Source organism: Aquarana catesbeiana, linkage group LG05 (assembly GCF_042186555.1).
Source record: "Aquarana catesbeiana isolate 2022-GZ linkage group LG05, ASM4218655v1, whole genome shotgun sequence".
NCBI lineage: Eukaryota > Metazoa > Chordata > Amphibia > Anura > Ranidae > Aquarana > Aquarana catesbeiana.
The window spans coordinates 98,966,680-99,110,858 of record NC_133328.1 but is presented as its reverse complement, the minus strand read 5'-3'; positions in this window follow the sequence as shown (position 1 = coordinate 99,110,858).

Below are 144,179 nucleotides of genomic sequence, written 5' to 3'. Positions count from 1 at the left end.
TAAGCCTATTTATTTTCTCTTTCACATGCATATCAAACAACATTAAAATGTCTATAATATCGTATAACCACTGACTGTAAAATGCAGTACATAGTAGGCTGCTTAATATGTAAATAAGTATGCAAATCCAACAATCCAGAACGTAGCCAGCTCCTAATAATGCATCTAAGACCTAGGATCCGATGCTACCTTGCAATCTGGACAGTATTGTAAATGAGCGAATATGAATACTAAGCAGGGTAATCTTAGGACACACCGATGCCTGTGCCTGAATATAAATATATAACCAGAAAGGTTCGGCAATTTACATAGCACAAAACAGCTGAATAAATATTGAGAATGCTATAGAATGCCTCAAGGTGTTGATAAAGCAATTTGTCTGCTTTTCTGGGTCTATTGTAAGGATCATACATTATTTGCAATAACAATTATGCTAATATTGGCAATAACGGGGAGTTTGGTACATGGAATCCATGCTTCATTCACAAAGTAAAAGTTAGATGTTGTTCCGGATTGATGAGCTGCAGCCTGCGCAATATGATTACAGCAGTGATCAACTCTCAGTTCGGGGAACAGTTAATAACACGGGCCAGCGACTAACTCTCATTGTAGCAATTAAATAACCAACTGGGAAATCTTAGTCATTTAGTCTATCTTCATTTTAATAAGCCATAATTCAAGCTGCTTATATGATAATAGCTGTGCAGTTTTTGATTTAGAATAAATCTGAAGCACCTATCAGAAAAAAACACAATGATAATGGGCCTCATTGGAGAGACTCTTCGGGAGATAGTTAAATTCTTTCCACTTAGAGATAAAGGATGTTCAGTAAATCCCAGTCCCTGATCATTAAGCTGAACTGTAGGTATGATTTTTGTTGGATAGTTACAATTCTCCAGCTTGGCACAATATAAGTGTGTATATGTCATACCTTATGGGCTTGCTGAGGAAGCTATTAATCATTGTAGGAGTTGGTGCTACTACAGTGATAGCCACTATCTTCTGGGTCCTGTGCCAAGCGGCTGCTCTACTGCACATTGACCACATGGGGTCGCTCGCTCCGCACTACTGCCATTTATAGAGCACCTTGTATTTCAATAAATTAATACAACGCGTTCCCTGATTGGACGAGGTACAAAGGAGGGGTGGTGACGTCACAACCAATCAGCGAACAGCTTTATTTATTAAACCAAATATGGGGCATTCTAACAATGGCGATGTTGACATGCAATCTATGCACTATGTCCTGAGTGTAGAGGGAATCCTTTCACACAGGACCCAAGCAGAAGACAAAAGATCACAGTTATCATTACAGTATGGATGACTGCTACAGTGATTTCCCATTTCCCCAGCAGCCCATCAGGTTTAAGATATAAATACGTGTATTGTGCCAAGCTGCACCAATATAGTCTTGCAATTCAGGAAATTCCCCGAATTCAGGGCCATTTACAAAAAATAAAAATCTATTCTGAAACCAATATATGTGGTTAGTATATGCAATTATACAGTTTTTTCCACATGTATATGAAAAAAAGCCTGTCCAGCAAATGAACAGTTGCAAAGTGGCAGCAACATTTTGGGCCTATTTACACTTGTGTGTTGTGGTAACATGTGCGTTACAGTGCGCAGTAATATATGTAACCAATGAAATATGAAAAGTTACATTCATTTTGAAGGCAATGCACACAGTGCTCGACAAACTTGTTGTATTACAAGTGTAGCCAGGTGCACAGCCAAGAATGGAGAGTGAGAGAAACACTGGCTGCAGCTGCTCTTTGTGGCTGCTGCCCTCTGGCACTGAACTGGTTAGCAACTATAATAGCAAGAGGAGGAAGCTGCTGCACTGGAAAAGTTCAATAGACTGAGTGAGGCAGCACTGCACTGTGGAAACTGTAGACCAGGGGAGAGAAACTCTACTGTAATCAAGAGCTTTTGAACTGCTTTTCCCAGAGGGAGATTGCCAAGAGGAGGGGAAAGAGCTGCCTTTTCTCAAGGTGTACAAGACACAGCTTCCTTTTGCCATGAGAGTGCACATCGCTGTCCAGTATGCACCACCACTGCTGCATAAGAGCAGCCTAAGCAGGATTCAGACTGCTGAGTCCAGATATGCTGACAGCCAGAGTCATTTGGGTGCATAGCAGAGAGTAAACTAATCGCTTTGTGTGACTGGATGGTGAGCTACAATGTCTCTGGAACTGGTGAATTGCTGCTGTGGGGATTTACTATCTGCTGCTAGAGAGACTGGGCCCTTTAGGAACTGACCATACATCTAGTAGCATTATTGTTGCCTGCAGGCTCGACTGGGGCTATTCTCATGTGCACAGTACAATTGGGCCCCAATGCTAGCCGGCTGAAGAGTTAGGACCAAAGGCTCTCCCTTTACAGCCGTTACACAGAGACCTTCACCTATTGCTTATGATAAGAGGTACGATTCAGGGAATATTGCGCCACATGATAGCTATTCTCATAGGGTCCATTCTAGACTAGTTATAATATTATTCTAATATTATCAGTTATATTTTATATGCACTGTTTATTGCTGATTCATGAGTTTATTCAAGCCTAGTGGTACAGAACTCTATTCTAAGATACCTTAGCATAGTGCTTATATTATCTAATGGACTGTGTCTGAACCTACCTTTTGTGTGTTCATTTATGCTTAAACCTCCATTTATTCGAATCTTTACCAGCACATTGATTTAATCTACCACTAACAGGTCTTGAATCTATTCCTGGTGCTAATTCACAGCCAAGTTAAAAACTTGTGTTCTTAGTGCTTGTAGTAATTTTCACTCAACCAGGTATGCCAGAGGAGCTGAAGTTGCTTTTGAAGTCAAGGCACAGAACAAAATACCCAAATTACCAAGCGGCTCCTGTGGGGGTGGCTCTACTCAAAAAAAAGGGTCATGTGCACTTTTTAACATGTTAGGATACTTTTGCAGCCCACTCATTTTCAAAACTTGCAAAACACCACAAAGAAGTAAATAAACCTTCAAAAATGTAGGCATAGCCAACACTTTTTGATTTTGCTTTGGATAAAGTAAGGAAGGGTTAAAACCAGTTTAAAAACCAGTTTAAAAACAGTTTATTTTTGCCATACAGTATGTGTCCTGTTATAATCACCTTTACATCCTGTTCCAGGGATGCAACAGAAAGTAAAAAGAAATCTCTACATGGCATTCTTACCAGTCCTGACAGCGACCTTCCTCGTTTCATAGCACACTTGTGTCTTTAGTTCCTCGCTATTGAATTGTATTTATGTTACGCATGTTAAATACTGGTATTATGTATTATACCTGTAGATGCTTCCCCTTTGGACCTGTATCTTTTGACTATTTTGGAAACCGCCTTTCTTATTCAATAAAATTTGTAAAAAAAACAAAAAAGAAAGCTGAATGTAAAAAAAAGAATTGCCGGCGTTAAAAAAATTGTTAAAAAAACGGTGTGGGGTCCCCCCCAATCGATACCAGGTCCTTAGGGTCTGGTATGGATTTTGAGGGGAACCTCATACCAAAATGAAAAAATGTCATGGGGTCCCTCACAAATTCCATACCAGACCCTCATCTGAGAATGCAGCCCAGCAGGTGAGGAAAGGGAGGGAATGAGCGAGCGCCCCCCCTCTTTAACCATACCAGGTCACATGCTCTCAACATAGGGAAGGATGGGGATAAGGGCCTCTTCCCCACAACCCTTGCTGGTGGTTGTGGGGATTTGCGGGCAGGGGGCTTATTGGAATCTGCAAGCCCCCGTTAAAAAGGGGGCCCCAGATCCCAGCCCCCTCATGTGAATGAGTATGGGGTACCTTACCCACTCAACAAAAAAAGTGTTAAAAGTGAGTAAAGACACAACCATGTCCCTCGATGTAGATCCATTGTCAATCATGACTCCTGCAGCTACCATCGACCCCCCCCCAAAAAAAAAGCTCCACTCACGCCGAAGGCTTCCACCATCTGCCAGCTCTGCCGTCTGCCAGTTCTTAAATAGCTAAGGACAGGACAACCCGACAACCTCACCAAGTGACCACGACCCAGCATGCACTGGTCCATGACCTCATAGGGAGCGGTGACACCAGGTGATGTCACTGGGTGGCCCCGCCCCTTATCTGCAGACAACAGGAGTCTTTAACGTGAGCGAGGAACATGGGGGGACATTGTTTCTATTTTTTATTAAAGGACTTGTCAAAAACTCATGTTATATCTTTACTCACTTTTTACACTTTTTTGGTGAATGGGTAGGGGTACTATGTACATAGACCCCCACAACCACCAGCCAGGGTTGTGGGAAAGAGGTCCTTGTCCCCATCAACGTGTTGAGGGCTTATGGCCTGGTATGGTTCAGGGAGGGGGCACGCTCGCTCACCCCCTTCCTTTCCTGACCTGCCAGGCTGCAGGCTCAGATAAAGGTCTGGTATGGATTTTGGGGGGGACTTTTTTTTTTAAATGTTTAAAATGTAAACATTTTTTTTAAAAATGTTACATTTTTTTAAAATTTTGGCGTTGAGTTCCCCCTTGAAATCCATACCAGACCTGAAGGGCCAGGTATGGATTGGGGGACCCCACGCAGTTTTATTTAAATTTTTTTATTGCTGGCAATTCCTGTTTTAACAATTAGCTGTCAGCGGGTAAACCCGCTGACAGCTAATGACTTGTTGGTTGTTAAGGATTGTGACAGACTCACCCGGGATAGAGGCTTTTGGAGGGGACTGAATGTGAGCCTCTTGCCTAGAGATTATGGGCCTTGGCATTTGGGGTACCCTTGAGGTGTTGTTACTTTGGCTTCGGGTCCTTATCCCCCAGGACACACAGACTCTGGGGACCCTGTATTTGCCATAGTAGCAATAGTGACTGAGTCATACTTTTGGGATTCATACTGTGAGAAGATGCTAATGTCATCAACTCCACTCACCTGATGTCAGCTATAATGTGTTTAATGTAAATGAGTTTAGTCTGGCTTACCACAGGTTCTAAGGGTATTCAACTCATTGTTGTTTGTTCTAATTAACCCTGTGTTGATGTTTATAGTAATGTGTGTTGAATAGTCAATGAGCTAGGAGACATAGTCACCTAGGCTGTATAAAGAATTAGATAATTAGCTTATGTTAATTAGGTTACAGTTGTATTGTTAGAGGAGGTTCCAATGGCATATAAAGTCTTGTAATTTTGATTCTAAATAAAACCGTTCATGTTAGCATCTAAGCAAGTGTCGCCTTGTTTTGTGCTTGGAAGCATTTGGAATATCTGATATCTGTATCCAGACTACAAGGAAGTGGTATACCGACGGAAGCACTCAAGTGGAGTGAGGGACATTCCGTGACAAGGATGCAGCAGTCGGCTTCTTGGCCTGCTCCTTAACAACCAGCTATACACAGTTTGGTATGGAGAGAAAAGAAAGCAAAATGCATGTAAAAGAAGCATCAAAAACACAACACTTGCATTTTTGGTGTGGGTTCATTGAACTCTATTAAACGCAAAATGACATCTGCTGCGATAAAAGGTCCTTGACACTTTCCAAAAACGCACAGACTGAAAAACGCATAGTTGTGAACGTGTTCCATAGGAAACCATGTTAAATGGACTGTAGTACATTTCTTCAAACTGCAAAATGCACTAAAAAGCTCATAGGTGTGAACCTAGGGTAAAATGAAAGTGCTCATGCACGCTAGCCTGACTTGTGGACCAAACAGGTCCCAAAAGCACTTTTTTGGACTAACATTCATTCATCCACATCTTGTAAGGATTGATGGATGGTAATACAGGTTCTCTTTCCAGTTCCATCAGGTCCCCTATATGAATTCATCTCTGTGTCCCAGAAGGCTATGCAAGCTACAGGTTCCCCATTCTTACAACACAAACAAGTGAAGTATATAACGCTTTAGCCCAACGTGTTTGTTTTATTAGTTACACTTAAAGTGATGGGGAAACACATTTGGTGTTTGCTGCAGCTCTATTAGGTGTTTGTTTGTCTTTTGTTCTTTGTTGCTTTTTTTGCAACACTATAGTTTGTTGATTACAGAGATTCTGTTTGTAAGTAATCGAGAGAAGGCCATCCTCCTACTTTCTGAATGAAAGATTAAAGCCTCATGGGATATGTTAGGCATATTATGCATGTCATTTGCCTAGGCTAATGATGAGCATGGGGTGGATCCGCTTTAAAGTGCATTCTCCATCTACGATGGCTTGCTGGACACACAGCAAAGAAAAGGTGTCCCTAGATTTCTTTTTAAGGCCTCATGCAGACAGGGCAGTAGAATAAATGAGCTGCAAAGCCACTACCAATGGTAGGAAAAAGCGGCTGTAAAACCATGCTTTTAGTAGCTTTTTGCATTGGCAGTAATGCACGTTTAGCCACGCTAGCGTTTAGCAGCGTTTCTCTGTCTCTATTCAAAATCAATGGTTCCCTATGAGAGCCCATTGAAGCCGCACCATGATCATGATGATCCAACTTGTGGTGCAGCTTGTGCGCTAAGGATCTTAAAGGGGAACCCTTGCCAAAGTGAAAAAAAATTTGCGTGGGTTCACCCCCCCAAAACCATACCAGAACCGTATCCGCGCATGCAGCCCGGCAGGTCAAGAAAGGGGGGGGATGAGCGGGCGCCCCCCCGGACCATACCAGGTCACACGCCCTCAACATGGGGGATAGGTGCTTTGGGGCACGGGAGGCTCTGCGCCCCCCACCTAAAAAGCACCTTGTACCCATGTTGATGGGGACAAGGGACTCTTCCCCACAACCCTGGCCGGTGGTTGTGAAGGTCTGCTGGTGGGCAGCTTATCGGAATCTGGAAGCCCCCATTAAGGAGGGAGGCCCCAGATCCCATCCTATGTGAATTAGTACGAGGTACATTGTACCCCTACTCATGCACCCAAAAAAAAATGTAAATAAGTTGGAGCTGCTTTAATAAAGTACTTTGTCAAAAACCTGTGTACTGTTTTTATTTTTGACACTTTTTTGGGGTGAATGAGTAGAGGTACAATGTACCACTCACTCATTCACGTAGGGTGGGAGGCCAGGATCTGGGGGCCCCCTCCTTAAAGTGATCTTCCAGATTCCGATTAGCTGCCCGCTCGCAGACCCCCAAAACCACCGGCCAGGTTTGTGGCGGAGAGACCCTTGTCCCCATCAACATGGGGACAAGGTGCTTTGGGGTGGGGGGCGCAGAGCTGCACAGGGTGATTAGGGTATGCCTGGGCACACCTGGCACACCCTGTGTGCACGCCTATGGTCCAGAGAAACATCAAGGATATTAGGTGATATAATACAGGACCATGTCACCCGAGCTACACAGGCTATTTTAATATTTTCTACTGTTTTGAAAAACTCGGAAGTTTTATTTTATTTTTTTTGAGGGGGGGGTGCAAGCAGCTGGTTTTGCCTAGGTCACAAAATAGTCTAGCACCAGCCCTGGCTCTTTGTTTGGTGTTCCTGCATGTGCAGAGATTGAACTTTAGCTCCTGTGTGCAGCCACTCAATAGTATTGTATGTCATAGCTGAGGAGGTCTGAAACATAGAAATAATAAAAAACAGTTCAATGGTATTTTGTGACTGCAGCAATTTAACAAATTGCACATATAGAACAAGCCAGAACCCAATGTGCACTAGCAATACTTATAAACGTGATTTGCAAGCATGTAAGTCAGTTGCCTATTCAGAGTCCAGTACATATAGGGTTGACATGTCATTTTTCTGGCATGTCAGGTCACGTTACATCAGCGGCACACAATCTATTCTATCCTGTAGCATAATGTCAGTGAGCAGTATGAAATATAATGGAAAATGACAGGATGAGATATAAAAATGGTATTTATTTGGGAAAAAATAATGAATTGAAGTCTAAAAATAGCAGCCTCTAGTTATGCTAGAGCTCCCATCGTTCCCTCCGCCTTGTGGTGTTATCTAAGGTAATATGTTACTGTAGGAAGTATTGTGCCTTGTAATCTTCACTTCCTAATATGAATAATAGATGTGGCATTTGGCAATTATTTGAAAGAACAAGATGTGATAACAGGAAGTTTCCTATGGAAGGTACATATGCTCATAGCAAATCCTTCAGGTAAGCACATAATCAGTGTTCCCCACGGGTTTATTTGGCTTGTGTGCCTTAAAGGGGAAATGCAGTTTATGCCACATTAGTTCAAAATAATACTGAAGTACCAGGACCAGCATAGAGAGAACCAACAATAAAATATCTGCTGAAAAAAATGTTATATAAACTTTCAAAGGATGTGATATGCAGTTGCCAACTGTTCCCCAAATTATGGGACAGTTGCGTTGTGTATGTGTGTAAGCAGGTGCTTACAGGAGTAAAAATAAAGTTTGCTTATTTTTCTATTGCTGGGTTTAATGTGAAGTTTCTGTTGCTTATCAATATAATGTGAACCATGATAAAATTCCATTTTACTGTGCTTTGCAGTGCAGTGTGTGGTGAGATAGCAGGCTACCCAGAGCTAATAAAGGGTTAAGCTTTTTCTTCTCCTTCCTGGGTGTTTATGGCCCTGCCCCTTGCTGTGGGTCCATAAATACAAGGGGAGGGCTCAGGGCCTAGCTCTTTTCCACATGAGATTACAAGAGGAAGGACTGCTGCATCATGTAATCCTGCTGAAGTGTGTGACACACTGAACCCAGTGAAAACACAAAATCTCAGTGGGGAGATTGCAGCACTAACATCGAATTAGTTAGTACGGGGATCTGCAAGTTTTTTTTTTCTTCAACTCGCTGGGTTTTATCCTTGTGACTGTCATTTTCACATATCACTGGACTCACCTCAAAATAACTGTCACTTTGGAAAATAAGGATACTTAACTTGGTGAGTTAGCTTTGAGAAAGTAAGACCTGGAGGAGAAAATGGACAAAAGGGCTGCATGACTAGGGGAGGAACAAGGTCAGGGAATGGTCAGCTAGGTCAGTGTGGAGAGTAGGGGTGGAGACCTTACCTGATTGGAGGCAGATGTTGAAAGGGGCAAGGTCCAGAGGTGGGGGTCTTGCGGAGGGGTGTTTTCTGTAGCATTCCAAGGAGTCAGGAGAAGTGGCAACTTCGGTCGTCCCCCCACCTGCAGGGAGAAAAATGAGTGACTTGGAGGCCTTGTTGGCACAGGTCAGGGCTGCAACGGCAGATCATGCTGGGGGGATCGGGAGCGTCTCCCCCACCTGCCTCTTCTCCTCCAGCCCGGAAACGGGCTAGGAAAGTTCTCCATCCTGAGCACCTCAGTCCATCCCCTGTCCCCCAGATCCAGCGTCCACATAGGAGCCCCTGTAATAGGGACCCTCCAGAGCCTGCTACTGGGCTTCCTGCTTCCAGTCTCAGTGGGGGCCCTGGGAGGAATCCTCGTCGCTGGCGGAACCCGATGTGGGAGGAGGCATCCTGCGATGTGGGAGGAGGCATCCTGCTCTTACTCCCCCTCCTCCCTCTCTCAACAGATGCCGGAGCTTTCTGCTGCCCCCCCTGTTGAGGTGCTGGGGGGGCAGCTCAGCATGGGAGACGCTATGGGACACGCAGTGGGGGGTGTCACGGCCCCTCAGCTGCTCCCAGCGGGAGGTCTGCCCTAGATGTGGGGGTCTGTACTGAGGGGTTTAAGCTGTCTTCACCCGTCAGTTGATGCCATGGGGATCCGGAGCAGTAGGCTCTCTGTGGATGCAGCACAGAAAGGAGCTCGGCAAGGCAATAGCTCAGCCAGGAGCAGTAGGAGGGATCGGGTGCCCTCTGCTGGTACCACAGTGGAGGTCGGCCAGTGACTCGGGGACCCGCCCCCTTAAAGAGACAGCAAGTCCCTGCTGCAGCTGGGGGTTGTAAGGTACCCCGCAGCTCATCATCCTTGAGAGCCACAGCTGGGGCAGATGTAGATGCTTCCAGGAGTCTTGAGCCGGAGTCATCACTACGCAGGGCACAAGGGACGCCGACGTAGCAGGAATCCTGGGCCGAATCCGGTGAGGTTACCAGCGCAGATGATGACAAACGGTCTGCCGGGAGGCTCCCTGCTTTGCAGAGCCAGCTGGGATCTGGACAAGAGGCTGGTCGTGTTGCACCGCGGCAGCAGCCTGGTAAGTCGCTTTCTTTATCTATGTCTAATTGTCAGGGTGTGGTGGTTAGTTTAGGGATTTCACAGGGGGTTCATTTGGGGGTGCCAGGACAGTGGGGGGTTCAGGTGCCCACAGATTTGCCCCGGGCGACACCCCAGTTTTGGCTGCATTTTTTGCAGGTTTTCGGGAGTTTTTGGCCCGTTGTGACCTGGCTAGGTCTTCTTCCCCATCCCAGGGACCCACGCACCATGTCCTCCGTTGCCAGTGTGACGTCCGCGTTGCAGAAGAAGACAGCTGGGGGAGTCAGGACCTCATAAGGCAAAGGAGTCCACTGAGGATAGGGTGAGGTTGGCGGACGCGGCAAAGTCCAAGATTTACATGTGCTTTGAGGGCCCGCTGGGGGTTCATCTAAAAAAGGACATCAGGGAAAAGATCTGGAGGGGGGAATATGTTGAAATATTCTCCCTTTTGTCGTTGGAGAAATTTAACCAAGAAAAATGTAAGGCAGACGAAAGCAAGAAAGAGGAGGAGGAAAAGTGCCGCTGGCGGCTTATCCCCCACACTTTTTCTAATTGGCTTCAGACCTTTGCCATCTTGGCCAGCGTAATTGGTGAAAAAGCACCGGAGAATTGCTCTCTGCTTTTTTGTTATCTTGACACCATTGGAGAAACGTATAAAGTTTAGGGAGGTACTGCTTGGCTGCGATATGACAAGCAGTTCCGCCAGTGAAAGGCTTTGCGGCCTGGCTTGCACTGGGATCATAAGGACATTGGGCTTTGGATTAAGCTCATGGCTCAGGCAAGGGCTCCGGGTCAGCCCTTTCTTGGGGGGATGGTTTGGGTGCCGCTGGACAGTCGGCCACCCAAAAAAGAAGAGTTTGTTGGCAGCTCAACGAGGAGTCATGCTGTTTTGGTGCGGCCTGTTGTTTCCGCCATGAGTGATTCAGTTGCGGGGGCTCCCACAGTTACGCCAAATGTTTTAAGAACGGGAAGTCTGAACCCGGGGTGTCTGCTTCAAAAAGGGAGGACACCAGTAAGCATTCCCGCGACAGTGCCATATCTAAGATAGCCACGGAGGGAGGTGGCGAGTTTCTTGGCAGATGGTTTTGCACAAGGTTTTTCCTATACGATGTTCTGGGCCGGTGGCCCTGTCTCCACGGCCTCAGAATCTGAAATCAACATGGCAATTTCCCCAGGTTTTTTCTGACAAGTTGGCCAAAGAGGTGACAACCAGAGGTGCTAAGGTCCTGCCATGGTCATACAATTCTTGGGTATTGTCATTGACATGCGTCTCATGGAATGTCGCTTGCCGATTGACAAACTGGAAGATCTGCGTCGGATGGTTGCAGAGGTCAAGGCAGAAAAGAAGGTTAGGCTTAAACAATTGCAGTCTTTATTGGGTAAGCTTAATTTTGCCTGCGACATCATGCCTATGGGACGCATCTTTAGTCATCGCCTCATCTGCCGTATCACTTCATCAGGCTCTCGCGCGAGCATAAGGCTGATCTGGGGGTTTGGGGTGAGTTTCTGGCCTCCTATAATGGCAGGTCTTTATGGATGGCTCTGGGCGTGTCAGTTTCCAACCTTGACGTTTACACTGATGCTGCGGCAGTTCTGAGTTTGGGGCTTTTTGTCAGGGGGCCTGGTGCGCTGCGGCGTGGCCCGAGGAATGGCAAGGATCTGGGTTCTTGTGTAACTTAGTGTTATTGGAGCTGTTTCTGATTTTGGTAGCTGTCGATATCTGGGGCTCTAAGTTTCGGGATCGTTAAATTTGTTTTCATTGCGACAATCTGGGGGTGGTGGTGGTTGTGTCCAGTCTGTCTGCTTCTTCGCTGCTAGTGGTGCGTTTACTGCGTCACCTTGTCTTGCGGTGTTTAAGTTTGATTTGTTTTGTGCAAACTGTTCATGTCTCAGATGTTCTGAATTCTATTGCCAAGGTTGGCACCGGAGGCAGAGCAGCGGGGGGTTCCTTGTCCCGAGTGGCTGTGGAGACTGGCATTAGAATAGCAGGGGAGCTGTTACATCGCTCTTTGAGTGTGGGTACCTGGGCTGCATATTCATCAGTTTGGGGTGAGTGGTCCGCATTGGTAAGTTCGGTCGGAAGGTTGTTTTTCCACTCAGGATCGCTTGGCTTTGCTGTTGTATTTCATTGGGATGGAATTTACCTGGGGCACATTAGTTTAAAAAATTAAAAAGGTTTTTTAGCTCTTCTCTTCCGGATGCATGGCCTGGGTGATGTGACCAGCAATTGCATCCGGATTCTTATTGGGAATTCAAAAACTGACCAGTTGGGAAAGGGGGTTACTGTGTCATTGTTTAGGGTGCTGCCGGACTCGGTTTGCCCAGTTTCTTCTGTTCAACGATTTCTCGAGGTGAGGGGGTTGGCGCTTGGTTCCTTTTTGCTGTACGAGGATGGAACGTTCTTGTCGTGCTTATAGTTTTTGTCCGTTTTCCGCTGCTGTAGGCTGGGGCAGACAGAGAGGTTTCCCAGTTCAATACTCATTCCTTTTGTGTGGGGGCGGCTACGGAGGCGGCCAGATGGGGTTTGGGCTCTCAGGTGGTGAGATGGATAGGGAGGTGGGAGTCAGATTGTTTCAAGATTTATGTTCGCCCTCATTTGCTTTAAAGTTACATTGAGTGTGTGTGATTCTGTATTTTCCTTTGTTTTTCTCTTTCAGACCTTCCTCCTGGTCTGGTCTGGATCTTGGGGGATTCATATGTTTTTTAGGGGGCTATGAGGGCTGACGCTTGGCTCGAGGGTAGGCAACTTGACATTCCACGAAGTGAAGCTATTGTTAAATGGCTGGGGATTTGGGGCATGATGTGGGGTCGGGTTCTCCCCAAATTTCACTACTATTCTGGAGTCTACAGGACCCTAGATGTTTTAGTGCTGCAGGTTGGGGGTAATGTTTTGGGGGTCTGGCCTGTCAGAGACCTGGGGAGGGATGTTAAATTTGACATTTTGCTCTTGATGCATGATTTTCCCGGATGCATCATTGTATGGTCGGATATCGTGGCTAGAAAGGTTTGGCGTTTTGCTTGCTCCATTGGTCTCTTGAACAAAGCAAGAATTAAGCTGAACAGGGAGGTTGTCAGGTTTGTGGCCCGGCTCGGGGGCACAGTGGTTCGGCACTGGGAGCTAGAGGATCAGTCCGTCTGCTATTGGGGGGACAAAGGTGTTCATCTGAATGCGGTGCACATTGACATCTGGTCTTTGGGCCTTCAGGAGGGGGTATTGAGGGTGCTGCGGGTGTGGAGGGATTCGCTTGAATGAGGTTTTCAATCAAGCTCATGTGGCGGGTCAAAGGGTCTTTGGGGGGTCAGTGAGAAATTACATAGTTACAGGATTAGTGAGGCCCATCTAAGGTATGGCGCTTCCACTTGGTTAGCAGTAGTTCTCCCAGGAGCTAGGTCCCCTGGGGGAGGGGAATATGGAAGTATGTCTGATGTTGGAACATCTTCGAGCCATTTGGGGAGCGGCTGAGGACATAGACCATTCCAGTTAAAATTGTGCCTTAAAGACACCCATAGACCTCTTGTTGTTGGGCAATATTTTGTTGAATTTGCACTTACGGGTATGTTTTACGTGATGTTATTTTATTCTTTGGTTAATAAAAATTTGGCTGCTGTGGCCATATAAAACCCATGTCACTCAGTCCGTGTCTTTATTTTAATTGTAAGGACCAAGGTTGACAAATCCTTTAGTCACGGAGTCTACATTCTTTATATGGTATAGCAAAAGAGCTTTGCAATATCAATCAACCTCAGCTTGACAATTAATAATATCTTACACTCTAACTGCTAAGATCTATTTAACCACTTGCCATCCGCGCTATGGGCGAATGACGGCCACAGCGCGGACCTGAATTCCCGGGAGGCCGTCATATGACGGCCTCCCCTGTGCACACGCTCTGCCCTGCGGGGCGCGCGCCTAGCGCGCTGTGATCACCGAGTTACTGAGACTCGGCTGATCACCGATCCGAGTAAGGGGCCGGTCCCGGCCCCTTACCATGTGATCAGCTGTCAGCCAATGACAGCTGATCACATGATATAAACAAAAGATCGGTAATCGTTTTTTTTTGTAAAAGCCGATCACCGGCTCAGATGAGAGGGACAAAGGTCCCGAAGTGGAAGAGACACATCTGCCTCATCTTTGCCAGCTAACAGTGCCACCTAACAGTGCCCAAAGTGCCACCTAACAGTGCCCACAAGTGCCACCGAACAGTGCCCACAAGTACCACCTAACAGTGCCCACAAGTGCCAGCTATCAATGCCCACCAGTAGTGCCAATCAGTGCCACCTAGCAGTGCTGCCTATCAGTGTAACAGATCAGTGCCCATCACTGCCACCCATCAGTGCCCATCACTGCCGCCTATCAGTGCCCATCAGTGCCGCCTCATCAGCGTACATCAATGAAGGAGAAAAATTACCTGTTTTAATTTTTTTATAACAAAATATAAAAAAAAATATATATTTTTTTTAAATTCATTCTTTTTACATTTTTTTAACAAAAAATAAAAACCACAGAGGTGATCAAATACCACCAAAAGAAAGCTCTATTTGTGGGGAAAAAATGATACAAATTTAATTTGGGTACAGTGTAGTATGACCGCGCAATTGTCATTCAAAGTGCATCAGCGCTGAAAGCTGAAAATTGGTCTGGATAGGAGGGGGGTTTAAATGCCCTGTAAGCAAGTGGTTAATACATTTTCATTATTGCTCAAAAATGTATCACATAAACCATACCATTGCTATGTAGATATATGGCTGGGTACTAGTAACAAGTTTCACTATTAAAATCACCACTATAAAAACAATATAGGTACAGAGTAGGTTCATACATGAAATCTAATTCATACTATATACCAGGGTTTCTCAACAAGGGTTCCGTGAGAAGTCCCTAGATGTTCTGCCACGAGTCACTGCTTTGCAGGATGTATATCTGCTCAACGGTATTCTCAATGTGTGCGGGCACAATCGTGTGCTAAGTGTTGGAGTGCTACTGGCACTAGAATAAGTCACACTTTTGTCAGGTGGAGTGATTTCTGCTCAGTCGATGACTGTTATGCCCCATACACACGGTTGGATTTTCCGACGAAAAATAGATGTTGTACGTCACCGCGTTCTTGACGTTCGGAATTTCTGACAAGATTTGTGTGACCGTGTGTATGCAAGACAAGTTTGAGCCAACATCCGTCAGAAAAAATCCACAACATTTTGTTGTCGGAGTGTCCGATCGCGTGTACGGGGCATTAGACATGACATCATTTAGACACTGTCAAGAAGATCCTCCCAGTAATTGGCATTCCAGGCTCACTGGAGCATGGCCGCGGGTGCCACCGCGCACAGGCACGCGTGCGTGCACCCCCATTGGTGCCATACGGGCTATTTAAACCTGCCTGTCACACTCAGTCCCCACTGTCTGCTCTACAGCGTTCCGTGTGCCAAAACCTGATCTGAAACCTTCTGTTATTTGACCCGGCTTCCTGTTTGACTATCCAGCTATCTGCCTGCATCTGACCCTTTGGCTTGCTTAGACCATTCTCCTGTCTGATCCTTGGTACCTATGCTGTCCGCCTGATACCGACCACCGGCCTGTCTGACTATCCTTCTGCTTGATACCTGCTATCAGCCTTCTACCTGCTGTTGTTCCTGGTTCCGGTCCAGCGCTCCAGTATCCAGTCTGCTACCTACTGTTGTTCCTGGTTCCAGTCCAGCCTTCCAGTACCCAGCCTGCTACCTGCTGTTGTTCCTGGTTCCGGTCCAGCGCTCCAGTATCCAGTCTGCTACCTACTGTTGTTCCTGGTTCCAGTCCAGCCTTCCAGTACCCAGCCTGCTACCTGCTGTTGTTCCTGGTTCCAGTCCAGCGCTCCAGTATCCAGTCTGCTACCTATTGTTCCTGGTTCCAGTCCAGCCTTCCAGTATCCAGCCTGCTATCTGCTGTTGTTCCTGGTGCTCCAGTATCCAGTCTGCTACCTACTGTTGTTACTGGTTCCAGTCCAGCCTTCCAGTACCCAGCCTGCTACCTGCTGCTGTTCCTGGTTCCGGTCCAGCACTCCAGTATCCAGTCTGCTACCTATTGTTCCTGGTTCCAGTCCAGCCTTCCAGTATCCAGCCTGCTACCTGCTGTTGTTCCTGGTTCTGGTTCAGCGCTCCAGTATCCAGTCTGCTACCTATTGTTGTTCCTGGTTCCAGTCCAGAATTCCAGTATCCAGCCTGCCACTTGCTGTTGTTCCTGGTTCCAGTCTAACACTCCAGTTCTCTGCCTACTTACCTGCTGCTGTTCCTGACTCCAGTCTGCGTTCCAGTCTCCAGTCTTCTCGTCAGTTCCTGGTTCCTGAGTTTCCACCACTCCAGGACTTCTGGGTGACTGTTGATCCTGCCAGGCACCCATACCACTCCTTACCACTTACCACTCCTTACTCCTGTGTCCTCTGTTCCCATTCCAGAGGGCCGAGAGTGGGAGCCGTAGGGGAGGTTTCTCTCTGCACTTCAGGCTCAAAACCTACCAGGTACATGACCGTAGCAGACAGCCATGTCTGAGCCTGAGCAGGGAACCTCTCCCATGGAGGAACTGTGTGCACACCTGGCAGGATTGACTGAAGCAGTCAAGAATCTGCAGCAAGGATACACCCGGCTGGAAAAATGGGTATTAACTTTGTCTAACCCTACCAGGGTCCAGAGAGCCCCTCCTGCTTCCACTTCCTCCCCCAACAGTGGTGATGCTTCCTCCGGAACCCAGAGTTCCGACACCTGAATGATTCTCCGGAGACCGACATAAATTCAGGGCTTTTCGCAATTCCTGTGAACTATTTTTTGCTCTTCAGCCACGTACCTTTTCCCTTGAGGCCACCAAGGTGGGCTTTGTGATTTCCTTACTTACAGGCGACCCCCAAACCTGGGCCCATTGTCTCTTGGAACAAAAAGATGTATCTCTGACCAACCTCACCACCTTCTTCAACGCATTGGCCCAGTTGTATGAAGACCCCCAGCTTTCTGTGACTGCGGAAACTGCACTGCATACCCTCCAGCAGGGACGCAGGGCAGCAGAGGGTTATGTGGCTGAATTCAGAAGGTGGAGCGCAGAACACAAACTGGAATGATGCGGCCCTCCGCTATCAATTCCGAATGGGACTTTCTGATTCTTTAAAGGATGAGTTAGCCAGGGTTGGTATACCACAGACTCTGAATGCTTTGATCGATCTGGCCATTCAGATCGATCGACGCTTAAGGGAACGTAGGGCCGAAAAAGCTACAGGATTTTCTCGTCCAACCTGGATGCTTCCCAAAGTTCCAAATCATACTTCACCAGCACCATCTACCTCCACGTTTAACCCACCTGAACCTATGCAGTTGGGGGTCCTTCGGCCTTCTCTCACCCAGGAGGAGCGTCAACGTCGTCGGATGAAAAATCTGTGCCTGTACTGCGGGAAACCTGGACACTACGTCAGGAACTGCCCTCTTAAACTCCGTAAGTGCCTCTCCCTTTCTACTGACTATGTTGTTCCTCTGGCCAAGAGCACTTCTCACCTTGCTCTCTCTATCTTATTACAGCTCCCAAGAAAGACTCTGCAAATAACTGCCATTATTGACTCCGGAGCTTGCAGCTGTTTCATGGATTCCTCTTTTGCTGCAAAACACCAGATTCCCCTGTTGTCTAAGGCCCATGGACTCTCCATTCATCTGGCTGATGGGACCGCCATCAAATCCGGACCTGTTACTTAAGAGACTGCTCCAATACCTGTTATCATATTTAACTCTCATCAAGAGTTGCTACGCTTGGACATCATTGCTTTACCCTTGTTTCCCATAATCTTCGGCATGCCTTGGTTACAAGCACACAATCCTGACATCAACTGGGCCACAGGAGAGGTTACCTTTTTTTCTTCCTATTGTCAGCAGTTCTGCGGATTCCAAGATGCTCATAGGGCCACTACCTTGCTATGCCTAGACACAGATTCCAGCCTACACCAGTCTATTCCCAAAGATTACCATGACTTCCTAGATGTGTTTAGTAAACAGGGGGCAGAGGCCTTGCCTCCCCACCGGGCCTATAACTGTCCTATCGAATTGCTCCCTGGAGCAGAGATTCCGTTCGGAAGGATTTTTCCTTTAACAGAGGTAGAACAAGGAGCTTTAAAAGAGTATATCGATGAAAACTTAAAGAAAGGCTTTATTCGCCCGTCCACGTCTCCAGCAGGCGCGGGCATCTTCTTTGTACAGAAGAAGGATCATACCCTTTGACCATGCGTGGACTACCGTGAACTAAATAAAATTACAGTAAAGAATCGCTATCCTCTTCCCCTGGTACCAGAATTGTTCCAAAGACTTGGAACTGCCACTGTGTTCACTAAACTTGACCTCCGCTGAGCCTACAATTTGGACCATATCAGAGGCGGAGACGAGTGGAAGACTGCCTTCCGTACCCGCTATGGGCATTTTGAATACTTGGTGATGCCCTTCAGATTGTGTAATGCCCCTGCTACGTTCCAGTACTTCATCAATGATGTTTTACGAGACTTTCTAGATCTGTTTGTCATCATCTATCTAGACGATATACTAATCTTCTCTTTTTCCCTTGAATCTCACCGCAGGCACGTCAGAAGTGTGTTGGCTCGGCTTCGACAGCATGGCTTATATGCAAAGGCAGAGAAATGTGAATCTGAAAAGGAAAGTATACCTTTCTTGGGGTTAATCATCTCTAGTAAGGGCATTAAGATGGATCCTCAAAAGATCGCTGAAATATTAGATTGGCCAGTTCCAACAGACAAAAAGGGAATCCAACTATTCGTTGGATTCGCCAATTTCTATCGGAAATTTATTAAGGGGTTTTCAGCCATTATCACGCCCATTACCCAGTTAACCAAGCAGGGAACACGTTTTCACTGATCTGCTGAAGCCCAAAAGGCTTTTGAGACCCTCAAGGCCCTCTTTACTTCTGCTTCCGTATTAAAACATCCAGATTCCTCTCTGCCGTTTGTACTTGAAGTAGACGCATCTGAAATTGCTGTAGGAGCAGTGTTGTCCCAAAGACAGGGAACTAAGGCCCTGCTGTACCCGGTGGCCTTCTTCTCTCGCAAGTTGTCCACAGCAGAGATAAATTATGATGTAGGAGAGAGTTGTTGGCAATTAAATCAGCATTAGAGGAATGGCGCTACCTTCTGGAAGGAGCCGCTCATCCCGTCTTAATTTTTACAGATCATAAGAACCTGGAGTATTTGAGATCTGCAAAGAGACTGAAGCCACGACAAGCCAGGTGGGCTCACTTTTTCTCCAGGTTCTCTTTTCATGTCACTTACCGCCCCGGCTCCAAAAACACTAAACCCGATGCCCTATCCAGGATGTTCCACAAACCCCAAGAAATTTCCCCTCCGGACACTATCCTGTCCCCGGGGAATTTTCTCCTGCTTCAGGGAAACCTGCTTTCCCAAATTAAGCAAGCTTCCGCGGGACTGGGATCTTCTGTTGGGCCAGAACTTCAGATTAAGGATGGCCTACTTTGGCATGAAAGTAAGATTTATATACCTGAAAATCTACAAGTACCTATATTGGAACTTTGTCATGATCATGCACTGGCTGGGCATTTTGGTATAACTAAGACCACCGATCTGGTATAGCGGTGGCCTCAGTTACGTGAAGATTGCAAAAGATTTGTGGAATCCTGTACAACCTGTATTAGGAACAAGGGTTACAAAACCAAGGCATGGGGGCTACTAAGACCTTTGCCTGTCCCAGACAGGCCATGGAAGATGTTATCCATAGACTTTATTGTTGAACTACCTCTGGCGGGGGGCTACACCACCATCTTTGTAATAGTAGATCGGCTATCAAAAATGGCCCATTTTGTCCCAATGAAGGGTACCCCCTCAGCTTCAGAAACAGCACAAATGTTCATTAAAGAAGTCATCAGACTCCACGGGGTGCCGGCCAATATTGTTTCAGATCGGGGGGTACAGTTTACCTCCCGATTCTGGAAGTCTCTGTGTAAAACGCTGAACATTGAGCTATCATTCTCCTCTGTCTACCATCCCCAGACTAATGGGCAAACAGAGAGAGCAAACCAAACTCTTGAACAATACCTACGCTGTTTCTCTTCTTTTGCCCAAGATGACTGGATTTCCATACTTCCATTGGCTGAATTCGCCTACAACAACTCCATTCATTCCGCTATCAAACAGACTCCATTTTTTGCAAATTATGGCTTCCACCCTCCATTCCTACCTAATTCCCTTCCTGAATGTACAGTACCCGCAGTTCAGGAGAAATTGAATTTCTTTACCTCCAATAATCAAGTTCTGCTGGAAACCATGGAAACCAGGACCCAGGAATACAAGACAACTTTCGATAAAAGAAGGCGAGGTGAGCTGTTACTTACACCTGGTGACCAGGTATGGTTGTCTACGATGAACCTCAGGTTGGCCTGCCCTTCGAAAAAATTGGGTCCCAAGTTCTTAGGACCATTTCCTGTCAGACGGAGAATTATTGAGGTGGCATATGAACTAGAACTCCCTGATTCGTTAAAAGTCCACCCGGTATTCCATGTGTCTTTACTCAAACCTTCCATTTTCAATCCGTTTCCAGGTCGAAGTACGGATCCTCCTGATCCAATTCTGGTAGATGGCGAGGAGGAATTCGAGGTGGAATCTATCTTGGACCACAGGAGGAGAGGTAATCAGAATCAATTCCTGATAAAATGGAGGGAGTTTGGACCCGAAGAGAATTATTGGGAGCCTGAGGATAATATTCATGCTGAAGGTCTGTTGCAATCTTTTAAGAGGTCCCTCCCCGAAAAATTTGCCCGAAAAGGCATCCGGAGGCTGCCCCTTGGGGGGGGCAATGTCAGGAAGATCCTGTCAGTAATCGGCGTTCCAGGCTCACTGGAGCGCAGGCGCGCAACCCTGTTGGCGCCAGGCGGGCTATTTAAACCTGCCTCTCACACTCAGTCCCTGCTGTCTGCTCTACAGCGTTCCGTGTGCCAAAACCTGATCTGATCTGAAACCTTCTGTTATTTGACCCGGCTTTCTGTTTCACCATCCAGCTATTTGCCTGCATCTGACCCTTTGGCTTGCTTAGACCATTCTCCTGTCTGATCCTTGGTTCCTATGCTGTCCACCTGATACCGACCACCGGCCTGTCTGACTATCCTTCTGCTTGATACCTGCTATCAGCCTGCTACCTACTGTTGTTCCTGGTTCCAGTCCAGCCTTCCAGTACCCAGCCTGCTACGTACTGTTGTTCCTGGTTCCGGTCCAGCACTCCAGTATCCAGTCTGCTACCTACTGTTGTTCCTGGCTCCAGTCCAGCCTTCCAGTACCCAGCCTGCTACCTGCTGTTGTTCCTGGTTCCGGTCCAGTGCTCCAGTATCCAGTCTGCTATCTCCTGTTGTTCCTGGTTCCAGTCCAGCATTCCAGTATCCAGTCTGCTACCTGCTGTGGTTCCTGGTTCCAGTCTAATGCCCCGTACACACGGTCGGACATTGATCGGACATTCCGACAACAAAATCCTAGGATTTTTTCTGACGGATGTTGGCTCAAACTTGTTTTGCGTACGCACGGTCGCACAAAGTTGTCGGAATTTCCGATCGCCAAGAACGCAGTGACGTCAACCACGTAGGACGAGACTAGAAAAGGCCATTTCAGAACCAAGCGCGGCACCCTTTGGGCTCCTTTTGCTAATCTTGTGTTAGTAAAAGTTTGGTGAGAGACGATTCGTGCTTTTTCAGACTCATGGCTTTCAGATCGTTTTCTGCGGTTCAGTTTGTGCTTGTGGGTTTGTATCTGCTCTTCAGTGCGTGCAAGTAAGCTACACGTGACTTTGTCATTGTGTTCTTATTCGTTCGTTACTGTTTTTCAGGTCGCTCTTCACAGGCCTTGCTGTTCTTCAGTGCGTTCTGTTACTTCGTTCTGAGCAGCCGACCGTTTTCTAGCCATGTTGCGTATACGTACTCCTCGTAGAGTTCATGCTGTGCGGGGGCTTGGTGTTGTCCAGTCCATGAACAGGGTGGGGAGGAGTTCATGGACCAAGAATTGGTTGCTTCAGCGTGACCAGTTCTCTCATATGCCTTTGCTCCGTGAGATCCGTGAGAATAATCCTGATGATTTCAGGAACTTTCTCAGGATGACGGACCCCATATTTCACCGTTTGTTGGCTTCACTGACCCCCTATATTAGCAGGCAGGATACCTGCATGAGGCAAGCCATCACTCCGGAGCAGAGGCTCATCGCCATCCTGCGGTACTTGGTGACGGGGAGAAGCCTGCAGGACCTCAAGTTCTCAACAGGCATCTCCCCCCAGGCTCTGGGTATGATTATCCCAGAGACCTGTTCTGCCATCATCCAGGTCCTGCAGAAGGAGTATATGAAGGTAAGATTTTTGTCCTTTAATATCACATTTTATTGTATATAATGTTTGCTAATATATTGTATTTCTTTCCTCATTCCCTAATTACCATGATTGTAATATGCTGTGAATGTCCCCTTTGTCCTCATTCATGCTGGAATTTTATGAAATTTTTTTTTGTCCTTCATACATATTTGCCTTCACTTACCTCCCCAGCATGCTCTCCTGCCTCTATATTCACCTCATGTAGTCACTTAACAATGTATTTGATCAGCTCCATAGTAGTGCTTTACCCCAAAGAACCCCTAAAATGTTTAGAAATTTGATTTGTGCTTTAAATTCAGGCAGAGTGCCAGAGGCTTGTTTTTGTGGTGTCCCCAAATCATTTTTAACCCTCCCTCCCCCCAACTGCTAAGTCAGCTGATCCCAATTCTCTATCTATCCTCAATCATCTATCTGCTGACTTTGCCAAACCCATACACACTATACCCATCTCTTTTGTGGTCAGATTTATTGATGAATTCCCCAAAGCATGTAGTGCAAGGGCCTGCTGGTATACTTTCAAATGGTACTGTTTCCAGTGTTTGTATCCTATTATTATCTTGATAGGTAATAGCAGAATGTCCAAATGTGCTCAAATGTGTACAATGTGTATTTATATCTTTGTATTATGACACTTCTTACCTGTCCAGTGGGCTGCCAATAGTGTAACTAAGGAGGGGCTGTTCCAAGTAATACCCATTATTTAGGCATTCATCTCTCAATGAAGTGGAGAGGGTTACCTGTCCAAAATCCCCCCCCCTATAATGTTAGAAATGGCCCATGAGAGGGGGGAGGGGGAATATGATAGGTGTACCTTATACTTTGGTGTTGTAAAATTCCCCTTAATAAATTTTATCTGGATGTTGGCCAAGAATGTTTGTGTCTAATCTGCTTTCCATGTTTATGTGCAAAAATACTAAATTTTTTTTGTTTTCCTCAACAGTTTCCTTCCACGCCACAGGAATGGCAGACTGTGGCCTCCCACTTTGCCCAGCGGTGGACTTTCCTAACTGCGGAGGGGCAATTGATGGGAAACGCGTCCAAATCGTCCCACCGCCCAACTCGGGGTCGTACTATTATAATTACAAGGGGTTCAATAGTATTGTGATGTTGGCGGTGGTGTCGGCTAATTACGAGTTCCTGTATGTGGACATGGGGAAGAATGGCCGGATGTCCGATGGTGGAGTCATCGCCCAGACGGAGTTTTACAGGCGTCTCCAGAATGGCAGCTTGGACTTGCCACCTCCAGAAGAGAATGTGGAAATACTCCCATTCGTCTTTGTTGCAGATGAAGCATTTGCGCTGGGGGACCATCTTATGCGGCCATTCCCGATGAGGACCCTCACCCCGGAACAGAGGGTTTTTAATTACCAGCTGGCCAGAGCCAGAAGAGTGGTGAACACATTTGGAATCATGGCCAGCCGGTTCCGCCTATTTCTTACACCCATCCATATGGCGGAGTATAAACTGAATCATATAATCCTGGCGTGCTGTGTTCTACATAACTTTTTACGGCAACATTCGGCCAACTATGCTGGCTCAGTTGGGCCTGAGGCCGGAATTATAAACGAAACAACCCTGACGGTGCTTGAAAGTGGCCGTCCTGGCTTGCCCTCCCTGAGTGCCCGTGATGTCCAGTTAAGATACCTTGAGTTCTTTGCGGGTAGGGGGCTATCAATATGCCAGACAATTTGTGAAACCTTGGTCCAATAAAAAAAAATTACGCAATCTTTGGTGACATTTACTGCTTGTGTTTGTTTTAGCTGACCCTGACAGAAATGTGGTGAGTCCAGAAAATGGCGTGATTGTGTAACCTTATACAAAGCACTGTTGGGTGTTATTTACTAAAGGCAAAGACACTTTGCACTACAAGTGCACTTGTAGTGCAAAGAGGATTTGCCCTTAGGAAATAACCCCCATTGTCACAGAAAGCAGCAATTACATCACCACAAAAGTGTTGTAGCGTTGAGACAATATTCCACACATTCTTGATTAACAATCTTTTTAATACCTGCACAATCACATGTGCATTTAGAAAAGGTTTTTAAAACAAACCAACATGTTTGTTGTATAACAGTTTTTGGGGTGGCATTATCAAAAATATAAATGTCCATTTAAGATAAAACAGGCATGTTTCAAACCAACAAGAAAGACACAAATCTTGAACTTACAAAGTTCACATTAGGTAGAACTTGAAGGCAATATCATACATGAGTATTTAGGAACTGTGTTTAATATTGTGTTCAGATGGGGTGAAGTCATCCCAGCAAAAGCCAAATTTGGAAGATGCACACAAATTTCCGAATGTCAACATGTGCTAGCTGCCATCACGGGGGGATCAAGGGACGTGTTTTGGGGGAGAAACCCCTTCCTCTCAGCTACTTTATTATTGAGGAAGTGGATGCACCCCCAAAACACGTCCATTGCTCTCCCGTGATGGCAGATAGCACATGTTGGCACACAAATTTGGCTTTTTTTAAAAATAGCTAAAACATTTTGAACATTGTAGCACACAAAAAAAGAACGTGATTTGGAGGGGTTTTAAACTCTACCCAAAACATCAATGATGTTCTTATTTTTTTGAATAACATCATTGATGTTTTTCTGGAGGTTTTCCAATGCTAAATTACACCCCATGATCTCCCCGATCAGGATGTGGGCACTTTCTGATGTGAAAGGATCTGGATTCACAACATCACGATCACCTAAAAAGAGAGAAACCAAACAAAAACAGATATTAAAAATATGCCGGCATACATCTCTTACCTGAGCCTGTGGTCGCAGACACTCACCTGTTGTGGTGACTAGTTCCATCATGTCTTCCTCCTCCTGCTCTGCTTGTGTTCGGTGGATTTCCCCTTCTTCCAGAGCGGGGGGGGGGCTCTGGTCTCCTCGGATGAGGGGTGTCCTCTGAGTCTTTTCTCCCCTATGTAAAACAAAAATGGTATACTTAGCACACAGATGTTTGATGGCATAACTATAAATAGGAAACATTGCTTGGAAGTGGTGTACAATTGTCTATTTTGAGTTCCAAAATGTAGCATTTTCAGTGTCCTTTGTCAAGCTGCAATACTTTACCAGTTTGGTACAAGCTTCACAGATGGAGACCCCCCTATAGTATACACTGGAGCACCTGTGTGGCCCCCCTAATAAAAATGGTTTTCTGGTGTACCACACTAGTGCTCCAGTGTCCAGATGTGAAAACAGCTGCTCAGTGTCCTCTCCTTACACAGAATCTAGTTTGCATTTCATTCTAGTAACAAACTCATCTACACAACCAAATTAGTTTCATACAAGTAGGGCGTAAAAAATGTGGCCAAATGCATATGGCCAAAACAATGGTGTTTTATAGGCCGAAAGAAAAATGTTTGATACGAACGAATAATGTGCCCATGAACATGAAAGTTGCCATTTTAAAATGTACAACACTTTTAACAAAAGCACATGGAGCAGCACGAACATAATAAAGACAAAAAGAATAGGAAAACAGCACAACTACTTACTTTTTTGCAGCACTCTCCGGATCTTTCTGTACTGCTCATGTTCTCGTAATTTGAGGTCCGACCACCGTTTCCTGAGCTGATCTTTTGATCAACGTACCCCGAAATTCCGGTGCAGACTTTTGACCACTTTTGCCATGATCTTGGCCTTTCTGACATTGGGGTTGGGGTAAGGTCCATACTTCCCGTCATAGTCGGCCCTCTTCAGGATGTTCACCATCTCCAACATCTCCCCAAAGGACTTATTGGATGCCTTAAATCTTCTCTTTCTGGATCGGGACGTCTCCGGATCCGGGCTTTCCTCCTCCTCCTCCTCGTTGCTGTAATTAGCAGGCACCTGCTGTGTCTCCGCCATGTGCTCTTCCCCCACTGCGCCGAACGAGAAGGGGCGGGGAATAGACTAGAAAGAACTTCAGGGGCGGGCGGAGTTACACGCATGCGCAGTGTGTCTATAGCGTAACACGCGTGCGTATTACGTACGATCTGTGAGCGGAGGAAGGAGCATCGGAGGCGCCAATCGTGATAACGAAGATAAGATCTAAACTTGGGCCTATACTGCTTCGAAATTGAAGCCTATATTGTAACAAGATTAGGAGAGTTTGGCCTGACATTAGGGTTTGTCTCGTGTTGTATTTTGCAGAGAAAATGGATGGCTTCAACGACCACAATTTCCTCCCCCTGTTCATAGACAAGTACAGGGAGCTGCCCTGTCTGTGGCAGGTGAGACATCCCCATTACAACAATAAACAAAAGAGGCAGGCAGCGCTGGAGAAACTGCTGGAGTTGGTGAAGCCGGTGGTCCCCACAGCAACCATCCCTTATTTAAAAACAAAAATTGGTGGCCTGAGGAGCACTTATCTTAGGGAGCGCAAGAAGGTCACGGATTCCCAGAGATCCGGAGCTGGAGCAGATGACTTTTATGTCCCCAGGCTGTGGTACTATGAGAGACTGCGATTTCTGTCAGACCACACTGAAGTCAGGGAATCCCTCTCCACTCTTCCTTCCACTCTTCCTTCCACTCTTCCTTCCACCCCAGCTGAGGCTTCCGATGTCCAACCTGGGCCTTCCAGCCAGGAAGAAGTGGAGGAGCCCAGCTGGAGTCAGGTATAGCATTCTTCTACAGATTTCTGGTCAATAAATAAATTATGTTTACTAGATGTCATTATTGATCACTAATTGCTGATTGCAAAAAATGTTTTACATATCAATAGACAGTAGTGGGCACCCAAAATTGGGACAAGAATGAAAAATGCTGGGCTCAGAATGATAGTCTGTTATATTTGTTAACATTCAATTTGTAACAGTCAGGAGGTGAAAATTGTGTGTGATTGATGAAACAAATACTAAAAAAAAGTCCCTTTTTCATACACAGGAAGACCTCAGCCAGGAGGAGGGTCTGGAATGTGGCACACAGGAGGAGGGTGCGGAATGTGGCAGCCAGGAGGAGGCGGGGCTAAGTTGCAGCCAGGAGGAGGCGGGGCTAAGTGTCAGCCAGGAGAACCCTGGGACAAGTCGAAGCCTGACTGAATCGCAGGTTCCTCCCCTCTGCCTTCCATACAAAAGAGCGAGGAAGGCGACTCACATGCAGGATTCTGCGCTCAGGCTCATTCAGGAGGCTTCTGCGTCCCTCAGAGCCTTACCCACTCCTGAAGAGGCCTTTGCCTGCATGGCTGCCACAAAACTGCAGGGCATGCAGGAGGGTCAACGCAACCTATGTGAGGACCTTCTGTATAAAGTCCTAAGTAAGGGGGTGAGTGGGGAACTAACACCCAATACCCACCTGAGTGAGTTGGTCCCTCCTCCTTCCCCAACTCCACCACCACCACCACCAGAGCCACAGCATGGAAGGAGGCGTGGAAGGAAGACAAGAGAGTGATGACCCTGGGTTCAGTCTGGTCTGGCAAAAGATGCAGTCTCTTGTATGACCACAGCCTGGGGACACAGATGTCATCTGCTGCTTTCCGGATCTCTGGGACTTCTGGACCAGACTGCACTCCCTTAGATAAGGACTCCTCAGGCCACCAATTTTGCTTGAAAATAGTTGATGTGTGCCCTGGGGGTCCAAGGCTTCACCCATTTCTGCAGTTTCTCCAGCGTTGCCTCCCTCTTTGTTTAGTTGTGAGTAGGGATGAGCTTCGAGTTCGAGTCGAACTCATGTTCGACTCGAACATTGGCTGTTCGCAAGTTCACCGAACAGCGAACAATTTGGGGTGTTCGCGGCAAATTCGAATGCCGCGGAACACCCTTTAAAAGTCTATGGGAGAAATCAAAAGTGCTAATTTTAAAGGCTAATATGCAAGTTATTGTCATAAAAAGTGTTTGGGGACCTGGGTCCTGCCCCAGGGGACATGGATCAATGCAAAAAAAAGTTTTAAAAACGGCCGTTTTTTCAGGAGCAGTGATTTTAATAATACTTAAAGTCAATCAATAAAAGTGTGATATCCCTTTAAATTTCGTACCTGGGGGGTGTCTATAGTGTGCCTGTAAAGGGGCGCATGTTTCCTGTGTTTAGAACAGTCTGACAGCAAAATGACATTTTGAAGGAAAAAACTCATTTAAAACTACCCGCGGCTATTGCATTGCCGACAATACACATAGAAGTTCATTGATAAAAATGGCATGGGAATTCCCCAAAGGGGAACCCCGAACCAAAATTAAAAAAAAAAAATGACGTGGGGGTCCCCCTAAATTCCATACCAGGCCCTTCAGGTCTGGAATGGATATTAAGGGGAACCCCGGCCAAAATTTAAAAAAAAAATGACGTGGGGTTCCCCCTAAATTCCATACCAGACCCTTCAGGTCTGGTATGGATTTTAAGGGGAACCCCGCGCCAAAAAAAAAAAAAAAACGGCGTGGGGTCCCCCCAAAAATCCATACCAGACCCTTATCCGAGCACGCAACCTGGCAGGCCGCAGGAAAAGAGGGGGGGACAAGAGTGCGGCCCCCCCTCCCTCCTGAACCGTACCAGGCCACATGCCCTCAACATTGGGAAGGTGCTTTGGGGTAGCCCCCCAAAACACCTTGTCCCCATGTTGATGAGGACAAGGGCCTCATCCCCACAACCCTGGCCGGTGGTTGTGGGGGTCTGCGGGTGGGGGGCTTATCGGAATCTGGAAGCCCCCTTTAACAAGGTGACCCCCAGATCCCGGCCCCCCCCTGTGTGAAATGGTAAGGGGGTACATAAGTACCCCTACCATTTCACGAAAAAAGTGTCAAAAATGTTAAAAATGACAAGAGACAGTTTTTGACAATTCCTTTATTTAAATGCTTCTTCTTTCTTCTATCTTCCTTCATCTTCTGGTTCTTCTGGCTCTTCTGGTTCTTCTGGTTCTTCCTCCGGCGTTCTCGTCCAGCATCTCCTCCGCGGCGTCTTCTGTCTTCTTCTCCTCGGGCCGCTCCGCACCCATGGCATGGGGGGGAGGCTCCCGCTCTTCTCTTCTTCTCTTCTTCTTTTCTTCTTTTCTTCTTTTCTTCTCTTCTTCTCTTCTTCTTCATTTTCTTCTCCGGGCCGCTCCGCAATCCATGCTGGCATGGAGGGAGGCTCCCGCTGTGTGACGGCGCTCCTCGTCTGACAGTTCTTAAATAACGGGGGGGCAGGGCCACCCGTGACCCCGCCTCCCTCTGACGCACGGTGACTTGACGGGACTTCCCTGTGGCATTCCCCGTGACGTCACAGGGAAGTCCCGTCAAGTCACCGTGCGTCAGAGGGGGCGGGGTCACCGGGTGGCCCCGCCCCCCCGTTATTTAAGAACTGTCAGACGAGGAGCGCCGTCACACAGCGGGAGCCTCCCTCCATGCCAGCATGGATTGCGGAGCGGCCCGGAGAAGAAAATGAAGAAGAAGAGAAGAAGAGAAGAAAAGAAGAAAAGAAGAAAAGAAGAAGAGAAGAAGAGAAGAGCGGGAGCCTCCCCCCCATGCCATGGGTGCGGAGCGGCCCGAGGAGAAGAAGACAGAAGACGCCGCGGAGGAGATGCTGGACGAGAACGCCGGAGGAAGAACCAGAAGAACCAGAAGAGCCAGAAGAACCAGAAGATGAAGGAAGATAGAAGAAAGAAGAAGCATTTAAATAAAGGAATTGTCAAAAACTGTCTCTTGTCATTTTTAACATTTTTGACACTTTTTTCGTGAAATGGTAGGGGTACTTATGTACCCCCTTACCATTTCACACAGGGGGGGGGGCCGGGATCTGGGGGTCACCTTGTTAAAGGGGGCTTCCAGATTCCGATAAGCCCCCCGCCCGCAGACCCCCACAACCACCGGCCAGGGTTGTGGGGATGAGGCCCTTGTCCTCATCAACATGGGGACAAGGTGTTTTGGGGGGCTACCCCAAAGCACCCTCCCAATGTTGAGGGCATGTGGCCTGGTACGGTTCAGGAGGGAGGGGGGGCCGCACTCTCGTCCCCCCTCTTTTCCTGCGGCCTGCCAGGTTGCGTGCTCGGATAAGGGTCTGGTATGGATTTTTGGGGGGACCCCACGCGGTTTTTTTTTTTTTTTTGGCGCGGGGTTCCCCTTAAAATCCATACCAGACCTGAAGGGTCTGGTATGGAATTTAGGGGGAACCCCACGTCATTTTTTTTTTAAAATTTTGGCCGGGGTTCCCCTTAATATCCATACCAGACCTGAAGGGCCTGGTATGGAATTTAGGGGGACCCCCACGTCATTTTTTTTTTTTAATTTTGGTTCGGGGTTCCCCTTTGGGGAATTCCCATGCCGTATTTATCAATGAACTTCTATGTGTATTGTCGGCAATGCAATAGCCGCGGGTAGTTTTAAATGAGTTTTTTCCTTCAAAATGTCATTTTGCTGTCAGACTGTTCTAAACACAGGAAACATGCGCCCCTTTACAGGCACACTATAGACACCCCCCAGGTACGAAATTTAAAGGGATATTACACTTTTATTGTTTGACTTTAAGCATTATTAAAATCACAGCTCCTGAAAAAACAGCCGTTTTTAAAACTTTTTTTTGCATTGATCCATGTCCCCTGGGGCAGGACCCAGGTCCCCAAACACTTTTTATGACAATAACTTGCATATAAGCCTTGAAAATTAGCACTTTTGATTATTCATGTTCGTGTCCCATAGACTTTAACGGTGTTCGCATGTTCGAACGAACTTTTTTCCTGTTCGCATGTTCTGGTGCGAACCGAACAGGGGGGTGTTCGGCTCATCCCTAGTTGTGAGCCCTTAATAATTTTTTTATCAAATATACTCTCCTATGTGTGTTTTCTTTTAAAAAGGACAGTTTGTTGGTGACAATTCAGGTACATTTCTAAAGTACAATGTGAAATTAGCAAGAGACAACAACACCAAACAATCTCCTACAGATTAAATATAACAACATATCAATGGTGTTGTGGTAACTTGACACACAAAACACACACAAAAATATTCTGGAGTAAAACTAAAAATACAATAAAACAAAGATCAACCTTGAAAAAAATACAAACCAAAAAAAAAAAATCTGCCTTAAAACAAAAAAAAAAAAAAAAAAATACAACACAAAAATAATGTTGTCAGATGTGACAAATCAAAATATATTGAGGGAATCCCGATAAATAGTAAAGAAAGAAGTTTGTGAGAACTCTGTGTGAATATGAGCAGCAAAACTACTTAATTCTTCTCACATTATAAAGAAGAAGAGAGTGCGCTGTATTAAACCATTTTTAACATTGCAGCGTGACGAAAGTGCTGTATCCATTGCGAACGCTAAGTTTACCAGACCGAGCTGTTCCGTCTCGGAATTTCTTCTGAGCATGCGTGGCACTTTGTGCGTCGGAACAGGCCACACACGGTCGGAATTGATGCGATCGGATTTTGTTGTCAGAAAATTTTATAGCCTGCTCTCAAACTTTGTGTGTCGGAAAATCCGATGGAAAATGTCCGATGGAGCCCACACACGATCGGAATTTCCGACAACACGCTCCGATCAGACATTTTCCATCGGAAAATCCGACTGTGTGTACGGGGCATAACACTCCAGTTCTCTGCCTACTTACCTGCTGCTGTTCCTGACTCCAGTCTGCGTTCCAGTCTCCAGTCTTCTCGTCAGTTCCTGGTTCCTGAGTTTCCACCACTCCAGGACTTCTGGGTGACTGTTGATCCTGCCAGGCACCCATACCACTCCTTACTCCTGTGTCCTCTGTTCCCATTCCAGAGGGCCGACAGTGGGAGCCGTAGGGGAGGTCTCTCTCTGCACTTCAGGCTCAAAACCTACCAGGTACGTGACAGACACACTGAGGTTGACTTACTAAAACTGGGGAGTGCAAAATCTGGTGCCGCTCTGCATAGAAACCAATCAACTTCCATTATTTTTTGCCGAAGCTTAATTGAACAAGCTGAAGTTAGAAGCTGATTGGCTACCATGCACAGCTGCACCAGATTTTGTCAAACAAATGTCCAAGGTAATTTAAAGATAACATTGATTGATACTCTCCCTTCATCTGGGCTTAAAAATTCTGACTGTGCTTTACCAGTTGCTGACCGCCTTATAGCTCTTTTACTGCTACAGAGTGGTAGGTCTGCGCCGGTTCATGTATATATACACACAGTTTCTCACAAAAGTGAGCACACCCTCACGTTTTTGTAAATATTTTCTTCTATCTTTTTATGTAACAACACTGAAGAAATGACACTTTGAGTGTACAGCTTGTATAACAGTGTAAATTTGCTGTCCCCTCAAAATAATTCAACACTCAGCCATTAATGTCTAAACCGCTGACAACAAAAGTGAGTACACCCCTAAGTGAAAATGTCGAAATTGGGCTCAAAGTGTCAATATTTTGTGTGGCCACCATTATTTTCCAGCACTGCCTTAACCCTCTTGGGCTTCAAGTTCACCAGAGCTTCACAGGTTGCCACTGGAGTCCTATTCCACTCCTCCATGATGACAGCATGGAGCTGGTGGATGTTAGAGACCTTGCGCTCCTCCACCTTCCATTTGAGGATGCCCCACAGATGCTCAATAAGGTTTAGGTCTGGAGACATGCTTGGCCAGTACATCACCTTTACCCTCAGCTTCTTTTCTTCCTGCGGCCCAGTTTCTGAAGGGAGGGGATCATGCTCTGTTTCAGTATGTCACAGTACATGTTGGCATTCATGGTTCCCTCAATGAACTGTAGCTCCCCAGTGCCGGCAGCACTCATGCATCCCCAGACCATGACACTCCCACCACCATGCTTGATTGTAGGAAAGACACAATTGTCTTTGTACTCCTCACCTGGTTGCCGCCACACACGCTTGATACCATCTGAACCAAATAAGTTTATGTTGGTCTTATCAGACCACAGGACATGGTTCCAGTAATACATGTCCTTAGTCTGCTTGTCTTCAGCAAACTGTTTGCAAGATTTCTTGAGCATCATCTTTAGAAGAGACTTCCTTCCTTCTGGGACGACCATGCAGACCAATTTGATGCAGCGTGCAGCGTATGGTCTGAGCACTGGCAGGTTGACCCCCCTACCCCTTCAACCTCTGCAGCAATGCTGGCAGCACTCATATGTCTATTTCCCAAAGACAACCTTTGGATATGACGCTGAGCATGTGCACTTAACTTCTTTGGTCGACCATGGCGAGGCCTGTTCTGAGTGAAACCTGTCCTGTTAAACCGCTGCATGGTCTTGGCCACCATGCGGCAGCTCAGGGTCTTTGCAATCTTCTTATAGCCTAGGTCCTCTTTATGTAGAGCAACAATTCTTTTTTTCAGATCCTCAGAGAATTCTTTGCCATGAGGTGCCATGCCAATAACACCAAATTTAACACACCTGCTCCCCATTCACACCTGAGACCAAGTCACATGACACCGGGGAGGGAAAATGGCTAATTGGGCCCAGTTTTGACATTTTCACTTAAGGATGTACTCACTCTTGTTGCCAGCGGTTTAGACATTAATGGCTGTGTGTTGAGTTATTTTGAGGGGACAGCAAATTTACACTGTTATACAAGCTGTACACTCACTACTTTACATTGTAGCAAAGTGTCATTTCTTCAGTGTTGTCACATGAAAAGATAGAATAAAATATTTACAAAAATGTGAGGGGTGTACTTTTGTGAGATACTGTGTGTGTATGTGTGTGTATATATATATATATACACCGTATTTATCGGCGTATAACACGCACTTTTTTCCCCTTAAAATCAGGGGAAAATTGTGGGTGCGTGTTATACGCCGATCCCCGCCGATCTCCGCTGATTTTTTTTGATCGCGCCGACATACACATCCGAGTGTACAGATTCAAATATGGTGCCGGCTGACTCGGCAGAGCAGAGCGAGCGCCACAAAGATCGGAGGGACTGGGCGGAGCCGAAATACACATAGCCGAATGTACTCGGCTCTTTTCGGCTCCGCTCACAGTCACGCCCAGTCCCGCCCTGGGCGTGACTGTGAGCGGAGCCGAAAAGAGCCGAGTACACTCGGGTATGTGTATCTCGACTCCGCCCAGTCCCTCCGATCTCTGCGGCGCTCGCTCTGCTCCGCCGAGTCCTCCGGCGCCATATTTGAATCTGTACACTGTGTATGTTGGCGCAATCGCAAAAAATCAGCGGAGATCAGCGGGGACTGCAAGGCTGCACTGGGGCAAGGCTGCAATGGACACTGGGGAAGGCTGCACTAACAAGGCTGCACTGACATGGCTGCAAGGCTGTACTGGGACAAGGCTGAAATGGACACTGGGGAAGGCTGCACTGACATGGCTGCACTGACATGGCTGCACGGCTGCACTGGGACAAGGCTGCAATGGACACTGGGGAAGGCTGCACTAACAAGGCTGCACTGACAAGGCTGCACTGACAAGGCTTCAATGACACTAATAAGGCTGCATTGATGGGCATTTAAATTTAAGTTTTTTTCCCTTAAACTTCCCTCCTAAAAGTTTTTTTCCTTAAAATTCCCTCCTAAACTTGGGGTGCGTGTTATACGCCGTCACGTGTTATACGCCGATAAATATGGTATATATATATATATATATATATATATATATATATATATCTGATCTGCGCTCCCTGTGTGTTCCCGAGTTATGGGCCCAGTGGTGATGTGATTCGATCTAGAACAGATCAGTTACCAGGTCCAGGCCAAAGATTTTTGGCCTGGACTTGCTGATCGGTTGTGGCGAATCACGGAAACCCTAGGACAGAAAATGATGTCCTCTTCTCTCGAGGAGCCCTTTTCGGTTCCATTGAGAGAAGAGTGAACATCTACTGTGAGTAAAAGCACTACACTGGCACTCAATCACATGGTTAGCCACATTTCACCCCTGATCACACCCCCCAGTTAACCCTTTCACTGCCCTGTCACGGTGTCATTAGTAAAGTGTACGCACAAGATCAAACCCTCTAAGTGGGACTTTTAAGGGCATAAAAGTATACACATATAACATTTTAACAAACTTTATTATACATATTAAAATAGTAGAGGCATCTTAAAGACAGAAATACCCAACACGTTTCAAAATATTTGTTTTTGTTATCTTCTTCAGGGATAAGTGGTTATCAGATATATTTATCTACAACACAAAGTAAGGTAGTATCATGTCCAAACATATAGCACAAAACGATCTCAATACACATTGGTTACTTGTGGGTATAGCCTTGTGGGTATGTGTTGCGCTGCTGTGAATATATTTGTTATTATTATCATTTTTTCACATTTGTATGTAGGATTGATTCATAGAATCAATTGGGGGTTATTTACGAAAGGAAAATCCACTTTGCACTACAAGTGCACTTGGAAGTGCAGTCACTGTAAATCTGAAGGGTAGATCTAAAATGAGGGGAAGCTCTGCTGATTTTATCATCCAATCATGTGCAAGCTAAAATGCTGTTTTTTATTCTCTTGCATGTCCCCCTCGGATTTACAGCGACTGCACTTCCAAGTGCACTTGCAGTGCACTTGTAGTGCAAAGTGGATTTGCCTTTCGTAAATAACCCCCATTGTTATATTATATATTTTTTGCTATATGTGAAGTACACACATTTCTGTGATTGCAAAAGCTGATACGACCTTTATTACATCACAATTTATTAGCAGCGCACTATTTTTTTTCTTTTTCTTTCATTGTATGGTGGCCAATCAATGATCCATTCAGCCGGGAGGCTTCCCAGTTAACATGGTACCTTCTGTGCACCAGTGTGTCCCTGGCACAGGATGTCATTCCACGGATGGTGGGCCTGTGATGTGGGGCATGTGAGGTCATCCTACCCCTCTGGCAGGATGGACTCGTATGTCAGCTTCTTTGCCGCAATACCAGCATGTTGGGATGGTGCCGGGCACCATTGACTTGGGGGGACTCCGGGAAACACCACCCTAATGCCTGCACCAATTTGGGTGAGCCATCCCAGTGGCTGGTCTCCTCCCGTAATCTGTATTTAAGGACACACACCGCACAACTCTTTCAGCCATGCTGTGCTCCAGATTGCCCACATAAATGAACCAGGAAATGATAGGTAACTGAATAGAACATTAGGCCTACACTAGAATATTAAATCTAGCAATGTCCTCTATGGGACTTTTTCCTTCCTCCCTCGTTATTTCTAGAACAGTAAACAACATATATATTGGCTTGTTTTCCCTGTAGACATTCTGTGTTGAAATTTTGGAGGCTGTATGGGAATACTCCCTCTAGCTACTCCTGGGATTGCTCTATCCTCCTTCATTTTAATCCTAGACACATTATCTTAAAGTCCCGTACACATGGGCCGAATGTCAGGAGACATCGGCCAGTTAAAAAAATAATGTCCAACATTCGTCCCGTGTGTATGCCACCCTGTCGGACGAGCATGCTGGAAAACCAGCAGCTGACTGACTCCCAATCAGCACTCTCTGCCATTGGTGGAGAGTAGAGATGAGCTTCGTGTTCAAGTCGAACCCATGTTCGACTCGAACATCGGCTGTTCGATCGTTCGCCGAATTGCGAACGATATGGGCCGTTCGCGCCAAATTCGTGTGGCGCGTCACGGCCCATAATTCACTGCGGCATCGCAGTGCATTGCTTGCTGATGATTGGCCAAGCATGCACTATGACCCGCATGCTTGGCCAATCACAGCGCCGCCTTAACAGAGAGCCATAATTGGCCAAAGCCAAGGAGGCTTTGGCCAATTATGGCTCAGGGGATTTAGTACACGCCCCACACTATATAATGCCGCCTACACGGCGGCCCTGTGCAGTGTGTTCCGGTGTGCTTAGAGAGAGAGAGACAGTGTCATTTCATTTGAGTTAGCTGGATTAGGCAGGACAGTCAGTCAGTTAGCTGCACTTAAAGTGTATTGTGTATATATATGCATCCCAGGTGTTGCATATATATATATATATATATATATATATATATATATATATATATATATATACACTGTATTCAGTTTAGCTAGATCCGTTCCTGTTATCTTCTAGACTATTTACATTTAGTGCAGTGCGTCCTGCTCACAGTGTTCAGCTAGATCCGTTCCTGTTATATTCCTACTGACAGGCAGGCTTGTCTTGTTACAGTATTTTGAAGAAAATTACTGGTGTTCTTTTGATCCTATTAGTACCACAGTCAGGCAGCTAGACTATTTACATTTAGTGCAGTGCGTCCTGCTCACAGTGTTCAGCTAGATCCGTTCCTGTTATCTTCTTACTGACAGGCAGGCTTGTCTTGTTACAGTATTTTAAAGAAAATTACCGGTGTTCTTTTGATCCTATTAGTACCACAGTCAGGCAGCTAGACTATTTACAGTTAGTGCAGTGCGTCCTGCCCACAGTGTTCTGCTAAACCTACAAGTAAGTGGGGTGCGTCCTGCTCACAGTGTTCAGCTAAACCTACAAGTTAGTGGGGTGCATCCACCTCACAGTGTTCAGCTAAACCTACAGGCTAGTGGGGTGCGTCCTGCTCACAGTGTTCAGCTAGATCCGTTTCTGTTATCTTCTTACTGACAGGCAGGCTTGTCTTGTTACAGTAAATACAGCTACCTGAAGAAAATTGCTGGTGTTCTTTTGATCCTATTAGTACCACAGCCAGGCAGCTAGACTATTTACAGTTAGTGCAGTGCGTCCTGCTCACAGTGTTCTGCTAAACCTACAAGTTAGTGGGGTGCGTCCTGCTCACAGTGTTCAGCTAAACCTACAAGTTAGTGGGGTGCGTCCACCTCACAGTGTTCAGCTAAACCTACAAGCTAGTGGGGTGCGTCCTGCTCACAGTGTTCGGCTAGATCCGTTTCTGTTATCTTCTTACTGACAGGCAGGCTTGTCTTGTTACAGTAAATACAGCTACCTGAAGAAAATTGCTGGTGTTCTTTTGATCCTATTAGTACCACAGCCAGGCAGCTAGACTATTTACAGTTAGTGCAGTGCGTCCTGCTCACAGTGTTCTGCTAAACCTACAAGTTAGTGGGGTGCGTCCTGCTCACAGTGTTCAGCTAAACCTACAAGTTAGTGGGGTGCGTCCACCTCACAGTGTTCAGCTAAACCTACAAGCTAGTGGGGTGCGTCCTGCTCACAGTGTTCAGCTAGATCCGTTTCTGTTATCTTCTTACTGACATGCAGGCTTGTCTTGTTACAGTAAATACAGCTACCTGAAGAAAATTGCTGGTGTTCTTTTGATCCTATTAGTACCACAGCCAGGCAGCTAGACTATTTACAGTTAGTGCAGTGCGTCCTGCTCACAGTGTTCTGCTAAACCTACCAGTTAGTGGGGTGCGTCCTGCTCACAGTGTTCAGCTAAACCTACAAGTTAGTGGGGTGCGTCCACCTCACAGTGTTCAGCTAAACCTACAAGCTAGTGGGGTGCGTCCTGCTCACAGTGTTCAGCTAGATCCGTTCCTGTTATCTTCTTACTGACAGGCAGGCTTGTCTTGTTACAGTAAATACAGCTACCTGAAGAAAATTGCTGGTGTTCTTTTGATCCTATTAGTACCACAGTCAGGCAGCTAGACTATTTACAGTTAGTGCAGTGCGTCCTGCTCACAGTGTTCTGCTAAACCTACAAGTTAGTGGGGTGCGTCCTGCTCACAGTGTTCAGCTAAACCTACAAGTTAGTGGGGTGCGTCCACCTCACAGTGTTCAGCTAAACCTACAAGCTAGTGGGGTGCGTCCTGCTCACAGTGTTCAGCTAGATCCATTCCTGTTATCTTCTTACTGACAGGCAGGCTTGTCTTGTTACAGTATTTTAAAGAAAATTGCTGGTGTTCTTTTGATCCTATTAGTACCACAGTCAGGCAGCTAGACTATTTACAGTTAGTGCAGTGCGTCCTGCTCACAGTGTTCTGCTAAACCTACAAGTTAGTGGGGTGTGTCCTGCTCACAGTGTTCAGCTAAACCTACAAGTTAGTGGGGTGCGTCCACCTCACAGTGTTCAGCTAAACCTACAAGCTAGTGGGGTGCGTCCTGCTCACAGTGTTCAGCTAGATCCGTTCCTGTTATCTTCTTACTGACAGGCAGGCTTGTCTTGTTACAGTATTTTAAAGAAAATTACTGATGTTCTTTTGATCCTATTAGTACCACAGTCAGACAGCTAGACTATTTACAGTTAGTGCAGTGCGTCCTGCTCACAGTGTTCTGCTAAACCTACAAGTTAGTGGGGTGCGTCCTGCTCATAGTGTTCAGCTAAACCTACAAGTTAGTGGGGTGCGTCCACCTCACAGTGTTCAGCTAAACCTACAAGCTAGTGGGGTGCGTCCTGCTCACAGTGTTCAGCTAGATCCGTTTCTGTTATCTTCTTACTGACAGGCAGGCTTGTCTTGTTACAGTAAATACAGCTACCTGAAGAAAATTGCTGGTGTTCTTTTGATCCTATTAGTACCACAGTCAGGCAGCTAGACTATTTACAGTTAGTGCAGTGCGTCCTGCTCACAGTGTTCTGCTAAACCTACAAGTTAGTGGGGTGCGTCCACCTCACAGTGTTCAGCTAAAGCTACCTGTAGAAGGTTGGTGGTGTTCTCATACTACAGGCAGGCAGTTGATTTTGCTAGCTGCAGTATCAGTACATATATATATATATATATATATATATATATATATATATATATATATATCCCAGCTTAGTGCAGCTACAGGCCATTAGTATGTCTGGAAGGCCAAGAAGGAGAGGCAGACAGTCACAAGCCAATAAGAGAGGGCAAGCAGGCTCTGTGTCTAGTGCTGGTCGTGGAGACGGTGCATCCTCATCAGCACGTGGCCATGGGACATGCTTGGCCTTTTTTTCGGCAGCTGGCCATGTTGAGCCGCAACATGCGGAAGACTTGGTCGAGTGGATGACCAAGCCGTCCTCATCCTCCTCATCCTCTCTCACCCATGCCCAGGGTACTTTGTCTGGCAAAGCAGCGGCCTCTTCCCTCGGCTCAATGTCATCAGTGACTCCTTCCCTAGCCCCACCATGTCCTCCTGAGGAGTCCCTCGAACTGTTTGACCACAGTGTTGGGTACATGCTCCAGGAGGATGCCCAGCGTTTGGAAGGCTCTGATGATGATACTGAGCTCGATGAAGACAGTAACACGAGCACGGACAGAGGGGGTGCCCAAGAAGGACAGCAATCTGGCAGTCATGCTCCCCCTGCTGCAGCATACTGCCAGGTTTGCTCCAGTGATGAGGAGGGAGGGGATGATGAGGTCACTGACTCAACGTGGGTGCCTGATAGGAGAGAGGAGGAGGAGGAGGAGGAGGAGGCGGCACATCACCAACGAGGCAGGATGCCCTCCAGGGGCCAGCCTAAGGGCAGCACATTGACTGCATCACACCCCAAAGCTCCACATGTGCAGGGCGCTGCAGTCTCTGCGCGTTATTCAAAAAGTTCTTTGGTGTGGGCCTTTTTTGAGACGAGTGCATCAGATCGCACCGCTGCTATTTGCAACATATGTCTCAAGCGTATCTCGCGTGGCCAAAACATCTCCCGCTTGGGTACCACATGCTTGACCAGACATATGTTGACCTGCCATGCAGTTCGTTGGCAAGCGTATCTAAAAGACCCACACCAAAGAACAAAGAGGACCTCTGCTTGCTCCTCATCAGCTGAGATTTCCAACCCCACTAGACCTTCAGTCCTCTCTGAGACCTGCACTGAGAGGAATGAAGGTGTAGAATTAGGTGTGTCACAGCCACGTACTTGTGGGCAATCTGATTTTGGTACACCGACGTCAGATTGTACCAGGCAAATTTCCCTGCCCCAGCTGCTGCACCGCCGAAAGAAGTTTGCTCCCAGCCATCCAAATGCTCAACGGTTGAATGCTAGCTTGGCAAAATTGCTAGCACTTCAACTGCTGCCTTTTCAGTTGGTAGACTCTGCCCCCTTCCGTGAATTTGTGGAATGTGCGGTTCCTCAGTGGCAGGTACCCAAACGCCACTTTTTCTCACGGAAGGCGATTCCGGCTCTCTACCAGCATGTGGAAGGCAATGTCCATGCCTCGCTGGACAGGGCGGTCAGCGGTAAGGTGCATATTACCGCTGACTCATGGTCCAGCAGGCATGGACAGGGACGTTACCTAAGTTTCACGGCGCATTGGGTGACTCTGCTGGCAGCTGGGAAGGATGCAGGACAAGGTGCAGTAGTGTTGGAGGTTGTTCCGCCACCACGCCTCCAAAATGCTAATGATTGTGACACACCTCTCTCCTCCACCCCCTCCTCTTCTTCTTCCTCCATGGCCTCTTCCTCGGAACCAGCGGTGCTCCGTAGTCGTTCAAGGGGCTACGCAAGTACGCAGGCCAAAAGATGCCATGCGGTGCTTGAGCTGGTGTGCTTGGGGGACAGGAGCCACACTGGGCAACAGAGGCAGCAGAGGGCCATCAATGAGTACCTGTGTGACTATGGCACCAGGACAGGGTCAGGGGAGCTTGGTTTTTTTTCCCCACGCCAGTGGGCCATGATCAGGGATGCATGCACTGTCCTGTCACCATTTGAGGAGGCCACGAGGATGGTGAGCAGTGACAGTGCATGCATCAGTGACACTGTCCCCCTTGTCCACCTGTTGGAGCACACGCTGCGTGGAATAATGGACAGGGCACTTGAGGCAGAACAGAGGCAGGAAGAGGAGGACTTCCTTAGCTCTCAAGGCCCCCTTTATCCAGACAGTGTTCCTGCGTGCCCGCCGATCACACAGGAAGAGGACGAGGAGGAAGAGGAGGAGGAGGAGGAAGATTGTGTCAGTATGGAGGTGGAGCCTGGCACTCAGCATCAGCAGCAGTCTTTAAGGGATCAGTCCCAAGAAACACATGGACTTGTACATGGCTGGGAGGAGGCGGCTGCGGACCATGTCGTCCTTAGTGACCCAGAGGACTCCGGACCGAATGCCTCAACAAACCTACGCTGCATGGCCTCCCTGATCCTGCAAAGCCTGCGTAAGGATCCTCGTATTCGTGGTATCAAGGAGAAGGACCAATACTGGCTGGCAACCCTCCTTGATCCACGTTACAAGGGTAAGGTTGCGGACCTTATCTTGCCATCGCAGAGGGAGCAGAGGATGAAACATCTTCGGGAGGCCTTGCAGAAAGGTCTGTGCAACGCGTTCCCAGAGACTGGGAGGTTACAAACTCCTGTTTCTGGACAACGTGTTGCTGAGGCTTCGGTCAGTCAAAGAAGGAGCGGTGGAGAAGGTGGCCGTCTGACCGATGTGTTCAGACAATTTTTTGGTCCGCAGCCCCAAGGTATGATCGGTTCCAGCAACCATCGCCAGCGTCTGTTTTACATGGTTCAGGAATACCTAGGGGCAAGATGAGACTTGGACACCTTTCCCACCGAAAATCCTCTGGGTTACTGGGTCTTGAGGATGGATCACTGGCCAGAGCTTTCACAGTATGCAATTGAGCTACTGGCCTGTCCTGCATCCAGCGTTCTTTCGGAACGCACATTCAGTGCTGCTGGAGGCGTGGTAACCGATCACAGGGTGCGTCTGTCCACTGACTCGGTCGATCGACTGACCTTCATAAAAATGAATGAGTCTTGGATCACCACCAGCTACCAAGCACCTGATGCTGATGTAACCGAATAATTTTTTTTGAAATCTCAGATCCCTTCAAAGACTGCCTATGCTGATGCTGAGTGACTATCCCTGAGTAATTATCCTCTTCCTCCTCAATCATCACGCTGATAGCTTGTAAGAACATTTTTGGTTCTGGGTGCCACCACCAGTGCCTAAGGCACAATTTTTCAGCCCCTGTTTAACAGGGGCGTGTAATTACGATTTTTGATGTAATACTTTGCAGCAGGGCTCGTTCCTGCATTCCAACTAGAGTGTCTGTGAGGGGTTGCAGTGTTGTGGCACCAGCACCAGTGCCTAAGGCCCAATTTTTCAGCCCTTGTTTAACAGGGGTGTGTAATTACAATTTTTGATGCAATACTTTGCAGCAGGGCTCGTTCCTGCATTCCAACTAGAGTGTCTGTGAGGGGTTGCAGTGTTGTGGCACCAGCACCAGTGCCTAAGGCCTAATTTTTCAGCTCCTGTTCAACAGGGGCATGTAATTACAATTCTTGATCTAATATTTCACAGCAGAGCCCTGTGAGGGCTTACAGTGTTGTGGCCACAGCAACACCTAAGGCCCAAATTTCTGCTGAGTATATAGGGCAGGACCCTACTTTCAAACAACTAACTTACAAACGACTCCTACTTGCAAACGGAAGGAGACAACAGGAAGTGAGAATAAATCTACCCCTAGGAAGGGAAATTCTCTCCTGTAAGAGTTAATATGGGAAAAACATTTCTCCTTTCCACTGATGCTTTCCAATCCATTGGGACAAAAAGTGAGGTGAAATCTTCTGAAGAGATAACCCTTCCCTATGTTTTCCAAAAAGCTTAAAAAAGATTTTTTGGCTGGAGCTAAACACGTTAAAAATGTACCCGTTCAAAATTACAAAGAGATTCTACTTAACAACAAACCTACAGCCTGTATACTGCTGTTCAGAGTATATAGGGCCTGGTGGCCCCCTACCTTTCCTTATTTTAATTTGGGTGCGGGGTTCCCCTTAATATCCATACAAGACCCAAAGGGCCTGGTAATGGACTGGGGGGTACCCATGCCGTTTGTCTCACTGATTTTCATCCATATTGCCAGGACCCGACATTACATTAAACCCGCAAGCAGTTTTAAATTAGATTTTTTCCTTTAAAAATGACATTTGGTGCAGGGACTGTTCTAAACACGGGAAACACGCGTCACTTTACAGGCATACTATAGACACCTCTCAGGTACGATATTTAAAGGAATATTTCACTTTTTTTTTTTTACTTTAAGCATCATTAAAATCACTGCTCCCGAAAAAACGGCCGTTTTTAAAAGTTTTTTTTGCATTGATACATGTCCCCTGGGGTAGGACCCGGGTCCCCAAACCCTTTTTAGGACAATACCATGCAAATTAGCCTTTAAAATTAGCACTTTTGATTTTGAACGTTCGAGTCCCATAGACGTCAATGGGGTTCTAACGTTCGTGCGAACTTTCGGTCCGTTCGCAGGTTCTGGTGCGAACCGAACCGGGGGGTGTTCGGCTCATCCCTAGTGGAGAGTGCTAATCGGAGCGTTCTGGCAGAGAGGGTGGGCTTCCCCTGTCAGAACACAATAGCTCAGCGGTGGAGATCGCTATACTATCTTTGCATAGTTAGTACAGCGGCTCCTACCAGAGCTGACAGTTTTTTTGGGGTGAACGAAAAAAAACTTACAGTGTTTACCAGGCTTAAGTAAGTTATATGTTATACATTGTTATACATATCAGCCCCAGAAACCTTAACTGAATAGTATCACAAAGGTTTTTTTTGGTAGACATCCTATGCAAATAACTTGGGGGTTTGAGTGGAGTAACCCCTCTCCCTCCAACCATTCCTGGGACTTTTCAACTACACTTCTATGCTGGGGCTTATTTGGACAGTTTCACTATCGAATACAATATAGGTAGGTTATATATATATGTATACTACTAATACCACCTTTAATAACAACCATTGGTTTTGATACTCATACCCTATTGCTTTAATTGGTAGAGTGGTTCTTTTACTCAAAGGTCTGGTGTGGACTCCTGGTGGGTTACCCCTGGTGTCTGCAGTGGTGGGAGACTCAGGGGGTCGGGCAACCCTTCCCCCCTCCGTTTTTGGTTGATCCCCGGTAACTGACAAAGGCAAACTTTCCTTTTTGATTTGAAAATATGCAGTCTCTCATACAATGAACTATACCCACAAGGGGCACTTAAACCCCCCTCCTGCTCAGACCAATTTTCAGCTTTCAGCGCTGACGCACTTTGAATGACAATTGCGCAGTCATACAACACTGCTTTCTTTTGGTGGTATTTAATCACAGCTGGGATTTTTATTTTTTGCTAAACAAACAAAAAAAGATGGAAAATTTTGTAAAAAAAAAAAAATCATGTTTCATAGTTTGTTATAAAATTTTGCAAACAGGTAATTTTTCTCCTTCATTGATATGCACTGATGAGGCGGCACTGATAGGCTGCACTGGTGGGCACTGATAGGCTGCACTAATGGGCACTGATAGGCACAGTTAAGGCCGCACTGATAGGCACAGATAAGGTGGTACTGATGGGCACAGATAAGGCGGCACTGATGGCGACTGATAAGATGGCACTGATGGGCCCTGATGGGTGGCACTGATGGGTGACACTGATAGGCACTGATAGGTACCACTGATTGGGCACTGATAGGTAGCACTGATGGGCGACATTGATGAGCACTGGTAGGTGACACTGGTGGGCACTGGTAGGTGACACTGATGGGCAGCACTGTTGATGAGGCACTGATTGTGGGCACTGATATGTGGCACTGTGGGCACTGATGGGTGGCACTGTGGGCACTGGTAGGTAGCGCTAGTGGGCACTGGTAGGTAGCGCTAGTGGGCACTGGTAGGAGGCAATATTATGTACTGCTAGGTGGCACTGGCAGGTGGCACAGGTGGGCACAGATGAGCTTGGGGCAATCTCCTTGATCGGGACCGATGTCCCTATCACAGCCGCCGGTGATTGGCTTTTTTTTGTTCTCCTCACTCTGTCAGCGCAAGGAGAAAAAAAATATCTGATTACCGGCTCTGTTTACATCACATGATCAGCTGTCATTGGCTGACAGCTGATCACTTGGTAAGGGGTCGGAATCGACCCATTACTCCGATCTGTGATCCATTGAGTTTCATAGACTCACTGATCACAGAGCGCACCACGCGCCCAGCAGGGCGCGTGCAGGCTGCTCGGGCACGTCTATTGACATCCTCCCGGCAAAGCAGGTCCACGCTGTAGCCGTCATTCGGCTATAGCGCGGATCTGAACTAGTTATTGTGTATTGAGATTGTTTTGAGCTATATGTATAGACATGATACCTAATCTTACTTTTTTGTTGTAGATAAATATATCTGATAACCACTTACCCCTGAAGAAGATAACAAAAACGAATATTTCAAAACGTGTTGGGTATGTATGTCTTTATGATGTAATTGCTGACAGGATCTTCTGGTTTTTCTGTGTAACTGTGTATATGTTATATAGCCGCATTGTTTCTTCTGCCATTTTATTTTATATAATAAAGTTTATTAAAATGTTATATGTGTATACATTCATGCCCTTTAAAGTCCCACTTGGAGGGTTTGGTCTTGTGCATTTATGATACGGATGAGGGCTTCCTTTCCCCTAACAACATATTCTTAACCACTTCAGCCCCGGAAGAATTTCCCCCTTAATGACCAGGCCATTTTTTGCGATACGTTACTGTGTCGCTTTAACTGACAATTGCACAGTCGTGCGACGCTGTACCCAAACAAAATGTATGTCCTTTTTTCCCCACAAATAGAGCTTTCTTTTGATGGTATTTGTTAACCTCTGCAGTTTTTATTTTTTGCACTATAAACAAAAAAATGTGACAATTTTGAAAAAAAAAAACACAATATTTTGTGCTTTTTGCTATAATAAATATCCCCAAAAAATTAAAAAAAAAAAACACATTTCTTCATCAGTTTAAGCCGATATATATTCTTCTACATATTTTTGGTAAAAAAAAAAATCACATTAGGCTTATATTGATTGGTTTGCACAAACGTTATAGCGTCTACAACGGTGATGGCGAACCTTGCCACCCCAGATGTTTTGTAATTACATTTCCCATGATGCTCAACAATGCTGCAGATTGCATGAGCATCATGGGAAATGTAGTTCCAAAACATCTGGGGTGCCAAGGTTCGCCTTCACTGTTCTACAAAATAGGGGATAGATTTATGGCATTTTTATTATTATTATTTTTTTACTGGTAATGGCGGTGATCTGCGATTTTTGGGACTGAGACATTGCGGCGGACAAATTTTGACACTTTTTTGGGACCATTGACATTTATACAGCGATCGGTGCTATAAATAGCCACTGATTACTGTATAAATGTCACTGGCAGGAAAGGGGTTAACACTAGGGGGCGATCAAAGGGTTAACTGTGTTCCCTATGTGTGTTCTAACTGTGGGGGGAATGTGGCTGACTAGAGGAGGAGAGAGATCGTTGTTCCTACTTAGTATGAACATACGATCTGTCTCCTCTCCCCTGACAGAACCGGGATTTGTGTGTTTACACACACAGATCCCCGTTCTTGCTCTGTCACGGTCATCGCACCCGCCGGGCACACGCATCGGCTCCGGGGACACGCTGCAGATGTGTGCCTGCTACAGCGTCTTAAAGAGCCAACGTACAGATACGCCGGCTTGCGCAGGGGAGCCAACCTGTCGCAGTATTACTGCGGCAGCTGGTCAGGAAGTGGTTAAAGGGCAAGTTCACCTTTTTTCACTTTTTTTTTTTCAAAATTACAGGTGCCCTATGTACCAATATAGCAGTAATGTACTTTTTTTGCAAAAATATCAAAGCTTTCCATTAAATCTACAGACACTTACTGCACTTGTCCTCACCCATGTTTCCAAACATATCCATTGCTTCTGCCTTACTTCTTGGTCAAACTTTAGGTCATGACACAGGAAAGAGTTGACCAGCTGACCTCATTAGCACACACCCTGCATCATCCACCTTCCTACCCACCCACCCATTTCCAGCTGCACGTTTTTTAAATAAAATGCAATCAATCAGTGATTGCACTTACTTCACTGTCCTTGTGGATGTTTGTACAATCAGATTGTATAGTGTATGACCATCTTTATACACCTAAAATTACAAGTTGCACTTTCAGGGGCATTAATTGTTAACGGCACACCAAACACAGAAGCAAACACACATTTTGCGATGTGAAAAAAATAGTGGCAAATGCGACACGCAACCCACTAAATGCCACAATGTCCCATAAGCCACATGTAGTGCAGCCAATTGAAAACAACAGGCTGCCCTATGCATGTCAAAGGAAAAACGAGCCCCAAAATATTATTTTTTTTACTGGTAAAGGTGGCAATCTGCGATTTTTATCGGGATTGAGACATTGCGGTGGACAAATCGGACACAAGGTGTATCCCTTGTTCCATAAGGGGTACTTTTTTTGGGACCACTGACATTTATGCAACAATCAGTGCTATAAATAGCCACTGATTACTGTATAAATGTCACTGGCAGTTAAGGGGTTAACACGAGGGGGCGATCAAGGGGTTAACTGTGTTCCCTTTGTGTGTCCTAACTGTGGGGGGGGTGTGGCTGACTAGAGGAGGTGCGCACTTGCTACAGCAAGAGCCGACTTACAACTACGACTATGCTAGATGTGAATGGAGCCTGAAAGTGAAATTGGTGCATTAACACAAGAACAATGAAGCTCCATTCACATCTGTATGTTTCCTTACATTTCAGAAATGCGCTGCACCAATAATCACATTTAAAAATGCACCAAGCGCCACTCTAAAAAAAAGTCCTGAAGCTTTTTGGGATCAATTGTTGCGTGTAGGGCAGCTCATTCAGGTGAATGGGCTGCCCTATGTGTGATGAATGAGAATGCTCCAAAACGCCTCCCCACTCACTAAAAAAACAAAAAACGCATGTGGGAATGCGAGTTCCCGCTATGCAGAGATGTGAACGGTGTTTATGTCCACTCCCTCCTATGTACTTGTATAAAGATGGCCATACACTATGCAATCTGATTGTATATTATGTATTCAGTGAGAAGTGTGATCACTGATTGCATTTCATTTAAAAAACGTGCAGCTGGGGAATGGATGGGTAGGTAGGAGGGTAGATGATGCAGGGTGTGTGCTAATGAGGTCAGCTGGTCAACTCTTTCCTGTGTCATGACCTAAAGTCTGACCAGGAAGTAAGGCTGAAGCAATGGATACATTTGGAAACATGGATGAGGACAAGTGAAGTAAGTGTCTGACAGCGCACTTCTGAAATGCAAGGAAACGCACAGATGTGAATGGAGCCTCATTGTTCTTGTGTTAACGCACCAATTTTACTTTCGGGCTACATTCACATCTAGCATAGTGGGAGAGCACATTTTGTGGCTTGTTTTTCCTTTGACACGCATAGGGCAGCCTGTTGTTTTCAATTGGTTGCACTACATGTGGCTTATGGAACATTGTGGCGTTTTGTGGGTTGCGTGTCTTTGCAGCATTTGCCACTCGTTTTTTGACACGGCAAAATGTGTGTTTACTTCTGAGTTTGTTGCGCCGTTAACAATAATGCCACTGAAAGCACAACTAGTAATTTTAGGTGTATAAAGATGGTCATACACTATACAATCTGATTGTACAAACATGTAAGTGCAATCACTGATTGATTGCATTTCATTTAAAAAATGTGCAGCTGGAAATGGGTGGGTAGGTAGCAGGGTGGATGATGCAGGCTGTGTGCTAATGAGGTCAGCTTGTCAACTCCTTCCTGTGTCACGAGTGACGCCATATAGCGTTGGGGTTAGTTAGCATCAATCCCAGATCACGTCAGTTTGCCTGCCACATATTCACTATCACATTTTAACCCTTTGATTGCTAGTAACACTATCACAGACACACTATAAACCTCCATTACTAGTATAGTGTCTGAACGGATCAATTTTTATGATCACATCAGAACTATACTAGTAGCACAAGTAGTGTCCTGCAGCCACTAAGAATAAAAACTCAGGCCAGTTGAGCCCATAGTTTCCTTCCTGATGTGTTTACAAGTCCTGATTGGCAGGCCACAGATTCTGCAGCACCTGTATACCCCCCATTTATTGACCAATCCAGAATTCAGGCGGAAACATCACATTTAACTCCCCTTTTTTGATATGCTTTTCACTAAATATTTGTATTGATAGATTGTGGATGAAAGCAACTTATATGCTGAGCAATTTATCGCCGCCAACCCAAATTTGTTTACTGCCAGACAATTCGAATAGAAAACGATTATGGTTTCCGAGTTTAAAACCTTTTTTGTGCCTAACCCTCAACATGGGCATTACTAAAAAGAATGCGTCACGGTCATATTGGTCCACACACCTGCTTCATCAAATGCCAGTGTTCTCTGCTGCCATGGCCAGGCGTAAATATGAGAATATAATGCGATTTATGCATTTCAATGACTATACACTCTGTCATCCTCGGGGTGACCCTGGATATGATCAGCTCCACAAAATTCGGCCTCTTGTAAATCAGTTTAACCAGACATTTGCAGACTTGTATATGCCCCAACAAAACTTCTGTGTAGATGAGTCCCTCATTCATTTTCCTGGCCGCCTTACATTCAACAGTTTCTCCCCAGCAAGCATGCCAGATATGGGGTCAAAACGCTGTGAGAGTGCAACAGTCTATACATGTAATTTTTTTATTTACGAGGGAAAAGATAGTCGTGTGGAGCCACTTGGATGCCCAGACTACATGGGGAGCAGTGGCAAGATAGTTTGGCACTTGGTGTATCCCTTGTTCCATAAGGGATACCACTTGTACATGGACAATTTTTATACAAGTGTGCCACTTTTTAGACCCTTTTTTGATCTTGGAATTGGCTCATGTGGCACCGTGAGAACTAATTGGTGGGGCTTCCCCCTACAGCTTGTAAATACCCGACTTAGAGAGGGTGAGAAAGCCTGCTTGAGAAATAATGAATTGCTCGCAGTGAAGTGGAAGGACAAACGGGATGTTTTCGTGCTGTCTACCATTCACGCAGACGCGACAGTCCAAATTACAATGGCGTCTAGTGTTGTTGAGAAGCCCCCCTGTGTCCATGACTACAACCTTTACATGGGAGTGGTGGACTTCAACGATCAGATAATGAAGCTGTACTTAGTTTCCTGTAAAGCCAAACACTGGTATGAGAAAGTTCCTGTATGTTTATTTTAATTGGCTCTGTTCAACGCTTTTGTACTTTACAAAGTGTCAGGAAGAAGTGGAACCTTCCTAAAATTTCAGGAAGAGATCATCATGGCCCTTTTGAATCCAAAAAGGTGCTGTGGCCCAATTTCCCAATCCAGATGCAGTGAACCAACTGCATGAGAGGCATTTTCCGGATTCCATGCCTGGTACCCTGACCCAAAAGTCACCCCAAAAAAAAGATGTTGTGTCTGTAGCAGTCACGGAATAAGAGACACCTGCTTTTTCTATCCCTCCTGTTCTAGCCAACCTGGTCTCTGCCTCAAGAACTGCTTCCGTCACTACCACACACTAGTGGAGTATTAATATAGGGTAAAAGTTCTTGTTTTATTGGGTTAATGTTCTGTTTTTACTGTGTTTTATTGTTAATCGTTGTTTGCTTTTGCAGGAATGCTATTCAGCTGCAGCACCGATCTGTTTATTCTGACAGCAGCAGGGTGTGCGTTCTCATCCACAGTTAAAAAAAAGAACATATATGCCCAAGCATGGGGGGCCTAGAGGGATCAGTGGGAGGAGCGCCCCTATGCTTAATTTTTTTTTGGCAGAGATTTCTTCATCCACATTGATCGATGTGAATGGAGAAATCTGTTAGGTTCTTTTTTTTTCGTTCAGCCCACAGGTTGCATGAAAAAAAAGAACATTACATATATGCCCAACAAGAAACAGCAACATACTAGTACATCACCGGACTTTGAGTGGTTATACCGACTGCAGGTATCATCTAGGTATCATTTTTTTCATCCGACGGTCAGATTTCATGTAAATGCAATCCTAGTGACTAGATTGCTTTTACAAGCAGTGGGAGAGGGTGTCCCCCCATCCCACCGGCATCCATGTTTTTCTTGGGCTTTTCCGTCCCACCGGGGAATCTGAAAGTGCAGCTGACAGTTCTGACAGCTGACCATAGAGCTGATTGGACTGGAATGGTCTCTATGGTCTAAGAAACCGGAAGCTACGAGCATTTCATCACTTCGATTTCACTGGATATAAACAGCGCCGTTTTTAAATTGGGAAAGCATCTGATCACATCGATCTTGGTGTCATCAGATGCTTTAAGGTTAGAGAAGAGATCTAGAGTCTAATAGACCCCAGATTTCTCAGAAAAGAGTACCTGTTACTGCTTAGTGTTATCACAGAGGATATTTATATTCCCTGTGATAACAATTAAAGTGATAAAAAAATGTTTTGTGCACACTACTTGGTATTCACTTTTCTACATCAGTAACATGTAATGACATGGTCATTCTTTTCCTGTTCATGCTCACAGAGGCTCACTTTTATTTTTGTCATCGACACCTGTTTCATGGTTTTCTTTTTTTCTTTTTTATCTCTGATCTGCTCTTTCCTCCTCACACACTATTTTTCTTTCCACTCACTTGTTCACCTGAACCTTGGTTTTGGGCTCTAGCATTTTCCCACAATATAGTGTATTTACAGTATACCCAATATATATTTTAAGATATGACGCCCACTCACGCAACTATCTGGATCTTTGTCCTTCGTTTTCTTGGGGATCATGTTTATGCACCTGGTCCCTCTTCTGAGGGTCCCTTCCACAGCTCTCGGTTTAGACAATTTGGACAGCCTCTGACTCCTCGTCCCCCATTTTCCAGACTTATTACAATGTAAGTACTCATAGGGATGAGTAACTCTCTCCCTTTCTTTTTGTACATATCCTCCCTGTTGGGGGGGAACAACATTGGATCATACTGGTCTACTCATGTTTTGTTTTTTAAATATCTGCGTGCACCCACCCCTGAAGAGTGGTATTATCTACAAAACGCGTCAGGTTAATTTGGATGCACTTATTATCATGCAGACATCCCTGCTCAGTTCTCCATCTACCAGGATCCATTCCATACCACACAGTGTTTGGCTGGTTGCTACCAATGTTAGTTTCTATATATGGTCTGTAATATGTGATTGACAATTTTATTCATTGCTGCATGTATCATGTCATTTTGCCATGTTTCTTGTTTCACCAATAAAAACATGTTTTTGACATTTACTCCTCTTCTAGCCATGTGTACTCACCTCATTTATAGTCCCCCCCCCTTTTCTTTTCGCAGATTTAGGAATAGAGACATGTGACCCATATGTCTAATTAAAAGCCCCAAACGTCCCCTTTTTAGTTCATATCAATGAAGGGATGGAGGTGTGTAACTGGCTATTAGGGAGCCCGTGATCATTTTGTTCCCATTTGATCTAGGGTGACTTTGTTTTTTGTTTTGTAATTGCTCGCATTGGCCCTATCAGACTTAACTAATTAACTATTTTACATTCATTTGGCACCAGCATTTCCATATATGTGCAGGTCTGGTTAATTGTGGGACTGAGATTTGATGTGTTGTTCCTTCATTTGTCTTATGTCCGGGAACTGCGATTTGGGGTGTGAGCGCCTTCCCCCTCCCCCCATTTTTGCATCAGGTGATGCAGGGGATCGGATGGGCTTGCCTCTACCGCAAAGCCATGTGTGTGATATCCCCACAGGGCTTCCTGGTGCTGGTGTGTTTGAATTTTTCCATCTGGTGTTACCATATGGAGGAAGACATCTCCAGCCTCCATGGGCGGCGGCTACTGCTCGGGTATGGATGTCTCTTTTACTCTCTTGATGCCCCTGTGTGACATTGGGAGGAGCCCATGGGGTGTTCCGAGTGTATTTAACATCCTCATTCTGTGTTAGCTAGTCCTCATGGCTGCCCTTTTTTGTGCACACTACTTGGAATTCACTTTTCTACATCAGAAACAGGTAATTACATGGTCATTCTTTTCCTGTTCATGCTCACAGAAGCTTACCCTTATTTTTGTCATCTATACATGTGACCCATATGTCTCATTTAAAGTCCCAAACTCCCCCTTTTTAGTTAAAAAAAAAATTTAAGGGACAGTGTAAAAATAAAAAAAAGCAAAATAAATAATTAAAAAAAAAAATGTAACGCCTGTATTTACAAACCAATACAAAATACAGTAAAACAAATTCAGCTCTGGACACTCTGCAGACAGTAATAACATAAATCATGTAAAATAACAGTGTAGAATAAACTGGCAGTAAAAATCATCATTTGACCTGTTACAGTAAAAAAATTGGCAGGGTAACTGATCCCAGTTCTAATACCAGGAGTGCAGTAAAGTAGAATATGAGCTGGAAAAATATTAAGACCTGTTTATTTGATTCATTCTTCTGCAGTGGTGCTGCCAATAAGCTGATTACAGTTATATATCACTTTTCACAGAACACGCTGCTGTATTACACAATCCTACATTTCATTATTTTATTTCAAATTACCTCTGAAAATATAAAATGCACTACACCCAAGTTGCTCAACAATCAGGCTGATTTAGAACGGTCTCAAATGCTTACGTGGGGGAGAGGTGCACTGAACCAACTGCCCTGATTTAAATCTTGATTCAATCCATCAAAATGCAAGCTTGCTTGACTACATTCCAGGAAGAAGCAGCGTGGTTACATGTCAGATAGAAAAGTATGATGTTTTTTCTAGTGACGTCAAACAATATGAAAAGCACTTTCTATTGCTATCAACCTCTTTCAAATAAACAAATTCCCTTTTTTGTTCTTAGTGTGATCCAGCTTCCTGTTAGAGGGCGGCTACATGTGTTCTCCATGGTCCCACTGTAAGTGGTGGTACCTGCGGTGATTGCTGGTGGAAGCACACAAAGTGCAAATGTAGCCTAATTCAAGCGGAGCCCCGTGCAAAAGGGGAATTTCTGCTTTAAGCACTCCCCCCCCCCCCAATATGCCACATTTAGCATGTCATTTTTTTTGGGGGGGGGGACAAGTAACTAGTTTTGACAGGTACCTTCTCCCACTTCCGCTCGAGCTACTAGGCTACTCAAGCTAAAGTTCTCCTCTCCCCCTCACTTCTTGCAATCTTCTGGGACATGTCACAGGTCCCAGAACATTACCCGACCAATGGGGAGAAGCTTCGCGACTCGTGCATGCGCAGTGTGCACCTGACTATGAAGCTGCAAGCTGTCACTGCCGGGTGCCCAAGCTTGCAATGCTGGTGCCGCAGAGAGGCGGAGCAGACAAGCGAGGGCTTGGGTGTCCACAACGCTGGACCGTGGGACCATTGAATGTGTGTCTATTAAAAGTCAGTAGCTACACTTTTTGCATAAAACACAAAAAAGAGTGGAACTCCGCTTTCAGTTTTTTCAGTATTTCTGCTATCATACAATACCTTCCTGTAAGTAAATTATGCTTTTGAAAATCTACTGCAAGGTTTCCTCTCCAGAAAACCTGCTAGTACAATCACTACCTGTTAAAAGCTGACAACACTAAAGCTGGCCATAGACAGATCGAATCTTGGCTGGTTTGGGCCAATAGGGACGCTGACATCACCGCGTATGCCGGTTCGTGCTCGTGGTCTGTGGACTGACAGGAGACAAGTGACCAACATTGCTGAACGTGTTTCCCTAGTGTTGGGTAGACACTTTAACATGTAAGTGGTATGTTTACTTTTTTTAAATAAAGCCTGTTGTTATGATTTTACATAATGGGAGCCCCCTTCCTTTTTATTTCCCACATTGGATGCTATGACTTATGAGAGGGGATTCTGATCAATGCCTATTTCAGGAGAGGAGCATATTCAGTGATCGTCAGGAGATATTTGGCGTGTATGCTGGTTTATAATCTGACCAGCCTATCGTTTTGGTTAGTTTGATTTAGTGAGAGTAGTGAAGGATTTACATTTGGGTGTTGCATGACATTGTGGAGGAACACTTTGGTGGATTGTTATTACTTTGAAATGGAGCTAGGACTTTACATAGCATTATATATATATATATTTTATTTTTTTTAATCTCAAATATTTTTTGGAGCTTATTGACTGTTACTTGTAGCACTTCAGTGATGTTATTTTGAATTCTGCTAATTTTCTTGCCTGTTTTGCACATTTTTTTTTTTTTTTTTGCATTTGTACTTTCTTCATATTTGCACACTTTTTTTATACATCCATATCATTTGGTGTGGTTTAGAGAAGGCATATGTGATGCATTAACACTTTATGATTCATGTTTACACATTGTAATTGCTATTTCACATTTATATGCACTTATATATCTGTACATAGCATATTTTAGGTTGGTGTGTGGACCCACACTACTCACATATACAGTATATTACTTGGTTCATTAGGGACCAGCCAAATTTCGATGCGTGTGTGGCACTCCTTGCTCGGCAGAAGTCGATTGTTAGATCAACTTCTGGCAAAATGACTGATATTACCATCTTTTATATCTTGATGAGTTTTCTATTTTACCTGTAGCATTTTCCAATCCCCTCTTGAACATTTTGATGTTTAAAAGTTAAAGGTACTATGTTTAGTAACATCTGAGTTTTAATGCTATCACTAACTGTACTTGTCCCCTTTAGTGTTTACAATTCTTACGGCTTGACAAGTTTTCATATAATATAAAAAAGTATCATGTAAATGCTTGACTGAGATCCATAAGGTCAACAACAGAGCGTCCCTGTAAATCACAATAGAATGTTGCCAGCGATGAGACAGCAGACCATTAAAAGTATTTTTCAAAGTATGGCATATAAAGCCCTGTTATCTCAAAGATTCAAAACTTATTTCCCTGCCCACATTTCAGCACCATCTGGTCCATATACATACAATTTAAGGTTTACGGATAACTTTGAGTAAAGAAAAAATGCTGTTTTTTTCCAAAGCATTTGAGAAACAGTAATTATTTAGAAAGTATGTAGGCAGCCCAGATTGGCTTGCTAGCTAAATAAGAGCAGCCGCAGAACTCGAATAGCATGGGTAATATTTCAGAATATAAATTAGCAGTGATAGAGACATGATACCACCATAGAGAAGCAACATGTTTTTCAGTTAGCTTTTGTTTCAAATATCTGTGAAACAGAACAGAATTTTAAACATAATTGGATGTTATTGATTATGGAGTGCCAATGTTTTCACTTGCCTTTCAATGACAGCTGTCAGTGGAGTAAATTAGAGTGATCTAATACAATGAATATGGCTGTAGTGGATTTTAAATTGTTTGCCTAGAATGCTATAACATGGCTTTGTTAATAAATTTTATTCCAACGACATGTTGTTTACTTTTTAGGTGTACAGAGGAAAGCAAAATTGAACAAAATTGTAGTAAATTCTACAAAAGTTAAAATTTCACAGCTCCTTCCTTCTTTCCTTCCTTCCGTAGTTAACAGGCTAGGTGAAAACAGGCATGCTTTGATAGAACAATGATGACCTGTGCTTGTCCCACAATTGTTGCTGATAAGTAGCGATAGATTGCTACAAATTGAATACAATTGAGTGCAACATATAGTCGTGACCATTGGCTAATAGTAGTGCAATGCTTTAAATTTCTGCAATTAATCAATAACCACTACATGCATGAAATATGTAGTGACTACTAACAATTGATCTATTTTTGTAGTGTGTTTGCACCAGAAAAAAACACCCTTGTGCACCCAGCCATATTCTCTTTAATGTAAACTTACAGTATTGTTAAAGAAATATGGGAGCTAGTTTTGTTGACCTTCTAGTGAGAATTCTAACTACCTGGCTGTTGTTGGACCATATGGTTCTGTAATTTCTAAATAACCCAAAACAAGTTGAGGTTAAAAAATTCAGAGTAAAATCATGGGTTTGGATCAGTGGTGTAAATAATCAAACAAGAGGGTCCACATTACCCCCAGGCCACTAGCAAATTTGGAAGGAGAGGTCGTTAATGGTAGCCTTCACATTTTCTTATGACAAGTTTGTTTTTGGGCTACTGTCCAATAGTGGAGTTACAAAACAGTATAGAGGAAAGTTCTGTCATCCACACACAAACAGTTGTGGATGATTGCACTTATAAAAAATGGACTGTAGGTTATCAGTCATAGGCAAAACTTGGAAATAGTTATATACCCCCCCTCTCCCCAGAACACTTTTCTTTTCATGACAATACTGAATTTTGGTGCTGAATGGGTTTTGTATACATCAGGTAAATGAAAAAAAAAACACTCATTGTGAATGCATTTCTGCCTAGACAAGCATATAAAAACAGAAATGGGAACATTCTCTGCATTGTAACTTTGATATGCGCCTTTATGGAATGCTTCTTGTTCATTGTCCAACTATATTTCCAAAAATGTAATAAAAACTATTGAAACAGAAAAAAAGCTGGATTGGGATCACCACTTCATCTTTATGCATGCCTCTATACTGGAGCACAAGCTCTTAGAATAAAATGAAAAGCAAACCATTCTTAACTACTTGACACTAGATCTGAGGTCTGATGTTTTGTATACTACTTAGGGAGGGAATACATATAAAGAGTATTTTATTTGAAGGGGCAGCTGTACTTTAAACAGATTTAGTTTTTGTTCACCTCAAACAGGTTTGCATACTCATAGAAGTTTATAGGAATGCAAAACCTGCTTGAAGAAGATCAAATGCAAGTCAGAAGGAGGTTATCTGCAAGTCAGATGCACCTATCAATGAATTCTAAATGATCTCAGGAGCATCTTTAAGTAGAACTATAGGTAATTTTTTTTTCATTTTGGATAGAGCAAAGGAGGATTATAACCGCTGTCAGATTTTTTTTTGTCCATCTGTGTCCCATTGCGGAGATTTCCCTTCGCTTCCTGTCCCATAGCCAAACAGGAAGTGGGAGGAAATCCTTGCAAATTAAGGGAATTTTTATGGGGACCCCCAGGTCACCAGAACTAGTGCCCCTATTTTAAGATTTCCCATCTATTACTTTTCTGGGGACAACCCAAAAAACCGGGGCACAGACAGCAATAAAAACAGGTGTTCTAATCAAAATCCACTCTATCCAAAACTTAAAAAAAAAGTTTTGCCTTTAGTTATACTTTAAACTTGTTTTTTTGAGGGATCTTTTTCCTGCCTAGCTGCATACACAGACACAAACACACTCATACGCTTCAGCTGCCTTTTCACAGGTTGAGAGACCACATCTGCAATCAACAACTTTTGTCCTCCCAGTCAAAAACCACAATAGAGTCCCTCACCTCATGAAGCTCTGCATCTTATATGCAATATAAATCCTATCCAAGATTATATCCTGTTGCCATTTGTCACAGCATTGAAAAAATCAATAGGCAACCTACTCTTTTGTTCATACAAACACAAATTTTCCTAGGATCTTTTGTTGTTCAAATATTACAAACCACCAAGTGTATACCACCCTTTTGTGAAACTACGTCAGGTAGTGCATCACCAGATTTGTCCATGTAACACCTTCACAGTCATCGTCCATTGTTTTTGTCAGTAGGTGCCTGTCAAATAAATATACATTAGCTTTTCATTATTTGCTGTTTCCATTCTTAGTTTTCATTGAAGAAGTAACAGAAAAATTACTAAAAATTGTTTTGAGGAAGAGGACTCCACGTTAATGCATGATGAAGAGGTTCAACTTTAATCATACGTATGGATCTTTGAGATGAGCTGGCTAATACTCGTTACAGACTTCACACTCCTTATGGATCCTAAACACATAGAGATATGAGTAATGGCTACAATTTCAAGAGCTGATATTTCAGGGCAGTTTAGTGAAGGGTATAAATTAAATCGCACATGAGTCAGATTTAACCACAAGATTAATGGTTGAAAAGATAAGACTCATGAAAAAATAGTGGTATGATGGCTCAGTGAAGCACAGAGTTCCAATAAATTGGCAAATATTTATGTATAGCTTCAAAAGCAGACTGTTCCACCATATAGTCATTTAGGGGATCGTAACTGTGTCAGATTGGAAAACACAGTTCAATAATCCTTTAACCCAAGAGTGTTTTAAAATTCTTGCATACACAGGCTGATTTTTTTTCTTGTGTATGAATTTGTATCATTATTTTCTTTTGTATTAATTAACCAGTTTTATTGTTAAAGATCTAAAGTGACTATACACAAAGCAAAAAATAGAAAGAGTGACAGATATAGGCATCAATGGTTACCAATGCATTAGGCTGGGATTATTTCTCAAGTAATACCAAGGACTTGTTATACAAAGAATTTTGTAAATTCCTTTGCTGATCATTTCCATTTCAGTGGAGGAAAATACATTTTGAGTCAATCACAGTCAAAAGAAAATTTAGAGTAAATTTAATTTTTTTACTATAATTGTTATTTTATCTTTACTGTATTTGTGATTTTTTTCTTTTATCAAAACATTCAATGCAAATACTATTGTGTCTAATCACTTTTTTTCCAAATTAAACTAACCATTGCAAGCCTTTTTTTCCCGTGAACTGGTATTTTAATCTGTAGAAAGGCTCGATTTTTTTTATCTCACTTCAGTAGTAGGGATGAAATCAAATTTCAGTCTGAGCACAAGTTCAGACCGAACTGTGGTTGTTTGGGCATTTGTTTGAGCACCAGACTTTATACTCGTTTTGTGAAACCTGAACGTCATGTAAATTAACAGTAGAAATACTGCTAATATTCATAACTGCTTTCTTCCAATCCAGAAATAAAGTGCAGCACAACTTCCTATAGTATCAACTTCTTCCTTGTGGCCAATTGTTGCTAAGTAGTGTCGGGTACTGGAACCCAAAATGTATTTACTGCCCGGGAATCTCCAGCTGTCTAAAAAGTGGGGTGGGGTTATTATGACATCCATGACCAAATTGGGCCTCATCACAAACAAACAAAAAATTCCCAGCACACTTACCAGCTAGCCTGCTAACAAACCAGATTGATACTGTCTAACAATTCACATTAAAACAGAGGTTTTGTTGCACACTTTTGCAAATTCTTGTGGAAGCCACTGTGCCCATGTCAAGGCTTCTCTATATACTACGGTCCTAACGCTACAGTTTTTAAAGTCTCTGCATATAAAGCAGTGGATAAATTAAGGGCAAGTTTGCCAGGAGTCCGCTCCTCCTTAAAGGCATTAGACGCCCAGCAAGAGCACAATGGCGACTGAAGGCATCAAATCCATTCCCACACCATATCATCAAACATGCTTTACAAAAATATGGCAACCACCCCGATTTATAACTAGCATTTGTAGTAAGGTTTTATGGAAGGGCAACGCATATCAAAAACAAACAAAAATTTCCCAGCACACTTACCAGTAAGCTTGCAAATTGACCATGTCTAAGAATTCACATTAAAACAGAGGGCATTGCAGCTTCCAAATATATTCATAAATGTGTGCAATGAAGCCCTCTGTTTTAATGTAATTTTTAGACTAGGCTTTATACAAAATAGTGACTTCTGCCCTAAAATAAATTAAGCTCTTAGCCCTAAGCCCTACCCCTTGTGTTCCAACTGTCAAATGATAAGAAAAAACTCTAAGCGCAAATATTTGTGTACATGAAGTAATATAACAGGCAATATTAGAGCAATAACGGCTCAATAGTCCATACAGCAACAGTTCTTAGGGTGAGGTGGCAGAAGGCAGCTGTCCTCAGAGAAAAGCCAGCTCTGTAAGCAGATTAAAGAGGGGGGAGAGACACAGGAAGTGCCAACCTGAGTGTAGTATATTGGATGCAATTTATTAGCAAAGTAAGTAATGCACTTACAAGAAATAACATAAAAACAGGCTCATCTGTAAAAAGTGGTGTCTGTAGGTGTCGATCGGCATCCAAAACGAGCGTCCACGGATCTGGCAGATGACTGGGGAACCCTTAATCTATCCTGTGGCCACCAGGAAGTCGGTCCATGCCTGTAGAAGGAGCTGATGCTCCGGGCACGTATCCTCTTTTATCCAGTTGTTCCCCCGCTGGTGTCTCTCTGCTTTCTGGAGACGTCATCTCCCTGCGCTCCACGGTGGCCCGGATTGACTTCCTGGTGGCCACAGGACGGATTGAGGCTCCCCCAGTCATCTGCCAGATTTGTGAATGCTCCTTTTGGATGCCAATCTACACTTGCAGACACCACTATTTACAGATGAGCCTGTTTTTATGTTATTTCTTGTAAGTGCATTACTTACTTTGCTAATAAATCGCATTTAATATACTACGCTCAGGTTGGCGCTTCCTGCGTCTCTCCCCCCGCTTCTGTCAAATAGCAGCTTTAACAGCTAAATTAAATGGGCCAGGGCTTAGTGTTTAGAGAGGTGGGGCTTAAAGTGAATCTGTGGCTATGGAAATGTAGGTATTTATATATTCCTAGCTAGCATTAAACAAGGTTTGAAACAAGCTATCACTGGACTATGTGGCTGCAGGCACTTTTGAGCAATGCATAATAAAATTTCATAAGAAATGCACTGATCTCACTGTAGTCTGATTCGTAGCAGGTTTATCTTACCCTGTTCTTTATGAATTCCAGTTTTCCAGCCTTTTAATGTAAACAAAGAGTAAGTGCTCTTAATACCAAAAAATCCTGGCAATTCGATTGCTTCTTCTTAAATCTTTATTGAGGACTAACAGTAGTGCGACATCTAAAACGCTAACATGTTTCGGCCGGAGCCTTCCTCATAGCATACCGATTTACAATAAAATCAAGTTTATACAGAAAAGATATCAATTCCTCCAGAAAAGGGGGCGGTACAATCTAATTTAACATCAATTAACAATTAAAATCATGTGAGGTTAGCACAGTGGTTCTCAACTCCAGTCCTCAGGACCCACCAACAGGTCAGATTTTAAGTATTACCTTGGGGAGTTGCAGACTAGAATACTGCAATCACTGAGCAGCAAGTGATATCACCTGTAATGTATTTCAGCTATCTTGCAAACCTGGCCTGTTGGTGGGTCCTGAAGACTGGAGTTGAGAACCACTGGGTTAGCAGAACCAGAGAAAAAGGGGATGGAAAAATGGAAATACAGACTGAACACTCCAGGGGAAAAAAATAATCCATTGTGGAATCAAATTGTATTATTTAAAAAAAAAAATTTACATCCATTCTACTGTTCATTCCACTAGGAAATCGAGTATTCAGTCTGTGTATCCACCACATCTCCCGCTGAAGTAGGGTATGGTGTGTATCCCCCCCTCCCCCAGATCTTCTCACCTGTTCCAGACCGCAAAAAGAAAAAGACTAGTCCAGATTACCACCATGAACTGTTATAAAGTGTTTAGACACATTTGAAATATTTTTTGCGTTGCTATTAAGATTGTCATTGTAGTGTTCTGATATTCTAATACGTAGATTGCGAATAGTGCATCCCATATACTGTACTCTACAAGTACTGCAACCAATTAGGTTAACAATCATCTTTGAATTACAATTGATAAAACTTTTAACTGGATATGTTATACCTATTGAAAAAGAAATAACAGACTTGCTTTTTCTGTGACTTTTACACTGTTTACAGGTGTTATAACCACAGGGATAGGAACCCACTGTCTCTAACCATGAAATGGAAGGGGGAGTGCAACGAAATAAAGAGGGGGAAAGCATAGTACCTAAAGTAGGAGCTTTTTTACTAGAAAAACTGTATCCCTGTCTTAAAATATCATGCAAAGTTTTGTCCACATATAAGACAGTGAGGCAGTGTTTAATGATAGAGACAATCTGGTTGTATTGTTGTGAGTAAGTGGTCACAAAGTGAATACTCCCCCCCTCCCCCACGGGACCGTGTCCTCTTACTCATGGAAAAGGAATTCCCAATCAGATCACCACGATCTCTATTTTCTGCCAACCTATCTATCAAATGTTCGCTATATCCCAATTCTCTCAACCTATTGGAAACAATGTCACTGTCAATTTCTCCTTGCTCTAATGAACTCACCTGTTGGCAATGCCCACACCGTATGCGCTGGGTGACAACTTGATGCCAGCAGGAGTGAGTTACCTGCACATTGTTTCCTGTAGGTTTTGGTAGAGACCATTTCACTCTCCACACATCCCACCAAAGTCAAATCCAGATAATCAATACTGACCGGATCTGAAGTGTGTGTGAACTCCAAATTCAGATGATTGGTATTGAGCTAAGCCAAAAATGAGTCTAATACATGGGCTGGCCCCTTCCATACAAATATCAAATCATCTACAAAGCGACAATACCAATGAATGAATTCTCCATATGGATTACGTTGGGAGAAGAGGAAAATCTCCTCCCACCAACCCATGTACAAATTTGCAAGAAAAGGGGAAAATTTTGAACCCATCGATGCACCACGGCACTGTAAATAATATTTGGAGTCAAACATGAAATAGTTGTATTTTAGCAGGAATTCTATGGTCATGCACAGAAATTCACATAACTCCCGCTTATAATGACCATAACGTGTAAGATGATATTTAACAGCTTGGAGTGCCAAGTGGTGTGGTATGCAGGAGTATAGTGTTTTAACATCCACTGTGATCCAACAACTATTGGCCGACCATTTTATCTCATGTGTATGTGCCAGTAAATGTCCTGTTTCTCTAATGCCAAGTACACATGATGAGAGTATTTCGCCAGAAAATGCGACTGTGTGTATGCTCCTTCGGTCTTTTGCTGGCGGAATTCGAGCCAGCAAAAGATTGAGAGCATGCTCTCAATATTTCGGTCGGGAAAAGTTCCTATCTGAAAATGCGATCGTCTGTGGCAATTCCGACGTGCAAAATCCCTACTCATGCTCAGAAACAATTTGACGCATGCTCGGAAGCATTGAACTTCATTTTCTCGGCTCGTCGTAGTGTTGTACGTCACCGCGTTCTTGATGGTCATAATTTCAGCAAACGTTTGCGTGACTGTGTGTATGCAAGGCAAACTTGCGCTAGATCCCGTTGGAAAAGCTGTCATATCTTTTTCCGCTGAGAAATCCGCTCGTGTGTACGCGGCATTAGATAACCGGGTAAGCGTTTGACCAAGGGTTGTAAATGCTCATCAACCCATTCATTGAGTCTTTCTAATGGGGATCCAATGCCTGCTACTATCGGCGTCCCTGAACAGGGGATTGCTGCTTGTGTACCTTTGGAAGGTGGTGGAATATTGGGGCCACAGGTTTATCTGTAAATTTGAAATCAATAATTCTCTGTTCTAAAACTCCCATTTCTCCACCTTCATCCAAAAGTTGCAACAAGCCTCATTGAGAACTATCAGTAGGATCCGAATCCAGTGGCCTATAGTGTCATTTAATTGTCTAAGTGATTCCAACGTATAGTCTTCTGTATTAAGAACTACAACTGCTCCACCTTTATCCGCTTTACAGATTATTATAAGTGCTCTTAATTCCAGGAGGAATTATTGGACATTGCCTGCAGCTTGAGAGGTCAGTTTGGCCTTGTTTAACCACATGCTGACCGGGCCATAGCCGAAAGATGGCTACAGCGCGGTTGGCTTATCCTGGGAGGGCGTCCATGGACGTCCTCCCAGAATCCTGCTCTCGCGCGCCCCCTGGGGCGCGTACCCGAGAACTTCCGTGACCGCCGGGTCCAGAGGACCCGGCGCATCACGGATCACGGTGAACGGCCGCTGATCGCGGCCGTTTACCATGTGATCGCTCCGTCAACTGATGGAGCGATCACATGTAAACAAACCGGCGTCATGTCACAATACTCTGCAATACACTGCCCTACTCCGCAACACCCCACAATACTCTGCAATACCCCACAATACTCTGCAATACCCCCGCAATACCCCACAATACTCTGCAATACCCCGCAATACTCTGCAATACCCCGCAATACTCTGCAATACCCCACAATACTCTGCAATACCCAGCACTACCCTGCAATACCCCATAATACTCTGCAATACCCCGCAATACTCTGCAATACCCCGCAATACTCTGCACTACTCCGCAACACCCCGCAATACTCTGCAATACCCAGCAATACCCCGCAATACTCTGCACTACTCTGCAACACCCTGCAATACTCTGCACTACTCCGCAACACCCCACAATACTCTTCACTACCCTGCAATACCCTGCAATACTCTGCAATACCCCACAATACTCTGCACTACTCCGCAACACCCCGCAATACTCTGCAATACCCAGCAATACCCCGCAATACTCTGCACTACTCTGCAACACCCCGCAATACTCTGCACTACTCCGCAACACCCCGCAATACTCTTCACTACCCTGCAATACCCTGCAATACTCTGCAATACCCCGCAATACTCTGCACTACTCCGCAACACCCCGCAATACTCTGCAATACCCAGCAATACCCCGCAATACTCTGCACTACTCTGCAACACCCCGCAATACTCTGCAACACCCCGCAATACTCTGCACTACTCCGCAACACCCCGCAATACTCTTCACTACCCTGCAATACCCTGCAATACTCTGCAATACCCCGCAATACTCTGCACTACTCCGCAACACCCCGCAATACTCTGCAATACTCTGCACTACTCCGCAACACCCTGCAATACTCTGCAATACTCTGCACTACCCCGCAATACTCTGCAACACCCCGCAATACTCTGCAATACTCTGCAATACCCTGCAATACTCCGCAATACTCCGCAATACCCCGCAATACTCTGCAATACCCCGCAATACTCCGCAATACCCTGCAATACTCCGCAATACCCTGCACTACCCTGCACTACTCTGCAATACCCAGTCATACCCAGTCATACTCTGCAATACCCAGCCATACTCTGCAATACCCAGCCATACCCAGTCATACTCGGCGATACCCTGCCATACTCAGCCATACCCAGCCATACCCAGCCATGTGCAGCCATACCCAGCCATGCTCAGCCATACTCGGCTATACTCTGCCATACTCGCCCGTACTCGGCCTCTGTATGTGGCCAGGCTGTGGAAGTCTCACACATGGGGTATCGCCGTACTCAGGAGGAGTAGGAGAATCTATTTTGGGGTGTAATTTTTGGTATGTACATGCTATGTGTTAGAAATATTGTATAAATGGACAACTTTGTGTTAAAAAAAAATGTGTTTTAACCACTTCCTGCCCGCCGGCCGACGTCCTTGACTTTGTGCGGGGATATCTGAGTGATGCCTGCAACTACAGGCATCATTCAGATATCAGCTTTTTCAGCCGGCGATTCCCTACACCATAGGAATGATCATAGCAGCTGTTCCACTGCTTGATCGTTCTTATGGGAGGCGAGAGGGGACCTCCCCCCCTTACCGCCGCCCTCCGGTGCTTCTACCAACTCGTCGCTACGATCGAAGCCAGGATCGTTTTTTTAATTTTTTTTATTTCAGGCTTCCCAGCCTAGAGGTGAGATGTGGGGTCTTATTGACCCAATATCTCACTGTAAAGAGGACCTGTCATGCCATATTCCTATTACAAGGGATGTTTACATTCCTTGTAATAGGAATAAAAGTGATCAAAATTTTTTTTTTTTGGAAAAAAGTGTCAAACTAAAATAAATAAAGTAAAATGAACAATAAAAAGAAAAAAAAATGTTTTAAAGCGCCCCTGTCTGTGTGCTCGCATGCAGAAGCGAATGCACACATAAGTCCCGCCCACATATGAAAACGGTGTTCAAACCACACATGTGAGGTATCAGTGCGAACGTTAGAGCGAGAGCAATAATTTTGGCCCTATACCTCCTCTGTAACTCAAAATATGTAACCAGTAAAAATTTTTAAAGCGTCCCCTATGGGGATTTTTAAGTAGCGAAGTTTGGCGCCATTCCACGAGCGGGTGCAATTTTGAAGGGTGACATATTAGGTATCTATTTACTCGGTGTAACTTCATCTTACACATTATGCAAAAACATTGGGCCAACTTTACTGTTTTTTTTTTTAAAGCACAAAACTGTTTTTTTTCCAAAAAAAAAAGCGTTCAAAAAATTGCTGCGAATACCGTGCGAGATAAAAAGTTGCAACAACCGCCATTGTATTCTCTAGGGTCTTTGCTAAAAAAAACATATATAATGTTTTGGGGTTCAATGTAATTTTCTAGCAAATAAATGATGATTTTTACATGTAGGAGAGAAATGTCAGAATTGGCCTGGGTGCTCCAGAACGCCTGGAGGTGCTCCTCTGCATGTTGGGCCTCTAAATGTGGCCACGCTGTTTAAAAGTCTCACACATGTGGTATCGCCATATTCGGGAGTAATAGCAGAATGTGTTTTGGGGTGTAATTTGTGGTATGCATATGCGGCGTGTGAGAAATAACCTGCTAATATGACATTTTTGTGGAAAAAAAAATCTTGATTTTGCAAAGAATTGTGGGAAAAAATGACAACTTCAAAAAACTCACCATGCCTCTTACTAAATACCTTGGAATGTCTTCTTTCCAAAAATGGGGCATTTGGGGGGTATTTGTACTTTTCTGGCATGTTAGGGTCTCAAGAATATAGATAGGCCGTCAGTAATTCAGGTGTGATCAATTTTCAGATATTGGCACCATAGCTTTTGGACTCTATAACTTTCGCAAAGACCAAATAATATACACCGATTTGTACTTATTTTTACCAAAGATATGTAGCAGTATAAATTGTGGCCAAAATTTATGAAGAAAAATTACTAATTTGCTAAATTTTATAACAGAAACAAAGAAAATTTCATTTTTTTACCGAATTTTCAGTCTTTTTTCTTTTATAGCGCAAAAAAAAAAAACCCAACGGTGATTAAATACCACCAAAAGAAGGCTCTATTTGTGTGAAAAAAAGGACAAAAATTTCATATGGGTACAGTGTTGCATGACTGAGTAATTGTCATTCAAAATGTGAGAGCACCAAAAGCTGAAAATTGGTCTGGTTAGGAAGGGATGTTTAAGTGCCCAGTTGTCAAGTGGTTAAAAGCTTGTTTACCACTTGTTAAGAATATGTAAATACTTAAATGCCCAAAACCTGGACACTTTACCCTTTACTAGGGCAACTCATGAGCCAAAGATCCAAGAGCCTCCACAGTGACACAATAATTGATATTTAAAACTGATTATTGCAAGCACCACATGATTTTTGCCTTTCAGCACAATTGTTGCTTTATGCCAGGTTCTTTTAATTATTATGACAAAAAAAAGTGTATAATTCTTTTGACGAGTGGCTCTGAAAATCTCTGCTTATTTTTATGTATCTGAAGAACTTAGTTGGTGACCTGTCATAAAATAAGGCACATTAGAATATGCAGATCCTCTTGAAACCTGTAACTTATTAATAAATATGAGTTTGAAATCTGTTTCATTTCAGATTTGATTAGCTTTTATCCCCCTGTCAGTCTTAAGAAGAACTCTTTATTTCACACACAGCTTTTTATCAAGCAGTTTTTTTTTCTGAATGTTATATACATACATACATACATTTTTTATAGGAATGAAAATGCATTTCTTATCTCCTAGCAGCAAAATGGTTTATTTTACTTGTTATTTTTTTAATTGCCTCCCGCTGTCATTAACCTTTTCTTGCAGCATTAATGCAGATGATTGCATATCTAAATATTTTCTGACTCTTGAAAGTGCTGATCAGTCAAGAATGGCAGGGTAAAGTGCCATCTTTCTGGAAGAAATGGTTTGACGATAAAATAGAACGCACTGGTTTTATGTTCTCTGCCATCATCATTTATCATTTGGCATGGATTCAGGTAAAATATTTCAATAGAAAATACAGCTTTCATGTGCAGTAGGTTTTGCAGCTAATTACATAATTAATTCATGAGGATTTACTGGTGTTACATTTGTGTGATTGTTACATCTGGCAATACACACATAATATATAGCACAATTGCAATTTTATTATTGTAGCTGTCATAAATTTGCATGTAGAGGAGTTTCAGAAAAAAAACACACATAGATGCTAGACCATGAAAGCTATACTGTATTTTAGTATGTTTTAAACGGAGGTTTTAAAGTACATTAATTTACCTTTGATTTAAATCTAAACATTAAGGCCCCCTCCACACATATGTCTGTCTGTTTTTCATCTGTTGACGGATGAAAAATGGACATCAATGCATTCCAATGGAAAAACGGATGACAACGGATGATCATCTATTTTCATCTGCTTCCGTCAACAGATGATCATCTATTTTCATCCGTTTTCATCCACTTCCGTCAACAGCCATTTTTTTGAACGGATGAAAGCTTTATTTTTCATCAGTCAAAAAAACGGATCAAGTCTACACAGGTGCAGTCTGCACAGACAGGCTCCCTCACTTGCCAGGGCTGACTGTCACTGTCAGCTTTCAAATGTAATTGCCAGCTTTTTTTTCCCTTAGGTTTTGGAGCTGTCAATTGCTGGGGTGGGGTGGGGGGGGGGGGGGGGAGTGTGTGCAAGGAGAGGGGGGGAAGAGGTGTACATATAGTGAGGGGGCTTATTTCTCGGTTCTTAGATTGGATCAAAGGGATGAACTTCGGTCTTTGCGTTGCGCTCAGTGGGATGTTCACCTGCTGAGCACCCCACAATGCATTGTGCACTGCACAGTGCATTCTAAGCCCTGATTGGGCAAAGCTTTGCCCAGTCAGGGCACACTGAATAGCTGTTGTTAAGGAGCAGGGTCGGGAATCTGGCCGCTGCGTCCTTAACAACGGATGAGTCATCAGCTGTTAATGGGCTCCGCCCCTTACCTAGATAAGAACTGTCAAATGGTGGAGCCTGCAGTAGGAGGTTAGCCTTTGTTGTGGGCAGAGCATTTTTTTTTCTGGGTCCGGCGGTGGCATCGGAGTGATAATTGACGATGGCTCTACATCAGGGGACATTTTTTTTAATAAAGAAATTCTCAAAAACTGTGCTTGTTTTTTCTTTCTTATTGAGACTTTTTTGGTGAATGAGTAGGGGTACAATGTACCCCATACTCCTTTACATGGGGTGGCTGGGATCTGGGGGACCCCTTGTTAAAGAGGGCTCCCAAATTCCGATAATCCCCCTGCCCGCAGACCCCCACAACTACAGCCCAGGGTTTCAGGAAGAGGTCCTTGTCCCCAACAACATAGGGACAAGGTGTTTTGGGGTAGAGGGAGCCCCCTGCCCCAAAGCACCCCCATTTGTTGAGGACATGTGGCCTGGTGGCAACACCCCCTTGTGGCCTCACCAACCCAGCATGCAAGGATTGGTGATGTCACAAGGGTGCCCCCGTCCCTTACCTATTTAAAAACTGTCAGATGGATTTTTATGCTGACCTATACAGTAATCCTCGAAACACGGACCCTTCATCCGTTAGGGAATTCTTGGGGAACCTCCCTCTCTTATCCAACACGGATGATCATAAAGACCTTATGGACTAACCTTTTACGGGCGAAGAGATTTGTGCTGCTATTAAATCACTGTCACTCCACAAATCTTCTGGCCCAGATGGTCTCCCTAACTTATACTATAAAACATTTTCTGGCCAATTGGTTCCACATATGGTCCTTTACTTTAACTCCTTACGGGATGGAGGTACGGGATGAAAATATAGTATTATAGTATTATATTATGAAGTATTATTCCTAAACCCAACAGGGACTCTACTGATGTTCATAATTATCGCCCAATCTCATTAATAAATTGCGCCTTAAAGATCCTTACAAAAGTCTTGGCTTCTCACCTTAACATTTTTTTAGAACACTACATTCATAAAGACCAATCTGGATTTATAACAGGGCGTCAGACCCTAGACCAGATCTTAGATCCATAACCCTAATCTCTGCAGTAGGGTCTAATTGGGACGCTCCACTCGCCGGGGAACTTTTGCTCCTTTCATTGGATCTCAACAAGGCCTTTAATAGCCTAAATTGGGATTACCTTTTTATTACCCTTGAAACCCTAGGATTTGGCTCAACGTTTATTTCTTTACTAAAAATGCTATATTGTTCCCCAATAGCCCAAGTTTCTATTAGAGGTCATAAATCACCATTATTCCCTGTCCAGCGAGGTACGTGACAGGGATGCCCACTCTCCCCTCTACTATTTGCATTAGCAATAGAACCCCTAGCTATGGCAATTCGTTCCCACCCTGATATTCATGGTATTCGTTGTGGCCAACAGGAACACAAATGTGCATTGTTTGCTGATGATGTTCTTATGTATATTACCAAGCCCCAAGTAACTTTACCCAACTTGCTATCCCTCCTAGATCATTTCTCGCAACTTTCCGGCCTATGTCTGAATTCCCAAAAAACAGTCGCTTTTAAAATATCACTACCCCCTGCTGAGGTGCAGACTCTCCAACATAAATTTAACTTTAAATGGAATCTTAGTTCTCTTCCGTACCTAGGAATTCAATTGACTTCATCTATAGACACCATATATCGGGAAAATTATCCCCCATTATTTAAAAGACTCAAGGAGGATCTTCGTTGTTGGGCAGACTACTCCCTTTCATGGTTTGGAAGAGTCAATTCAATAAAAATGACATGGTTACCGAGACTCCTTTACTACTTTAGGACTTTACCGGTGGCAGTCCCGAGGGGAGACATACAGCGTCTACAGGCTGAGGTTATGCGGTTCATATGGGGTAATACCAGACCTCGGATACAAAGGCGTACACTTTACACACCAAAACCTATGGGGGGGCTTGGTCTCCCCAACTTGCAGGCATATTACCAATCGGCTCAAATAGCCCAATTAGCCTACACCACAGCTAAAGGTTCGGTCCCTCTTTGGGTTTCTATAGAAGCACTTGCCTGTTATCCGCTGGCTATAGGGTCATTAATGTGGTTTCCTAACCGTCGACGCCCACCTATACTATGCCCCACCTTATCACATTCCCTAGCAAAATATAGATAGAACACGTAATCGCAGTCCCTTATAATCCACTCACACACCACTGGCTCCCATTTTCTGCAATCCGGAGTTTTTACTTGGTTTGACCCCACAAATGTTTCAGTGGTGGCTCAATAAAGGGCTACTGAGAATTGGAGACTTCCTGAACGGGGATCAATTACACACGATACAATATTTTAAAGATGAGTTTCTAATGCCCCCTAGTGAAATATTTCAGTATAACCAAATTGCATAGTTTGCCAGATCTAAACTTAACCAAGTAGTGGGCCCCCTTACGCTTACAACATTTGAATTAACTTGTCAAGCCAGAGGCTTTCAGAGGGGTCGGATCTCTGCGATATATACTTCCCTCACTGAACCAGATTCAAAACTTGCTTATATGGTACAATGGGAAAGAGATTTGAATCTAACTTTTGACCTCATTGAATGGCAGGATCTTGTTTATCAGCTATCCAAAGTCTCAATTAATACTACTCTGATAGAGGCTAACTACAAAACGCTTCTACGTTGGTACTTGGTACCCACCAGAGTAGCTAAAATGCATCCTTCCACTTCACCAAACTGTTTCCGACGCTGTGGTCAGTTGGGGACAATGTACCATATTTGGTGGCAGTGCCCCCTCGTAACCAGATTTTGGATTCAAATTTTCAACTTGATCAATTCAGTGACAGGGGTAAACATTCGCAGATCTCCTGAAGCTGCCCTTTTTCATAAACTACCTGGTGAAATACCCAAACAATCAGTAAAACTGATTACATATATATTACTGGCGGCAAGAATTACAATTGCAGGACATTGGAAACAGTCGGTAATCCCTCTTGACCAGGTTAAGAATAAACTTAATTGGATTATGATCAATGATAAACTCGCTCACATTCTCAGTAATAAAGTCAAGAAATTTAACAAGATATGGAACCCATGGATTGACTATATTTATACTCCATAGCGAACTCCAGGACGACCCCCTCCCTCCCCATTTCACTTTTCCTCTTTCGTTTCTGCGATATATACTTCCCTCACTGAACCAGATTCAAAATTTGCTTATATGGTACAATGGGAAAGAGATTTGAATCTAACTTTTGACCTCATTGAATGGCAGGATCTTGTTTATCAGCTATCCAAAGTCTCAATTAATACTACTCTGATAGAGGCTAACTACAAAACGCTTCTACGTTGGTACTTGGTACCCACCAGAGTAGCTAAAATGCATCCTTCCACTTCACCAAACTGTTTCCGACGCTGTGGTCAGTTGGGGACAATGTACCATATTTGGTGGCAGTGCCCCCTCGTAACCAGATTTTGGATTCAAATTTTCAACTTGATCAATTCAGTGACGGGGGTAAACATTCGCAGATCTCCTGAAGCTGCCCTTTTTCATAAACTCCCTGGTGAAACACCCAAACAATCAGTAAAACTGATTACATATATATTACTGGCGGCAAGAATTACAATTGCAGGACATTGGAAACAGTCGATAATCCCTCTTGACCAGGTTAAGAATAAACTTAATTGGATTATGATCAATGATAAACTCGCTCACATTCTCAGTAATAAAGTCAAGAAATTTAATAAGATATGGAACCCATGGATTGACTATATTTATACTCCATAGCGAACTCTAGGACGACCCCCTCCCTCCCCATTTCACTTTTCCTCTTTCGTTTCTTCCTTTCTCACCTCCTCTTCTCTCTTTCTTTTGTTCTGTTCCCCTTTTTTTTTTTTTCCTTTCTTTTTCTTATTCTCACATCTCTGGAAATTCCGATACAATACAGATGATCTCATATACGATCCTCTATGACTATGAGACCTGGGATTGTCCCAAAGACCATGTCCGGGACCTCCCAGGACTCTGGGTCTGTGCCATTCCCTCACACAGGAATTGTCCAACTCATAACTGCGAGGTTATGGTTAAATTCCACCGATATTTGGATGTTTGCTGCATTTTTTATGTTATGTTACCATAATAGGTGGTGAATAAGTAATATGAATCTATCTTAATTATTTCCGTATTGGAATATACTGCTTTGATAATTTAACATTAATCTGCCTATGTGACTGGCTATTTTGTACTTTTTTACCTTCTTTTTCAATAAAAACATTGAAATAGAAAAACTGTTAGATGGCGGAGGTGGCACACAGTGGTTAGCCTTCCCCGTGGGCGGAGTAATTTTTTTTCCGGGTCCAGTGGTGATGTGATTGACGGTACACTGGGGGGAAATTTTTTTTTGTTTCAAAAACTGCCTCTTGTCTTTATTTATTTTTGACACTTTTTTTGATGATTGAGTAGGGGTACAATGTACCCCATACTCATTCACATGGGGGGAACTGGGATCTGGGGACCCTCCGGATCCTGATAAGCCCCCTGCCCGCAGACCCCCACAACCACCACCCAGGGCTGCCGGGATAAGCCCCTTGTTCTCATCAACATGGGGACAACGTGCTTTGGGGTGGGGGTCAGAGCCCCCCTGCCCCAACACACCCCTCCCCCTATGTTGGGGACATGTGGCCTGGCATGGTTTAGGAGGGGGATTGCTCGCTCATCCCCTCTTTCCTGACCTGATGGGCTGCATGCTCGGATAAGGGTCTATAAATGATTGTTTTAAAAAAATATATATTTCTTTGATGCATGTCCCCCAGGACAGTATCCGGGCCCCCATGCCATTTTGATGGCCAATAACCTACATATAAGCCTTCAAAATGGGGGGTTTTGATTTTTCATGTTCAGGTCCCATAGACTTTATTAGAGTTTGCGGATCAGGGCCAAAATTTTTTCCTGTTCCGGAGTTCTGGTGCAAACCGAACAGGGGGCCCTTCTCTAGGCCCAAATGATCTTAGTTATGGCTGAATTTGAGCTAAAAGGTACAGTAACATATTCATGTATAACTGACTGTCTTAATCTATGTCTGACTATTCTCTGTAGTCTGCCCGGTTCAAATGGCTGGTCTTCACAGCGTATAATGGTATCACATCAAGTAAGAGCTGCATATGGCTGGGCTAACCTGGGGGTATTGGACAACTGACAATACTGAAGCCACCGGGTGGTCTGGATGTCAGGATGTGTCTCCATGTGGCTGTTCCCTATGCACTAAGGGCTACACCCTCCTTGGCTTCAGTATTGTCAGTTGTCCAATTCCCCCAGGTTAGCCAGGCCATATTTAGCTCTTACTTAATGTGATACCATTATATGCTGTACATAGTAATTGCAACCATTACAATATATTTTGTTTTTATTGTGTATACTATGTTTAATGAAATATGCTTTTTCTACAAACTATGTTAGTGCCCTAAAAGTCCAATTCGGATGTGGCACCCTACAGAGACACCCTCACTGATATAATTATTGCCTTTCCGATTGTTTGGGGTATCCAGAAAAACCTTGTCCATAGAAGATAAGATGAGCACTACCATCAGTCCTGTGTCAAGCCAACAGTAAAGCATCTTGAGACCATTCATGTGTGGGGTTGCTTCTCAGCCAAAGGGAGTGGGCTCACTCACATTTTTGCCTAAGAACACAGCCATTAATAAAGAATGGTACAATAACATCCTCCAAGGTCAACTTCTCCTAACCATGGAAGAACAGTTTGGTGATGAACAATGACTTTTCTAGCATGATTGTGCACCTTACCTTAAGGCAAAAGTCATAACTAAGTGGACTGGGGAACAAAACATAAAATGTTGGGTCCATGGCAAGGAAACTCCCCAGACCTTAATGCCATTGAAAACTTGTGGTTGACCCTCAAGAGGTGGGTGAACAGAAAAAAAAACACACAAATTCTGACATGGATGTGGCTCAGAAATTGATGGACCATATGCAAGAGTGAATTGCAGAGGTCTTGAAAAAGAAGGGTCAACATTGCAAATATTTACTTTTTGCATAAACTTAAAAGAGAAGTAAAATATATGTTTTTCCCCATTCGTACTTATCTAGGTATCATACATAGCTAGGTGGATGCAGCATTGGTCTAGTGCTACATCTGTCCCACAGTGCCTCTACATTGAGAACCGAGCAATCGAACATCATCGATCACTCAGTTTTCAGAGCTCCGTGAGCAGAGAGCTGCAGATTGTCAGTCACAGCAATCTGCTCTTCTCGCTTCTCGTTCACTGGAGCGCCGAGCTGTGGAGGGTGCAAATCGGCCATCTCAGGTTCTCAGCGGCTCGCTGAGAGGCTGAGCTGGGTGTCAGTCCAGGCATCTGGTGAACCCAGACTCCGTGGTCAGGATGACGCGGTGCCAGAACTGAAATCGGTGACGTCAGAGAGCGGACTTCAGCCTGCTCCCTGCTGAAAACGGGTCACAGTAGTGCAAAATGAATTGCTCTCCTGTGATCCATAGTAGAAGTCCAGCCAAACGAGCTTTGGCTGGACTTCTTTAACCACTTAAGGACCGGAAGATTTTTCCCCCTTAATGACCAGACCATTTTTTGCGATACGGCACTGCGTCACTTTAACGCTGTACCCAAACAAAATGAATGCTTTCTTTTCCCACAAATAGAGCTTTCTTTTGTTGGTATTTGATCACCTCTGCGGTTTTTATTTTTTCTGCTATAAACAAAAAAAGAGCGACAATTATAAAAAAAAAAAAAAACAATATGTTTTACTTTTTGCTATAATAAATATTCCCCCCAAAAAAAGTAAAAAAAAAATGTCTTCATCAGTTTAGGCCAAGATGTATTCTTCTATGTATTGGTAAAAAAAAAAAATCACAAAAAGCGTATAATGATTGGTTTGAGCAAAAGTTATAGCGTCTACAAAATAGGGGACAGATTTATGGCATTTTTATTATTTATTTTTTTTACTAGTAATGGCAGCGATCAGCGATTGTGAGCGGGACTGCGATATTGTGGTGGACAGATTGAACACCTAAATGATATTTTTTACACTTTTTTGGGAACCAGTGACATTATTACAGTAATCACTGCTAAAAATATGCACTGTTATTATACTAATGACACTGGCAGGGAAGGGGTTAACACTAGGGGGCGATTAAGGGGTTAAATGTGTTCCCTGGGTGTGTTTACTAACTGTATGGGGGATTATGTCACTGGGGAAACACACAGATCCGTCTTCCTGCATAGCAAAAAGACAGGTTCTGTGTGATCTCCCCTGTCAGAACAGGGATTTGCCTTGTTTACACAGGCAGATCCCTGTTCTGTCACTGCGGGGGAACGGTCGTGGGTGACTGGTGGACATTGAGTCTGCCCCACCCGCTGATTGGCTTCCCCGCTAGCCAGTGGGCCATGTACGAGCCGCCATACAATGACGACGATTCGCGGGGTTCGTCCTTAAGTAGTTAATGTAATTATAAAAAAAGCCTTTGACACTTATGAAAATGTTTGTAATTATACTTCAGTATAGGGATGCACCAGAACACCTTGAACTGGCAAAAAGTTCTAGCGAACATGCAAACCCTATTAGTCTATGGGACACGAACATGAAAAATCAAAAGTCCTAATTTGAAAGGCTTATATGTAAGTTATTGCCATAAAAAGTGTATGGGGACCCAGGTACTGCCCTAGGGGACATGTATCAATGTAAAAAAAAATGTTTTCAAACAATCGATTTTTTAGGAGCAGTGATTTTAATGATGCTTAAAGTGAAACAATCAAAATAAAATATTCCTTTAAATATCTTGCCTGGGGGGTCCCCTTAGTCTGCCTGTAAAGTGGCACATATGTGCAATGTATAGAACATACCGCAGCAATAATGCCATTTCTAAAGGAAAAAATAATTTAACCGCTTTAGCCCTGGAAGATTTGGCTGCTCAATGACCAGAGCATTTGTTGCGATATGGCACTGCATCGCTTTAACTGACTATTGTGCAGTCGTGTGACGCTGCACCCAAACAAAATTGACAACCTTTTTTTTCCCACAAATAGAGCTTTATTTTGGTGGTATTTGATCATATCTTATTTTTTGCGCTATAAACAAAAAAAGAGCGACAATTTTGAAAAAACACAATATTTTGTACTTTTTGCTATAATAAATATCCCAATTTTTTTTTTTAAAAAGCAAATTTTTTTTTTCAGTTTAGGCTGATATGTATTCTTCTACATATTGTTGGTAAAAAAAAATTGCAATAAGCGTATATTGATTGGTTTGTGCAAAAGTTATAGTGTCTACAAAATCAGGGATAGATTTATGGCATTTTAATTATTATTATTTTTTTAATAGTAATGGCGGAGATCTGTGATTTTTATCATGACTGCAACCTTATGGTGGACACATAGGACACATTTTTGGGACGATTGACAATTATACAGCGATAAGTGCCATAAAAATGCACTGATTACTGTAAAAATGTCACTGGCAGGGAAGGGGTTAACACTAGGGGGCAATCAAGGGGTTAAATGTGGTTTCTGACTGTGTGTTCTAACTGTAGGGGGAGGGGACTGACTAGAGAGGATGACAGATCGTGGTTCCTAGATATTAGGAACTCACGATCTGTCTCTTCTCACAGAACAGAACAGGGATTTGTGTGTTTACACACAGATGTCCCTGTTCTGCCTCTCGTGCACACGATCGCTCATGGCCGGCAGTCATCGCAACCGTCGGCCACGAGCATCGGTACCCCTGCAGTGCATGGCGCGCCTGCTATCCCGCTTAAAGGAGCCGAGGTATAGCTACGCTCGTGGGAACGTGCCGACCTGCCGCAGTATAATGACGGCGAATGGTCGGCAAGTGGTTAAACTTGCTCGCGGCTGTAATGTATTGCCGGATCCCGGCAATATAGATGAAAAATCTATTAAAAAAAAGGCGTGGGGTCTTCCCCAGTCCATACTAGGTTCTTCGGGTCTGGTATGGATTTTAAGGGGAACTGCACGCCAAAATAAAAAATAAAAATTGGCCTGAGGACCCTTATCCAAGCATGCAGCCTGGCTGGTCAGAATGGGGGGGAAAAGCCTCCTTAACCATACCAGGCCACATGCCTGAGAGGGTGGGTGACAAGTGACAGTTTTTGACAATTCCTTTTTTATAAGAAAAAAAAAGTGTCCCTTGATGTAAATCCATCGTCAATCACGCCGCCAGATGGAGCCGAAAAAGAGAAAAAAATGAAAAAACTCTGCCTCCATGGGTGGCCTTCCTGCGACTGCTGTCTTTCCCCTTTGACAGCCTCTTATATAGGCAAGGGCGGGGCCAACCGCTGATATAACCGGATGACCCCGCCCCCCTCTGACGTCACATGACGTCAGAAGGGGCAGAGTCACTTGGTTACGTTACCGGGTGGCCTTGCCCTTGCCCATATACTAGCTGTGAAAGCCAAGAGACAGCAGTCACTGGGAGGCCTCCTATGGAGGCAGTGCTTTTTCAATTTTTTGGGTCCGTTGGACGGCGTGATTGAAGATGGATGTACATCGCTGGACACTTTTTTTTGCTTTTTTAATAAAGGAATTGTCAAAAAACATCTTTTATGGTTTTTACTTTTTGACACTTTTTTAGGTGAATGGGTAGGGGGTACAATGCACTAGTTAAAGGGGGCTTCCAGATTCCGATAAGCCCCCCCGCAGACCCCGACAACCACCGGCCAGGGTTGCCGGGAAGAGGCCCTTGTCCTTATCAACATTGGGACAAGGTGCTTTGGAGTTCCCCTTAAAATCAATGCCAGACCCAATGACTGCATATATATACTCTGCAATGTATTATATATACTATACTGATGGCACTATTTACTCTGAACTGTATTATTTATACTACACTGACTGCATTATATACTCTGAACTGTATATATATATATATATATGTATATATATATATATATATATATATATATATATATATATATATATATATATATATATATATATATATATAGACATGTGCACACTGAAATATTTCGTTTCAGAATTTCGTTTTTGTCTCAAAAATAAATTTATTTAGTTACTCCCGAAATTCGTTTTTATTTATTTCGTTTTTTGTTAAAAATTGCATTCGTCCGAAAATCCAAATTAAGGTCGAATCTGTCATTGAAGGCTTATGGTGTCTGTCGAATGTTCAAAGAAGATTCGACGGAGCAGCTAAACTGTACAATTCCGTATAGTTTACCTGCTCCGTCGAATCTTCTTAGAACTTTCAACAGACACCATAAGCCAAAGTACGTGTGTACTTAGTTCTAGCTATTTTACTGCTCCACCTCTTTGGTTACAATCAGCCAATAACATTCATCATCATCATTATTTTTATTTATCTTTTCTCCCCTACGTCGAATCTTTCCTCCCCTACGTCGAATCTTTCCTCCCCTACGTCGAATCTTTCCTCCCCTACGTCGAATCTTTCCTCCCCTACGTTGAATCTTTTCTCCCCTACGTCGAATCTTTACTCCCCTACGTCGAATCTTTTCTCTCTACGTCGAATCTTTTCTCTCTATGTAGAATAATCTTGGACTAATAGAGCTAAGGTTAGGCACATTCGACCACAGGTTTGATGGACACAGATTGTTATTGTCATCATCATGTCGAATCTCCTATCTATATCGAACTGTTGTAGCAACGAAAATGAAAATAAAGCATTTGTTTATGTCGGATCTTTCGTTTTTCGGACTCTGCACTTTCGTTATCGTTTGTTAAAACGATAACGAAAATACCTGAAATTCGGACGAAAATGCATTCGGACGAAAACGAATGCACATGTCTATATATATATATATATATATATATATATATATATATATATATATATATATATATATATATACTACTCTGACAGTACTATATACTCTGAACTGTATTATATATATACTCTAAACTGTGTTATATATACTACACTGACTGACTGCACACTACACTAACTATCTGCCTAATTTCCATTCATTTACTATATATAGCCACGTGTAAGCAGCAGCCTTATATAGTGTGGGGCGTGGTCTTAGCCCCTGAGCCATGATTGGCCAAAGGCACCCTGCCTTTGGCCAATCATGGCTCTCACAGCACATTGCGTTGTGATTGGCCAAAACATACAGGTCAGGGGCATACTTTGGCCAATCAGCAACTGTCAATGCACTGCAATCTCGCAGTGCATTATGGGGCGCTCCACGGCGGGCAAACTTCCTGCGAGCGCCCCATATGCTCGTTTGTTCTACGAATAAGCAACCACCTGATGTTCAAGTCAAACTTACAATTAACTCGAACATCGGAACCATCCCTACTTCAGTATACCATAGTAACATTTGACAAAAAGATCTAAATACACTGAAGCAGTAGGTGCAATCTTAGTACCAGCAATATCCTTGCCTGTGAATCCCTTTTTGTGCAAAGCAATGATGACTGCACGTGTTTCCTTGCAGGTGACCATGGTTAACAGGGGAAGAACAATGATTTCAAGCACACCCTCCATGTAAAGGTTCCAGTCTGTCATTCTAACTCAATCAGCATTACAGAATGATTTCCAGTCTTGTCCCCGTCAACACTGACACCTGTGTTAAAGAGAGAATCACTAACATGATGTCAGCTGGTCCTTTTGTGCCAGGGCTGAAATGCAGTGGAGATGGTTTTTTGTGATTAAGTTCATTTTTATGGCAAAGAGGGACTTTGCAATTAATTGCATTTCATCTGATCGCTCTTCATAACATTCTAGAGTACAGGCATACCCCACTTTTAAGTAAACAATGGGGTTTATTTACTAAAGCTGGAAAGTGCAAAATCAGGCTCACTTCTGCATAGAAACCTATGAGCTTCTAACCCCAGCTTGTTCAATTAAGCTTTTGTAATAAAACCTGGAAGCTCATTGGTTTCTATGCAGAAGTGAGCCTGATTTTGTGCTTTCCAGCTTTAGTAAATAAACTCCATTGCGTACTTTAAAGTGGGGTATGCCTGTATATGCAAATTGGCATCATAAAAACGAAGGCAGCCAGATTTTGTGAAAATGAATATTCATATCATTCTCAAAACTTTTGGCCAGGGATATATATATACGAAAGGCAAATCCACTTTGCACTGCAAGTGCACTTGAAGCTGCACTGAAAATCTAACTCTAAGGGGTAGAGCTGAAATGAGTGGAAGCTCTGCTAATTTTATCATCCAATCATGTGCAAGCTAAAATGCTATTTTTTGTTTTCCTTGCATGTCCTCCTTGGATCTACAGTGACTTTACTTCCAAGTGCACTTTCAGTCCACTTTCAAGTGCACTTGCAGTGCAAAGTGGATTTTCCTTTAGTAACCCCAATTGGCATATAATATATAAGAAGGATAGATTCAACAACCCAATGACTTCAGCTAGTTGTAAAAATTGGAGTGTACAGTGGGGACGGAAAGTATTCAGACCCCCTTAAATTTTTCACTCTTTGTTATATTGCAGCCATTTGGTAAATCATTCAGGTTAATTTTTTTTCCTCATTAATGTACACATAGCACCCTATATTGACAGGAAAACACAGAATTGTTGACATTTTTGCAGATTTATTAAAAAAGAAAAACTGAAATATCACATGATCCTAAATATTCAGACCCTTTGCTGTGACACTCATATATTTAACTCAGGTGATGTCCACTTCTTCTGATCATCCATGAGATGGTTCTACACCTTCATTTGAGTCCAGCTGTGTTTAATTATACTGACTGGACTTGATTAGGAAAGCCACACACCTGTCTATATAAGACCTTACAGCTCACAGGTCATATCAGAGCAAATGAGAATCATGAGGTCAAAGGAACTGCCTGAAGAGCTCAGAGACAGAATTGTGGCAAGGCACAGATCTGGCCAAGGTTACAAAAAAAAATTATGCTGCACTTAAGGTTCCTAAGAGCACAGTGGCCTCCATAATCCTTAAATGGAAGACGTTTGGGACAACCAGAACTCTTCCTAGAGCTGGCCATCCGGCCAAACTGAGCTATCGGGGGAGAAAGGCCTTAGTGAGAGAAGTAAAAAAGAACCCAAAGATCACTGTGGCTGAGCTAAAGAGATGCAGTCAGGAGATGGGAGAAAGTTGTAGAAAGTCAACCATCACTGCAGCCCTCCACCAGTTGGAGCTTTATGGCAGAGTGGCCTGAAGGAAGCCTCTCCTCAGTGCAAGACACATGGAAGCCCACATGGAGTTTGCTAAAAGCACCTGAAGGACTCCAAGATGGTGAGAAATAAGATTTTCTGGTCTGATGATACGAAGATAGAACTTTTTGGCCTTAATTCTAAGCGGTATGTGTGGAGAAAACCAGGCACTGCTCATCACCTGTCCAATACAGTCCCAACAGTGAAGCATGGTGGTAACAGCATCATGCTGTGGGGGTGTTTTTCAGCTGCAGGGACAGGAGGACTGGTTGCAATCAAGACAAAGATGAATGCAACCAAGTACAGGGATATCCTGGACAAAAACCTTCTCCAGAGTGCTCAGGACCTCAGACTGGGCCAAAGGTTTACCTTCCAACAAGACAATGACCCTAAGCACACAGCTAAAATAACGAAGGAGTGGCTTCACAACAACTCCGTGACTGTTCTTGAATGGCCCAGCCGGAGCCCTGACTTAAACCCAATTGAGCATCTCTAGAGAGACCTAAAAATGGCTGTCCACCAACGTTTAAAACAACAATAATGCCCCAGCGCTAATATATGGAAACCTGGGGAGATAAACTGACACATGTAGTAGGCTAGGAGGGGGAATGTGAAACCAGTGCAGCTAGACAAATCATAACTGATAGAAACAGATTAAAAGCAAAAAACTAAAAAGTCCAGTGCTCTGGATGTCAGGGAATCAGACTGCTCCAGCCAGAAGTATAAAACTGAACAATTTATTTAGGGCAATAGACAGTTCATATAACCAGTCCTGTGGATACACAATGCTTAAAAAAGATAAACATGTGGTATGACAAGCTGTCCATCAAGCAACAAGAGTCTAAAAGGGAGTCTCACCCCACTGCATACTCCCAAACTGAAACAGAATTGGAGGGGGAAGGGGGGAACCGGGTATAGGAGACACTCTGAGAACCCCGCAGGACGTGAGATGTGAGCCCTGACGGGATGACTCATCAGCTCCGGAATGCAGCTCCACGTGTGTGGCGGCGAACGACACAGCCACTTGGCCGCAGGGAGGGAGAACCGAGGTTCCGTCTGTCACAGGGCGATGACGTCAGCCCAGCTGGGAGGCCATTCTAAATAGGGAAGGACTCTGCATCGCAGAAGCAAGCCGCTGTGGTATCAGTTGGTGAGACGCCGTGCTGCTCACATACAGATCCGTGTTCCCTCAACGATGAAGCGTCGTTATCATGAATGGTGTCACTCAGGGAATGCAGTGTGTAGCATGTAGCAAAACTGATGGAGGCAACTCCCTTTAGTGTTCTGACCAAGCCATATGTCCCAGCGACCATCCATCCATCTTTGGGAATTTCACACTGCTTTGCATTGGCAGCATCTACCATCCCTTTTGGCCTCCCGTTTTTATCTCCCGATTTTTGGCTACATGCTGCACAGCTGCATTCCCTGAGTGACACCATTCGGGATACAGACGCTTCATCTTTGAGGGGACACGGATCTGTATGTGAGCAGCACGGCGTCTCACCAGCTGATACCACAGCGGCTTGCTTCTGCGATGCTGAGTACTTCCCTATTTGGAACGGCTTCCCAGCTGGGCTGACGTCATCGCCCTCTGACAGACGGTGCCTCGGTTCTCCCTCCCTGTGGCCAAACGGCTGTGTCGTTCGCCGCCACACACGTGGAGATGCATTCCGGATCTGGTGAGTCATCCCGTCAGAGCTCACGTCTCACGTCCTGTGGGGGTTCCAGCGGGTTCTCAGAGTGTCTCCTATACCCGGTTCCCCCCTTCCCCCTCCAATTCTGTTTCAGTTTGGCAGTATGCAGTGGGGTGAGACTCCCTTTTAGACTCTCGTTGCTCGATGGACAGCTTGTCATATCACATGTTCAATTATCTTTTTTAAGCATTGTGTATCCACATGACTGGTTATATGGACTGTCTATTGCCCTTAATAAATTATTCAGTTTTATACTTCTGGCTGGAGCAGTCTGATTCCCTGACATCCAGAGCACTGGACTTTTTTTGTTTTTTGTCCACCAACGTTTACCATCCAACCTGACAGAACTGGAGAGGATCTGCAAGGAGGAATGGCAGAGGATCCCCAAATCCAGGTGTGAAAAACTTGTTGCATCTTTCCCAAAAAGACTCATGGCTGTATTAGATCAAAAAGGTGCTTCTACTAAATACTGAGCAAAGGGTCTGAATACTTAGGACCATGTGATATTTCAGTTTTTCTTTTTTAATAAATCTGCAAAAATGTCAACAATTCTGTGTTTTTCTGGCAATATGGGATGCTGTGTGTACAATAATGAGGAAAAAAATGAACTTAAATGATTTTAGCAAATGGCTGCAATATAACAATGAAAGAGTGAAAAATTTAAGGGGGTCTGAATACTTTCCGTCCCCACTGTATGTTATCACATAATGCCCTTCAAAGAGTGAGGGAAGGGGGAGTTAGCTTGTTGTAAATAACAACATAACGAATCAATAATGTAATACCAGTAAATATGTCCATTTAATAGGAGAGCAGAGTGGACCTAAATTCTTGCGTAAGCACAGAAAATTAGTATATGTAACCATATCACAATATATAATTATGAGCACAAGACTTATCAGTATTGGACAATTAAATGTGATCAAATAAGAAAAGGAAAGAAGTAGGGAGAAAAAAAAGAAAGGGGGAGAAGGTAAAGTACAAAAGAAAAGAGAAGAGGAAGGGCGGGGGGGAATATCTGTCCAGAGGTTCACTGCCATCTATCTCATATGTCCACCTTTTGTCCAGATGGCAATTGTAGATACAAGAGCCACGGGCTCCAAGTTTAAAAGTAAATTTTTTATCGCATAATACACTATTTTTTTTTTTTTTTGCGTGATCCATGTTGATTAGCACTTCAATAAAGACAGGTTATTCACAGCACTCTTCCTGGCCATGGCAATCTTGCAATAAGCGAAGAATATGAAATAGATCAGTGTTTGAGTTTGTCTGGGAATATTGTCAACTGTTTGTTTAAGAGGGCAACCTGAGAATTCTTGGTAATATTTACCATGATTACTGAGTTTATTCAGGAATTAATTTTTGTCCAGAATCACCTGACCTTAGACAATTCCACCATATGTGTAGGGTTGTTCTCATTTGGCCACATCCATGGAAGCAAGAGGAAGAGGATCCAGGGTACATTTTTGATAGGTGCCCTGGTACTAAGAATCATCTGGAAGAAACTTTAAATCCAGCTTCAAACAGAGCCACAGTAATAATTATTTTATGGATATTAGAGGTCCAAGCCCTCCAATCCTTTTCCTCTAGTTCTTCATCTAGCTCTCTTTCCCATGCTAACTGGTAACACAACTTGTAAAGCAAACTAACAAATACCTTGTAAAACATTGAGATGCCACCCCTCTGTACTGTATCTTGAAAGCATCTATTTTCAAAATCTGTTCTCAGCATAATATCAGGAGTAGATTTCTGGAGAGCTTGTAGATAATGTAAGATTTCTGTTGTCTGAACAGTTCTGAGGATGGCATTTCAAGGCGTTGAATAAAGTGGGAAGGGGGATGTATATTCTTGTGGTCAAGAAAGTGTTCTATACGGTATAAATCTTTATTTAACCAGCAAGGGAATTTATTGAGTTGTATGCCAGATAGGAGCATGGGGTTAATACATAGTGGGGGCTTTAGAAAGATCATCTTATACAAGAGGATACAAGAGGATTCCCACAGGTTTAAAGAATAACATGGGGCTTAGGACCGCCTTACAGAGTTTCTGTGAGACCAACATTACTAAGTCTATTGGTAATGGAGTACAAGCTCAAGCCTTGAGGGAGACCCAATCTGGTCTGTGATGGATAGAGTGGAGTTGTAGTAGCTGGGTCAATTGAGCCACAATATAATACTTCCAAAAGTGCAGGACTCCCAAGCTGCCCAATTCTTTGGGGGTATATAATGGGTATATAATGTGTGTTGAGCCAATCTACACTCTCTGGACCCCCAAATAAATGAAAAAATCCTTGTATGAAATGTATTAAGTGCATTCACAGGTGCTGGAATTGGTAGGGCTCTAAAATAATATATAGTTCAGGTAGAACCGTAATTTTGATTGACGCAATCCTGCCCATCCAGGACAAGGAAGTATTTGAGCATATCTTCACCTCCTCCTTTAATTTGTCGAATAATGCTGGGTAATTAGCTTTATAGAGAAATGTTGAGTATCCTAGGTAGGAGAACAAGGTTGGTTACTATGAAAAGGAATACTGAGGTTCCTCAGAACAGAGTCTTCTACACTGATATAGCCCTGAGATCTGCCCAATTTGTTTCCGAAGGGAAAGCAGATTTGAGAGAATGGTGTGTGGGGAGTAATAAATACCAACAAATCTCAGTGAATAACGCACATTTATGAACTCTGCTTCCACTTTCTATGCCTAGAATGTTATGGTCAGCATGAATAGCAAAAGCCAAGGTCTCTATAATGATGACAAAGAGGAGGGGAGATAGTGGGCATCCCTGCCTGGTGCAATGGTATTTTTCAATACCTTTTAAGACCAGGGGTTTGTATGGATGTTCTCCCTTGCTAAAACATACAAAATGTTCCAATATTACTGTGAGCATGCATGTCTAAAGCACAGTAATTAAATGTTCATACTTTCAATTCTACTACAACAGCCATCCAAACTTGTGGCCTTTCAGATTCTTTAGTACAAACGAGGTTTTCAAAATACAATCGTACAACCAATACAAAAAGCTATTGTACACAGTAGCACAATATATAGTAAACAATGCAAGTGGAAAAAAATGGTGTGTGTAAATGTATGTTACTGTTTGCAGAATAAACTGTCAATGTCATATAGAAATGTATACTTTGCTTTATTGAAAAAGTACTGGATGTCCATAAGCTTTGACAAACACTTCCATTTCACAGAGAACATTACTTGCGTGTATCTACAGTATATGGTGCTTCTTTCTGATGATGCCATATGACATTCTATAGTAACTTGTCCTTGCTCTGAAATTGTCTTCTGGGAAACCAAGAATGTACAAAGTTTTACAAATCACCTGATCAATGTTTGTAAACAGTTACAATCTCCAGCTATTATAGGAGGTGATCTTTTACACACCATTTGCGAACTAATTATAAAACAAATATATCAGAATCCTTTGTTTTCTAACACATTCAAGGCAAGGTAAATTCTGTTTCCAGTTAAAACATTTTTAATAACCTCCTTTTTAAAAACAAACGACTTTACCAAGCAGTACTGACCCAGTCCACACATCATTGCTTCACTACTTTGTCTTTTGTTGTGTCCAGCAACTGTACTCTTTTGAGCTGAATGACACCCAGCATCATTCAACCCACTTCATGTGAGCCCAGTGCATCCTCTGGGGGTTATCAAGCCACCTTGGGCTCACAATAGCCTTACATGAGCCTAGATCTCTGTAGCATTTAGGGCCCACTGCCAAAGGATAAACAAGTTCTCTAGTGGGTTATTAGATGACAGAAAAGTTAAGAAAAAAAGGTAGGAATGAAGAATGAAAAATAGAAAAAATATGGCAAGGGAGGGAGTGGTTGGTGGTTCAAATCTGAAATTCAGCTATAGATTCAATAAAACAATGGTTCGGCCTGAGCATGAGTTCGGCCGAACAGTTGCCTGTTTAGCCGTTCGCCAAACACCCTAATATGGCACCCAAATTTTGGCACATGACGTCAGAAAAGGACAGTGCCGCCGGGTGACGTAGCCGGGTGGCCCCGCCCCTTCCCTATATAAAAACTGTCAAAGTGCAGAGCAGGCAGATGGCGGGAGGCCTCCCAGGAGGTGGAGCGTATTTTTTTAATAAAGGACTTGTCAAAAACTGTTTTTTATCTTTATTACTTTTTGACACTTTTTTGGTGAATGGATATGGGAGAGGGATCTGGGGGCCCCCTTGTTAAAGGGGGCTTCCAGATTCCGATAAGCTCCCTGCCTGCAGACCCTGACAACCACAGCCCAGGGTTGATGGGAAGAGGCCCTTGTTCCCTTCAACAGGGGGACAAGCTGCCCCAAAGCACCCGCCCCCCATGTTGAGGGCATGTGGCCTGGTATGGTTCAGGAGGGGGTGCTCGCTCGTCTCCACCCCTTTTCTGACCTGCCGGGCTGCATGTTTGGATAAGAGCTTGATATGTACCGGGGGGACCCCATGCCATTTTTTTTCTTTATTTTTTCTATAGCCAGGTGTTGGCAATTGTAACTGCGAGTCATTTTGAATGGAATTTGACTCATTTTTTTTTCTTTAGAAATTTCATTTTGCTGTAGTATGTTTTATGCATGTTACAGATGCGCCACTTTACAGGCGCATTAAGGGAACCCCCCAGGCACTATATTTAAAGGAATTTTTCATTTTTATTGTTGCACTTTAAGCATAATTAAAATCACTGCTCCTGAAAAATCAATTGTTTAAAAAAAAAAACATTTTTATTGATACATGTCCCTCAGGGACATGGGGGATACCCCTTTAATGGCCAATTACTTGCATATAAGCCTTCAAAATTGCCACTTTTGATTTTTCCTGTTCGTCTCCCATTGACTTCAATGGGGTTTGCTGTTCAGGTTAGAACATTTTCCCTGTTCGGGAGTTCTGCTGCAAACCAAACAGGGGGGTGTTCGGCACATCCCTATAGGAAATGATCATTCCTTTCTGCAATCAGTTTCCCAGAGACACAACAGGAAATAAGAGAATATCCCACCAGTCACTGCTATAACTGGAACAGGTATGTCAAACTGAAAAATTCCCCTCCTCCTGTTTTGGTGGTAATCATCAACTTGTGGAATTTACATCTCTTTCTGTTCCAATGATAGACATGGACACAGACATCATTAAAAGCCTGGTAGAGGTTCTATACCTTCCCCACTCTATCCAACACTAAAAAAGTTTTTGCTTTAGATACAGTTTAAGAGCGCTAAGCTGTTATTTAGTGATTTTAGGTTGTTACTGCAGCTTGAAATCCTTAGAAAAGGTCCTTGTTCCTTCTGATGATACTTGATGAAAATCCTATCTTCGAATAACTGCTAAGCTTCTGATATACACAACAGTGTGTGTATGTAGACAGATGCCTACTTGGGGTGAATACCTGGCTATGTCTTACCTAATTTTGTCATTACTGTATACTTAAAAAGGGGTGCATCCATAGCATATCTAAAAACAGGGCTTAGAATGGGAATGAAGAGAAGTCAGTGTGGACACTATACAATGGTCTAACCTACAGTGGAAATAGAAGAGGCTATATTGCCATTGCTAGGAGCAACTGGAGTAATATCGGGACTCTGTAGCTCAAGTATACAGCCAGCAGGGAATTGTTTGTAACCTGGCAAGGGAGGTGGAAAACACTGGTAATGAGGGAGTTTGTGAGCTTGGCCTCCTGCCTAGGGACCGGTGACCCATATACCGGGACCGATTTCGTGGCACAAGGCATGCTAAATACCTAGCCTGAGAGGTCACAGAAGAGGAGTAGTGAGTGAAAGGCCTCGGGGGTAAATAAGTTTGTAAACATGTGAAGTAATAACTTTTTTGTGTCAGGGAGAAGTCTCGTAATGTCACTGGGAGTGAGGTGACATGTCGTGCTGTGCTGGTGGAGTGTGGTACAGGACATGTGATACCCACTTGGAATTGCTGCATTCATTAGGAGAAGTCAAAGAGCAGTCAAAGAGGAGTGTGAACAATAAAGAAATGAAATGTACAGAAAGGGTTAACTGTGACTGTGGAACATATTGGCTTCTAAGTTGGAGAACCAATTTTAATCTGATCAGAGTGACAGCCAAACTCACCCTAATAATTAAAGGCAATGGTGAGCACTACTAGCAAGTCCCCAGTTGGGTGTTTTAAGCTACACCCACACGTAGGTGAACCTGTCCAGGACTTACCGTAAGACTACATGACTATCCTTATCAATGAATCTTACATGAAGCTGAGAATAACAAAAATAATTCTAAGATAATTGTATCTGGAGCAAAGCCTTGCTAAATTCAAACAAACTGTTAATCTATATACTGTATTATGATTAATGCTTTTCTTTGTATGGAAGTAGTTTATGACTAGCATTCAAAGAATTGCCAAACAGCATGTGAAAAATTATTAATCACATTTGTCTTCCATTGCTGCCTTAGATTTTTGGAGACAGAGAATAAAACAAAGAAAGCAAATAGATGTGTTGTAAATTTGGTTGATGTTTTCCAATCTGTTCCAATCTTAAAAACTCAGACTTCTGAATGCTGAAATGTTCCACAAATGTATTAGTTCTATATATTAGTACATCAATATATCCCTTGTGTGCAGGCAGAAGAAAGGTTTCCTATTTATCCAATAGTAGATCTACTCTATCCTCATTGTTACTGTGGATTTCCATAGTATTAAACAGATTGAGGCAGGTTGAATACATAATTTTAGCTGACACTGAGTATCAGATAAAGTCCAGGAGTGAATAGAAAGTATATAGGACTCCCATTTTTTGCTAACAAAAATTATAAAACAGTGAAAATTAAAGATATGCATGCTGGAAAAGAACAACAGCATGTAATGTAAAGTTGGTAATAAACTGACAATACTGTATGCATTATATCATCTATGCAGCAGGTGGCGCTGTAGTATTATAGTGTATAGTTCATGTTTTCTATGCTATAACAGGATGTATTGTCCATCTCAGTGTATGTACTTGTATATTCCTGCTGCCTGTTCATGTTTCTCCATGCTGTAAGACATTTAATATATTTCTCCATGAAAGTAAAGCTGTATTACGGCATGCAAGAAGCTTCCAGTACTTATTGCATTATTCTGCACAATAGGTTATGGGTCCCAGGCACCCAGACATTAGAGAGGATACCCCAGAGCACCCAGCAGGCGCGCAGGCACTGGAAAGAGAATTATGCAACTCAGTGAGTACAGAGAAATCTGTGAGTACTGTATGCAAGCTACCTAAAGATGGCAAGGGGTTCAGCATGTGAAGTTTGCATGATATGACATCAGACATCATAATGAAGGACATGCTATGGTCCCTTCGCACCTCCCTCCAAGCGGACATGCTTGCCTGCTTTCAAACATGTAGGGCTGACATACAAGACCTAGGGGACAGAGCAAACAACCTGGAAGACTCTGTGGGTGCATGTATGGAGTCCTATAATGAAATGGTGGATGCACACATGTCTCAATATGAGGACATTGCCTGGTTGAAGTCAAAAGTAGCAGAACTGGAGAATCGCACCAGGCGCAACAATTTAAAACTCAGAGGCATTCCAGAGTCAGTACCACCTGTCAAGCTTCCGGACTATGTACACAAGCTATTTCAAGCTGTAGCACCATCCCTAACTCCAGGTGACCTTACCATAGACAGTATTCCCAGGGTCCCCAAACCATCCTTCCTCCCCCAAGAAGTACCCAGATATGCACTGGGTACCAGATGCACAATTATCAGGCAAAGGAATCTAATCTGGCAGTGTTCCGCAAAAAAGACCACCTTCCTGAACGAGCTACAACCATTCAAGCCTTGCCTGACCTTTCTGCTCACACTCTACAGAGGAGCAAAAATCTACTCTCCATCACCAAAGCCCTGAAGAACCATTATATTGGGTATCAATGGAAGTACCCTGACACACTCAAGATCACAAGAGATGGTTCAACCTCAATTATTAACACACTTGATGAACGGCTTAGTCTACTGCATGACTGGGACACCATCCCAGCTGACCCGCCGAGTGTACATCCCTCAAACTCTGCGTCCAAGTTTCCTACAAAGCTGAATCAGTACCTGGATAGACGTAATAGCAGGAAAAAATGACTGCTGGAACACATCACTTAAGTGCTATCAATACCGATTAGGCTGTCTCCCTGGAGAAGTAAGTGTTCTCTTACCAGCTTCCTAGCAAGTTCTTCCCCACATACTGCAGTTGATCTGCACTGACTCTTTTTTGAACTTTTTTTACTGTTCCTTTTCCTCTTTTTGGCTCTTCCCCTCTCAACCTGCTTACACATATATCCCTTCTGACTACTATAGCAGTTGTTCTACGCCAATCTTCTCTCATTCCACTTTCCCCAAGGCACTGCAAATTCACAAGTTCCTTCCTATTTTCTCGTCAATATGACAATAGATCACTAGACAACTCAAAGGCAAATTTGCTATCATCTCTCCTGGGTTTCCGAGATCCATTGGCCATCCGTTGCAAGGACTGGATGATTTGCATTAACATCAACCCTTACTACTATCCCAACCTTCCTTAAACTATTATCCATGAATACCCGTGGGCTAAATCACTACGCCAAAAGATTCTCTCTGTGGAAAGAAGTCACAAACTCTAAAGCTGACATAGTTGTTGTTCAGGAGACCCACTTCAAATCATTTGCTGCTCTGAAATACCAACATAAGGTCTTTCCCTTCACCTTCTCTTCCGAATTTACCTCCAAGAAGAGAGGGGATTTTATTGCTATCAGAAACTCTGTGGAATTTAGACTCCACTCTTCCGTAATAGACGAAGGTGGCAGATACATCGTTCTAGTTTGCACAATTAATTCTAATATATACACCATCGTAGGGGTATGTGCTTCCAACTCCAATCAAGGAAAATTCTTTTGCAAGCTTTTTAAATGCATTGATAAACAAAAACAAGGTAACTTAATGTTGTGTGGAGATATGAACTCGGTGGTTGACTCCCTCATGGACACGACCTCTGATAGGAAGCACCGTCCCTCTCACCTGCCTAACCTTCTGCACAGTGAGGATCTCTACGATGTGTGAAGATGCTTACGTGCATCTGAAAGAGATGATTTATATCATTCCCCAAGGGTTCAATTCTTATTCAAGTATTGACTTATGCTTAGTGGATCAGTGGCTGCTACAGCGGATATCTTCTTCCGAAATCATTGTTATCACGTGGTCTGACCATGCACCTATCTCCATCACAATTTCGGAATCAGATTCCCTCGGCCCTACCCTATTGTGGAGATGTATCTACAAACTAATCAAAGAAAACTCTACAAACTAAGTGCTCACTCAACATATCCGAAACTATTTTCTTACCAATGACACTCCCGACATTAGCATTTTTTCCCTATGAAATGCACACAAAGCGTACACTCGCGGAATCTTGATCCTCGACCACCCTCTCGGATCATCCCTACATCTCTGCCTGCCTTGCTTCCTGTACTGAACCCGGCTTGACTCCTGACTACGTCTCTGTCTCCCGATTCTGTACCTTGTTGCCAGTTTGTTGCCAACCTCCGCCAGTCCCTGATTACGAATCTGCCTGCCGATTGTGTACCTCACTGCCAGCACGTTGCCAACCCCTGCCTGCCTTTGACCCTGCAAGTTCCTCTACTGGACCCTTCCTGAATCCATCCAGTGATCAGCACCCCAGCTTCCTTCTGAAGACTTCCGTGTTCCTGATCCTGCCAGCAGGCACCTGCACCCTTCCGCCGCCCTAGCAACCCTGTCTCAACCTCCAGGGGTGCTAGGACCGGGACCGTGCAAGAGGTCACCCTCGTCATTTCAGACTCCGCTGTAAGGTACGTGACAGTACAATCCAGCCACATGGAGTCTGAAAGGGGGGCCTCAGCTATGGACGCTCTGTGTCAACAAATTGCAAATCTCACTCAAGCAGTCCAGGGCCTGCAAGATGGCTACCAGCGACTCGAACAACGAGTGGAGTCTCTCTCTCCAAGCACCTCAGCACCTCGGACCGCAGCACCTGCACCATCAGTTCCAGTTTCTACACCCACAGTAGCGGTGCCACCCCCAGAACCACGAGTTCCTGCTCTGGAGAAATTTATGGGTGACCGCAGCAAATTCTGTGCTTTCAGGAATGCCTGCCATTTGTACTTCTTGCTTCAGCCCCGCACCTTTTCTTTGGAAAGTACTAAGGTGGGGTTCATCATTTCGTTACTGCAGGGAGAACCTCAGACCTGGGCTCATCATTTACTGGAACAAGCCAGTCCCTTGCTGGGTACCATGGACTCTTTTTTGGATGAGAAGGCCAAACTGTATGATGATCCCCAGCGTACCACCACAGCTGAAGCCAGCCTCCATACCCTCCAGCAGGGTCGTAGGCCCGTGGAGGATTATGTTACTGACTTTAAACGGTGGAGTTCCGACACACATTGGAATGACGTCACTCTCCGTTTTCAGTTCCATTTAGGGCTTTCGGAGGCACTCAAGGATGAACTAGCTCGTGTGGGGATCCCCGATTCCCTCGAAAGAACTGATTCAACTGTCCATTCAGATCGATCGTCGGCTGAGGGAGCGAAGATCTGAAAGGACCAGCCAGTACCGGCCCATGTGGATGCTACCCAGGGTACCCAGTCGCCTTCCTACCTCCACACCCCCACTATCTGCTCCTACCACTGAAACTCCAGAACCAATGCAGTTGGGCTTGCTTCATGCACCCTTGACACTGGAAGAAAAACAACGCCGTCGTATGAATAATCTCAGCCTCTACTGTGGGGGAGCCAGTCATTACGCCAACATGTGTCCCAACAAGACCCGTAAGTGTGACTCTCCTCCTCTTATGCATTAACTCTAGCAAGAACAACTCACATTGCTGTTCCTGTCTCTCTACAGCTTCCAGAAGGGGTGCTTCAGATCCAGGCCATAATTGACTCCGGTGCCTGCAGCTGCTTCATTGATCGTGCCTTTGCCCTGCAACACAACATTCCGATATGATCGAAGCAACATAAACTATTCATCCGATTAGCTGATGGGTCCAACATCAAATCTGGGCCTATCATCCAAGAAACCCAACCTTTGCCTGCCGATATCTCACCCAACCACCAAGAACTGTTGTGCCTGGACGTTATATCTTCACCACTTTTTCCGATCATTCTAGGAATGCCATGGTTGCAAGCACACAACCCACAGATAGACTGGACAAACGGCAAAGTAGTCTTTCATTCCTCCTACTGTCTCCATAACTGTCTCCAGATCCTCCACCACACAGCTCCAGTTATTGGGTGTCTAAAACCAGTATCCGAATCCCAAGACCTTGTCCCATCTGTGTATCATGATTTCCTGGATGTCTTCGACAAGCAAAAAGCAGATACTTTTCCCCCCCACCGGGCCTACGATTGCCCGATCAAACTTTTACCAGGGGCAGAAATCCCATTTGGGAGGATCTTTCCTCTGTCAGAGCCTGAACTCGCAGTCCTAAAAGACTATGTGAATGAGAACCTCAAGAAGGAGTTCATCCGACACTCAACGTCACCAGCCGGGGCAGGAATATTCTTTGTTGAAAAGAAAGACCATTCGCTCCGTCCATGTGTGATTTACAGAGAGTTAAACCGGATTACCGTTAAAAATCGCTACCCCTTGCCTCTGATTCCAGAATTGCTCCAGAGACTCCGCTCCGCAGGAGTATTTACTAAGTTGGATTTACGAGGTGCTTACAATCTGATCAGAATCAGGGAGGGAGACGAGTGGAAAACGACCTTCCGGACTCGTTTTAGCCACTTTGAATACCTCGTTATGCCCTTCGGATTATGCAATGCTCCAGCAACCTTCCAGCATTTCGTAAATAATATTTTCAGAGACTTTCTAGACCTATTCATGATCATCTACCTAGACGATATTCTAATTTTCTCAGCCTCCTTAGATCTACATCGTGTCCATGTGAAACAAGTCCTTCTGAGGTTAAGACAAAATGGACTCTATGCCAAGGCCGAGAAATGTGAATTTGAACGGAAGACCATCCACTTCCTCATACTGGTGATTTCTACAGGAGGTATGGCAATGGATCTTCAAAAAGTCGCAGCTACAACGTCCTGGCCACCCCCCATTGATAAGAAAGGGGTACAATGGTTCATCGGCTTCTCTAATTTCTACAGAAAATTCATTAAAAACTTCTCTGGTATCATCATGCCCATCACTCAGCTCACCAAGAAACAGAACCGTTTTCAATGGACAGAGGCAGCCCAAGCTGCTTTTGATAAGTTAAAGGGACTTTTTACCTCGGCCCCATTATTAAAGCACCCTGACCCCGCTCTTCCATACATCCTGGAGGTGAACGCCTCAGAGAGCGCTGTAGGGGCCATCCTGTCCCAGCGCCAAGGACCCAAGGCTCTAATGCACCCTGTGGCCTTCTTCTCAAAGAAGTTGGGGCCTTCAGAAAGGAACTATGATGTGGGGGACCGAGAACTGTTGGCAATTAAATTGGCTCTAGAAGAGTGGCGTACCTCTTGGAAGGAGCAACACACCCAATACTGATCTTCACGGATCACAAAAATTTGGAATACCTCAGGACCGCCAAATGCCTCAGGCCCAGACAAGCAAGGTGGGCTCTTTACTTTTCACGCTTTAATTTCCACATAACCTACCGGCCCGGCTCCAAGAATGTGAAACCTGATGGGTTATCGCGTATGTTTACAGAAGTTAAAGTTCCACCTCAAACAGATACTATCCTACAGGCTGGAAATTTTCTACTTACTCAAACCGACTTAATGTCACAGATCCATCAAGCATCCAGGGAATTCTCTTTGTCTCCAGATACAGACCTTCAGGAAAACGATGGGCTCTATTGGCGGGGTAATAAAATTTTCATACCGCAGAATTTACGTGCTACCATCCTACAGGTGTGTCATGATTACCCGCTGGCCGGCCATTTTGGGGGATACAAAACCATGGATTTGATCCAAAGGCATTTCTGATGGCCTAGTTTAGCAAAGGACTGCAGGAAATATGTTGGCTCATGTTCAATCTGTCTCAGGAACAAGAACAGCAAAAACAAAGCATGGGGACTATTAAGACCTCTACCCATTCCTGAGAGACCCTGGGATAAAATTGCAATGGACTTTATCGTAGAGCTCCCTCCATCGGAGGGGTTTTCATCTATCTTTGTAGTGGTAGACTGCCTCTCCAGGATGTCACATTTCATCCCTATGAAAGGGACCCCATCAGCAACTGAAACTGCTAAAGTCTTCGTTAAAGAGGTTGTTAGACTGCACGGAATCCCTAATGACATTGTCTCGGATCAAGGAGTACAGTTTACTTCAAGATTTTGGAAAGCACTGTGCGAAGCGCTGGGCATCAAACTCAACTTCTCTTCGGCTTATCATCCCCAGTCCAACGGACAGACTGAGCGTACCAACCAAACGCTGGAGCAATACCTGCGTCGCTTCACCTCCTTTTCCCAAGAAGATTGGGCCTCACTTCTGCCGTTGGCAGAATTTGCATTTAATAACTCTGCTCATACTGCCACCAACCAATCGCCTTTCTTCTCCAATTACGGGTTTCATCCTGCCTTTTTGCCAACATTGATTCCGGACTCTCCTTTGCCTGCAGTTCAGGACAGATTAAATTTCTTTGCTACCAATAACCAGGTGTTAAAGGATACCATTGCCAAAGCACAAGAGGTTAATAAGAGGTTCTTTGACAGGAAGAGGAGAGGAGAACTGGATTTGAAGGTTGGTGATCGTGTGTGGCTGTCAACTTTGAATCTAAAACTTACCTGTCCATCCAGGAAATTGGGACCTAAATACCTAGGACCTTTTCCGGTCAAGAGAAAAATTAATCCAGTGGCTTATGAGCTTGAACTTCCCGACTCATTTAGGATTCACCCTGTGTTTCATACCTCCTTGTTGAAGCCTGATGTGGTTAATCCCTTTCCAGGTCGTGAAAGAGGACCCCCAGAGGCCATAATGGTAGATGGAGAAGAAGAGTTCGAAATTGAGACCATTGTAGATTGCAGGAGAAGGTGGGGACAGAATCAATATTTAATTAAATGGAAGGGTTTTGGTCCAGAAGAAAACTCCTGGGAACCAGAAGCAAACCTCCATGCCCCAAGACTTATACAAGCCTTTCATCATTCTCATCCAGAAAGGAGGTCTCAGGTGGGCATCCGGAGGCTGCCCTTAAGGAGGGGGCAATGTCAGAGAACCATCACAAAAGCTCGTTCCCATGTGCCAGCCAGATGTACGGTAAGAACGAGCGAGCCCCGGACTAGGCTTGCAAGTAATGCGATCGTACGAACGAGGGCATGTCAGCGCGTGCATGTTTGCACGCCAACGAATCACGGCGCGAGGCGCCCTATTTAAATGATCAGCAGACTAGCATCAGTGCTGGATTGTCTCAACACCTGCACCCTTCCGCCACCCTAGCAACCCTGTCTCAACCTCCAGGGGTGCTAGGACCGGGACAGTGCAAGAGGCCGCCCTCGTCATTTCAGACTCCGCTGTAAGGTACGTGACAGTATGTTAACCGATCTCCAAACTTTGTAAGACTAATGCCGTGTACACACAATCGGACATTCCGACAACAAAATCCATCAGATTTATTCCGACGGATGTTGGCTCAAACTTGTCTTGCATACACACGGTAGCACAAAGTTGGTTGAAAATTCCGAACGTCAAGAATGCGGTGACGTACAACATGTACGACAAGCAGAGAAAAAATGAATTTCAATAGCCAGTGCTGCTATTCTGCTTGATTCTGAGCATGCGTGGCACTTTGTGTGTCGGAATTGTCTACACACAATCGGAATTTACGCAATCAGATTTTGTTGTCGTAAAATTTTATAGCCTGCTCTCAAACTTTGAAATTCCGATAGAAACTGTCTGACAACAAGCTCCGATCGCACATTTTCCGTCGGAAAGTCTGACCATGTGTACAGGGCAGAAGTCTCACCCTGACCCTAATACCGCATCTGACCTTGTCAAGCAACAATTTGAACTCCACTCCCTATTACAAGAAGAGCATGAACACATGCTTCGCCAAATTAGACTCTTTGCATAACAAAGCTGGAAAATTCCTAGCCTTCAGTCTAAAATCTCATAGAATTAAATCTAAAATCCCATACCTCCTTCACCCGTTTACGCAAAAAAAGCCTGTCCAACCAACAACACATAGCGGACGCGTTTGCAGATTACCACAGCTCCCTTTATAATTTAAAAGAAGATCCACTGATCACCCAACCTTCCTCTGACGCGATCTCTTCCTTTTTGGTTAACCTCAAACTCCCTTCATTGAGTTCCTCTGACCTTGAGGTACTGAATCGCCCCTTCTCTACATTAAAACTACAACAGACAATCCAATCAATGCCTTGTGGGAAATCCCCTGGCCCTGATGGGTTCATAAATGAATACTACCACACCTTCTCCTCCCTCTTAAGCCCCTACTTGGCCAAATTATTTAATGCTGCTGCTAACGGCTAAGCTTTCCCAAAGGAGATATTGAGAGCTCACATTGTCACTATTCCCAAACCGGGAAAGGACCCTGACTACCAGGCTAATTTCCAACTGATTTCTCTGCTTAATGCAGACATCAAATTGTATGCTAAAACTCTAGAGCAAAGGTTGAAGAAAGTACTACCTTCCCTAATACAACCGGAACAGACAGGATTTGTTCCTGGTAGACAGACTTCTGATGCCACAAGACGTGTAATAAATGCTGTTCATTTCGCTGAGCACAGTCGAACGCCTTCTCTGATGCTTTCTATTGATGTGGAGAAGGTGTTTGACCGGGTTCATTGGGGCTACATGTCACAGGTTCTCAGTAAATTTGGTTTCCAGGGGATGAGACTCTGCTGTTTTAGCACTATACTCCACCCCTTCGGGCCAGGTGTACACTGCAAGTTCACTCTCCAAATCCTTTGCCATAACCAATGGTACAAGATAGGGATGTCCACTCTCCCCATCGATCTTCAACTTGATGATAGAACCACCGGCAGAGAAAATCCAATCCCACCCATCGATAACTGGCCTCCTCTTTAGGGAAAGAGCTCATGTTATTAATCTCTTTGCAGATGACATCATCTTAATGCTGACGAACCCCCATATTTCACTCCCACAAGCTCACAAAATCCTAACAGAATTTAGCAATTTATCCTTAAAAAAGTCAATCATTCTAAATCTCTAGTAATGGACCTTAATATCCCCAAACCTATCATAGCTAAATTGAAAGAGGAACTGCTGTACACATGGGCCGAATCAAGCATCTCATACCTTTAGTGTCATAGTCATCCCTTCCTACTCTACCCTAGAGGAAGTTATCTACAAACCTCTAATAGCCAATATTGAGGCACAACTGAAGAAACTAGCCCAAGTAGAGTTGTCATGGGTAGGGCGGCTGGCAGCTTATAAAATGTAAATTCTTCCCCAAATCCTATACATATTCTGGTCCCTACACATCCCAGTTAAACAACTATACATAAAAACCCTCACATCGCAACTAATGCCCTGTACACACGATAGGATTTTCAGATGGAAAACGTGTGATAGGACCTTGTTGTTGGAAATTCCGACCGTGTGTAGGTTCCATCACACATTTTCCATAGGAATTTCCGACATACAAAGTTTGAGAGCAGGCTATAAAATTTTCCGACAACAAAATGTCGGAAATTCCGATCGTGTGTACACAAATCCGACGCACAAAGTGCCACGCATGCTCAGAATACATTAAGAGATGAAAGCTATTGGCTACTGCCCCGTTTATAGTCCCGACGTACGTGTTTTACGTCACCACGTTCAGAACGATCGGATTTTCCAACAACTTTGTGTGACCATGTGTATGCAAGAAAAGTTTGAGCCAACATCCGTCGGAAAAAATCCATGGATTTTGTTGTCGGAATGTTCGATCAATGTCCGACCGTGTGTACAGGGCATAAGAAGCTTTATTTGGAAGGGAAAGAGGTCACATTGCTTCCATACATCCTTGACAAAACACAGATCAATAGGCGGTATGGGAATTGTAGATATACAAGACTATCTCATTGCAGTCCACCTGGATCATTTGAAATATTGGTTTAACCCATCTGCAGAACCACTATGGTTGGATATAGAAAAGCGATTTAACAAAACCACTAATCTCAGTTCCCTCTTATACGCCAACACCTGGAGAGCACTAAACTCATCCGCATATCTACCCACTACTAGAGTGTCTATCCATGCATGGAGAAAGATTTTAAACTCCCCTTCCCAAGTCTCTACTTACTCAGTCACTGCAATTCCACTTATAACTCTCATCCCTGATATTAAACTGGTCAACCTGAGAAAGTTATTCACCACCTGGAGGATCTCTTTGAAGGAGACCAACCGAGGCCCCCAGAGTCATTTATTGCTAAACATACTTTCCCACGATCCACCTTCTTCACACTCTATCATACTTATCACTTTCTCAAAACCTCCCCACCACCCACTATTAAACTCCACCCAAAAATATGGCAATTTTTTTCAGACTTTGCAAAACCCACCAAAGGAACATCCCAGATATACAACATATTACAGGACAAAACTAAGTTCAATAAATCAAAGCCAATGCTCCAATGAGAATCAGACCTCCAAGCCTCCTTTTTGACTTCCAATTAGTGGCGGCCCATCCATAGGAGTGCCCGGGCACCGCCCCCCCCCCCCCCCCAAGCAATCACAAAAAAAATTAAAAAAATAAAAATTTTAAACATGGCCAATGGGCATCATGAGATTGCAGATGCGGTGCTTCATTCGCAGGGTTTGGAGCTGCTTTGCGGCACAATCCATTGCACCGAGCAGCATCCGCTCGGCGTCTGGCCGGGTGCTTTGTTCTCAGTGCCCCCTAATCCCCTTGTGTTCAGTGGAGTGGGGAGGCCCCTTCCCTCTCCACTGAACACATGGAGATAGATAGGAAGTAGCTGAAGAGAGAGACAGACGCGATATGAAGGAGGACAGCACTGGGGACACACATGTGAGGAGGACAGCACTGGGGACACACATGTGAGGAGGACAGCGCTGGGGACACACAGGTAAGGAGGACAGCGCTGGGGACACACATGTAAGGAGGACAGCACTGGGGACACACATGTAAGGAGGATTGATGGGGACACACATGTAAGGAGGATTGATGGGGACACCACATGTAAGGAGGGCTGCTGGGGACACAGATGTAAGGAGGGGCTCCGCTAGGGACACAGATGTAAGGAGGAACTCCACTGGGGGCACCTGATATAAGGAGGGACTCTGCTAGGGGCACCTGATGTAAGGACAGATTCCACTGGGGGCACCTGATGTAAGGATGGGGACACTAGTACCCCCCGGTACCAAGGGACTTTGAAGGCGAACAAGAAAATAATTTTTTATAAAAGAATATTATTTATGTGAAAAAATGCTTAAAAACGCATAGGTAAGGGGTTGCCCCTCTCAGGGTACACTTTTACATATCTTTTGGGATTGTCCCCATATAAAAAACACCTGGCATAAGGCTAGCATAATCATTGAAAAAATATCCGGTAGGAAGTTTTCTCTTACACCCCAAATATGTCTTCTATTCTCCCCTATACAGGATATTCCAATGACTAGCACAAGGCTAATCCACACATTTCTCAGCTCCATTCATTGGGCTATAGCCTTCAATTGGCGCTCCACTACGGTACCTTGGTCACAAATTCTCAACCACATGTCGAACATCAGACTTTCTGAAAAAATTCACCACACGTTATATGACTCTATGCCTCTTTATCAAAAAAAGTGGACCCTCTGGGACACCACCTCTCTGATTTAGAAAAATTTCTATTTTATTTTCCTCACCTCCTCTCCTTAACACATACGTAATTGCCCTTCCTTCTTCCCTCCATGATAACTGGCATATTTATGACACTGTGCATTATTTAATCTGAATAACCATAACCCTTTTTTATTTCCTGTACAACATTCACTGTTAAAGATATTTGTATGTATACCTGTACCATCATTGTAATTGTTTTATACCTTGACCTTTTACATAATAAAAATCGCTTGTAAACAAAAAAAAACAAAAAAAAAACGCATAGGTAAAAGCATAATGGTAGTCAATACAGAACATTTATGCAAAAACAAAACAATTTACACATAGTATACTCTTTACAAACTCAAAGGTGAGTACAGGTTCCTCCATAAGCCTAACATGTTTCAGGACGATGTCCCTTCTTCAGAGGAATTTTTTAGGAGAGAAAATGAATGTATTCTGAAAAACAGGTGAAAATAAGCTTAACAAACATTTTGTTTAAGGCAGAGACAACAATACAGTATCCGAGAGTGTCCAATATATATACCAGTATTGAATTGTATAAAAGAGTGTATGAATATATTTTATACAAGCTGGAGCTCCCTCCCCTGTCACCATTTTTCTTATGGTGTCAGGAAAAATTGTCAAAATGATTCATGCTGATTGCAGAAGAACAAAGTGAAAGATGCTTAGTGCTTTTAATTGAGACAAGTACACACTACAAAGTGATATGCTTTGTTCACATTTCATGTCTAAGGTTTACAACCACTTTAAGCTGAAGAGACCTCCTCTGCGAGTAAATAGAAAGTATTTTCTGCCTTTTCATATAGTCCCTGTTTTTTTTGCACAACACAAAATATAAAGTGAACAGCATACGACTCACAATAAAGAAGTTGCAAATAATGATGATGCAAGTCATTTACAAAACCACAGAATAAAAATAAGGAAGTCATAAAAAGTCTTATGCAACCTTCATTTGTCACATTCTTTCCTAGAATCTCACATAACTGTAATAAATGTACAATAAGGCAAAGGCAGTGTAACTCGGCCTTCTATACTGTATGTCAATGCGGAGGGTTCTTTTCTTGTCAAGGTGCAGAAGAGAGGCACAGATAGATGAAGTGCAGGCTGGAGGGGAAAACGGAGAGGATATTTAAATTTCTGACATAAACTGCTAAACTGACAGCAGGATTAAAATGTTCTGACATGAATCATAGATTAAGGCCAGTAGCAAAAACAATTCAGTATGCATATTAATTTGTCCTACATTTATTATTATCTTTAAAAAACTATTTTGAGATCAATGATGCAATAAACAATGTCTTTTTAATGATATCAAAGGCATTTTACTTGGTTCTCATTGTCATCTTATTTTGATTTTAGATTTCCATTTAAGGACGAACTCCAGCATGACTAGTAGTTTGGCACATTTGTAGAGATGTCTTTCCTGTACTGAAACGACTCTGATTTTACTGCACATTGTGAGCTTCTCACAGTGTGCATTAAAAGCTGCAGCAAGTCATATATAGCCCACCTCAATTCCTGAATGGAGGGCGCCCCTCCCCCCTTTCCATCCTTCAAGCAGTATTACCCCCCCCCCAAAAAAAAAAAAAATGTTATATATTGCAGCTGCATTAGTTTTGTTTTTAGGTTTTATTTCCTCTGTTATCACCTGGTAATCTGATTAGTAACACACCCTCTGTGTTAGAGTGCCTCCACTCTGGATGAAGAAGCACAGACACACCATTGGACAGGAGCATTGTCAGTCTGTGGGGAAGGGGAGTGGTGTTAGAATGACTAGAACATTTAGACTACACCAAATGAATTGAAGGTGAATTCCAGCTAACACTTTATAAGCAGGTACAGAAACAGCTTTGTTCTTTTTGGGATAAAAGTTTTACATAAATGAATAAAAGCTGACCATTGTATGCACCCTTGTTAGTGGTGAAGAGTTTGTCTCGACCATCTAATTGCTAAATCTGCAGGACAGCTTGTTCTAATGAAAAAAAAAAAAAAAACAGACTTACTGGCTGCATCACCAGGTGAGAAAAAAAAACAGACTTACTGGCTGCATCACCAGGTCAAAAAAAAAAAAAAAAAGCCTAGAAAAGAAAACAATTTCAGACATTACATCTGAGATTGGTAAGCTGCACCATAGCAAATCTTTGCTTTAGAGTTTAACCACTTCACGCGAAACAACATACCTGTACATCGTTTTGAGGAAGTAGGCTTCACCCCGGTACCGTTTTTTAGAGCTGGCGGTCAGCTTTCTGGTGATAACAACCAATGTGGCTCAGAAGCCGCTTGGACGTTATAACAAGGAGTGGGAGGTGACGTCCTCCCCCTCCCGCTGCCTTCTGCCACTCTGCCCGGGTCTACCGTCCCACCCAGAGACCCGAGCGACCAGCTGGCACGTCCGCCGGCTGGCCGGAGTCCTGAACAAAGCCGGAATCAGCTTCAATCGGGTCTCCGCAGCTACATTAAAAAAAATCCCAGGTATTCAAAAATATAGATTTCAGCATTTTTAATACTTTTAACTGCAAAGGAGGGATTTCAAATCACACATGTGAGGTATCACTGCAATCGTCAGAGTGAAAGCAGTAATTCTAGCACAAGAGCTCCTCTGTAACTCTAAACTGGTAACCGTTAAATTTTTGAATTAACTAAATATCTCAATATTTACTCAACGTAACATCATCTTTTACAATATGCAAAAAAATTGGGCTAACTTTACTGTTTTCTTATTTTTTAATTAAAAATTTTATTTATTTTTTTTTAAATTGCGTTTGAAAGATTGCTATGCAAATGTGACATAAAATATTGCAACAACCACCATTTTATTTTCTAGAGTTGTTGCTAAAAATATATATATAATGTTTGGGGGTTCTAAGTAATTTTCTAGCAAAGAATATTGATTTTAACTTGTAAACAACAAGTGTCAAAAATAGGCTAAGTTCAGAAGTGGTTAATACCACTTTCAGTCATTGGATTTAAAGTGGTTGTAAACCCTTATAACTACAGGTAAACCTTTTTATAGGTAAGCCTATAATAAGGCTTACCTATAGGTACCATGAATATCTCCTAAACTTGCACTATTTAGGAGACATTCACTGTATCAGCATGTGCATTATGCAAGAGTAATAGTTATTTAAAAAAAAAAAATCTATGATGTGGGTGGAACTCCGCTTTAACAAAAAAAAACGCTTCCAGACGCAAGCATGGCTAAATGTGGCTAGACGTGGCTAAAAGCGACTAAACGCGGCTAAACGGCCATTTTTAGACGCTGGTTTCTAGCTGTCAATTTAAATCAAGAGAGGTTGAACAACGTCCCGTGTACATGAAGCCTTACTGTATTGGGGGAGTCGGGGGGGCGAAAACCAGTAAGTATCTGGTGTGACCACCATTTGCCTCACGCAGTGCAGCACATCTCCTTTGCATAGAGTTGATCAGGTTGTTGATTGTGGCCTGTGGAATGTTGGTCCATTCCTATTCAATGGCTGTGCGAAGTTGCTGGATATTGGCAGGAACTGGAACATGCTGTCGTATACGCCGATCCAGAGCATCCCAAACATGCTCGGATAAGGGTCAGGTATGGATTTTGGGGGGACCCCTACACAATTTTTTTATTATGGCTCTGGGTTTTCCTTAAAATCCATACCAGACCTGAAGGGCCTGGTATGGATTTTTGGGGGGAACCCTATGCCATTTTTTTAAAATTTTGGTGCAGGGTTGCCCTTAATATCCATACCAGACCTGAAGGACTTGGCATGGATTTTGGGGGGACCCCACACAATTTTTTTTTAAATTTGGGTGCAGGGTTCCCATTAATATCCATACCAGACCCAAAGGGCCTGGTAATGGACTAGGGGGGGACACCCATGCCATTTTTTTCAATGATTTTTATTTACAGTGCCTTGCAAATGTATTCACCCTCTTGGACTTTTACCTATTTTGTTACATTACAGCCTTTAGTTAAATGTTTTTTTTAATCTGAATTATATGTGATGGATCAGAACACAATAGTCTATGTTAGTGAAGTAAAATTAGAAAAATATATACATAAAACAATTTTTCAGAAATAAACAACTGATAATTGGCACGTGCATATGTCATATTCACCCCCTTTGTTATGAAGCTCATAAAAAGCTCTGGTGCAACCAATTACCTACAGAAGTCACATAATTAGTGAAATGATGTCCGCCTGTGTGCAATCTAAGTGTCACATGATCTGTCATTACATTTACACACCTTTTTGAAAGGCCCCAGAGGCTACAACACCTAAGCAGCCTCTGGGGCCTTCCAAAAAGGCCTGGTACGGTTCAGGAGGGGGGGCGCTTTCTCGCCCCCCGCCTTTTCCTGCAGCCTGCCTGGCTGCGTGCTCGGATAAGGGTCTGGTATAGATTTTGTGGGGGACCCCTACACCATTTTTTTATTTTGGCTCGGGGTTCCCCTTAAAATCCATACCAGACCTGAAAGGCCTGGTATGAATTTTGGGGTGAACCCTACGCCATTTTAAAAAAAAATTTGGCACAGGGTTCCCCTTAATAGCCATACCAGACCTGAAAGACCTGGCATGGATTTTTTTTTTGGGGGGGGGCACGAAATTTATAAAACTATTTTTCAGAAATAAAAAACTGATAATTGACATGTGCATATGTCATATTCATCCCCTTTGTTATGAAGCCCATAAAAAGCTATGGTGCAACCAATTACCTACAGAAGTCACATAACTAGTAAAATGATGTCCACCTGTGTGCAATCTAAGTGTCACATGATCTGTCATTACATTTACACACCTTTTTGAATGGCCCCAGAGGCTGCAACACCTAAGCAAGAGGCAAGACATAACTAAGGATGGGGAGGCCTTCTGGATCCTCTACCCCCTCCCACTGGGCCCTCAATAAGTCTAAGGGCCCCCTAACCCTTCGCCCATGCAACAGCTCAAATGGGGAAAACCCTGTGGACTCTTGGGGTACCTCTCTATAGGCGAACAGTAGATGGGGAAGATATTTCTCCCAATCCTTCCTACTCTCCACGAAGGCCCGAAGCAGCTGCTTCAGGGTCCCGTTAAATCTCTCACACAGCCCGTTAGTCTGAGGGTGGTAGGGGGCGCTCTGGAGGGGTTTAATCCCACAGAGATGCCAGAGCTGCTGCGTCAGCTCGGCTGTGAACTGGGTACCCTGATCGGACAATATCTCCTGGGGAAACCCTACCCTAGTGAATACCCGCAGTAAGGCATCTGCTACTGTATCAGCCTGGATATTGGATAAGGGAATTGCCTCCGGGTAGCGGGTGGCGTAATCCACCACCGTAAGAATATACTTCTTCCCAGTGGCACTGGGGCGGGCCAGTGGGCCTATAATATCAACTGCTATGCAGCTAAAGGGTTCTCTAATGATCGGCAGGGGTTGCAGCAAGGCTTTTGGGTGATCCCCTGTCTTCCCTACTTTCTGACAAGTCTCACAGGTCCGGCAGTATTCTCGCACCTCAGCATGTAACCTGGGCCAGAAGAACACATGAGACAACCGACTCCGGGTCTTAGCTATCCCTAAATGTCCGGCCAAGGGGATGTCGTGAGCCAGCCGCAATAGCTCCCATCTGTATTTCTGGGGTACAACTAGTTGTTTGTGGGGACCCTGTAGCTTACCGGTACCCATTCCCTCGGTGTAACGATATAGAAACCCCCCCCACTCTATTCTGTCTTCCCCCAACCCCCCTGGATCCTTGCCCGCCCTGTCCCGATAACCAGCTAATGTTGGGTCATTCTGAGTCTCTTGCCTAATGTCAGAGGGAGAATCCCAGGACACAGGGTTGTCAAGTCGGGGTAATGTAGGAGGATTTGGTCTTACCTGGGTCCCCATAGGAGTGGAGTTGCCTTGAAGTTGGCTCTGACATCGGGTGGTCACGGCCATGGCGGCCTCTGGGGCCTATGAGGAAGTCAAATGCCCCAAATTGTTCCCCAAAAGTACTTCCGCGGGTAACTCACGTAGTAATCCCACTCGCACTTGTCGCTCCCCTGAGCCCCAATCCAAGAGGACTTGGGCGGTGGATAAATGTATCACCTTGCCCCCTGCTACCCTGACTGCAACAGTCTGACCGGTCCGGGCCGACTGGGGAATCATGTGAGGCTGGATGAGGGTAATCGTTGCCCCGGAATCGCGGAGTCCCTGGGCTGGCTGCCCATTAACCCATACTGCCTGACGATGGTGCTGCCGATTATCTCTGGCAGCAGCTTGGACAGGATCAGCCTCAAAAAGTTCGCCAAACTCTTCCTGAATATCTCGATGGTTGGGCTCATTCTGGAAGCAATGAGCCACTGGTCTGGATGGATGAGCAGTCTCTCGGTACCTCGTGGATCGGGTAGGACAATATCGCTGCAGATGACCGGTTTGGTTACAGGTATAGCACTTAGGTCCGTTAGGAGGGTTGGGTCAGGTTGGGGGTCTAGAGGTAGACCACTGAGGTACTGAAGTTGGGTTAGAGGCTGGTAAACTGGGCCGAGATAGTGGATAGCGCTCGTTTTCGCCTGACCTTCGAGAGTCCAGATATTCATCAGCCAAAGTAGCCGCTTGCTGTACAGTCTGTGGTTGCTTATCTCGCACCCAATCCCGTACTACCGGAGGGGTGTGGTTAAAGAACTGTTCTAAGAGTACTAGCTGGGTGATGTCCTCTACGGTATGAGCATGGCTTCCCTGGAACCAGCCCTTAAGGTTCCGCTGCAGATGATGTGCCCACTCCACGTATGTTATGTTGGCTTGTTTCCGGGATTCTCTAAACTTACTCCGACTGGCTTTGGGTGTAATGGCAAATCGGGCTAGCAGAGCTTCTTTTACCCGGTCATAATCTTTAGCTTCCTCGTCCGATACGCATCGGCTGCTCTGCCAGTCAAATTACTCACCAGTAAAGCAACCCAATCTTGGGACAGTACATTATGTATTGTATGTATTATTATAGTCTCCCAAAGTCCTGCAGGAAAGCTTCAATTTCCTCCTCTCCTTCCTTAAATAGTTTGAACACCCGAAAGGGCAACTTACGGAAAGGCGCTGTATCTTTAGCTGTTGTCTTCGATTGCCGTATTTCCGCCATTCTCTGCTCATGTTGCCGCTCTAGTTCTCTCTCTTGTCGCTCATCCTGCAGCTGGATGTCTCTAATGGCATTCTGTATGGCGGTCTCTGATGGGTTAGCACCATATAATGCCAACTGCTCTCGAACTCGTTGCTGAAACAAGTCTTCAACTGACCGGGGTCCCACATCACCATCCCTCTGATCCATCTTGGCTAGCTCACTGATCAGGGTGGCCTTGTTCTTTGTCCCACCGGTCCCTCAACGGCTCTCAAGTAAGTCTTTCAGCATGGCTCTGCTGCAGGCTGCATAGCTGGCCATTCACTGTGGTGGTTTGGAGTGTCCCAGTAACTGGAGAGCAAATCCCACCGCTGCCAACCAATGTAATGAGCCCCTTGCTCGCTCGGTTCCACTCTTCCGACACTCCTCTGCAGCTATAGAATCAGATTGCAGATCGCAACATCTGATGGTTCGGTCATCCGATGCTCCGGGACTAGAACTACAGCTATGTGCCATTCTAATCCAGTTGTGTAGCTCAGAACAAACACCAGGCAGGCTGTATGTAAGCTCAACCAAGAATCTCTTTTATTGCAAAATACAGGCTCTTTTATACACTAAAAGTGGAGGTGCATACCTCCGGCTCATATTACTCTGAACATACACCTGTGACCAGAAACCTAATTAACATGGGCTAATTAACTAATCCCTTTAGACAGCCTAGATGACTCAGGCATGACCTTTAGGCCAGACTGGCCGTCTTGTAGTGCAGAAAACACAATCAACATAGACTCTTCTTCACACAATAGCAGAGTTAATTAACACAAACAACAATGGGGATCTAATGACTCTTAGATCCCATAGTAGACTTATTTACAATACACATTCTAGCAGGGAACAGACAGGTGGCTGGAATTGACATCAGCATCTCCTAACAGTATTTGTCCCAGCATTATGAATCAGCCACTATTCCAAACTTCATGACAATACATGTCCCCTAGGGCAGTACCATACAATTTTTATGGCAAATAACTTCCATATAAGCCTTCAGTGAGGACTTTGGATTTTGCAGGTTCGAGCCCCATTGACTTCAACTATTCCTGCATATGCAATCTGACAGGCATGTTCGCTGGCAATAGCGCACTTGCCATTTGCATGAACGCCCAGTTTCTGAGAGTTAAAGTCCTAATTGGCTTTAATTGGGCTCTATTTTCATGGACTACAGGATTGCATATTGGCGCTATAATAAATGACTCCCTTTGTGTTGGTCTGTCACATAAAATCCCAATAAAATAAATTTACATTTTTGGTTGTAACATGACAAAATGTGGAAAATTTCAAGAGCTATGAATACTTTTTTAAGGCACTGTATATCTAACCCAAGTCCTTGTAATAACTTGCCAAAAGAACAAAGATAGCTAGGAGATTGCACCCTAGGAGGAGGATGCCTATTAAATTCAGGTTTTATGACATTGTTGAAATCTCCTACTTCAATAAAAAGCTCATATTGCTTATCTAAAATAAATTTAGAAATTAAGTTCATCACATCACTTCATATGGTGGGGATATACCAATTACCAATTACACACAGTGCAACAGTAAACAATATACAAATACATATCTTCCATTAGAGTCTGCCACTTTCTGAATACAAGTGAATTATACCAGCCTATGTAACAATATACCCTCACCGTATGAATACGAAGAATAACAAGAATGTATACTTTGAGAGTAAAAAGGCCTTTGTAAATACTTCATTGTATCTGGCATAACATGGGTTTTGCAAACCAATTGTAGCAGACGATTATTATTGCAATAAGTGGAAGATAGCATTCCATTTAATGACATTCTTCATTCCTTGTACATTCCAAGAAACCACATACACAGAACTATTAATATGCCAAATAACCTTTCTCAATAAAACATAAAATTGTTTATAGTATAATAGCATACCTTCCTCATTTAAAAATGTACAGTATATTTAAATTATATTGTGAAGTAGCATTACTCCCAATTAACAATAACAAATGATCAAACCCTGTATTTAAAAGCCCAGAGAAGGACCAACAAAGATATCTACCACAATTCATATCACACAATATACAAAAATGATCTTGTAAAAATAATATAATTTCCCAATGACAATCATAGATGCTCAAGCTCTGTATTGAAAGGACCAGAAGGAAAGAAAAATAACACATCAACATTCAAATCTTCCCTTAAATTGATTGTAAAGTCAAACATGTTTTTTTTTAAATAACAAACATGATATGCTTACCTGCTCTGTGCAATGAAATTGCACAGAGCCACGCTGATCCCCTACTTTTAGGATCTCTTGTCAGCGCTCCTGCTGTTCTCAGTGTGCCACCATAGGAAGCTACCTCCTATGGTGGCACACCTGCAGGTTTGATCCCAAGCTGGCTGCATCCATAGACAAAAACAGCACAACTTGGCCCCACCCTAGCTCCCTCGTCACAGGATTTGACTGACAGTAGTGGGAGACAATGGCTCCCGCTGCTCTTAGCCTAACTTGTTAGAGCAGGGAGAAGTAAGGAAGCCACTACAGGTGGACACTTACTGTTAGCTAAACATTTTTTACTTTAATGCAGGGAATGCATTAAAGTAAAAATATTTTGGATTTAGAACCACTTTAAGAACATGAGGGGGAAAAAAAAGGCCTAAATTGGCTACTTAAAGCTGAGCTTCACCCAAAAGGGGAAGCGCTGCTTATCTGCTTCCGATGTCACATTTGAGCCTTTTCGGGGGGTTTTGACAGGTACCCGCTCCCACTTCCGGCTGACTTCGCTGCAGCAAACTCATCCGGAAGTGCAGCCCACACCTCTTTCCCCGCCACCGGGCCAGTCACAAAGCGCAGCACTCTTCGTGCATGCGCAGTAGTAAACTGGCTGTGAAGCCATAAGGCCTCACTGCTGGTTTCCCTTACCCGAGATAGTTGCAGCAGCACTTGAACACCGCTGGATTCGTCGACAGGTAAGTGTCCTAATATTAAAAGTCAGCTGTTACAGTATTTGTAGATGCTGACTTTTCATTTTTTCTGAAGGAGCCTGAAGCTCCACTTAAAAAAGGATCTTCAGCCCCCCCCCCCCCAAACAAAAAATTAAAAGTCAGCAGCTACAAATACTGTAGCCACTGACTTTTAGCAAATAGACGCATACTTGTCTAGGGATGCAGCGATGTCCTCACCAGTCTTCGAGTCCTCAGCATCACAATGTCTAGTGTGGGAAGCTGGATGTGACTCCTTACGGCTTCACAGCGAGTTTCCCATTCTGCTTTCTCCATTGCTTTCTCATATTAGGGATGGAGACCAATAGACTGGATTGACAGCCCTTCTTTTTCCCTGTCACCCAGGTGTGAGATGATCAAGCCCTTGACATTTATCCACTATGTCCGGGCTTGTCTTCTAGAGACATAAGTTTCCTTTCTATGTCTGTGGGATGATTCAGCACAGACATTTTGGTGTAGAGTCTCCATATTGAGGTTTGTATGTCCTGGGCTTTTTCTGTCTGTTTCCGGGAGCTGCAATGCGCTCTTGCGTGCCTCCGTCCCATTACCCTCCTTCCCGCCTCCTTTGGGAGGTGGGGGATATGTGTGTGTAGGGGGGGAGGGCTGTTTCACAGCGCATCGGCGCCACGCATCCTGCTTCTCATGTGCCGTCATTACTTGGCGCCATCACGTCGAACGTGACTTTGCTATCTGAGCCGGCACAGCTGGAGAAACAAGCGTTTGTCGTGGGCAGTGCTCACCACCGGTGTCGGAGCCCCTCCCCGTTCTTGCCGTGCTTGCGTGACGCTGGTGGGAGTCAGCGTGCACGTGTGCAGGGCTGTTATATCTGGCTTCCCCAGGCGCAGTTCCCTGTTGTCATCCAACTTTTGATGCTGCAGTCCACCTTACCACCCTTTTCCAGTGCAGAGACACCAGTAAGTCACCCTTGACTATTGTCCACTACTTTGTTAGCTATGCATCATTTTTCATCTTTGGATGAATGGACATTATGACACCATGACATTATAATTTTCTAGACTCCCTCTGGCAGCCACCATTGATGCAATATCCAGTCTTACTATATACACTCCCAACTTGTGTCCTGTGTTTTGGGGAAGTTTCGGATGTACGCCCTGCCAGCACGCTGCTCCATCACCTCAGCTCCCGGCATAGATTGGTTGGCCCTGGCTCCATACGTACCATACCTCATTACAGTGAGTCCCTGTAAGTATTTGGATATACCTATCCATTTTTTCCTTCATAGGTCCAATTCTATCCTACTAATTTTATTTTATTATATTTTGTAGATATACTATTAGCACCTGCCCCTGATGAGTGTTATACACACGAAACGCGTCAGACATTATTTGGGATGCAGATACAAGCCCCCATTCAACCATCCACTTTGGGCATTCTGGGATGTTTCTCTACATCCCGATTATTCTACTCTTATCCTCTAATCTGACTTTGCAACTTACTATGGTCTCACTGTCTCATTTGCAAGTGCTGTTTACATGCTTTTTGTACCATTATGAACTCATTAGAATGTATTCGCTGATCAATCCAGACCACTATGGGGCACTTGGCTACCATACCTGATGTACCCTAGTTGCCTGTATTGCACGCACACTTTCAATAGTGTGTGTGAACAAACATGAAATTATATTTATTACAATGTTTTTTCACCTATGTGGTTTCTGTCATTGACACGTTTATGATTTTTATGACAATAAATGTGTACTTTTATTCAATCTATCTCCACTATGTCTATGGCCTCAATCAAAGTCCCAAACTTCCTATTTCCTTGAAATTAGGGATGGAGGCACATTCTATATGTGCCTCATACAAAGTCCCACCACTTTCTCCATTGCTTTCTGCTTTGTGAATAGATCTTTGGGGGGTCTGGGATGATCTATGCCCTTGATCGTACTTGTATGATTGGTTAGACTGTGGATGACAACTGTTGGGCTAGTGACTGAGCACCTTATGTCCCTATAGCCTACACGTATCATGTGTGGGATAACTTTAGGTTCACCCCATACAGAGAATAAGGAAGAATATAATCACTTATATAAAAGAATGTTTATGTAGGTTGGCTGTATATTCTGTGTGAATGCTGTTATAGACATGCAAGAATTGCTGAGACAGGTTTCCCTGTTTTTCAATGTTCTAGACATGCCAACGCTATCTGCGTGAATCCATCTAAGTTGTGGTCCAGTGTCTGCCAGACTGTTCCTATAGGTTATGACACCAAGGAGCATAGGGTTGGGGCCTGGTTTGGTCTTTTTCAATGTTGGAAATTTTGCACGGGTACGATTTGATGAAATTGGTAAGCACAATATTTATGCAATCATTTCTTTTGAATTCTTTTTGGTATTGTAAAATGATAAATATTATATGTGTGATTGTAATTATATCTCCTTAAATGCAAAGTTCAGATATATAATGTGTTTCCCTTAAAAAGCGGGGATCGAGCTCCGCAAACACGTTGGACTACTCTATGCTCAAGGATTTCCTTGTGGAATAGGAAGAAGTACTTTAGGCCTTGGGCCATATGTTTATTTATTATTTATTTATTTCAGGTACTTATATAGCGCCGTCAATTTACGCAGCGCTTTACATATACATTGTACATTCACATCAGTCCCTACCCTCAAGGAGCTTACAATCTAAGGTCCCTAACTCACATTCATACATACTAGGGACAATTTAGACAGGATCCAATTAACCTACCAGCATGTCTTTGGAGTGTGGGAGGAAACCAGAGTACCCGGAGGAAACCCACGCAGGCACAGGGAGAACATGCAAACTCCAGGCAGGTAGTGTCGTGGCTGGGATTCGAACCAGCGACCCTTCTTACTGCTAGGCGAGAGTGCTACCACCACACCACTGTGTGTGTTCACACATTCACACTTCAATGTGTTTTTATGAGGGTTTTATTGATGTTTGTACAATAAATTGAACTTTTAAATATAATTTGTGCTTTGGTGCTCACCTCAGTGACAACCTCATATCCTTAAAAATCCTATCCATTATATGGGAGGGAACCATTCCACCCAATCCTTTAACTTTACTAGAATACTGGGCTGTGGGTGTGATTGGTTCTTCCTAGAACTGGACATTTTTTTTTATTAGAAATAGGTTTGCAGCCTTCTGGGACTTGTGATGTGTCCGAGAAGACTGTGGGCAAAAACGGGGGTGATCTAAGTGGAAGTGGGAGTGCATACATATCAAAACTAGGTACCCACTCCCCCCCCAAAAAGGGACAAAAGTTGAAGAGGAGGGGGGGACGAAGCAGAAAAGAATCACTTCCCCTCTTGGGTGAAGTTTCATTTTAATCTTAACGTGTTTCTCTATGTCCTATACTCTCCAGCCCTGCTAAAAAAGGAAAACAAAAATTTCTCTATGTACATGTAGCGCTGGTAGATTTTAATCTACCGCTGATAGGTAAATCTAGTGGGTTACTTATTATAGGAAGTTATATTTGCCTCTGTTTCAGCTTGGCTGACGTTGCGTGTAGTTCCACACTGTGCCGGTGGGTGTCGTTGTCGCCATGGGCCAGTGTTGGAAAAGCAACATGTTAAAGCGTATGAGTGCTCCTCTGTCCCGGAGATAACTCAGTGGAGGTGGTCCTCCGAGTTGCATTCTGGGAGAGGGTATTTATGGGACAGACGCCATGTTCTGGGGTTCATTTTCATCCACCTGCTGGCTCTCCTGGCCGACAGGTATGTGATAAGAGTACCACCTCGTGGTCCTCCGTTCTGGAGGCCCACGTCGCTGCGGAGTGTGGGTGGGCCCAGAAGCCTGTCTGGGGCCTACCACAGCAGCAGAGGAAGGGTCCTGAGCTGTCTATCCTGAGTGAAGAAGCTGGACAACTGAGAAGATCCCAGGGGAGGACTCGTCATGGAAGGATCATACAGAGTGCTGTTCTGGAGAGGGGCCTGGTGACTCGGTTGGAGGACGTATCCTGAAGTAGTCTTACTGCATAGTACTGCCGGGTTGGCTTAAAGGTTCAAGTACTGTGTCTGACATTCATCGCAAACCATTACGTCCTGTGGCGGAGGATCGTACGGGTTTTATTTCAAGCAAGTCTGTGGCAGAGACTTTTGTTCGTGTTACGTACTGGCTGCTAGACAAGTGAGAGAGGTCTATCCAGGCGGGCAAAGATTGAATCCCACAAGGGGAGCGCATTCAACTACAAGTGTTCAATTACAAAGAATGTTCTGAAGAATACTAAGGAAAGGTATTTGAGCTTCCCTGCAGTTTTCCTTCTGCCTCTTTCCTATTACTTCCTTTATTTGTTCATTAAAGCATTGGAAAACCTACTCAAGTGTTTGGTGCTTGTGTCGTCCAGAGGTAAACTCAACGGAACCCTAGACCCGGTGCCGGTGAAACAGAGGTATCGAGAGTGAAGGTAACAAGCCCACTTTAAACCAGCAGCTCCACCGAGAGTTAGTGCTACATACAATTTTTTAAATCTTATTTATCTTTTAGTTATCATACATAGTTTTCATCCCTATCAATTCAGGAAGCTGCATATACAGGTGCATCCGAAAAATGAGTTTCTCTCCCAGCAGCAATTCAAAAGCTAAAAACACTATTACATTTTCTAACACAAATTCATACAAAAATTATTAGTGCATTAAACAACTTAATGAATATGGCTTGAAAGTAGTTCAAAATTGTGTTTTCTGCTAGTGTATACCCAGCTTTAACTGTGCAGCATAAAAAACACATACAGTACGGCACTTCAGCTTCTGAAAACATTTTGCTACAGTATATATATATATTAGTATATATTTATTTATATTTATAAGATATAGTACCCTTAGTGCCAGTTCACACAGGGGCAACCCGACTTACAGCGCGACTTTGCAAGAGGATTTGGAGGCGACTGCAGCGCAACTTTTAGCAACTTACAAAGTGACTTAAAGCCGCCTCCAGGACAGGTGAATTTGGCTGTGGCCAATCACAGAATAATCAGCTCTGTGGGAGGGAGGGGGTTGCCTGGGTAAACGTGGGGAATTCCTGGGTAAATTATCTTCTTTTTCCTGTAAAGTCGCTTCAATATAGATGAAGATCCAACTTGGAGGCAACTTCCATTGAAATCTATGGGTACAAGTCGCCTAGAAGTCGCCCTGAAGTAGTGCAGGAGCCTTTTCTGAAGTCGGAGCAACTTCAGTAGTGTACAATAAGACGGCTCTCATTCACTTCTATGGCATTTCTTATATCCAGTGACTTGGAGAGACTTGAGGACTTACAAGTCGGATCCCAAGTCGCTGTAGTGTGAACTTGCACTTAGCAGTCAGAATGATGTATGCCAGAATGAGTGGCATTTGGTTGACTGACAAAGTTGTCATTTGCCATTTATGTGCACACTGTGGGATTTTTAGGATAAATTTATGAAATTGAAATCAAGGGTGCTTATTTTGCACATAGTACTTCCTCTGACATTTTCTATTTTTTTGTATGTAGATTGCATTGTGGGTTGAAATTTCCTCTATACCCCTGCATTTAATAACGTATTTAATAACGCATATCAACTACACACAAGAGGATTTATTTATATTTATTTCCTTTAACATCAGAACAGCAGCAGTCAAAAAGCCTGAACACATTGTAATCCACAGAAAACCACTGTTGGTGTACCAGATAGTCTAAGCATGCCATCCCCAACTTGCTCCAGGAAAATCTGGGGGCTCAGCATAATGCCAGAGGAGATGCACGGTAAATGGAGTGACTTTGCTACAGGTGTCAGGACATGTGATGTCAATTTCATCAGCTATGCCATCTAGCCAGGACACGTTTCCCCACACTATTCAATGTTCAATGTTATATCATTGGTCATATCTTTCTGGGGCCTCTGTATGCATCTGGCCTCATGCAGAATTTGTTACATAAATGTTTATTATCTAAATACAATAAAGTAAATACAACACAATTTTGTGTGTACGTCACTGTGTACGTTTAGGGCTTGTTCACACCAGAACATGGTGAGGGAAAACTACATTCCATGCATGTTTCCTGAACCCCATTTAAAATGCATTGGGTGTCTGATCTGCTGGGGATGGCAAGGTATTCCAAATGACACCCCAAACACAGATAGTAAATGCAGTGCATTTGCTTACACCAGATCACATGGTAACAGATGTGATCCAGTTGCAGTGCATAGTTAAAAGTATTACATGCACGACTTTTGCTGCGATCCAGTGCAATTTCAGCCCATTCAAATGAATGGGCTGAAAATCGCACCAAACTGAATCACAGGTTCAGATGTGCGAACCAGCCCTAAATTCTGAGCACAAAATATAAATGAAAACCCTACAGGTTCTTTAATCAATTAATACTGAGTAATAGGAAGAATAATGCCAGCTATGCTTATTTAGAAATACAAAGAGCAATAACCAGAGTGTTAAAACATAAAGGGAGAAAAACAAGGTGCGCCAAAAACGAAGTGCAGCAGAAGATGCAACGAATGGTATATTTAATTAAAGTCAGCCAAATGGCTACTCACACTAATATAAAGATCGATAGGCATATAACAGTATAATACTGTGGTCACTCAGTGGGTCCCCGGTGGATGGTGGTATGTAGATGTTAGCACAAGAGGAGAGGACATCCGTCTTGTCGCCTCGGAACCAGCATGGAACACACTCGGAGTTGAAACGTGACTTCAGAACATGGAGATAACGTTTCAAAGCATCCGCTTCTTCATCAGATCTAAATGGCTATTGATCAAAACATAAAGGTATTAAGCATCAATTATCAAAGGATAATATACATTTTGGCCCAGTTTTGTATTTATTACTTTTTTTGGTTTACAAGTATAAACTGGCATTTTACAACTCCTGGCAAAAAATTATGGAATCGTATTTTCCTCAGAAAATAAATTTCCATAAACAATCTTTATTATATCTAATTTTCCTCACTAAATACATTATATATTTTTTAAAATGTGTATTTGTTTTTGAAAACAAGAAAGATATATGTATATATATATATATATATATATATATATATATATATATATATATATATATATATATATATATATATATAACATAACCTTTAATTGTAAATATAGTACATTTTGATGTAAATATTGTGGTACTTAGTATTACAAGTATGTCCAAAAATAATTGCAATATAAACATTTCTAATATACTGCAATATATATCTAATATTTTGTAGTTACTGTATACTTAAGATATTTGCTAAAACTCTACAATCAAAATTGTAATAATTCAGATCTTAGGGGTTTACTATGTGAATGTCTCAGCATTCCCACAAAAGTCAGAAATGATACCCGTAATTTTTGTAATATGTGTGTCAGTTGCTATTTGTTGCTCTCTGTTGGGCGAATGTAACATTCCCTAACATTCAATCCTAAAAGAAAATAGCTTAAGTACATTCGACCAGAAGAGTAAGGGGCAGTTCACACCAGGAATCGAGCATTCCCATGTGATGCATTTTGACAATCCATTCATTTGAATGGACTGCAAAACGCACTGGACCACAGAAGTGCTCGAAGTACTTTTAAAAACACATTGCACAAACCGTTTGGAACTGCATTTGCGATGCCATTAACTATACATTGGCACCTGCATGCAGATCGCAAGGACAGCCTACTCACCCATGGTGAGGAAACACGCATGGAACATGTCTTTCCCACACCGTGTTCTGTTCTGAACCGGACCTTAAAGAACATTTGTGAAATGGAGATGTAGTTGGGTGCCCACCAGCTGTCTGGGTCCCCTGCTAACACTCCCCCTCTCCCACTGTATAACAGGCTGTCGTTGTGTGCATAGTGTGTGTTCAGCCAGCTTCTCCCCTTCTATGCTGGCTGTGCTGCTGGAGAAGCTGTGGGTGTGTGTCCCATTCACACCTCCCTCCTGGCAGCAGTGGTGAGCTTGCAAAGAAGAGGATGACGCTTAAAGGGAGAGAACTATGGGAAATGTAGTCCATGGGGAGTGCTGCACAATGGAGATGGATGAGCTGCAAAACTACAATGCCCACAATTTTCTGCCAGGGGGGGAGGAGAAGGGAGACATTCCCTGGTCTTTGGGAGAGGAAACAGTTTTTTTTAGTGGAAGTGGAGTGTACAGACCTTTGATACTACACCAGAAAGGACAAAGCCTGTCATTGGGGTTTTCCTGTCCACAACCAAGAGTCTGGGGGCTGAGCCAGTATTAAAGGGGTATCCCTGCAAAGCTAAGGAGATATGGGAACACGACATGGGCAATTTGGATGATGATTAGTGGGATAATGTTTTGGAAGCAGAGTTGTCCTGTTCCTTAAATGTCACCCAGAGGCTATCACAGCTTTACATCGTTCTCAGTGCTCATTTTACGCCTCTGAAGTTATATCGTATGAGAACTCTGCAGTCCCCTCTATGTGCTAAATGCACCAAAGGACAGGGTGATCCCATACATTTATTATGGCACTGCCCTAAACTTCACTAGTACTGGGTGAAGAAAATAGATACTCCTACGGTTTTTCACATTACCATCCATGCAAAGCCTAACTACTGAATTCTGGGTATACTGGAAAAGTTGCTATCAATCGAGTCTTTTTTTTCAGGCCCGGAGGCTTATCTTGAAATATTGGAAGTCCGATCAACCCTCAACATATAGCAAATTGGTTACTCACATGGGTGACAATCTCTGACTAGAAAAAATTGTTTTTCATAGAGGAAGCCCAGGAAAGTTTGAAAAGCTGTAGGGGGACTGGGTGGCAGTCCCTGGCTTATCACCTACTGACTTGGTTATGGATAGAATTCTGGGTTAGATAATACTAAATAACAATCCTTTTCATGATGCCCTGAGTTGCCCTGCCTGTGATGAGGTGTTACTAGACATGTGCATTCGTTTTCGTCCGAATGCATTTTCGTCCGAATTTCAGGTATTTTTGTTATCGTTTTAACAAACAATAAAGAGAGTGCAGAATCCAAAAAACGAAAAGATCCGACATAAACAAATGCTTTATTTTCGTTTTCGTTGTGACAACAGTTCGATATAGATAGGAGATTCGACATGATGCTAACAATAACAATCTGTCCATCAAACCTGTGGTTGAATGTGCCTACTAACCTTAGCTCTATTAGTCCAAGATGATTCGACATAGAGAGAAAAGATTCGACATAGAGAGAAAAGATTCGACATAGAGAGAAAAGATTCGACATAGAGAGAAAAGATCACTGATGGAATTGGGTGGGGGAAGTAAAATAAAAATAATGATAATGATGAATGTTAATGGCTGATTGTAACCAAAGAGGAGGAGCAGTAAAATAGCTAGAACTAAGTACACACGTACAGCCAACTTACTTTCACTTATGATTTGCTAGCAGAGAGATTCAACATGAACGACGAAGATTCGACAAAGCAGCGAAACATTCGACAGACACCATAAGTATTCAATGACAGATTCAACCTTAATCAATTTGGATTTTTGAACGAATGTCATTTTTAACGAAAAACGAAATGAATAAAAATGAATTTCGGGAGTAACTAAATAAATGTATTTTTCGGACGAAAACGAAATTCCGAAACGAAATATTTCAGTGTGCACATGTCTAGGTGCTACTGCAATTATTTCAACTAATTCTGGCCATACACTGTACGAAAAATCATTCTAACCCATGTAACGAAAAACGAACACTCAGCTGTGAGAGCAAACAATAGTGCCATCATGTAATGACCGATAAATCATTTAATGGACATAAATGAATCAGTTTTTTGTTTGTTTTTTAACATATGCCTAGTACAAACACTTTAGACGGGAAACACATGAACCTTTTAATTTATCATTCGTTCTGCAGAAAATTTCCAAACTTGTCTTTTTGGCTCAAAAACGTCCCAACCGATTACCGATTTGTGCCCATTAACTGGCTGAAAAACTAACAAACTGTCCAAATGACCGAGTTTCGGCTGTTTTTTTGTATAGTGTATGGCCAGCATAACTCAGCCCAGCTCTGTTATTATTATTTGTATTACTGTGTATCTTGCTGGATTGTCTTTGGTGAAGTGGCGATTCTTTCAGATTTTTGTATCTCTTGTATGCTGGAACACTTTTGTTGTTATGTCTATTGTACCTGCATGCCTAATAAATTATTTTTGATTTTTAAAAAAAAAAGAACACTCAAACCAAAGAGGAAGTATTACGAGAGTAGGTTTCCTGTAGACCTTTGTCACCTGACATGCAATCCAAAAAGGGTAATTTGTGTCTCTTTTCATGTAAACTTGATGTTTTTGACCATAGGCAAAACATCTGACTTTCCATGGTGATTAGGTGTTACCTTTGTTAAAAAATTGGGCAGCACAGTGGCTAAGTGGTTAGCAGCTCTGCCTAGCAGCACTAGGGGCATCAGTTCAAATCCCAACCATGGTGCTAGTGGCCTGTAATTTGCATGCTCTCCTGTTTCCTCTGGGTACTCTGGTTTCCCCCACACTCCAAATACATGCTGGTAGGTTAATTGGATTCTGCCTAAATTGACCCTAGAATGTGAGTTAGGTACCTTAGATTGCAGGCTCCTAAGGGCAGGGACTGATGTGATTGTGTCATATATGTAAGATTCTGTGCAAATTAGTGGTGCTATATAAGTACTTGTATTAAATAAATGCTGTGGTTCTTTCCTGACATGCATAAGAACTGAAAAAGTGGCCTGGATGACCTAAGAAACATCTTCAACATTACAAAACAATTTTAATTTGATGTGACTAACTACTACTCCTCAGGGCGAATGGAGAGGATCTGAGACATCAATAAATACTTGTCAGGGCTTCTATTCTTCTCTTACTCATAAAGAAATTGGTCATACAAACACTTCAAGTTTTATTACAAAATAACTTGACCCAGTGAACACAATTAGACCAAACCATGCTCACTCTACTTCAGCGACCTAGGAGGCAATATTAGCATGAATTCACCATGTTTCTATTTAGTTATTCAATCAATGAAGTCTTCTTTTCACTGCTGTTTGAGTTCCGTCTTTTGTAGTGTGAAATAAAGATTTGTCACGTTTCTTTTAAGGTAAATTGTATTTTCCTGAAGGAGTCTCTAAAAACATTTGCCAAATAAAATTAGCAGATTCTATGCCTGTGAATACCTTGCTATGAGAATGAGATCTGAAAATGTGTGGGAACTGTACAATTAATTATAATTTCATTTAGAAATTAAGCGTACATTTTCTTTATAAACAGCAAAGAAAAAGGTAAGGCTTCGTGTACACACAGTCTAGGTTGACTGTCAGCCGCAGATTTGCGTTTGCCGGCGGGTGGTGGTCAAAACGTGCCTATCCTGAACACGATTTTTACACGTTCAAGAGAGGGAAATTGAGGAAGATTGAACCTCCCCTAACCACAGCAGCTTCTAAACTCTTGTAAAAGCCTATGTGTTCATCGCCTGAGGCTTTGAAATCGTGCAACATCTGAAATCACACAATTTCAAAGCCGCATCTCAGTGTGACTTCGGGGTGAGACTTAGAAGACATTTGTGCAGCTTCATGCACAGATGTCTATTCAAGTCGCACCCGAAATCAGCAAAAGTAGTGCATGTACTACTTTTTCAAATTGATGCGGGACCGCAAAGTTGGCGTTGCACGTTGGACCTATCAAATCACATGTCAAGTCGGTCCAATGTGAATGGGGAACCGCCGCAATTCTGCCAGCTAATCCCAAATCGCGGCTAAGCACTGGACACATTTGAAATGCCATTACTTTTCATTGGCACCCCAATCACGGTCAACTTTGCCACAGTTGTCGTGCGATAAATCGGTGCAAAATTGCAACGCGCCAAGCTTGTTGCTCAAAAAGGAGCAGGAGCTTCTTTTGGGTGACAGCGTTTTGCATTGGGATTTTGTCTCAATTGCTGAGTGTTTTAACACGTGACAACTGCTGCAAATTCGCACCGCAATTGAGGTGCCACTTGCAAGTAATGGTACTGCAAACGCGTCCCCTCTTTTGTCACAATTCTGGAATCACGGGTAGAATCACGGCGATTCCGCTCACGATTAAAATAACCTAGGTGTAAATGGAGCCTTATGGAGTTGAGTTTAGGAGCTTTGGCAAAAAAATGTAGAAGAAGTTTAGAAGATGTAGTGTACATGAGCCCTAAGAGGGCATTTTAGAAATGTATATTATATTAGAAATTAATTCATGCTAGTACAGTTACTTAATATGTTATAGCACATAGCTACATTTTCACTGATATGAACAGGCTAGCAAGTCATTTTTTTTTGCATTTCAATACATTTTCATTGCAGTGTTTTTAAATTGTGCAAAATGAAAATGTAATATTTAAGGGCTCATTCACACCAGAATGTTTCTTGCACAGCGTTCAAAACACACTGGGTGTGGGATCTAATGTGGATGTCAATATAATCCTAACGACCCCATAAGCAGTTCGCAAACAAAGTGCATTTGCCTGCACTGGATCTCATGCCTGCACTGGATCTCATGGTACTACAGTACCATATACGATCCGGTGCAGCGCATTTTTGAAAAGAAGTGAATGTACTACTTTTAGTGTGATCCAATGCAATTTCAGATCATTTTAATGAATAGGTTGAAAACCACACCACACTGAGTCGCACAGAAAGCGCACAGGAGCGATGCGAGTGCAGGGACATATCTTGCCTGCATTCCAACATTCTTGTCTCCCACTCCAGCAACCAGTTGCCGTTGGTGGAAAAGTTTTTTGGGTGGGCAGTAAACAGTATGCCACCTATCCATTGCATATAGGGGGTGGAGTGGAGAGAGGGGGTAGCGCCCGGGGGCGCCCCTAATGGATGGGCCGCCACTGCCAGCAACACTTTTAAATGGGACCCAGCGGCTGTGTCTGTGCAGTCACTGCGTCCCAATATACGCAAATGGAACTGCTAGCACACATATGCACGGAACCCCTGTGCATCCTGTGTGGACAGCCCTTCACACAGATGTACAGATAGGTAAACCCGTGTGAATGAGAACAAAAGAAATGCATTTGTTCAGCAGAGAAAGAGAAGGCTAAAAAGTCAGATTTGTTGTTCTTTTTGTCTCCCTGACTCAAATTATTCCTCATTTCCAGACTGGTGAGACTCTCATAAGTAAGACAGGAAGAGACGCAAAATCCCAGATAACAGTAAAAACTTGGCAAGAGTTCTACTCATAACCCACTCTATTCGAAACTTTATCCAAACTTTGGCTTGACATACATTTTAGGGAATATACAGTATATTCGGAAAAGCAAAAGGCAAAGAAAAGTGATTCTCAAATCCCCAGATCAGGATGCAATGGAGCACACCAGCTATGTCTGGATAAAAATCTGAAGCCCTACACAATGTACATGTTTCACAGATTCATTTTCATTTTTTGACTGCAATTTGCCTTCAATAAAGAGCAAATCTGAAATTTGTAGGAGTATGTATTTTAATACATTAATCGTATATAAGCATGGTATATTGCAACAAGGAGTGATGTTTAAGCTGAACTCCAGATGAACAGCTAATTATATAGAAGAAATAAATATAAGGGAGCTCTTTTACCTAGGTAAGGTATGGTACTTCTGTCCATCCAGTCCAGAGATTTACACAGCACAGCCACACAACACTGCCTGCCTAGTCAGGGAGTGGACCTGATCTTTCTCTGCTACAATTACACTTTTACTTACAGGTCCCCTCCCCATTTTCATCCTGTGACTGCATAGTGAAAGAAGAAGCAGCACTCTAATAAACCTGGATGTGCAGACTGTACAGTAGACTATAAGAGGCTGATACCAAGGTAAAATTATAATGTATTAGAGTACAGAGATGTGTTATTTGTTACTTTTATATCTGTTTAGAGTTTCACCACTTCCCACCCTGCCTATAATAGAATGGCCACCGAACGGGAGTGCTGCTGTCCTGGGCAGACGTCATTTGATGCCCTCCCAGAATCACGCATTCCCATGGGCCATGCTCCTGTGTGCTCTGTCACCCGCTGTGTCCAATGGACACAGTGGATGACAAATAAGTGTACCAGGCCACCTCTGGCACCATGTGATTGCTGTGGCCAATCACAGTGGATCCCACAGCAATTGTACACCAGCCATTCATTGTGTTGATCTCAGTGATTGGTCACAGTGATTACATTTTACAGACAGGGCTAATCACAGTGCATCTGTACCATGTGATAGCTGTGGCCAATCACAGCTTTACAGTAGTACACACTGGATGCCATTTATAAAAAATGGTTGCCTGAAACAGTTATTATCACTGTTATAGCAAGCATAGTGTTAAAAAAAATTATGATCACCTCCCCAGAGTAGTACAAATTCACTATGGCAACACTCTACTGCTCTGGTCACGGTATCAAAAAAAAAGAAAAATTAAAAAACAAGAAAAAAAGATGTAATAAAAAGAAAACAAAAGTTTAAAAAAACTTGAAAAAAGTATTCTTTTTTTTTTTACATACTGTCACCAGTCAGTGTCCCTGATCAAAGTCACACCAGTTGTATGATGATGCCATACTGCACTGGAGACAGTATGTAGACAAAACAATACTATTTTTTTATTTTCTTAATTTTCCAGAAAATTGTGACAAAAAATTCCAACTTCAAAAACTCGCCATGCCTCTTACTAAATACTTTGGACTGTCTAGTTTCCAAAAAGGAGTTATTGGGGGAATATTTGTACTGTCCTGTCATTTTTGGGCTTTATGAAATGAGATAGGCCTGATAGGATTTATCCATTTTCAAATATACTGTATATACCATAGTTTGTGGACCCCATAACTTTCCTACAGACTATTTAGTAAAAAATAAAAAAAAACCCAGTGGTGATTACATACCACCAAAAGAAAGCTCTATTTGTGTGAAAACAATGATATAAATGTTATATGGATGTAGCATTGCATGACCGCGCAGTTGTCATTCAAAATATCACAGGGCTGAAGGCTGAACATTGCCTGGGCAGGAAGGGGGTGAAAGTGTCTGGTATTGAAGCGGTTAAACTTAAAGTGCTTGTAAATGCTCAATGTTTGTTATTTTATTTAAAAAAAAAACATGTCAAACTTACTGTCTCTGTGCAATGGTTTTGCACAGAGCAACCTCAATTCTCCTCTTCTTGGGTCCCCGCTGGTGCTCCTGGCTCCCCTTCCCACCAAGTACCCCCATAGCAAGCTGCTTGCTATGGGGGCACTCATGTGCTCGCTCTTAAGCCCTGCTCTATTGTATCCATTGGCTGTGATTGACAGCAGCAGGAGCCAATAGCTTCCGCTGCTGTGTCTGAGCCAATGAGGAGGGAGAGAGCCGAGAGAGCCTCTGCTCTTGGACACATCACTGGGTCATGATCAGGTAAGTATAAGGGGGAACTGCATGCAGAAGGATTTTTACCTTAATGCAGAGAATGCATTAGGGTAAAAAAAAACTGTTGCCTTTAGAACCACTTTAAAAGAAAGAAACACTGCAAGAGTTGCTATTTTATACACAGTATATTTGACAGTTTACTATTTTTATTGATTTTATTTTAGCTTTTACATAAACAAGGACAAATCACACACACATGCTGTACAGTATATATTTGCTCATATGTAGATACTGCATTTAGAACATATATTTTGAAGTCACATTTATTTATACACCATTTATTAAATATTTACACATTTAGACTGAGTACATGTTATTCATCCATTTTTTTAATGGCTGCTGTCTGTCAATATCTGTCAACGATAAACTGATTCTAATTTAACCAGCCTTTCTTCTAACATGTTCTATGTATTCTGTGGTTGTTTGGAATCTGTAACCCTTTCAAGTGGGGTATTTACTAACCCCAGGATAGCCAGCACTGCTTCCTGTCTGCAACATTTCCGCTATACAGTTGCTTTAGGCTAGATATCTTTAAACATGTGTAAAGTGTTTTTCATGCATGGAAGCACATTTTGACATACTCACTATATCTAGTCTTTTGTTTTGTACATGTTTAGTATGACCTTCTGTTTTTATAGTCATAATGATAATACCTATCAGAATTTAGTTTTCACATACAGTAACTCCATTCACTGATCGTCAGTTTAATTTCAAAACTTTGCTCAATATAACCAGTATTCAACAACTAGCTAAATTGAGATTAAACTGTAACTATGACAGAAAAAATAGATGACCCCACTGGGTTTGGATTTTTTAAAGGATAACTTTTAGTAATCCTTGTACCCTTGTCATTAAAGTCTTATACATAACTGGCCCTGCTCCTTCCAAATTGTTGCTGTGCAGCCCACTGAAATCTGCACAGCCTTTTCACTAAAAGTCTACAGATGAGCCATTCCAAATTTATGGAAAAGCTATCCACCATTTGAGAAGGTTAATAGACCACCTTTCAACAGGGATGAGTGAAGATCCTTCTGTGCATGGAAATGCAGAGCCTGTTGGAAGACTTTCGTGAAAGATGTTGCACAGTTTCCTGTAGGCCACAAAGTAAAGATTGTGGAGGAGTAGGGGCTATAAGTGAAAAACTTGGGGGAGTTGCTGGGGGAAACTAAAAAGCATCCTTTAAGACTTTGTTGACGTTTTTAGGATGTATCTCCTACATTTTAGGTCCTGGAGTGGTTAAGTGTCTTAGGGTGTAGCTCCCTCAAATACAGCATGGGTAAGGAACACCCTTGCCAGAAAGCTGCCAACACTAGCAAACCTTATATATAATAAAATGTAAAACTATTATGGTCCATTAAGAGGCTATTTTAAATTGTTAACATTAAACTAAAACTAAATTAAACTCTAGGAAGTCAGCAACCATATACTTAGAATAGTGTAGAAACGTTAATATAACAAAATCCATACAATTCATTCCTGGTCTACAAAACATTTTTCTCTAAGTTAAGGGTAAAAGGGAAAAAAATAATAGCATTGACATACATTTCTACAAATATCTACTGTGAAAGAAAATGAAATACTCTATAAACCAAATGTCATTGATTTAATCAACTAAGAGCACATAACTAAAACTGACCATACACATTCTACTACACTAGTAGAATTTCATTATTTTCAGAACATTTGCTGAATTTTCTAATCGTTAGTGGGGTGAAATGGAAGTTTGTTTTTTACCTCAGTACAACCAGGCCTTTTTTCTGGTGGAACTTGCCGGTACAGCATTCCGGCACCTCGACCAGGGAGCAGAACTTTTTTTTCACAGCTGGTTTGATGCTGACACCGGCCCGCAGAGTGAGCCTGCAGCCTTAAGAGAGTGGAAGACAGAGTGATATCTGCTGCACTTCACCTGTCCCTGTAGCATACCAGATTCTCTTTTTTTGGTGCCGGTGGCAGCTGTGAAGAAGAGCTGTTGGGCAGTGTCCTAGCCTGTCCTGAAACTCCTGACTGCTCACTGTCTGACCGAGAACCAAGTACATTGCTTTTTTTTAATTGTCAGAATTGCTGCTGCTTGGATATGGGATGTCTAATAATGCTTCATGGATATGGGGGCTGTCTCTTGATGGATATGGGGACTGTCTCTCGATGGATATGGGGGCTGTCTCTTTCTGGATATGGGGCTGTCTCTTGCTTGATATGGGATGTCTCTTTGCTGGATATGGGTCTATTTATTTCTGGATATAGGGCTGTCTCTTTGCTGGATATGGGGATGCCGCTTTCTGGATATGGGGATGTCTCTTGCTGGATATGGGTCTATTTCATTCTGGATATAGGGCTGTCTCTTTGCTGGATATGGGGATGCCGCTTTCTGGATATGGCAATGTCTCTTGCTGGATATGGGGGATCCTTTTACTTGACATGGGTCTGTCTCTTTCTGGGTGTGGGGGCCGTCTCTTGCTGGATATGGGGGCCGTCTCTTGCTGGATATGGGGGCTATCTCTTGCTGGAAATGAGGATGCCTCTTTACTGGATATGGGACTGTCTCTTACTGGATATAGGGATGTCTCCTTTCTGCATATGGAGATGTCTCTTGCTAGATATGGGGCTGCCTAATGCTGGATATGGGGATGTCTCTTGCTGGAAATAGGGATGCCTCTTTGCTAGACATTGGACTGTCTTTTGCTGGATATAGAGATGTCTCTTGCTGGATATGGGGTCAGTCTCTTGCTGGATATGGGGGATGTCTCTTGCTGGATATGGGGGATTTCTGGAAGTGCCTCTCAGCTTACTTTGGATATTTCTAATGTTTTGTACATATATTTCTAATGTATTTGTACAATTTACTGCATTGCCTTTTTTGCATACTCCATACAAATTACCTTCTATAGCCCCCTAAATTAAACTTGGTTCCCTGTTCTCTAAGGGGGGGCAGTGCTAGGAGCTGTGTAGGGGTGGAGACAAGGGGTCATCCTAGGCGGTGGGTAGGGGACAGAGACAAGTGTGACCTAGAGGAGGGGTTCCTGCACCTTTTCTCTGAGCAGGATGGAATATTTTCCTTGAATTAACACATTTCCAACAGCGAATGTTTTTTTTTTATTCAGGAAAGTAAATACGTTGCAAAACTGATTGTCAAAAGTACTTTTGAATGACATTCCTCAAGTCATCGAATTTACTGAGTAATTTCTAACGTATTTTCTTATGAACCTTGATTTAAAAATCTCTACTGCATGGCCAGCTTAAGGCATTGGCATCGATCACATCACTGGAACCAGAGGGCTTAGGATTACAAGCATTTCAGAGGAAATGTAGCAGTTTCAAACCTCTGTCTTTTTTGTTTGTTAAACTGATATAACATTTCAATTAGAGCTCTAATTTATTGTCATTTAAAAAATGTTTCATTATATAGTTCTGGTGACAGCTACTATGCTTTTATTACAAAAAATGGGTTTACATCTACTTTATTAACTGCTTCAGCCCCGAAAGAATTTACCCTCTTCCTGACCAGAGCACTTTTTGCGATTCAGCACTGCGTCGCTTTAACTGACAATTGCGCAGTTATGCAACGTGGCTCCCAAACAAAATTGTTGTCCTTTTTTCCCCACAAATAGAGCTTTCTTTTGGTGGTATTTGATCGCCTCTGCAGTTTTTATTTTTTGCGTTATAAACAAAAAAATAGCATCAATTTTGAAAAAACGCATTATTTTTTACTTTTTGCTATAATAAATATCCCCAAAAAATATTTTAAAAAACATTTTTTTCCTCAGTTTAGGCCGATACGTATTCTTCTACATATTTTTGGTAAAAATTAAAAAAATCGCAATAAGAGTTTATTGATTGGTTTGCGCAAAAGTTATAGTGTTTAAATAATAGGGGATAGTTTTATGGCATTTTTATTTATTTATTTTTTTTTTACTAGTAATGGCGGCAATCAGCGATTTTTATCGTGACTGCGACATTATGGCGGACACATCGGACATTTTTGACACATTTTTGGGACCGTTGTCATTTATACAGCAATCAGTGCTATACAAATGCACTGATTCCTGTGTAAATGACACTGGCAGTGAAGGGGTTAACCACTAGGGGGCTAGGGAGGGGTTAAGTATGTCCTGGGGAGTGTTACTAAGTCTTAAAGGGGCGTGGCTATGTGTGACATGTCACTGATCTCTGCTCCCGATCACAGGGCGCGCACGCAATGGCATTGGGGCAAATTTAAAGGGACGTACGGGTACGCCCATTTGTCCAGCCATGCCATTCTGCCGACGTACATCGGCGTGCGCTGGTCGGGAAGTGGTTAAAGCTACACATTTGACCACATTCTTATTGTAGACTGACAAGTTATTGATATGATGGAGTCATAGGGGTTAATTTACTATGGTTTTAGAGGCCGGTTGCTTAGTAATGTGGACATTTACTTTGGAAAGTGTATGTTCACCGAGTTTAGTAAATAAGGTAAAGGTGCGTTCATTTTAAATACCCAATCATGCACCAGGATTATTAAAAAAGCAGTATGCTTGCTTGTACATGATTTGATGATTGAAGTGAACAAGACTATGTAATACCGGTTAATTCTTGAGATAAAACAGTCACATACACAGTTAATACATCAGATTAGAGCTGCAACTGTTGTGGGAAATAACAACCTAGACTGAGGACTGAACCAAACAATATCCCATAGGATGACAAACCATGATTTACCATTGGAGTGTACCTAACACTCAGCAATGCAATGTCTCAGGAAACGGGAATGAGTTGGCCAGACAGCCATTGCCTTTGCCATTGCCTTGTTCAGTGTTAGGTACACTCCAAGGGGAAATCATGGTTTGTCATCCTATGGGATATTGTTTGGTTCAGTCCTCAGTCTAGGTTGTTATTTCCCATAACAGTTGCAGCTCTAATCTGATGTATTAACTGTGTATGTGACTGTTTTATCTCGAGAATTAACCCGTATCCATTCGGAAGTGTTTTCTTCCATTCCAGATCCTGAGCTGGATAAGGAACGCACAAGCTGGTTCCTGGTGACTGAGTCATGGTAAAGAAGTTTGTGAGGAAACTCACCCTTGAACCCAGATATGATGGTCCTTTCCAAGTCCTTCTGACAACTACCACATCAGTAAAAGTGGCCGGAAGGAACTCGTGGATACACGCCTCTCACCGCAAGTCCTGTGCCCAAGGAAGAGGCTGAGGAGACCAAGCCATGATCCTGTTTATCCTTTTTATTGTGATTGTTGTTCAGGCACAAGAAGTAGCCATCAAACAGAAAGATGGCATAACCCAATTCTGGTATAATTCATCCAACACACATGTTGCCACTTTCGTATACTATAGTAAGATACTTCCAGGTACTGATTACAGTGTCCGGTCCAATGAAAGAGCAATAGGTCCCATGACTGTGTATGTATGTGTCACTGACACATATTGAAGTCATTCTTAGATAGAATGACAATCAACAAGCACACAGATCAATACTTCACCAAAGGTTATTGTGAGTCTTACAATGAGGTGTCTGCAGATCTAGCGCAAAATCAAGTTCAGTCCTTAGGGGACGTGTACTGGATCTGTGGAGACATGAAAATTAGAAGTAGAATGACAGGACAGTGAACAGGAGAATGTGCAATGGCTAAAACCATAATGCCCCTGCATATTCTCTCAGAGAACCCAGAGCCAGAAGCAAGCGATGTACCCAAACCCAACAGAAGACGCAGGAGTGCCCCAGCAGGAAGTTTTGACCCCCACATATACATAGATGCCATAGGGGTTCCAAGGGGGGTCCCGGATGAGTTCAAAGCAAGAGACCAAGTAGCAGCGGGTTTTGAGTCACTGATTCCCATTATCACTGTAAATAAAAATGTAGACTGGATAAACTACATCTACTATAACCAACAAAGATTTGTTAACTACACCAGAGATGCACTCCAAGGTTTAGCGGAAGCAACTTCGCACATGACTTTCCAAAACCGTATGGTCTTAGACATGCTCCTAGCTGAAAAGGGGGGTGTATGTAAGATGATCCCCGAGACAAGTACATGCTGCACTTACATCACAGACAACACCGGCCCAAATGGTAAAGTGACTTTAGCCATCCAGAAACTAGAGGACCTGTCCAAAGAATTAAAACAGAATTCAGGGCTCACCAACCCCTGGGATCAGTACTTTACCTGTATAAAGGGAGGATGGCAGGGATTGTTGACCCAGATAGGAATAGCTATCCTGGTAATGGCTTTCATAATCTGCTGTATTCTCCCCTGTATTAGGAAGTGTGTAGAAAAAGCTGTCAATCAAACTACCCCTACGTTCATGAACCAAGAGATACCAGATGATGATGACGATGTCTATGTAAGGCTTGATGAAAATTATGATGATAATTATGTGTTACACTCCGTTACAGTCACCCTCCCCTGAGATGCAACACCGTAGGGCTATAGGGACAGATAGCATTTGGCCGCACTCCCCCAGCTGTATTGAGGGGGGTAGTGAACTAGTCGCTGCCCTTTCTCTACATACAGCTTAAAAGAGTTGCAGAGGGGGAAGGGCTGGGTGGTGTAGGCCTTTCAGTGTGAGGGACAGTTTTGTGAAATAAGCATTTCAAGGGGGGAACTGTAATGGATGTGATTATGAGTGTTATGGTGAAATGCCTATTTCAAATATAACCGTATAGATATAAGTGCTTATCTCTCTCTCTCAGCTATCAGCCTTAACCATATTCAATTAGATGTCTGCCAGCTTACCCCCCCACCTTCATGTGGAACAGAATTGCAAGAGTTAAGAACAAGTTAAAAGAAGATTGCGCCTGTTTTCAAGAACTGGAAACAAGACACCCTATTTAGCTATGATAGTCTGCTATTCCCTTATATAGATATAACCCAGCTAAAAGCTTATACTTTGTCACAATAATGAATATGTATATCTTGTGGTCTGCATACGCTTGTCTTATCTGATATTTGATTTGATAACAAAATATCCGGCTCACGGTATATTAGCCGGGGTCCATGAAGTAATAAAAGCAGAAGTATCAATCTACTGAACTCGTGTATGTGTCAGTAATTTGCTTCAAGTGCGCACACTTTTACATTGAAGGTTAATTTGGCCAGGGGGGCAGAAACAAAAGTACCGAACGGTTCTTGTTCAGTCCAAAACAACTACAACTTATGCATTAAGCTAAGTGAACATTCTCCAATCCTTTGGTAAATAAACCCCACGGTGACTCATTCCAAATCCCAGTATATCTAGGTCACCTTCAAGTGTTCCCATTTGCTTACATCTGTCCCCTATGTAGCACCCTCTAGGTTGCTAGATGTGTACAAATATGTTTTTTTTGTTAGGTTAGCAAAACTTAAGCAGGCTTGGCAGGCAGCCAAACCTGTGTGTGTTTTGATCTGGGTTGGGAGTGACTCAGGCAGAGCTGGTTGACTCACAGGGAGCATTACTGAGACCTCCCACTTCTTTCCAGAACATGCTGGAAGCTTCTGGAAAGGAAGGTGGAGAGGAGAGCTGGAGTTGCCTGGAGTATTCTGAGGGGCCCTGACCAATCCTCAACCTGGATTGGCAGGGGGCAGGCCTCCTTAAATACTCAGGGTAAGCCCAGCTAGGAAGGAGTTGTTCGGGTGGAAACTGGAGATGGAGTGCTAGGCTGTCATGGCCGGGTGGGAGCTCCCCAGTCTGGAGGGGGGTGACCTTGGGCCTGGCTCGGGTGCGGACAGGACCTTTTACATCACACAGAGGTGTCTTGGACATGTGGCACGGGAGCAGGGAGAGGACAGCTAGATACAATATAGTTCAGCTGAGCAGATAATTCTACAGATGCTTGTACATGCTTGATTTAGTTAAATTATATGTAAACCCTGACAATAAACTTCACTAACTTGCTACCTATTGCATAGCTCCCAACTGTCCCTGATTTCGAGGGACTGTCCCTCGTTCGGAACAAAGTCCTTCTTTTCCTCTTTCCTCCTCATTTTTCCATCATTTTGGACTGATCTATATCGTTGTATATAAAATGAACTACTTATCTATTAAAAAAGTGTTTCCCTGTGCTAAACCTTTCATCCAAATTTCTGAATTGCTGCATTTGTAAATTCCAAAAGCCAATATATAGGATTAGTAATGGTAAAAAAGCACTCGAGGATTTAATCAATCATTTTTTTGTACAATTCTCCTTTAAGGGGGGGGGGGTACAAGGGTGTGTGTCCTATGCCTACATACTTTTGCTAATACAGTGGATATAAAAAGTCTACACACCCCTGTTAAAATGTCAGGTTTCTGTGATGTACTGTAAAAAAATGAGACAAAGATAAATCATTTCAGAACTTTTTCCACCTTTAATGTGACCTATAAACTGTGCAACTCAGTTGAACAACAAACTGAAATCTTTTAGGTGGAGGGAAGTAAAAATAGAAAAAAAAAATAATAATATGGTTGCATAAGTGTGCACACCCTTACACTAATAATTTGTTGAAGCACCTTTTGATTTTATTATAGCACTCAGTCTTTTTGGGTATGAGTCTATCAGCATGGCACATCTTGACTTGGCAATATTTGCTGACTCTTCTTTGCAAAAACACTCCAAATTTGTCAGATTGCGAGGACAATTCCTGTGCACAGCCCTCCTCAGAGAACCCCACAGATTTTCAATCGGATTCGGGTCTGGGCTCTGGTTGGGCCATTCCAAAACTTTAATCTTCTTCTGGTGAAGCCATTCCTTGGTTGATTTGGATGTATGTTTTGGGTTGTTGTCATACGGAAAGATGAAATTCCTCTTCATGTTCAGCTTTCTAGCAAAAGCCTGAAGGTTTTGTGCCGATATTGACTGGTATTTGGAACTGTTCATAATTCCCTCTACCTTGACTAAGGCCCATGTTCCAGCTGAACAAAAACAACCCCAAAGCATGATGCTGCCACCACCATGCTTCACTGTGGGTATGGTGTTCTTTTGGTGATGTGCAGTGTTGTTTTTGCGCCAAATATATCTTTTGGAACTATGGCCAAAATGTTCAACCTTGGTTTCATCGGACCATAACGCATTTTCCCACATGCTTTTGAGAGACTTCAGATGTGTTTTTGTAAAATTTACCTGGGCTTGGATGTTTTTCTTGGTAAGAAAAGGCTTCCGTCTTGCCACTCTACCCCATAGCCCAGACATATGAAGAGTACGGGAGATTGTTGTCACATGTACCACAAGCCAGTACTTACCAGATATTCCTGCAGCTCCTTTAATGTTGCTGTAGGCCTCTTGGCAGCCTCCCTGACTAGTTTTCTTCTCGTCTTTTTATAAATTTTGGAGGGACAGGCAGTGACATTACTAGTTCTTGTTAATGTCACTGTTGTGCCATATTTTCTCCACTTGATGATGACTTTCTTCACTGCGTTCCATGGTATATCTAATGCCTTGGAAATTCTTTTGTACCCTTCTCCTGACTGATACCTTTTTAACAATGAGATCCCTCTAATGCTTTGGAAGCTCTCTGCTGGTCATTGCTTTTGCTGTAGGATGCAACTAAGAAAATGTCAGGAAAGACCTACTAGAGCAGCTGAACTTTATTTGGGGTTAATCAGAGGCACTTTAAATGATGGTAGGTGTGTACTGACCCCTATTTAACATGTGTTTGAATGTGATTGCTCAATTCTGAACACAGCTATATCCCCAGTTATAAGAGGGTGTGCACATTTATGTTATCACATTTTTTTAGTTTTTTATTTTTACTTCCTCCCTAAAATATTTCAGTTTGTTTTTCAATTGGGTTGTACAGTTTATAGGTCACATTAAAGGTGGGAAAAGTTCTGAAATGATTTTTCTTTGTCTCATTTTAACAGGAGTGTGTAGACTTTTTATATCCACTGTAGGTGTCCATCAATCTCATCTCAGAAAGTTGGGAGGTCTATCGGTCTGTTAATTATACCATTAACTGCATCTTGTTATATCTGTTTGACAAGTGCAAAAAATATCCAACCCCCTCTGTGGACTGCAGAACCCCCACCCTGTGTTATAAAGCCCTAACACCTAACACACCTGTTCTAGGGTGACATTGCTACCTTCATAGCCACAGTAGAGTGAGCATTGAAACCCTAGACCAGGGAATGTGTTACTAGCAGATCACCAGGTAAAGGGGGGGGGGGGCTAATATAGGAAAACAAATGGTAGTAAACGTTTCTCTAAATTGTACCTACACGTAAGCCTATAATAAGGTTCCAAACTAAGTATTTCATAATGTGCTGATATGCGATACATACTAATACATTATGCCATTGTCTTGCAGGGGATTTTTCTTTCTTTTTTTTTTTTTTTTTTTCTACTTGGCACGGTTTACTTCCATTTTAATGCAGCCGCCACATCTAAGAATTGGTAAGTTACAATGTACAATGTATCACATTTAATTCATGAGTTTAGATCTGCTTTATTTCTCCACATCTTTGCCAATACTATTTTAACTCTGCAATTTTGATTGTTCTGCTAAATCATTCCTGTTATAATAAGTATGTCTGTCTTGTGCAGCATTTGCAAAGTCCATGTATATTAACACATTTTTTTAAGCACCTAATAGCTTCAGGAAAAAAAAAATCATTCATTGTAAAAACAGCAAAAAGTTCTATACTGATGTCCAATTTACAACTGTACCTCTTTAGAGTGGGCACAGGTGTCTTATATTTAAACGTAAAATGAAAAATGAATGCAGATGCACACCCCTCTTACCCTGAATGCGGATGTTATGCTCCATATGGATTGATTTACTCTATAAAAATATTTTCAAATAGCAGTGTTTGGTAGTACTAATAGATAAAAGAAGAGTCTCCTCTCACCTGGGTATCATTCCCACATGTGTGACTTATGACAGAGCTGTCTATGACATGGTGCATGATGTTTGACAGGAAGCACATTTTCCATACTTAACTGTTTGAAGTTTTCTGCCCTGCTAATCAAATCCGTATATTCCTTTGAATTTTTGACATTTAATTATGTGAATAACTAACATGATAAGTCATTTAACATTTACTGGCATTTATGTTATCCTGTTTTTTTTATATCTAAAAAGTGGAAATTCAAAGGAAATGAAGGTAAAACCAGCTTAACCCTCTGTTTGCCTTTGGTGTAGTACTGTATAACCCAAGAAGATATAAATGCACATGGAATCTGCTTAGTTATAACAATATATACCAAAAGCAACCCTGCACTTACCTCAATTACAAACAAAGAAAATTATATAAAAGAGTGCTGCAACTCCTGCAAACCAGAACACAAGACTCATACACAAATTTAAAAGAGAAAACAAGTGTGCATCACGTATCCACAAACAATCAATGCTCAGTGGTTTCAGTGAACAATAAATTATAAATAGTCTTATTCAGTGACTCAAATATATAACATACTCAAATAAAAATATTTCTAAATTCATAAAAATCAGTCCAAAAATAATAAATCTAATCTTAAGGTGGATATCCAAGTGACTGTTATGTGCCCAAATAAATTACACAGCTTGAAGGTGCTCAAAGAGGTGCCATCCCCACAAGTAATCACACCTCTTACCAGAAATGCATGATCTCAAATTATTGAGATCTAATTTGCCCCCACTTGTTCTCCACTAGGGATGAGCCGAACACCCCCCGGTTCGGTTCGCACCAGAACCTGCGAACGGACCGAAAGTTCGCACGAACGTTAGAACCCCATTGACGTCTATGAGACTCGAACGTTCGAAATCAAAAGTGCTCATTTTAAAGGCTAATTTGCATGGTATTGTCCTAAAAAGGGTTTGGGGACCCGGGTCCTACCCCAGGGGACATGTATCAATGCAAAAAAAACTTTAAAAAACGGCCGTTTTTTCGGGAGCAGTGATTTTAATGATGCTTAAAGTAAAAAAAAAAAAAAGTGAAATATTCCTTTAAATATCGTACCTGAGGGGTGTCTATAGTATGCCTGTAAAGTGACGCGTGTTTCCCGTGTTTAGAACAGTCCCTGCACCAAATGTCATTTTTAAAGGAAAAAATCTTATTTAAAACCGCTTGCGGGCTTAATGTAATGTCGGGTCCTGGCAATATGGATGAAAATCAGTGAGACAAACGGCATGGGTACCCCCCAGTCCATTACCAGGCCCTTTGGGTCTTGTATGGATATTAAGGGGAACCCCGCACCCAAATTAAAATAAGGAAAGGTGTGGGGCCACCAGGCCCTATATACTCTGAACAGCAGTATACAGGCTGTAGGTTTGTTGTTAAGTAGAATCTCTTTGTAATTTTTAACGTGTTTAGCTCCAGCCAAAAAATCTTTTTTAAGCTTTTTGGAAAACATAGGGAAGGGTTATCACCCCTGTGACATTTGTTTTGCTGTCTTTCCTCCTCTTCAGAAGATTTAACCTCACTTTTTGTCCCAATGGATTGGAAAGCATCAGTGGAAAGGAGAAATGTTTTTCCCATATTAACACTTACAGGAGAGAATTTCCCTTCCTAGGGGTAGATTTATTCTCACTTCCTGTTGTCTCCTTCCGTTTGCAAGTAGGAGTCGTTTGTAAGTTAGTTGTTTGAAAGTAGGGTCCTGCCCTATATACTCAGCAGAAATTTGGGCCTTAGGTGTTGCTGTGGCCACAACACTATAAGCCCTCACAGGGCTCTGCTGTGAAATATTAGATCAAGAATTGTAATTACATGCCCCTGTTGAACAGGAGCTGAAAAATTAGGCCTTAGGCACTGGTGCTGGTGCCACAACACTGCAACCCCTCACAGACACTCTAGTTGGAATGCAGGAACGAGCCCTGCTGCAAAGTATTGCATCAAAAATTGTAATTACACACCCCTGTTAAACAAGGGCTGAAAAATTGGGCCTTAGGCACTGGTGCTGGTGCCACAACACTGCAACCCCTCACAGACACTCTAGTTGGAATGCAGGAACGAGCCCTGCTGCAAAGTATTACATCAAAAATCGTAATTACACGCCCCTGTTAAACAGGGGCTGAAAAATTGTGCCTTAGGCACTGGTGGTGTCACCCAGAACCAAAAATGTTCTTACAAGCTATCAGCGTGATGATTGAGGAGGAAGAGGATAATTACTCAGGGATAGTCACTCAGCATCAGCATAGGCAGTCTTTGAAGGGATCTGAGATTTCAAAAAAAATTATTCGGTTACATCAGCATCAGGTGCTTGGTAGCTGGTGGTGATCCAAGACTCATTCATTTTTATGAAGGTCAGTCGATCGACCGAGTCAGTGGACAGACGCACCCTGTGATCGGTTACCACGCCTCCAGCAGCACTGAATGTGCGTTCCGAAAGAACGCTGGATGCAGGACAGGCCAGTAGCTCAATTGCATACTGTGCAAGCTCTGGCCAGTGATCCATCCTCAAGACCCAGTAACCCAGAGGATTTTCGGTGGGAAAGGTGTCCAAGTCTCATCTTGCCCCTAGGTATTCCTGCACCATGTAAAACAGACGCTGGCGATGGTTGCTGGAACCGATCATACCTTGGGGCTGCGGACCAAAAAATTGTCTGAACGCATCGGTCAGACGGCCACCTTCTCCACCGCTCCTTCTTTGACTGACCGAAGCCTCAGCAACACGTTGTCCAGAAACAGGAGTTTGTAACCTCCCAGTCTCTGGGAACGCGTTGCACAGACCTTTCTGCAAGGCCTCCCGAAGATGTTTCATCCTCTGCTCCCTCTGCGATGGCAAGATAAGGTCCGCAACCTTACCCTTGTAACGTGGATCAAGGAGGGTTGCCAGCCAGTATTGGTCCTTCTCCTTGATACCACGAATATGAGGATCCTTACGCAGGCTTTGCAGGATCAGGGAGGCCATGCAGCGTAGGTTTGCTGAGGCATTCGGTCCGGAGTCCTCTGGGTCACTAAGGACGACATGGTCCGCAGCCACCTCCTCCCAGCCACGTACAAGTCCATGTGTTTCTTGGGACTGATCCCTTAAAGACTGCTGCTGATGCTGAGTGGCAGGCTCCACCTCCATACTGACACAATCTTCCTCCTCCTCCTCTTCCTCCTCATCCTCTTCCTGTGTGATCGGCGGGCACGCAGGAACACTGTCTGGATAAAGGGGGCCTTGAGAGCTAAGGAAGTCCTCCTCTTCCTGCCTCTGTTCTGCCTCAAGTGCCCTGTCCATTATTCCACGCAGCGTGTGCTCCAACAGGTGGACAAGGGGGACAGTGTCACTGATGCATGCACTGTCACTGCTCACCATCCTCGTGGCCTCCTCAAATGGTGACAGGACAGTGCATGCATCCCTGATCATGGCCCACTGGCGTGGGGAAAAAAAAACAAGCTCCCCTGACCCTGTCCTGGTGCCATAGTTGCACAGGTACTCATTGATGGCCCTCTGCTGCGTGTGCAGCCGCTGCAGCATGGCCAACGTTGAGTTCCACCTGGTGGGCATGTCACAGATTAGGCGGTTCTTGGGCAGGTTAAATTCCTTTTGGAGGTCCGTCAGCCGAGCACTGGCATTATATGACCGGCGGAAATGCACACAGACTTTCCTGGCCTGCCTCAGGACATCCTGTAAGCCCGGGTACCTGTCCAAGAACCGCTGCACCACCAAGTTAAGGACGTGAGCCAAACAGGGCACATGGGTCATTTGTCCCTGTCGGAGGGCAGAGAGGAGGTTGGTGCCATTGTCGCAAACCACCATTCCTGACTTAAGTTGGCGTGGCGTCAACCACCTCTGAACCTGCCCCTGCAGAGCTGACAGAACCTCTGCCCCAGTGTGGCTCCTGTCCCCCAAGCACACCAGCTCAAGCACCGCATGGCATCTTTTGGCCTGCGTACTTGCGTAGCCCCTTGAACGACTACGGAGCACCGCTGGTTCCGAGGAAGAGG